Here is a 128,443-nt window from a genome sequence, read left to right on the forward strand (position 1 = left end):
TTCCGCTGATACATCAATGACCTACTTACCTTCACCTGTTACAATACCCACTTCCCACAATTTTGAATATACATTCATACATTCTCATGCAAATACAACACGCAGTGTGTTGTTTTTCCATGAGAGTGAATGTGTGTGTGTGTTTTCAAGGTGCGATGAGAAAACCAGCCAGATTGGCCATTCTTTATTGTGTAAAGTATGAGGTTTTCCTATTATGACTGTCTGTCCATCATCATTATCATCAACAGCAACAAGGACAAAGGCAACAACAATATTTAGTGTCCGTTTTTAATGCCAGCAAGGATTGGATGGTTTAACCATGATGTAACAAGCTGCAGGACTACATTGAGCTCCAGTGTCTGCTTTGGCTGGTTGCCTTTCCTCATGTCAACCACTTTACAACATATACAGGGTGCTTTTTCGTAATCCCTGTCTGTACCTATTTTCTTGCAGCCACTGACTTAACAACAGTTAAAGTGAAACATTGCTGGTATCCATCTTACCAGTGCTGAAAGGTCTGTAAATGCCATGGCTCTAGCCTCTTCCTCCAGTGAAACAAACCCTTAAATACATGCAGAATATATTTATATATGAGGTGCTGAAAAGTTCCTGGTTTTGGGTAAAAGAAATTACAGGAGGATCAGTTAATTATGATTTCATTTTACATATTTCCCTCTCTGATTCACACACTAATTGCAGTGGTCCTTCAGTTTTTCTAAGCTCTGTAAAAGAACTTGGAAGGTTGGGCCTCCAACCGGACATTTTGCAATACACTTAAAACCAGGAACTTTTCAGCACCCACCCCCACCGTGTGTGTATGTGGAGAGAGAGAGGGGGGGAGCAGCCCATGGTTAACACTCGGGATCTTTACATGCTCTGAATTAAATTGCGCCAAGGTTAACTTTGCTTTTTATTCCAATAGAGTCAATAAAAAAATTCATGATCTAAGATGCTTTATAATAATATTGAATCGTTCTTAGTACTACTAGCATTTCATGTTATTGACAACGTACAGGTGAAAAGGCAACGTTGACCTTTGCATGATTTGGGCTCATGGATTTTGTCCATCGCTCTTACGACGCTGCTAACTGTTCAATCATCTCTTCTCTCTCTATATAAACGGCAGTTTGTCTGTGCGTGTTTCTGTGTGTCTGTTTTCTCGTACCCTCACCCTGACCACGGCTTTCAACCGATTCTGATGAAACTTGACACACACATAGCCCAATGTCATAATTCAAAACTAACGCAGCGAAAATTTTGAAAAGTTCCCCCAGTTCTGAAAAAAATCGATAAATTCGACATGGGGTCGAGAATCAGAAACCCAAACCACAGACCGTCTAGGGGACGCAACTCCACCTTTTTTAACTCTAAAAAAAAAATTACCATCATTTTTTTTCCATTTTTTTGCTATTTTTTGGCTATAACTCTCTAAAAATGCTTTATAGTTATTTCCCTTACAAACCTGAGCAACGCCGGGCGATACTGCTAGTCTTAAAATAACAGCTAAATATCTTTTAAAATTATTCCCCGACCGTTTTAAAAAATTGAAGGATATCTTAGAGAATGTAGTCCTAAATAGTTTAGCTGCAAGCAAGACGAGATGGCCACGGTTGGTATACTTATGATGATAGGTCTGCTCAATCAGGGTTGACCTGAATTGAACAAGTGTATTGAAAGTATTCAACTAACAATCAGAAGTGCAACAAAAGTTATTTATTTATAGTACTGAAATGCTTATAAGAAAGCAATTAATAAGGCCTTCCGTTAGATAATACTTTTGTTCTTTTATGACAATTCTCACGCATAAAATTAAACTTGTTACCAAGGTCAACAGCATTTCGTGAGAGACTGTCAAGGACTCACGTTTTCCGTTAGTCAACAAGAATTAATGAGCTTGAAAGACAATTTTACGGGCATTTTGGGGAGAGGCACGTAGCTTAATATATCATAGATGTTACTTTTCTAAATCATTAAGAATTTTTTAAATGAATACAGTTGCAGAATATTACACACATATACAATCTTTTTCCACTGGTCGAAATATAAACTCCACAGGTAGTTTTGTGATTTGCATTTGATCCCATAAAACGGGCACTAATTAATGCCTAGAAATATCACAATTAAAATCATAAAAGATTATACAAAATACTTAGTGCCGCCGAATGATGTAGGAAATCGATTTCGATATGATTATCTTTTTTCTTTATTAGGGAACTGAATTTACAATTGGTGGAAAACCAGTAAGAAAAACGTTTTCCGTTTGAAGGCTGCTACTCATTTTAAATGTCCCTAAGGAAGATAAAAATTACGCAATGTTATTCTCTCAATGGACCTAAATCAGAACGTAAAACATTAACACTACAAATGATGAAGAAAAAGATACCAAAAAGATTAGCACTACAAATGATGAAGAAAAAGATACCAATCATAGGTAAGTTTAGATTATAAAACTTAAACCTGTCAGCTTTTGCTTAAAGTTTAATGTAATGTTCATATTTCCGAAAATTCAACAGCTGTTAATTTAGTTTAAGAACTGTTTTTCAAATAGTAGATAATTTAACATAAAATCAATGTTGTATTAGGTTCTTCCCTGGTGAAAACCGCTTTTTTAAAAACACAATTATAAAATATTTGTAAGGTATATAAATTCTAAGTAAAGGTATGAACTCAAAGTTAAACAAAATAAAATATCTTCAAAGTTTCGGCGGAGTTCAGGAGTTCGTAAAAATATATCCTACTCATTCTAATGTTTCTAAATAAAATTTTAGGTTCACCAAATAATTTCTATGATTTAAATATATATTTTCCTTTCATCCTTCAACAAATTTTACGAGTAACAGCCGTGTTGGCACTTGCGTCCTTATACAAAGTACCACTATTTGTGAAACGTTTGCACATTGATAAATAAATAAATGAAAACACAAAAAGTAAATGTCCTAAAACAATAAAATGAAAACATATAAACGAAGTTAACTAGTTTTAATAAATTTCATTCATCCCTTGTTTTAATTCAATCTTTTAAAATAAAAAATAAATTGCAACAAATGAATTAAATGAAAGTTTGTTTACGACACCGTCTCAAAGTAAGAACGACTACTGCGTGTCTGCTAAATGACGATTATAATAATCGTTATTATTATTATTTCTAATTTAAGTACAAGGACAGTACATTTAAAAGAAGAGGTTAGTTGATGCCATCGGTCTCAGTACTTGACCGATACTTTATTTTATCGACCCTAGAGAGATAAAAGCAAAGTTGATCTCGGTGAGATTTCTTTACGTTCTGAGTTCAAATCCCACCGATGTCAACTTTGCCTTTCGTCCAGTGCCGCCTTAAGGCATGGGTACACTGGACGGTTGACCGGAGGCCTCATAGACCCAGGGGCCCAATTCTGATCTATGCATACTGTCAATAAATAATATAGAGCCTAGTGTATTGATTTGCCCGGGGGCATATAAATATTGCTGCTAAGATAGCTGTGCTTGCGTCCCTCTGGGATCGATAAAATAAGGTTACCAGATACGTTCTAGAGTAGATGTAATCGACTGATACCCTCATCTCAAAATTGCTGCCCTTATACGCAAATCAGAAACCATTATTTTTACTCTAGATTAGTAAATAATAATAATAATGGTTTCTGATGTTACTACTAATAATATTATTGCAACTCTGCAAATTTTTTTTACAAAAGATTACGAACATAATGTCTATAATTTTTAGGTAATATTAATCAGTATGCAAGACCCGGTTCCGCATGGTCGGCATCTGTTAAGGAAAGGAATTGTAAATGACCTCGATTGAGAGATATCATTAGCGGCTTTTCCGATATACATGCGCTGCTGTAAGTGAACCACGTCACCGCCGTTGGAGCTTTGGCAGTCGTGAAATACATCGCCAGCGTCACTATCGTAAAGTAGTAGAGGCAGACAACATGAAAACAGTTCTACTACTTCCACTACTACTATTTTAGACACTTAGAGACACAGAACAGGAACTATATTGGTTTGGGCATGGCCATTTGACGATCGCAAAATCACGACTGCTACGACGATAAACAGCATTTGTTCTGAAGAGAAATCACACGCACACGCAAAAACAGACATATACATACATCTCTGTAATCTTTATAAACAAGTAACATTGTCCCTAAGGGACCGTCTTTATTATCGTCGTCTCTCACTAGAAATCAACCTATCTCTCTCTCACACATACACACAAAGCAGACATTTGGATATTTACCACGGCATGCTTTACCATAATCCAGTTACTACTTTATCTACCATTCTTCTATCCTAGACTTCATGGGGACCAAGACGCAGATTGTCAAGTTCTGCTTCCTTCTAATATTATGCCTGACGTAAGTTACAATTTATTATTTTGTTTAACTTAGTCACGTCTATCTAACTTTAAATCCCAAACACAACTGTATTTTGAATCATTTTGCAAATCTGTTTTGATGTATGAAAACTAACTCCTATACAAACTCTTTACGTGAGCAGTTTGTTCTCTGTCAGACTAAATGAATCTTTTATATTTTCTTTTAATCTGTTAACGCTATCATCATTATTTAAAAACTAATAACCTTTAAAAGAAAAACAGAAAACTAATAATATATACACATCTACATTAAATTTCAACTGAACAAATATTTAAATTGCTATCATGTAAGCTATTAGTATCGTTAATAGATTAATATCTCTAATCAAATGGAAAATAAACATAAAAACAAAATATTTTCATTGTCCCTCGTCGTTGCTATCTGTTGGACATTTAAATTGATTGTGAAATTTAAACCTATTGCTTATGACTCTCTCCTAAAGTTGTTTATTTTAAATTTGTCCTATTAAAAAAAATATTTATGCATTAATATTGCTGTTTCTCTGTGTCTAATATATACACACACATTACACTTGCTTATCAAAAATTTAGGTACTTTGTTCCATCATTTTCACTACAACAATGATCATTCCATTTTAGTCGTTTCATAGCTTTCTTGTTACGATTATGGCGATTTTTCATAATCATGTACTGTATATATATTCTAAAATATTGCAGTCTTTTAATTAAAGAAAATTACAATATTACTATTAATCTGTTATACACCTTCGACCTAATAACTCTACTGTTAGATTACACTTACTGATATGCTGAGGTTTCCATACTATCTTATATTCTATGTGGCCTTAATTTACCATGTTTTAATGTTTCTATTCCATGTTTTTCTACTTGGGGCCAATTTTATTTCAGCAATACATTAAACCATGTTAGAAGATACTTATTTTGTAACAGATACGTGTGTAACTTTAATTAATATTTACGGAATTCACAAAACATGATTGTTCTTACGTAGAGTAAGACTCACCTCACTACTGACTTAGCCAACTAACTACAACTTGATGGGGGGTATATTTTTATTTTTAATTCATATTGTTCAGCTTTTCTCTCCCTCTAAGTTGTCTTCCATTAATTTAAATACTGATGTTTGTGAAAATAAATGCACAGCATCGTCTAGAAATGGTTAGTATTGGTGGGGAAAGAGAGAGAGAGAGACCTGTGACTATAGATCCTTTAGTTTCTAGAATGGCTATTTACAATATCGGAATCTTCAGCATTGAACACATTTTGCTCAATGCTCACTCACAGATCTCATGCTTACTCTTTTCCCGACCATTGTATTCGTTTTCCCTTGTAAGATATCTCTTTTTAATTTTAATCTTTCTTAATGCATCAATTGTTCCGTCCATTGAGTTGTAGAAACACAACGAAAAATCTATGAAGGATATCCACCGTATATACACAATCATCATTTTTTTTTTATTGGAAAGAAAATTTGCTTGTAATTGTCAATGAATGCGTCATAAAATGCGTATTCTTCATTTCAAACTCAATTTTACAAAGTAAACAATTCACTTGAATTGTACATAGTAATATATTGGTTTGCCGATTTTACAATCGTGGTCGATGGTCATCATCTTGGTAAATTTCTGTTAACTGGTTTCCTTCCTCTCTGCATTTTTATTGAACATGTCGTTTCCTAAATGTCTGTCTACATGATTTTTTTTTTCCTTTTCCATTGGTGAATGAATTAGTAATATGATTTTATTTCAAAGTTAAAATGCTATTTTGACATTTGCCTGTATGACAGACACATACATCTTTCGTGTCGGCCACTACTTATCACCTATCATTTGGATCAGCTACATCATTTACCGATTATTTTATGGTTGATAACAATTTTATAAAACTGCTATAATGTTGCTTTTATTTTTTTTCTGTATCTTACTGGTTTTGTGATTTTTGCAATATGTATCCCACTACACGTTGCTTATTAAATGAATGGTATACTTTTTACGAATCGTTATAAAAACTACACATGTAAGTTTGTTAATAACTAGATCTATTGGTTAACTATACTTTGCCTTCCAATTAGGCAGTTTACATAATAATATAGATTAATATCCTCACTTAAGATGATTAGTTAGCTGCGGCATGATTATTTGTATTAAACAGAATTCACACCGCATTTGATGAAACTTATTTTGTACACATACATGTATTATATACACCATGTACCAAAAAACTATACATTCAAATATGATAAATAAATGATTTTCAATTCTAAGCAAAAACAATGAAATGTGTAATTCATTTAATGGCAAAGAATTTGTTGTTAGAGACTTGATTTTCGGTGTTTTTCAAAGTCAATATCTAGACCGACGAGTGACGATAGTTTAACCACGTGCCTATGGGTACGGCTCAAGAAGTCATTAACTATCTTGTCATAGTAGCAGAATGATTTCTGCTTTTCGCTGTCATATCGGTCCTTAGAGTGAGGTGTGTACGGGTGTTTATATCGTTTGCCTCAGTGTCTGAGCTAATTTCTTAGGGATATATTTTATTCTATGAGTATCTAAAATAGTGATAAAAGTGTGTGTAGGTGTACATATGATTGTAAAAATACGTCTAACATATTTATGTGGAAGGGTTTATGCTTGTGTACCTAGACCCTTTTTTTTAAATACGTACATGTAAGAAAATATTTTCGGGAAACTCTTATATATATTGATTCATAGTGGTAGACTTTTATCTACTGTCTACCCTAAGCGTTCACTTATGTGACCTTTTACATACATAGTAGAGTTTATCGGTTCGGAGGTATGTATTATGTATGTGTGTGTATATATATATATATATATATATATATATATATATACACACACACACTTTGCTTGTGTCTGTGTGTTTGTTGTAAGTTGGTATAATTATACATATATATGTTTTGAGTTTGTAAGATATATTCTTATTGGTAAATACCTGAGAATGTTCATATTTTGCTTACCCAATCTAAATGTTTCTTGTTTTGTTTAACATGTTTTCATAGCAATTTGGCTTGAAGTGTTTACGAATCAGTTAACAAGTTTCTTATAGAAGAATTTCTTGTTCGTTGCAGGACCTGTTATTTGACATAGACGTTAAAGTACACGAAGGCGTCCTCGATTTGTTAGAAATAGCTGCCAAGTTTTCCCTTAACTCATTCTTTCACCATTGATATGGAAAGGACTACAGCATAAGATATTTTAATTCTTACATTTCCCTTTAAAAGATAGTGATCACAACTGGAATGTATTTTAATCTTAGGTTTGACTTGAACGATAGGGTTGAATTGGGTTTAATTAAACAATTTGTTATTTTTAATTATCAAAACTGAGAGGTCACATGAAGTTCAGTGTTGAACGTCAATCGCTCTATCTCACCAGCTGTTGTCACAAATTTGAAAATCTCAAAACCGTTTCGTTGCCACCCAGGTTTAACTCGATGTTGTCTATACTTTTTTTTTCTTTACTATTGCCAATAGGAGGAATTCGAAATGGTGAGTTCCTCAGGCATCGTGACGACTCAACTAGAGCTAATCTAATTGTTCATCATCGTCACCATCAAGCACTGGACATAGCTGTATCCAGTCCCAGGATTCATAAGGCTAGTTACCTGATTTCCATGGCGTAAAAGTAATTAGGATCACAACCTCCCCACTGAACGGAACGCCAGTCCGTCGCAAGTTGACAGTCGAGTCGACTGAAACAGTGAAATCAAATGGTTTGCTCAAGAACACAACGCACTACCTGGACTGGTCCGGGAAACGAAACCACTGTTTCGTGATCGTGAGTGCAACACCATAACCTCTGGGCCAGTTTTTCAGCGATGACTAATTATTACAATTGCAGAATAATTGAGTTCTCATGTAATCATATTGTTGCAATGGCGGAATTTCCGTCGTTGCCATTAGTTTAGAGATTTGGGCTTACTGCCATCCTCTCTGTTTGCGATGTTGAGATCTTGGATCACCAATTCTGTAGGGTTTATGTCTGTATATTATATAGATCTGAAAGCCTTTATTATAGACATCTATTCCACTGGTCTAAGACGCACTCCAACTTCAGCAGCGCATATTCAGATTAGTTTCAGTGCATTTAAGCACGTAAGCTTAACTTCTCAAATAGGACTCAGGGTGAGCTTTTTTGAAACAATTTTTTGTGGGTGGGAGAAGTGCATTTGATATGCCATCTAATCCACCCTTCCAATATGTTTGGGACTTGATAACTCAGAAATGCTTCCCCCCCCCACCATCCCTTAATCTGTGGTGGCAAAAATCCTAGTGGTGAACTAGAACAGGTTCTTGAACTGGAATATGCACATCCGTAGGGGTAACATCAGATGAATTACGAGGGTACGCGAGATTTGTAAAAGCACTAGAATTTTGATGTGACTGTGATCAACTTCTTTTCAGAGCTGCACTCTCAGATTTACTAAATTGTATTTATAAAAAAAGTTAATCATCCAATATGATGTTTGCAACTCTTGGTTTCCAAATATAATTACTATGTTTACTCGTGTATAAGTCGTACACCAAATTTAGTTATAAATATTGGCACAAAATTTTCTGCTTCATATTCAAACTTGGCCTGTGTATAAGTCATACCTCGGGTGGGTTTTTTCAATCAACTTATACAGATGTAAATTACGGTAATTACAAATTGTTACATTGTTTTATGACACCCGTTATCTATTTTGTTTGTATCCAACCACTTTCACAATATATTCTTCACAAGGGATACGTCAACAATGCTAATTGTGTGAGCTGGGAAGCGCTGAAAGAAGAGTGTTGAAAGCGCCTGAAGTATAATGTTTTACATTGGATTAAGTTTTGCCTGCATTCCAATCAACTGTATTGACAAGTAAAGTGTACCAGATGTGTAAAAAGCGATTCGATTGTTCCCCAACCCCGTTCATCAGCAAATTCTTGGCATTATGTTAACATATGAAATCAATTATTACTAATAAGACTGACATACCATTCATCACATGTATAAAGACAAAATACTAATTGATGTTTCAAATATTTAGAGGGTTTTATTAAATAGCATATTGAGCGAAATTAGATTTATAAAGCTAAATTTTTATAGGTTAAAAATTAATGGTACTTCATCATCATCGTTTTAATGTCCACTTTTCCATACTTGCATATGGATCAGACTGAATTCGTTAAGTGAGATGTTTTACAATCCGATGCTGACCTTCCTGTCGCCAAGTCTCACTTGTTTCCATAAAAGATTGGAAACCAACAACACCGCTTGTATGACAGTGATACTCGTTTACAACCATCATATGGTTTTAAGATAAAGTGGTACAAACACACACATATACCGTGACTTTCTTTCAGTTTCCGTCTTCCAAATACACTTAAGACTGTAGTCGGGCCGGAGCTATAGCAAAAGACACTTGTCCAAGGTAACATGCTGTGGGACAGAACCCGAAATCGCACAGTTAAGAGGCGAACTTCTTAACAACACGGCCATGTCTAGTCAGAAAACAATTTAATGGAAATAGTACGTAAGAAGTGTTTATAAATTACATGACTTACAAACATCAAATGTTACATATAAAATAGTTATGAAAGTAAATTAAGAGGAATTGTGAAAAATATATACTTTTACAATTCTTCTGCCAGCTCAACAGTAAGGGCGGGTGGGGTGGAGGTATAATATATAATTTGTAGCGTTAATATAACCCAACTGTCTAAGGCAGCAAGATGGCAGAAACGTTAGCACACTGGGCTAATTGCAACATTTTGTCCGTCTTTATGTTCTGAGTTCAAATTCTATCGAGGTCGACTTACCTTCCCAAAACTGCTGGCCTTGTTCTAAAGATTAAAACCAATCTGACTTGATTACGGAATATATATTTATAGCATTCGTGTTAATAATCATTTTTGCCTATTCGTGCAGTTTTTAATTTTTATGTAACTAAGATGAAAATCATGACAACTTTGACACTGATTTATTTTATATATTTAGCGTTTTTAGTCAAATTTTCTGGTTGTCAATTGTAGTTATTATTGCAGCATTTAGCTAAAGAAAAGTATATTACTAGTCAAGAACTGGAGCAGATTTTAGGCAACTAACTCCCTCTAAATTTCCAGTTTTCGATCTGTCTAAGAAACCATTATTACCAAAACTGACCTCCCCCTCCATCTATATATTTAAAAAAAATCTCAAAAAAATCACCCTGGGTCCCATATGTGAAGTCGGGTATCCTATAAACACTAAAAAAAATTCCTAGATTTGCGCTGCTGAAATTTATACTATCAAGTACTATATTTTTAAATGGCAGAATTGTTAGAGCGTCGAGCATATTACCTTCCGGCATTTCTTCCAATTCTTGACGTTGTGAGTTTAAATGCCGCCGAGGTGAAACTTTACCTTTCGTTCTTCTGGGATCAAGAAAATAAAGTACCAAAATTCCTACTCTTGTTCCTAAACAGAAGTAGCTATCTTTAAAACTTAGTTTTAACGCCTTGTTTTCTCATTCTACTGTTTAAACAGTTTAAATTTCACAAACAGAAATTTGAACACTGTTTTGATATTTCTTTTCAATAACTTATAATATGATATTGTTGCTGGCATGTTATTTTGGTCCACAGGCGCAGGCGTGGCTGTGTGGCAAGACGCTTGCTTCCTAACCACATGGCGCTGGGTTTAGTCCCACTGTGTGCCGCCTTTGGCAAGTGCCTTCTGCTGTGGCCTCTGTCCGACCAAGACTTTGTTGGTGGATTTGGTAGATGGAAAAAGCTGGAAGAATCCCGTCGTAATATATAGTTGAAATTTATAGAAAGACGAAAGCCGAAGACAGGTGTATGAACAACAAGCGTGTTAGTTTGACGCTCTGGAAAGTGAAAAGTTCTTTTAAGTTTCGAGCCTACGCTCTTCAACAGAAAGGAATAAGAGAAAATATAGACAGAGAATATTAAAAAAAAAAAACTTGTGGATTTAGCGGTCAAGCATTATATATATGTGTGTGTCCTCCACCATCGTTTGACAACCAATGCTGGTGTCTTTATGTCCCCCTAACTTAGCTGTTCGGCAAAACAGACCAATGGAATAAGTACCAGGCTTAAAAAAGAACTGGGGTTGATTCATTCGACTAAAAATTCAGTGATGCCCCAGCGTGGTCGCAGTTTAATGACTGAAACATGTAAAAGATAAAATTATCGATTTTGTTTAATCTGCCCCTTTCTTACGCTTATTATTTTAGAATATAGGCTGTTAAAAATCGGCAATGTAATTGCTTGGGTGTATTTATATATTTAGTGTCCTTGTTAATTTTCCTGATTAATATATCCTAATTAATTTTCAATACTTGTAAATGTATGACTCGTAACTAAAGAAATAATTAAGAATGTTTTCAATTTTTCTGATAACTAATTCGACTTGCCTAAAGATTAAACCAATACATCCCGGGTAATTTTCAACATCTGTTAAAGTACAAAATGTTATATATGAACGAATATTTTATAGATACAAGACAATATTTTGCGCATACAAAACATAATAATAGTCGATTGATGTAACGAATGTCCACAGTTCTTTGTATGAGTTAGAAAATCTCTGGAAAGAATAAATTGATTCCGTTGGGAAAATTGTCACATGTCTTGAAACTAAAGAGATGCATGATTATTATATTATGCAATCTTTGTCCATGTATGTGCGAGCAGTTTGCGTGTGTCTATATATGCATGCATTTGTATGTGTATTGTATGCTCACTAGAATATAAGTACATATAGCTGCGTGTTTTTATCTGTAGCACTATGTGCGTAATACCAGTGTATGTATATATAATGTATTCATGTGTTTTTGTGTGTAACGAGAAACAAGGGTATATTTTGGTTATCTCGCCCCCATTAAAAAATTAGGTTATCTCCCCCCGTTTTACGAGAAATATCGGTACTTTAGATCATCTTCCTCTACTAAAAAAATTTTATAACAAATCATGGATCTTTTCGGTTTGAACGGCAGTTTTTTCTAGCGGTGTCATATGAAATTGTCACCCATAATTATGACCCTAGTATCGATCTATTGCATTTCAATCTATTTTAGGGTTAGGGGTGGGGGGAAGGGTATCTTTTTTTCTTCACAAATGTAAATAAACCCAATCTGTTTCTTAAACGAGGGACATTTTCATACGGCACCGAATGTTTTTTTTTTACCTCAATTAGACGTCAGTGATTGGTTGAAATTGCAGAAATTGAAGAAAAAACAACAAATATTTTATTAACTATAGAATTTTCTGAATAAAGCCAAGAGAAAAAGATGTTTTATAAACACATTCTACCAGTATACGAAGTTTAAAATTTTTTAGTTACCTAGAAATTATGTTAAAAACTGCCGTTCAAACCGAAAAGATCCCAAAATCATACCATTCCTATTGAACAGGCCAAATGTCAACTGTGTGTTGAAGTATTAATTCAAAAAGATCTCTTTTAATCCAATCTCTTGTCACATTAACTCTATTTTTTAGTGGGGAGATAACCAGAAAGTACCGAAGCACGTGTATAGAGAATGCAAATGTATGCACTATTGTATGTATGTAGTAAACAACTTTGAATGTATGCATACAAATAGTTAGATTTGACGTAATTAGTCTGTTGATGGCGTGGATACATTCACTAGATTGAATTTTCTTTATCCTGCTATAATTCTAGTCACCGTGCTATGTCTGGGATATAGTTGACATTGTCTAGAAACGTAACTAACTGCAAATAATTCTTTTAAGCGGTTTCTGAGACTGCAAACATGGTTTCAATCCCCAGTTAAAGCTAATTTACTTAAAATATCACCTCTTTTGTTACCATCTTCCTGTTGAAATACGTCGCTTTGTTTCACTGTTGGTAAATTTACTGAAATAATTTTATCATTAAGCTGGCGTTTGGAACAAATTAACAGGGAATTTTGTTAGATTTTAATTTAGCTCTCCCTAAAACAGGTAGTTTGTATTATAGAACCAGGTGTAGTCTCTAGTGGGTTAGTGTCAAAAGAGTTAAGCGGCGCGCTATTTCTTTTCCATTCCATTTATATTTTTATAGTAGTAGAACAATTAGGTTAACAGGTGTGAAAGAATAATACTTCAAAGCAATAACAATTTAATTTTTATTGTTTTAGAAATTGTTTCTTTTTATTGTCTATTAGGGGTTGGGTGAAAATGCGCTAATTGCTCATTATTATTTTTTCTTTATTGAACTTATATTTATTTATATTGTGTCCGATCTAGCTATACTACTTTCAATGTTAACTTACTAATACCACGGAAGTGGTATTCTAGATTTCATTCAGTTTATCTTATATTGTCTGTGCGCGCGCGGACGGACACACATACACACACAAACTGAAGTCCAACTCTGAGTTTAAACTGTCTCACTCATTATTTACTTCTGTGTTTTAAACGTTATCTTATCAACACCGCAGTTTTCATTCTGTTTATCATGTTAGTTATATATACTCTACAGCGACACAGAATAAGTGAAACCCAAATTTTAGAATCAAGTGCTTGATCTTCACTAGTTTTTAATTTACCTCTACAAATAAATAAATAAATAAATAAATGTCGCATTTAGAAATGTTATAAAGGTTAATTTGTTTGACTAGGTTGAGGCTATTGTTTTTTATGAAAAGGTGAATGGAACGTAATCCACAACCACATAGGCATACATAACACCTATGTATATGATACAAAACAAATATAAACGAAAAAAGAATAACTTTTTAAATTTTTAGCTGTTTTTTTTTCTGTATTTCCCAGTACAAAAACATACAGTAGTATTTTCTCAATGAACGATGTAGTTTTATGTATGTTCCATATATATATATATATATATATATACACTCTTTACTCTTTTACTTGTTTCAGTCATTTGACTGCTGCCATGCTGGAGCACCGCCATTAGTCGAGCGAATTGACCCCAGGACTTATTCTTTGTAATCCTTGTACCTATTCTATCGGTCTCTTTTGCCTGGCTTCCATGCTGGTGGCACATAAAAAGCACCAACCAATCGTTGCCATTGCCAGCCTCCTCCGGAGTGGTTGGCGTTAGGAAGGGCATCCAGCTGTAGAAACACTGCCAGATCAGACTGGAGCCTGGTGCAGCCTCCTGGCTTCTCAGACCCAGGTCGAACCGTCCAACCCATGCTAGCATGGAAAATGAATGTTAAACGATGATGATGATGGATGGGTACCTTGAGCAAGTGTCTTTTACTGTAGTCCAGGGTTGATCTAAGCTATGTGAGTAGATTTGGTAGATGGAAATTGAAAGAAACCCATCATATATGTGTGTGTGCACATGTCTATGTAAGTACACACACACGTATATATATATATATATATATATACATATTTTCATGTGTGTGTTCTTTTACCATTTCCTTGCCTTGACATCATGTGATAGTTGTAAGCAAGTGTCACTATTATGCAAGTGATGTTCTTTGTTTTCAATCTTCCATGAAAACATGTCTGGGCATGGTGAGTATTACCTTCCTTGGAAACAGGTGAGAGTTGGTGACAGGAAGGGCATCTTGTAGTACACAATGTGTCTGATCTATGTAAGCATGGAAAAATGGAGGTTTCATATATTATTAATTCGGAAAGGATCGATGAACCACGCTTTCGCGTGGAGACTTTAAAATATATCTGATCATTCAGGTGCTTAAATTCTGTGTATGTACATACATTTACTCAATTTCTGACCGTTTATCAATGGTCTCTATCACAGTTTTGTTGTGCCACTTTTTATCACTGGTAAAACTGTCAGCATTTTTGACATGTGTGTGTGTGCGTGCACGCATACAGGATGGCCCAAAAGTAGGTTTACAGTTACTCAACTATCTCTTTTGCATTCATATATTAACAGTTTAGATCTTAATAATAAAAAAAATATGAAACCATTATTCTATGCTAATTTAGTTAATTTTGTCAAGCTCCCTTTTCAGTTTGTAAGATAGAAATTTAAATGTAATAAAATGTTTTAAAAGAAATTTAAAGTGCCTACGTGATAAGTGTAAACCTACTTTTGGGTCACCCTGAATATAATTTTACTTGTTTTAATCATTGGCATGGGGCACTGCTTTGATGGGTTTTAGTCTAATAAATTAACCTAGTGCTTCTCTTTCTTTTTATGTCTGGTGTTCTATCAGTTTCTTTTGCTGAATTTCTAAGATATATGGATGAAACAAACCAGCATTGGTTCTCAAGTGGTGGCAAGCACACACATACATGATGGGCTTCCACACAGTTTCTGTCTGGCAAATTCTCTCAAGTGATTGGTCAGTCAGGGATGATAGTAGAGGTCACTTGCCCAAAGTGCCATGCAGAGCTGGGTGGGTCGGTATTGTGTATTTATATTGATTATGTAACATGCCATATGTACATACTTGTAGTATCAGTGAAATATGTTTAACTTGATCGAGCCTTTATCTTTTCATTGATAACAAAAACATTACAACTCTATTGTGAAAGAGTCCAATATTAATGACTTTGTTATTGAATGCACACTATTTTTGACCAGTTGTTCTGCAATAATAATAATAATCCTTTCTCTAAAATTTTGGGTGTAGTGACTAGTCGATTACATTGACCCCTAGTACTCAACTGGTACTTAATTTATCGACCCCAAAAGGATGAAAGGTAAAGTCAACCTCGGCGGAATTTAAACTCAGAAGGTGAAGATAAACGAAGCACCATTAAGCATTTTGCCTGGTATGCTAATGAGTCTGCTAGCTCGCCACCTTAATAATAATAATAATAATAATAATAATAATCCTTTCTGCTATAGGCACAAGGCCTGGATTTTGTGAGGATGGGGATGGTCAATTATATCAACCCCAGTACTCTACTGGTACTTAATTTATCGACCCCGAAAGGATTAAAGGAAAAAAATTGTCTAATATGCTATAAAATATGGTAGTTTGGCTAGGTGATGATGTTTATTTGTGAACAGGACTATTCGATGGGAAAGGCATTCAGTGTTGTGTTCTTTGAAACATCTTGTTGGTTATTAATAAAAAAGGATAGGAAGAAGACAAATTAGTAACTGTATTATCCAATAAGATGAAATGAGAATTAAGGGTGTTTTAATTTTGCCTCCTGTTTTAATCTCATAGATTTTCCATAATCACAACATAATTGTTCAGGCTGTTATTCTCTTTTTTCCTGTTTGTCATTTGACTGTGGCTATGCTGGAGCACCATCTTTAGTCAAGCTAAAATCGACCCTAGGACTTATTCTTTGTATGCCTAGTACTTATTCTATCGGTCTCTTTGGTGAACCACTAGGTTACGGGGACTTAAACACATCAGCATCGGTTGTCAAGCGATGTGGGGGGGGGGGCAAACACACACACACACACACACACAGCAGACTTCTTTCAGTTTCTGTCTACCAAATCCACTCACAAAGCTTTTGTCAGCCTAAAGCTATAGTAGAAGACACTTGCCCAAGGTGCCATGGAGTGACACTGAACCCAAACCATGTGGTTGGTAAGCAAGCTACTTATCACACAGCCACTCCTGTGCCTGCCACTCCACTGCATTTTTAGGATGTATGTCTGTGTAGTTAAGGAGTTCACTTAGAAACCACATGGCTTCAGGCTCAATTCTAGTATGCTGCACCCATGACTGGCCAATAGCTTGTGAGTAAATTTGGTAGGTGTAAACTACATGAAAGCCCATCGTGTGTGTGTGTGCATTTTTGTCTCTGTTTAGTAACTGATGTTTGTTGTATTATTGTAACAAGTACCAGACTTTAAAAAAATAAGTACTAGGGATGATTTGATCAACCAAACCCTTCGAGGTGGTGCCCCAGCTTGGCTGCAGTTCAATGACTGAAACTGTTAAAAGTGCACATGCACATATATTTATACATACACATCTCTCTCTCTCAGTATGTGTGTGTGTGTGTGTGTATATATATATATGTGTATATATATATATATATATATATATATATATATATATATATATATATATATCATCATACATTTGTTTTCCATGCTAGCATGGGTTGGACAGTTTGTCAGGGGCTGGCTAAGCAGAAGCCTGCACCAGGCTTCACTGTCTGTTTTGGCAGGGTTTTTACAGCTGGATGCTCTTCCTAACACCACACACACACATACACACAGATGTCACTCAGTTTACATCGTAGATCAGTTCCATGTGTTACCATTCAAATTGGAATTGCATAAAACAAGAGGGATATACTTTTAATGATATCATTAATAATAAAGATAAACAAAAGTCAGACAACTGTTAAAATGAAGATAATAAATAAGCTTGATTGCTGTGTTGTGTGTGTGTGTGTGTGTGAGGAGGCACTATCATAATATTGGGCTTTATCTTTCGTCCAAAATAACAGAGCTACATCCATTGTTTACATGTAATTACTACGAAAATAGGATGTATCTTTCAAAGTTATTGAATATATATTGATTAAACTGACTCTGACTTTTTTCTTTATTTATATCAAACTGTTTCGTAGTTTCTGTTGAATTCATTCATTTCTATTTTGAAGATGATTTGGTATGTTCAGTTTCATTACCAGAGAATTTCAATTTTCTTGACTTGTAAAACTATATTTAGTTTTGAAAATATTTAAAACTATGCTGAAGTAAAACCATGCAAACCAAGTGCTGTGTAAATTGTGAGACACCTCTACGTGTGTGTATTTCTCTCTCTCTCTCTCTCTCTCTCTCTCTCTCTCTCTCTCTCTCTCTCTCTCTCTTTTGTTGTGTGTGTGTGTATATATATATATATATTTAAAATATAAATTAGAGATAAAACCACTATTATGCAATTTAAACAATGATAGACATAAACCAAAACATAAATAACAAAATATATTTTTATAAAGCATATAGCTAGATCACAAAAAGTATAAAAATGAATAATCAATCTTCTATATATATAAACGGCAAAATGTCAAAATGTCTCCTTTATACAAATCCACAATTTTGAATGACCACTTTCTATGGTCATTCAAAACTGTCCAAGGGTGGTCGTGCACATCTTTACATTTCCCCAGTCACCTCGCAAAGCCATTAAAAAATCAATAGAAGTGACTTTTTTGTGAATTTTCTATCCAAAACCGAATCAAAATGCCCAAAACTTGATACGCCAATTGAATGCCAGCTAGCTGTATGTGATTGGTCGGAGATTTGGACAGTACTCACGTGAATGTGTGCATGCACTAGCACTATGACCCGACAACGCCAGGTCATAGTGCTAGTATATAATAAGTAAAGAAAACTACATATGTTTCATGGCTATAATTAAATTCAAATAACAATTAAATTTAAATGTAATTGAAATGAATTCAATTTAAAATTATAGTCAATCTTCAGGTTAAGAATATCATCATCATCATCGTTTAGCGTCCGTTTTCCATGCTAGCATGGGTTGGACGGTTCTACTTGGGCCTGTGAAGCCAGAAGGCTTCATCAGGCCCAGTCAAATCTGGCAGTGTTTCTACAGCTGGATGCCCTTCCTAACGCCAACCACTCCGTGAGTGTAGTGGGTACTTTTTACGTGCCACCCGCACAGGTGCCAGACAGAGCTGGCAAACGGCCACGAACGGATGATGCTTTTTATGTGCCACTGGCACAAGGGCCAGGCGAGGCTGGCAACGGACACGAAACGGGGCGGTGCTGTTAAATAGAAAAGCAAATATATATTTAAAACAAAATAGGGATCTGGAAAATAAAATTGTTTTGGTATTATTTATTGACCATTACACATGTTCATTTGCTAATAGGAATCACCTATTTATAGTAGGAAGTAGCTTACATGTTTATCCAACACATACGATTTTGTGATTCTATTAGCAAATGAAACAGGTCATGGGGAATAAATAATACCACAAAAGTTTTTCAGGTTCCTCCTTAGTTATATAATAAACTCTGCAATATTTCCAGAATGTTCAACTCTAATATGTACCTCATGTCAGTACAACTGTGACAACTACATACTGGGTTGTAATATTGGAATAAATAAATGTATTTCAAGAGGATACAGCTTGGATTTTTCCCTATCTACATAATGTGTAAATATAAATATATATATATATACATATATATATATATATATATATATACATGCAAATTTTATAAACAAAACATTAAAAAGAGATGTTTCAGGAATTCAATCACTACTACCATCCACAGCGGGTCACTTTCAGGGTAGTTGACCATTCAACATACTACTGTTATGGCACTCCCGCATTTTCTTTTTCTTCTTCTTTTCCTCCTTTTTCTTCTCCCCCTTCTCCTCCCCTTCTTCCTTACCAAGAATTCACAACGACCTCGAATCCACAAGAGTAAACAAGAGAGAGAGAAACAGGCAGAAACCAGGAAAATGTCACTTGTATTTGAACACTATGCAAATATTCTTTTAAAAAAACTTTTTTTAAAATTTTTTCCAAGATTTAATTGTTTTCCATACTTAAAGTTGAAAAAGTCTCAATGACTGGAACCGGTACTGAAATGTTTTTTATAAAATTATTTTAGCATTTTCAATCTTGACTTTTTTTCCATATATATATATATATGAGAGGTTTTGATATTGAGAGGAGGCCATAGAAATTTCACACTGCCTTGGTTTTGTTGCCTCATTTTATTCAAAAACACACACAGACCACTTATATATATCCTCAGTGTATCATATATCCGAAAAAGAAATACACTTTAAAGCAGAGAGCAGTATGTATTTATATGCAATTAAGTCTATGTCCAGTCATAGAGTGATCAATGGTTTTGCATTCATAAAAGGTTTAGCCCCATGCACAACCTGTCAGATTCTAAAACCGAAGGCATATAATTCTTCTACTCTGGGAGCTCCTAAAGTTGAAGAATTATATAAATGTTCTAGCTAATTATTTATGATGTCTGAAGAAGTACATCATATTCTTTAAGCAATATGAGAAAACAATAAAAGTAGACAGTATGGGAAAGAGAGGGCTGGAAATAAAAATACTGAGATAACAGCTTACTAGATTAGACTTGATTGCTGTTCAAAGGTAGATTTCAGTTGCAACATATTCATGCAACTACTTGCAGCTGTAATTCTGTTCAATATATGTATAATTGGATTAAATCTTGGCCTGGGGCTCTTTCTCTCCCTCTCATCTACAATAGGTTTATGCATGGCTGTGTGGTTAAGAATCTTGCTTTGAAACCAAGTGGTTTTGGGTTCAACACCTTGAGCAAATGTCTTCTACTATAGCCCCAGGCTGACAAAAGCCTTGGGAGTGAATTTAGTAGACAGAAACTGAAAGAAACCTTTTATGTGTATGTGTGCATATCTATATATGTGTGTGTCTATTTGTGTGTAGTTTTGTCGTGACATCTAAACGACCATGTTGTTTCGGGGAATATTACTTTTTTTCAGGAAGTGAGAGTTGGTGACAGGAAGTGCATCCAACTGTTGGAAATCTACAACTTCCATCTGACTCATGTAAGCTTAGAAATAAATGTGTTAAATGATGATGATAATAGCTAAAGGAGATACTTACATTACTAATATCCCCAGTGGGAACTTGGAAAAATCAATGAAGCAGTATATATATAATAATATTTGCTGATAACCCAAATCAATAAGGTCAGAACTGTTATCAGTTCAATATGATTATCACTGGAAAGTACATTTTATATAGCCTACAGTTGGTAAGAGCATTACTGCATGTGGTTTTAGAAATAATGGGTCTTTTTCAAATCCAGTTTGGGACCTTGTGCATATCCAGGATGATGAACTGAACCATTCAAAACAAAGGGTGTGTGTGTGTATGTGATATCACATTTATAAACATGTGCATATGTGTGTGTGTGTGTGTGTATATATATATATATATATATATATATACATATACACAGTAGAACCTTAGAGTACAAGTGCACTATTGTACGAATAATTTGCTTTGAGCCGCAACTCATGCGAATTTTTGTTTTGAAGTATGAATGAAAATCCACAGTACGAGAACACAAATTGTCCCATATTTAAGGTAATTCAGTTAATAAAACCTGTTTACATATTTCTTTTGCATTCCCTTTTCTATAATTGTCATTTTACTTGTAACTACACCTTTTCTATTTTAAAACCCATCAAACATTATTTTTGAGTGGTTTTTGGAGACTGGAACTAGATTAATTGTATTTTAGTTAATTTCAATGTGGAAAATCGATTTGTAAAATGAGTAAATTGTAAGATGGGCTCAACAGAGAACAAATTAAACTCATACTGCAAGGTATCACTGTATACACACACACACACACACATAAATTTATATATTTATATATATATATATATATATATATATATATATATTACATAATATGTAAACAGACATAAGCTGGTTTTTGAAGTGTTGAAATGTATTGTAGAACAAGTAGATACATTTTTCCAACCTGTAAATACTGAACAGTATATATATATATATATATATATATATATATAATATATATATATATAAAGGATAAAATCCTTTTAAGAGCAGGAAAGTTTGTCAGCAACCAGCCATGAGGGTCAAACTCACACTCCTCGAATATCCGTTCTGAGTGCTCTACCTTTAAGTTCTTAAAAGGATTTTATCCTTTATATATACTGTTCAGTATTTACGGGTTGGAAAAATATATCTTTCTACATTTTCTGTAGTTTCAGCTCAGAACTGTGGCCATGCTGATGCACTGCCATTTTGCTACACTGTTATTACTGAGTGCCTCCTCCAATATGTCACACTTGGTGAAAAATGAAGAATGGAGTTCATTTGCACCTCTTGCCATGATGTAGGTTCATTTGGGACTCTCGACAGGAAGAGATCCAGCTTTGATTTAAAAACGCCTACATCTACTTTGTGCAGGTTCCTCAGGCTCTTTGGGAGAATATTAAAAAGCTGTGGGCCCTTGAAATCCAGGCTGTTGCAGTAACTGCTCCTGAAGCGTGATGGCTTTGCTGGGATCTTTGGCACTATGGAGTGTCATCCCGTTCTGGCATTGGTGTAGCTTTCAATGCTAAAATTTGGCACAATTCCTTCCAGGATCTTCCAGATGTATATTACTGCATACCTCTCCTGCCTTCTCTCCAGGGAGTGGAGTCTTAGCTGTTTCAGCCTTTCCCAGTAGCTCAGCAGTTGCAAAGGGACGATCTTTTTTGTGAATCTTCTCTGGATTGCTTCAAGGTACGCTATTAATTTCACACTGTTGGGTGACCATAGCTGTGAGCAGTAATCCAGGTGGCTGAGGACGAATGAGGACCATCAGAGAACCATTCTCTGGTTCTGAATGTTCTCGGGATCCATCCAGCCAGTTGTCTGCACTTTGTTGCCATCCTGGTAATGTGCACTTGGAAAGAGGTATCATCACTCGTGTTGATACCCAGGTCCCTCACTGATTTAAGCTCTGGGATTGAAATTCCCTGTGGACCAGTGTACCCTGTAAGTTTCATATTCAGTTTTGGGTGCTGGTAGCACAGGGCTTGGAATTTTCAGCATTAAACTGCATATTATTATCCTCAGCCATCTGTGAATTGAGTCCAACTCCTGCTGCAGATGTGCAACATCGCTAGGGTTCTGTATTTTCTGCGAAACTTTCGTATCGTCTGCGTACCTTGCAAAGGTGGCTATCGGGGTTCTTGAGGGCATATCTATAAAAAGCAGTGGTCCCAATACAGTGCCTTGTGGAACACTGCTCACTATTTGTATTTTCATAGAGTTGGCTCCATTAGCCACTACTGCCTGACTTCTATCTTTCAGAAAGTCATGTAACCACTCTCCAAGTTTTCCAGCTATGCCAAGATCACGCAGTTTGTGGCATATCATACCATGATCTACCTTGTCAAAAGCTTTTGCAAAATCAAGGTATATTACGTCCACATTTGAGTTGTTGAGTAACTGCCTCAACACCCAGTCATCCATGACTTTGCTGATGTGTGAAGTCAGAGAGATAGGCCTATAGTTTTTGGCAGTCTGCCATTTGCAAGAAAGCTCTGGAAGAGAACCTGAAGGGGTTTTGCCAGGGCATGCTTACACGATTTGAAGAGGATTGCTGGGAAACCATCAGGACCAGCAGTTGAGTTTGTGTCCACTTCATCTATGGCTAATAGTACATCTTCTTTGTTTATGTCGATGTATTCCATTGTAACTGCTTCGCTGGTTATAGGTGAGGCGGCAAAGAAGTCCACTGATTCGTTCACTTGTCTGTGTTACAACAGGGTGATAAAGACACTTTTGAACTGGTCATTCAGTACCTCACTGATCCTAGTTGGACTGTCTGTGAGGGAGCCATCCTTTTGGAAGAAGGGTCCTATCTTGCAGCGTACTGAGGCTGTTTCTTTCACGTTTGGGTCTCACATCAGTGAGAGGTGCTGGTGTGCTTAAACAGTATGCTTTCTCTCTCAGTGACCCCTGAAACCTACTGGTATCTGGTATGAGAAGCTTTCCATTGACAGCACTTACACAAGTAAATTTGCAAGTCTCCCAAAACAGACATAGGAGTTCAACACAATCCTCTGTTATGTTGGAGCCTGCCTAATACTGCAATCTATACCAGCATGGAAGATGGATGTTAAATAATGATGATGATTATAGTAAATTTACACTCTAAAGACAAGGTTAATTGTTTGAAAAGATTATAAGCATCTTAATAAACAGCCGTATTGTACATTTTTGACTTTTACCATTAATGTTCCATTATCATTCAAGGGACAAATGTAGATTACTGAAGAATAGATATTGGTTTCAAATTTTAGCAGAAGGCCAGCAATTTCAGGGGAGGGGATAAATTGATTACATCCAACCGCAGTGCTCAATTGGTACATATATTATTGACCCCAAAAGAATGAAAGGCAAAGTCGACCTCGGTGGAAATTGAACTCAGAATGTAAAGATAGATGAAATACTGCTAAGCATTTTGTCTGGTGTGCTAGCAATTCTGCCAAGCTCACCACCTTAGACTGAAGAATAAGTATTCTTTTCTACTCTAGGCAAAAGGCCTGAAAATTTGGGGGAGGAAGCCAGTTGATTAGATCGACCCCAGTATGCAACTGATACTTAAATTATCGACCCCAAAAGGATGAAGAGCAAAGTCGACCTCGCCAGAATTTGAAATCAAAACGTAAAGACAGATGAAACACCACTAATCACTCCACCCAGCTTGTTAACGTTTGTGCTGCCTTACTGAAGAATAAATATTAATTTTATTCGTGTCCTTTTTTTTTTTTATTCCTAATAAATGAAAATCACTCTCAAAACTATTCATTTAGTTCAATTATGATGATCAGATTACATTACATTTATAAATTATCCACCTACAAGTAGATATCTCTGAGTGAAACAAATTTATTCTGTAAAAGTGTTAGTAATAATATATTGCTAAACGAAAAAAATCACTTGCTGTGCAATATGATTTATTAAAATATTTCATAGTTGATTATATGGTAATTTGTTAAATAGTACTGTCTTACAGTTAGAATATATTTTAATAATTACTAGCATACCACATTGCAGTGTCAGTATGAGGGATGGGGTGGTGAGATAATATTAGCAATAATACTTGTCTTTTTACGTGTTTCAGTCATTGGACTGTGGCCATGCTGGTGCATTGCCTGAAGGATCTAGTTGAACAAGTCAACTCCAGTATTTATTTTTTTTTTAAGTATTCTGTAAGTCTCTTTTTTTTCATACTGCTAAGTTATGTGGACATCAACAAACCATTATTTACAGTGGATGGATATGGGTCCACAATGTTTCAGCTGATTTACCCTCTAGCCTTTATCAAGTATCCTGGTAGAATTTTGAACCCAACCCTGGGTTTTCATTCTTAAGTTTTTGTTTTTTCCTCACAATCTTGGGGTTAGTAGCCCGTTGCTCTTAACCATTATGCTATATGCCCATGGACAATTATAGAGTGAATTTTAGGACTTATTAACCTAATATTTTTGTATCCTTCCTTAATACCAGTTCTTATATTCTACTCATATCTGCACTCAGTTTGCTTAGGGGATTATTGTGTCCTAGCATATGTGCTGCCTCATTTAGTTTCTGTATTTTCCAGTGGTGTTCTCTATCTATTATTTTAACTTGTACCCCATACTGGTTGTCAAACAGTGTGGTGGGGCAAACACAAAAACATACATTATCATCCTCATTTAATGTTTGTTTTCTATATAGCATGGCATGGGCTGGACAGTTTGAAAGGAGCTTGTAAGGCCAGCAAACGGCACCAGGCTCCAATGTCTATTTTGGCATGGTTTCTACAGCCCTTCCTTGTGCCTGTATGTGTATATATATGTGTGTGTGTGTGTGTGTAGGTATGTGGCTTAGTAGTTAAGGTAATCAGCTCATGATCGTAAGGGCGTGAGTTCAATTCCCAGCAGTGCATTGTGTCCTTGAGTAAGACACTTTACTTCACATCACTCCAGTCCACTTGGCTGGCAAAAATGAATTGGGCCTGTAATTCAAAGGGCCGGTCTTTCACATTCTGTGTCATGCTGAATCTACCTGAGAACATTAAGAGTACGCGTGTCTGTGGAATGCTCAACCACTTGCATGTTAATTTCACAAGCAGGCCGTTCCATTGATTGGATCAACTGAAACCCTCGTCATTATAACTGACAGAGTGCCAGTATATATACATATAAAGTCCAATCTATGCCATCATGGAAGATGGAAGTTAAATGTTGATGATATATCCTTTTCTACTCTAGGCACAAGGCCCAAAATTTTGGGGGAGGAGGCCAGGCAATTAGATCGACTCCAGTATGCAACTGGTACTTAATTTATAGACCCTGAAAGGATGAAAGGCAAAGTCGACCTCGGCAGAATTTGAACTCAGAACGTAAAGACAGACAAAATACCACTAAGCATTTCGCCCGGCATGCTAATGTTTGTGCCAACTCGCTCCCTTATCACACACACAATGGGTTTTTGCACAGTTTCTGTCTGCCAAATTCTCTCGCTAATAATTGGTTGGCCTGGGGCTATGGCAGAAGACAGTGGGATTAATCCTGAAACCACATGGTTGCAAAGCAAGCTTGTTAACCACACAGCTATACCTGTGCCTATGTTAATGATTACCAACATGCCATATTACTGTATCAGTTCAGGGGGCAGGAAAGATAATATTAGTAACAATGTTAGTTAAAAAAAAAAATTAAGAAGTAATAATAATAATTAGTTTATCAATGCTTTTTCATTTATTTTCCATTTTTGTGTTAGGGCTGTTAAGATAGTATTATATCTCTAAGTATCTATATCTTTGCTCATTTCTTTCATGGCACTAAATTTATGTTGGTTTTTATTTTTTCATCTGCATTACAAGTCTTCCTATTCCAGTTAGGTGTTGGGCATGTGGCACCTTCTCTCATGCTACAAGTATTTAATTTGATTTCTACTAGTGTATATTCAGTTGGATGTAATTCAGCTGGTTCTGTCCACTGTTGGTATGCATATGTTGTGGGTGCAAGCTTTGTTGTTTGGTTAAGTTTGCTTCACTTCCCAATTCCACTTGGATCCTTGTTCATATCACTGCATGCTGTCTTAGCATCTTCTGCTAGCACTTCATGTGGTTAAAATTGGATAGATGGAAACTACAAGAAACCTATTAGATGGACTATATCTGTTCTTAAATGTAGGCTTAATCTGTATCCAGGTTCAGAACCATCATTTGATCTTTATGTGCCTCTTAGTGGATTACACTGTTAGAAGTATTCAGACTGGGTCTCCAGTCTGAGAGATAATTTGATATTATGATGCTGCCACTGATACTATGATAATCCATTAATGAAAGTCTCTCTCTCTCCCCTTCCCTTTCTCTCTCTCTCTCTGAGGCCTTGCAAGAGGTTGTGGGCTTTGTCCTTCCTACTTTGAGCAAGCTATATCATTGTCATCATCCATGTTCCATATAGGCATGGGCTGAACAGTTTAACAGGATCCAATGGGTTCAAGGACTGCATCATGCTCCAGAGTCTGCTTTGACATGGTTTCTACAGCCAGATGCCCTTCCTCATGCCAACCATTTCACAGTATCTACTGGGTGCTTTTTTTTTTTTTCATGCCACCAGCACTAGTGAAGGCATCTGCAGTTTGCAAGACTATGAACCCTGGGGCAGGCAACTTTATGCTAGGCGATGAGGGGCCAAAAGATGGGTAATAGTGTAAGAGAAGGGACCAGAGCAGATTGCTTGCTATAGCGAAGTTTACTCACAGGTGAGAATGATCAGGTGGAGCTGCAAAGAGATAAATAATGATGATATGTCCCTCCCTCCCTCCCTCCCTCACCCCCAAAAGAAAAAAATGTTATCAACTGACTTCAATGATGTAACAGATATCTCATTTTGGTCTTAACTGAATGTATGGTTTCATTTATCTTTCAGTTTTGCCATTCTTGATTATCAAATATAGCTTACCTGGCACTTTGTATTCACTGTTTCTAAGTGAGAGAGAAAACCAATTAAAGTCTGAGAACAAGTCTTCATAACTGTCCATAGAATGTTTCTATATTTCTACAGTTTTTCCCTTTTTCACTCCCAACCAAATTTACATCTTAATACAAAGTCAATTTACTTCAGTTTTTTTATCATCGATATTGTTCTGTCAACAAATGTGTTTTCTCTTTGTTCTCCAGTTGTTGCAAGGGCAATGGCTTTTCTGTCAGGAATTATTGAGACAATAGCAAATGTACAATGTTTTCCTTATAAAGTCAACATCACTGAGGAAGATTTATATACATTTCTGTGTAACACCTTGTTAATTGCAATTTTTTTTTTAGTCATTTAAATGCTTTTTTTTTTGTTTTTTAAATGATTGCAGCTGTTTGAGTGATTCTAACAAATTCAGATATGCATAAATTGTTGAAGGATTTTGTTGGCTCTGTTAGGAATGTGAAGTTGGAATATTAATTTTTTAAAGCTAGGTTAATTAGGGAATAATGAAATTCCAACAGTAGAATTTTATCCATTGATCTATGTATAAGTATCCATCGCACCACTTTATATGAAGTAATAATTGCTTTCTGCTACTTTGAAAATATCTTTTAGAAAATGAAAAAGTGAGTGCAACTTTATATATTTTTTGAGTGGTAAAGAAATATGTACACTATTACAGGTTTGTATTAAATTAAAGATCCTTCTAATCAGCTGCACAGAACTGTAAAATAGATATGCTTGGAAGCCTGATGCTAAGAAAATTATCTTTGTACATTGCACACAAAGCTGGTATGATCTTGCACTCCAAAAAAAAATCAATCAAAGCCATTATTATTATTTACTATACAAACAGTAATAGCATGTACTTGCAATTCTATTTGAATTATCTGTCAAATTAATTTGACTAATGATCATAACATCCATTTTGCAATGAGCTGAGCCATTATTGTTGTTCATCTACCAGTCAACTCATCCCAGTCCTGTGGCCTAAGATATTCCAGCTGTAACTATCCTGTTTTTTTCTTTTTTAAAGTTCAGACATAATGTACCTAGGACTACATTGTTTGATGTAGCCTTCTTTTAGTGTGATTTGAGGATGATTTGTTTTCTACTCTTAGCAGTTTAAGCAACGATGTAGAGGGCTTTCTGTGGCTTGAGTTTAAACAATTATTGTATGTGGTAGATTGCTGTTCTTTTCAAACCTGTGCTTTCTCATCTGAAGTTCAATGTTCTCTGATCAACTCTCACTTCTTCCTCTATCAAAGATAACCTCTGTATATCAGTAGATATCTTCCATTTGCATTTCATCTTCATACCATGTGTGGTTTTAGCTTCCAGAAGCTTCATGCTTCACTTGCATTCTGCCTTTCATGCATGGTGTAAATCCAGTATAGTATTGGTTTCAAATTTTGGCACAAGGCCAGCAATTTTGAGTGAGTGGGCATGTCAATTACATCAACTTTGGTACTTATTTTATCAATCATGAAAAGATGAAAGACAAAGTTGACTTCAGCAGAATTTGAACTCAGAACATAAAGATGGACAAAATTCTGCTGCCATGCTAACAATTCCGTCACTTTTTGGCCCTTAAATCAATTATAATATTAACAGAAGGAAAAAAAAACCCAAAACACTCACTTTTCAATACTATAAATCACATTTGTAGCAATTGCTTGTTTTGGTCTGATATCAACTCTATAAATTTCTCCCACCTATCTCTTATACTATCTGCTATATTCGCACAAAAACCACTTTCATATCTGTTTTCTAGGTTGCCAACATTTACTACTTCTAGGGGTATGCATCTGAACAAACCATGGACTTTGTTTCATAGTGCCACTACTGCTGCATTCTTCCCTACATCTTGCACATGAAAAGATTTGGCTCTCTGTCAGTCTGCTGATATCTAATGCCACTATTTTGTTTTTATAACCATTGCTTGTAATGAATATACACTGTGGAATTCCTACCGAATCCCTTTCTATAGAAATAAATTTTTAAAATCCATTTCCCTAATGGTCTTTTGCCATGTTAATCTTGATCTTTATAGATCACTGTTATAGGTTTGCAACTTTTTCTCCAACAAATATATGCTTAACCCTTTAGCATTCAGATTACTCTGTCAAAAGTAATACTTATTTATTCACACTTGGTTTTAAATTAACCATTCATTGTCTTGATGCTTTGAGATTTCTGTGTTGTGATTGTTTACTTCTAGAATGGCATTGTAAGGTAAGTTGTGAGAGGCTAGATCTAGCTGGTTTGAACACAAAACAATATTTTTGGCCTGTTATGGCTGGTTTAACCCTTTAGCATTTAAACCTGTCAAATCCTGTTTTATATTCAAACCAGCCAGATCCAGCCTCTCACATCTACCCAACAATGTCAATCTAAAAATAACAATCACACAATCAAAGTTTTGAAGCTATGAGATAATCCATGATTAATTCAAAACAATGTGAATAAATAGGCACAACAAGATAGAATAATCTGAATGCCAAAGTGTCAATATTCTCGGCTGGTATTTGATGTTAGAACATCCAGTCAGAGAATCTCAGTGAAATATATGGAATGCCAAGAACAGTTTAGTAGTTTTTATCATACAGATTAATATTTCATATCCAATAGCTTATCATCTTTGTAGTTTGGGGTGGGGACACAAACAATCTTTAACTGTCTTGTTTTTCTGAGTTCTTGATACTCTGCACTTTCCGATTCTTTGGTGATAGCTGCTTTTATGATGATTGAATTTACAATTGAGTGTAATTTGAGAGAAATTTAGCTGTTATATCTAGTTACAGGAGTGGCTGTTGTTTGTTTCCTGTCTTCCATGAAAAATATACCAGGCCATTGGCAATATTAACTAGCTTGGAAACAAGCGAGGGTTGGTGACACAAATGGCATCTGACTGTAGAAATTCTACTTCAACAAATTCTGTCTGACCTGTGCAAGCATAGAAAAGTGGATGTTAAATGATGATGAGAATGAGATATCTATCAGATTGAGTAACTGCATAAAAGCTTCTTCATTGAGTTCTGAGGTATAAAACATTGGATTGATTACAACAGAAATGCCTTGCTTAATCAGAGCTGACTTGATACTAAACAACTGAATTCATCAGTCCCCCTTCTCTCATCTTACTATCTTATCTTTTATTTGCTTCATCTGCTGAATTACAATTATGCTGGGGTACTGCCTTGAAAGGTTTTAGTTCAGTGGTTCCCAAACTTTTTGGGGCTGCTATCCCCTTGATAGCCAGGCCACATTCCTAGCGCTCCAACTAACCATCACAAACATAGACCTCTTTCTGAAGCAAATTCAAAGCAACTGTATTTCACAAATAAAACTTAACCAAATGAATCCATTATTTTGTTTGTTTTTACATGAATCACTGCCCCATTATTGCCCCACTTTTCAATGTCCCCTTGGATCTTTCCACTGCCCCCAGGGATGCAGCACTTTGGGAATCACTGGTTTACTTGAACAAATCAACTCCGCTTACATTTAAGTTTGGTACTTATGCTGTTGATCTCTTTTGCTGAACTGCTAAGTTACAGGGACATAAACAAACCAACACTAATTGTCAAAACAATAAGAATTTTTATCCTTTCAAACTTTTTTGTTCATTTACTGGTTGGTTGTCTCTTCATACTATTGCTGTATACTTTCTTTCAGTGTTCCATAACAAACATTATACACAGTTCTTTTTCTTCAAGCCCTTCCTCTCTTATGGCCTTGTCACTTTCTAGTGAGTTTTAACAATGTAAACATTAACCCACATTTCAAGTAACTGTCCTATCTTTTCAACTCGAAAAGCACTCTAATGTTTAGGACATGATATTTAAACTTTGGTTAATGTAACATTTTGAAAATGGTGTTCATTGTTAGTGTTCTTTAAAAATTCTTTTCAATGTGTTTCAATGTATATGTTAAATTGTAAAATATATTTGAATGTCACTGTTTATCAATTTACCTTTCGATATGAATTAGGATATAAATTGTGAAAACATCTTGATCTGAGTTTTTGATTCCAGCTGAATGTATTGTATGTAACCAACAAGAATTGTTGAAACTAATGTTAATTTCAAAACATTCAAAATTATCATTTGCATAACAACAATAATAATAATTATGATGATAATAAAAATAATAATTATGATGATGATAATAAAAATAATAATTATGATGATAATAATAAAAATAATAATTATGATGATAATAATAAAAATAATTATTATGATGATAATAATAAAAATTATAATTACGATGATGATGATAATAAAAATAATAATTATGATGATAATAATAATGAATACTAAAACAAAGAAAGAAGAGACTTTTCTCTTTTCAATGTAAATTTGAAAGCTGGGGAAAAGTACAATGAGGTTTGTGCTTTCAACAGCTGCAACTTTGATAATGCCTATATTGGACTGCCACAGTTGCATTGTTTATTAATCAAAATATGAAATCTGCATAATAATCTTGTAGTGTTTAACGTTCTACTTTTGTGAAAACTTAAATTCATTTTGTATTATTTTTGTCTATGACAAACAGATACAAATTAGTTTCACCAAAGAATGCCAAGTGTAATTATTCTTGTTTATGTTAGTGATTGCAAAATTATTTGGTTTTTAATTCACTGGATATTGTCATTGTCATTTGACGTCCATCTTCCATGTTGGCATGGGTTGAACACAGTTTGACAAGAGCTAGCAAGCCAGAGAGCTGCACCATGCCCATTGTCTGGTTTGGCATGGTTTCTATGGCTGGACCAACCATTTTATGGAGTGATTTTTATGTGGCACCTGCACTGGTGTATTTTTGTGTGGCACCAACACCAGCAGGATTGCCAAGTAACTTGTGAGACAAAGACCCCTCAGCTGGGAGAAGTGGTTGTGTGCCTGGTGAGAGGTTAGAGTATTATAGAGGTATAAAGATAGGTGTCTTACTATAGAGGAGATGTGCAGTGTAAATTTGCTTATAGGAGTGCAATAGAAGTAATAGTGGAAAAGCTAGCAAACAGATAGTGCATAAGTTATAAAATATGTTGTGAACTCTTAAACCATGGTTCTACAACGAAAAAAAAAATTTAATATTTTCATTCACAGTTAGTAAAAGCTTGATGGTCAGAGAAGGCTAGCATGTAGATTCATCTGGCCCATAACATTTGTTAAACAAATCAAGATGATAGCTGAAAACATTTGCCATGTCCTTTACAGCAGTACTTCTCAAACTATCTAATGTGACTGGTTGACAGTTTTTTGTTTTTTTTCCAATGTACCAAGGACCGGTTATATTTCTTAGTAATATTAATTTATACTGGAAACAATATATATAATGAATATAATAAAATTTGAGAATTTTTTTTATCTTATATTTATTTTGTAAACTAGTAATACAATATTACATAAGCATTTTATAATGTTTCTTCCTTTTCTGGAAACTCTCTGCATACTAGCAGCTGATGGCTCATGGACCGGCACTGGCCTGCAGACTACCACTTTGAGTAGCACTGCTTTACAGAATCAAGCCAACCAATTTCCAACAGCTACTCTCTTTAGTTTCTTTCTTGCAACCTATGCAATTTAGTTGGCAATGAGTCTTATTGGTATGGGTGCATAGTATTGAAAATAATTGCAGTCCTGCAACATATCTATTACTTGTTTCATTCCTTGGTCTGTGGCCATACTGGGGCATCTCCTTGAAAGGTTTAGTCTGGTACTTATTCTATCAGTCTATTTTTAACCAAACCTCTAAGTTATGGAGATGTAAACCACTGCTTGTCAAGCAATGGTGGGAGACAAACACATTTACGCATACATACATATATATGATGAGCTTCCACACAGTTTCCATTTACCAAATTCACTCTCATGACATTGGTTGGCCTTGGGCTATAGCAGAAAACAACTCTTACCCAAGGTGCCATTTGGCAGGACTGAACTTGAATCCATATAGTTACAAAGCGGGCTTTTTAACCTCAGTCATGCCTGCACCTCTATATGCAATCTATAGTTGTCTCAGCCCAGTGATGGGGCATGTATGCTTTCACTTGACCTGTTAGAAATAAGTCAAATACCTCAAATTAAACCCTGCTGTCCTAAAAAAGAAGGAAATACACTCCTTATAGTCTTAGATAAAAAAAAATACCAAAAATATAGTCCATTTGATGAGAGGTTTTCTCAGCTAGGGTTAACCTGGACTAAAGTCCAACAATCTGTACTTGTCTATGAATAAGAGTTACACTTCTCAGCATTAAAAGTGTCAAGTGAAGCTCTGGTCCTATTATTAATTGCATATGTTAATTAGTAATGTGAACATCAACAAAAAAACATACATTATAGATCTTTTTTTAAAAGCTACTCATACACACAGTGTGACACACTTATTAAAAACCATCTGGGATATCACTGAAATGAGACAGCAAGTTGATTTTTTAGATAAGAGAAAGTCATGGGAAGGTAAGAAGTTTTAGTCTGTGTGGGTGGTGTAGATGAAGAAGACCTGAAGTGACAATACATTTAATCTCTACAGTCCTCTACATACACACTGATATGTGTGTATGTGTGTGTGTGCCGGGTTGCAAACTGGTTTAGAAATTTGCTCTACAACTAGGAAATCTTTGCTTTTGATTCCACTGTATGCATTGGCAAGTGTCATCTTCTTTAGCCTCAAGTCAACCCCATTGTTTGTGAGTGAACTTGATTAGACACAAACTGTGCAAGTTGACTAGATTGTACCTGTTGTTTAGTTCCAAGAAGACCAATAATCAGATGTTCCATTCCTCACTATCTTTATTTTACCCTTTTTGTTTTGCTGTAATAATAATATCCAGAACTACATTATCTTTTTTTGTCTTTTTCTTTTACTTGTTTCAGTCATTAGATGGTGGCCATTCTGGGGCACTAGTCAAATTAATTAATCAGCCCCAGTACTTATTTAAAACCTGGTACTTACTTTATTGGTCTCTTTTGCCAAACTTCTAAATTACAGGGATGTAAACATACCAACACTGCTTGACAACCAGTGGGTGGAGGACAGGCTCGAACACATACACAATGGGCTTCTTTCAGTTTCCATCTACCAAATCCACTCTGAAAGCTTTGGTCAATTCAAGGCTGTAGTAGAAGACACTTGCCCACGGTGTCATGCAGTGAAACTGAACCCTGAACTATATGGTTGGGAAGTAAGTTTCTAACCAAATAGCCACACCTTTCACTTCCTTCTTGTTAACTAGCAAGTCAGGTGATCACATGGATGTTTTCTCATTGGTAATTCAGTTCTAGTCAATGCCATTATCCATAGTTGTGAAACCTCATATATTATTGATTGTTATAAACTTTAGTCGAGGATTCAATTCTTAACATACATTTATCTTTTATTTGTTTCAGTCATTGGGTTGTGGCCTTGCTGGGGCACCACCTGGAAAGATTTCTGACAAACAAATCAACTCCAGTACTTATTTTTGTCAGTCTGATATATATTCTGTCAGTCTCTTTTGTCAAACTACTTAGTTATAGGGATGTAAACAAACCAATACAAATTGTCAAGTGGTGGAGGAGACAGACACACACACACACACGCAGTGGGCTTCAATGCAGTTTCCATCTACGAAATTCAATCTGAAGACATTAGTCTGTCTGGGACTATAGTAGAAGACATTTTCCCCCAGTGTCATGCAGTGGGACTGAATTTGCATCCATGTATTGCAAACCAGCTTTTTAACCACATTGCCATGCTGCAATAAATATCGCTAACATGCTTTTTTATGTCTAATCAACACAATGCTTTAGTGAGGTTGTAGGTGTGTATATATATATATATATATATATATATATAATATATATATATATTAAAAGGTATAATGAATAAACGCTCCAATCGGTGTCACCTGAGCACTTCCAGCTGCAGTCCTATTTTTAGTTTTGTTCTTTGGTTTAACAAAATTGCTTTTCTGTTTAATGAAGTTATAAAATTATCCTCTTATATATATATAAATAATAAAAGGGACCAATGGCATGTCTTGAATTAGGCTATAAAATTGTAGTTGCAATAGGATGCATGACATAATCTCTTTCACTCTCATTATCAATGATTGATTAATTATTTCTCACACTTTAATTGCTTATATACAAACAGTTATTAAAAACCCTCACTGTTCATGTTCCTCGGTTACTTTGTTAGTTCTGTGTACTCTCACTCTGCACAGAATGATATTAAAATATTTGCTTTCCATACTCTATCAATATTTATCTTATGAATTATATTTGTTCTAGGAATCAGTTGATTTTTTTTCTTCTTATATATTTTCTTGATTATTTTGACATTGGTTGTTAATATGTACAGGAATGGATGTATGGTTAACGATTTAGCTCTCTCAACCACATAGTTTCAGATTCAGCCCTGTCAACATTATACCTTGGGCAAATATCTTCTATAAGCCTCAAGTTGGTTAATGTTTTGTAGATGGAAACTGTATGGAAGCTCTCTGTGTATGTATATTCAACTTCCCATCCATTAGTCTGGACACATTTTTTTCTCTCTCCATTTTTTCCCTCTTCTCATCCTTTTCTGTAGAAGAGCACAAGCTTGAAACTTCAAAAACTCTTCCATTTTTCCTGTTTATCAAACTAATACCTCTTGTTTGTTGTTCTCTCACCTACCTCTTTTGTTTTCTTGTACAATTTAGAACCATATATATATATTTTTTTATCTTTTACTAGTTTCAGTCATTAGACTGCAGCCATGCTGGGCACCACCTTGAATTTTTAGTCAATGAATTGACCCCTAGTACTTATTTTTTAAGCCTGGTACTTATTCTATCAGCCCTCTTTTGACAAACCTCTAAATTATGGGGATGCAAACACACCAACACCCAATTGTCAAGAGATAGTGTCTTCTATTACTGCCCAAGACTCTAGTAGAAGACACTTGCCCAAAGTTCCACACAACGGGACCGAACCTATAACCATGTGGTTGAGAAGCAAGCTTCTTACCATACAGTCTTTGTGATTTTATCCACTTGTCTTTAGAATAACAGTCACAATGTTTATGTCCAACATAAACAAAATGTCCAGCAGCTTGGCTTCATGTGAAGTCATGGAATAAAGTGTCTTATTTGAAAACAAAGGATTGGCACCAGGAAGGGTATCAGGTCATGTGATATTACCTTAACAAGTTTTGTCTGACCCATACCATTGCAGAAAAAGTAGACTTAAAAATAATGATGATGTTCTGTGATAGCAGCTGGTGTGGGGCAACACAAATGCTACTGCCTATGCTATGCCTACCGTATACCCTCACAAAACCAGATAGTCAAGTTCAACAGTGTCTTCTTTCCCCACTGATCCACCCAAGCCCATTCTCTTGGCTGTGGTTTCACTAGACAGGAGGTAGGGACAGTGGGAATTTTGTTGATCCATTCATGTGTGTCACTAGTATAGAATTTAAATAAGGGTTATTTTTACTTGTACTAAATTTTTTTTGCTTCGTGATTAAAGTGACTGATACATATATAATTTGAATTTCATAGCTTTTATTCTGAGACCTAAAAGAATCTAGTATTATTTTCCAAGATAACTATGTGATAAAGACAATAGCTGCGTAAATCTCTTGGGAGACACACTGTAAAGATATCTGTCAAAGAAATTCTGGAATTGTTCAGTTCAAATTGACCACAAATTTTAGAAAATTTGAATCTTCATTTCACTTATGGGTGTGAATATTAAATGAGGCTTCCTCCCTCCCCCCAGTACATCCATAAGAGATATTATCTTAGGATGAATATCGCATTACTTGCCTGTCAATGAAATGAAGACATTAAGTATAATACATGGATAGCTATAGGAATATTTTATAATTTGAAACTTGAAATATGTTTTTTTTTTCTTGAAATATTGATATGAATCCAATATGTAATATCTTTAAAATCTATTTTGATGTTAAACTTTACTTTTTTTTTTTTATTTGTTATCGTTTAAAACGTCTTTCTTTGAGGATTTCAGAAGTTTCATGTTCACTTTTATTATATTCTAGGTGCTCTTGTGATATATGTTGCTTTTGGAGAGCTTTTCAAACTGAAATGTATTACTATTAAAGCATTATATTTCCATTTGAGTATAATTCTAGTTTTTTTCCATGTTTATTGAACCATATTTTAATATTTGGGTTTCAGTATCATGCAGTAAAGTTAGTATCAGCATTGTTCAAGAATTTTACTTGAAAAATGCAGCCTTGTTAGGGTTGTTTTTCATATCAGACATTACACCAAGCCAAAATTCACATTTATATTGAAACTGAAGTCTTTAAATTAAATTCAATATGGAAACTTAACAGACTTGACTTTGTTATTCACACAGATTTTTACATTGGGTGTATGAGAATGTTTTAGAACCTTCTGTATCAGTAAAATCAACATGCAAATAAAAATAGAGAGATTGAAATTTATATGGGGTTTTTAGAAAATTTTTATTTTGAAAAACATATTTACATTCGTTTCAGTTTTTCCCCCCACCCTTCTAAAATGTGAGTTGTCATGTAGCTCCTCTACAGTGAAAAAAACAAAAAACCTGTTCTACTCTGGCCCCTTCACTCATACTTTTATCTATTTTCTGCTCATCATCTCTTAGCATAAAGTTGTCTCTTTGAAGTTTGTAGTTTGCAAACTGCATGATGGCCTCACTAGTGCTGTTGGCATGAAAAAAGCACTCAGTACATACTGTAAAAGTGGTTAGCATTAGGAAGAACATTCAGCTGTAGAAACCATCCAACCCATGCCAGTATGGAACATGGACATTAAATGATGATGATGACATACTTTTGTAGGATTGTTTGTCAGAGCACTTGTTTTTGCAACTGGATATACCCTTCTTACTGCTAACCATTGAACTGTGAATTAAGAATGGATACTGTTTAAACTCCTCAGTCACAATTTCATATAAGAAACATTCCAAACACCAATTTAGTAGTGACAAAATTATTTGACAATTCATTATTGTAATGCATAGGTAAAGCACTTTTTATGAAAATATGGTACAGAAAGGGTTAAGCAGACTGTAGCACGCAGTTATGTACCTTTTGCAGGGGCATAATGCAAAGATTTGAAACATTTTACTTTAGCTGGTAGTTTAACATTTGAACCTCACTGGTATTGTGTTTTGAGATGAATCTGCTTTCCATTCTAGAGTTGGATAGGTCTTTATTGTTCCCCTATACTGGTTGAAGGTTCACATCCCACTTGTAAGTTTCATTGTTTTGGGTTGTTTTCTAGAGCTGGTTGACCTTCCAAACACCAGCCACCTTACAGTGGACTGGGTGTATTCTATTGTGGAATCAGCACTAGAGAGGATTGACATGTGTTTGACAAATAGACATAAGGTCCTCTCAAACCCATGTTTACTTATTCATCAACCACTCTACAAAATGTCCTCGGTGGAATTATAGTGACACCAACACGAATGGGTTTGTCTTGTACTATCATTACAATCCTTGAAGCTGAATGCAAGAGACCAGCTGTAACAGAAGACCCAGAACAGCTGAGAGAAGAGAGCAAAAAATTGAGTGATTGGACAGAGAGAGTGATAGAAGAGGTGAGAGTGCGAAATAGTAAGAGATGGATAAATGGTGAGAGTGAATGATGGATGTCGATATAAATGGCTTTATAGGTGATGATTATAATAATGTGACTTGGAGACCGTCCTTAATAAATATATCTGGAAGACATGAGTATTGTTTAAACATAAAAATTTGCTTTCTATCTAATTGGTTACTATGTTAGAATATATCAGGCATTATTGCATGGCATTGAGACATCAATCCGTATGGAGTTGTAGGAGCATGTACTTTTATATAGTGTCAGTAAGTTTAGTTCTATCTAATCTATTATTCAAGACATTTTTGTAAGTCTTTGTTATTTGATTAGATACACCATAAAGTGTTCAGTCATCATATGCAACCGGATAGTTTTAATGAATATACCCCCCCCCCAACCTTTTTCTCTTACAATATAATTAAATGTTAAAGCAATATTGAGCTTAGATTAATGAAGGCAGTACTCTAACATGACCATGATACTTTAAACAAACTTCTTTTTTTTTTTAAATGTTAAAGACAATATGATAGCAAGTGATTCCTGCCAATGAACAAAAAGATCCTGTTCACAGTTCCCTCTAACAGACTACCTCATAAATAGACAACAGACAATACTTATAATAGCTGCTGGCTGGCTGGCTGGTCTGATGTAAATGACCTCACAGTCTATATCATATTTCACAAAGCTGACTTAGCCATTTGATCACCTACCACTCAGAACATGACATAATAGCCTGATAGATTTCATTCTCATCAGGAAACGGGTTAGACAGCTGATGATGAATATTTAAGTCTTTTTTTCCCTGGTGAAGAATGTCCCACTCAACATAGTAATTAGTGATACCAGAATAAAGTGAAATGGATTCAGAGATAGAAAACAAACTTGAGAATGAAGGTTTGGAAGCTATATGATATTATTGCTGTATGTAGCCTCTAAAAGACAACCTACTGCAAGCCACAGACCAGGTTTGTGGATGGAATAAGGTGTCAACTTAGTAGAGAATACAGGAAATAAGAATTATAAAAATAAAAAGCCAGGCCTGAAAAGAAGTGGCACAAAAGGGACTAAGTGATAGGTAAAAGAGAAGCTAGATGTATGGTATACTGAAAAGAACAAGGCTTTGCATTGAGGTTAATTGCAGCATATAAATTCAATGGAGCATATGAAGGCAGGGAAGGCAATAGGTACCTCAGGGTTATTCTCTGAGGTGCTAAAAATATTTGACAGTAAGGGCATGAACTGAACATACATATATATTTCTTTACTACCCACAAGGGGCTAAACATAGAGAGGACAAACAAGGACAGACAAAGGGATTAAGTCGATTACATCAACCCAGTGCGAAACTGGTACTTCATTTATTGACCCCGAGAGGATGAAAGGCAAAGTCGACCTCGGCGGAATTTGAACTCACCCTCTGAACATACATATAGTTAATCAGGTAGAGCAGAGAGGTGTATGATGCTTGTGTACAAAGCTGTGATTTTGGATGGTTGTGAGACCTGGATGCTGAATGTGGGGAATATGCAAAGGCTAAAAAGGAAAATGAGGCAAGTATTTGTTGTGCATTATGTAATGTCAGCTGGTATGAACAACAGTCCAAGCATGCTTTGAGAAAAACTGGGTATTAAAGATATCTACTATTTTGTGCTAGAGAGGGAAAACATTTGGTCGGAGCATGTGATGTTTTGGGATAAAGGGTGTTTCAAATGATTCAAGCAGAAGGAATCTATGAATGAAAATAAAAAAAACAAAGAGGACACTATCAGAAGTGATGGGAGAGGATCTTGGGATGCTGAGCCTCACAAAGATGACAAAGGGCTATGACAAGTTGAGAATCCCTGTACTAACATTCACCCATCCAGGCCTATGCTAACATGAAAAAGTAGACATAAATTTATTTACGTAATATTTTTTGCTATTTACATAATAAATGTGATTAATTGATAATATACTTGATTTAGAGCACACAAACCAATTATAAATAAGTCAAACTGGTCTGTAGAGAAGGTCAGTATTTTGTTGTAAAATTTTTGGCAGAGAATCAGCCAGAGTACCAAAACTGAAACGCAAAAGCTAAAGTATAAGTCTATAACATTTAGAAAAACTAGAAAGTTCTAACAGAAGAAAAGCTTACAGGTATTTGTGATATTTCTCAACTGAGCAAATATATTTCCCTATGAGCATAACTTGTTTGTAAATAATGTTGTTATTGTTTCTAGTATCTTGGAAAAGATTTCTGAAATATCTGCAAATCTTTGTGACTTGATTTATATTTACCATTTTATTTACAATTTGATTTTATCATAATTCTTTCTCAGCTTAAGTTTGTTTTCTTGATGCATGTAGTCCTACAGAGAAATAATATTATATGCTTAATCTTAAAAAATTGGTTTCATAAAAGTGTGATCAATTTCTACTGTTCAGTTGTAAATTGTTTAAATAATAAGGTGAGTTGACTGAAAATAGTTTCTTTGCATTTTGAATGATGCATTCAGAAAGATAAATCTATCATCATCATCATCATTATTCATTGTTCCTTTTTCGATGCTGATGTGTTGGACAGTTTAACAGGAACCAATGAGCTAGAGAACTGCACGAAGCTCCGATGTCTATTTTGGCAATGTTCCTACAGCAGGATGCCCTTCCTAATGCCAAACACTTTACAGAATTGTTATATGTTACGTAAACAAAGACATCATTATGTAAATCTAGTTTTCTCTTTAACATTTGCTTTTTAATTCTCAAACACTTCATGTATTTTTTGTTCTCACCATCTCTAGAAGTAGTAATAGTTTAATAATCTCCCCACAAGTTATCTAAATTTTGGTAGGAACACTTGAGGATATTTAATAAATCATGTGGCTGCTAGGTCCACCTTTTCAGCTCTCCAGGCATTAGTAAAAGACTGAGAGCTGAAAGTCAACCTGAGGAAGCTGCTGTTCTCAGAAACTGTTGCCTCAACATCACTAAGGCTAGACATGGTGCTGATCTTAAAAGCATCCAAACAGGTGGTTCTGTTTGAACCCTTTACTCTCTAGGATAACTGCATCAAGGAGGCAAATGAAAGTAAGAGAAGGAAACATGTTGGGCTGGTGGAGTTGTACCAGAGAAAAGGATGGAAAGCATGCTGTGATCCCAAGAAAGTGGAAAACAGAAGGTTTACTGGCTAGTCTCTTTTCAGAGCTTACTACATGCTTGGTATCACAAGGGCCAGTAAGTCAAAGGCCATCAGGTTGGAATTGGAGACAGCGGAGGTTATTTCAAAGTGGCTGTGGGTCAGGAAGCCCAAGAAGGGGGCAGTGCTACTAGGAGTAGGGTTAACTGGGCACACATTGGGGTTTGATTAACCTCAGCTGGGTCATCTGGGTGAGGATGTCTGATGTGAAAGGCCCAAAACACCTAATGACCCTGGGAAACACCACTGATGTGTATGGAAAAACTTTCAAACTAACATTGGATAAAATGGATATTCACATAAGTCTGTCAACATAGGATTTTTGTAATCTGTTACACCAGTGTTAATTTAGAATGTTTTCTTTCAAGTTCTCATCATCTCTGCATTTGTTTATCAATCTCTAATAACCTTCATTAAGTTGCCATTATCCACCAAATATCACACATTCCAGAAAACTCTTTTGAAGCTATATATTTCTTATATATTTGCTAATTAATTATGTTGCACTGTATAACCATTGAAATTCTCCATAGAAAAATCAATAGTCATCTATTATTTGTGATCTCATCTCAATTTATAGAGATGAAAACCCGACAGTCTCTGAAGACCAACATAGAAATTATGTTTGTAGTTGTTATGATCTGTGTTGGAAGTATACACCAATAAAACAATTGGTATTTGCTTGCCTAACAATTACTATTTGTTTTGTAAAACCCTATTTATTCTGTGCTCCCAATCTTCAGACATTAATTGATGTCTTAGTATTTCAACATCAGTTTTTGTTTTATCACCCCTCCCCTCATTTTGCTTTTAGCCATTGTCAATAACACATTTTTCTAACACAATATGCACTTTGTTTGATGGCTTCAGGTCAAACCCAACCAAACAGACCTATGATCAAAGGCATTCTAGCTGTGACCATCTCTTGTTCAAACTTATCTAGGCAACATTTCCTTCACCTGCTTTTAAGGTAGAATATATGAGTAAGAATTGGCTGCTATTTCTAGTAGGTCATTTAACTGTACAGAGACCTCCTCGTAAGATAGACATAGGTTTTGTTTGTTTTGTTTATTTTAATATCAAATTAAGGTATTCCATTCAAGTACCTCCTTTTTTTTCTCTTCGTAAAATGCACATGTATATACATGCACACATGTAAAATGTCTTTTCAGTGTTGAGAAACTTTAAAAATGACCAATGCTTAGTTCTGGTTTCATAAAATTTAGTGGCTTAGGGATAAATCTTCCTTTGATTAGGAACAATTTACTGGAAAAACATACTCAATGATGAGGTACCTATTTCAGAATAGCTAAAAGAAGGGAAGTGAGGGCAATGTCCAAATTAAATACACCAAAATATAATGAATTTGACCCAATAACTAATTAATTGGTTGTTCAGTATCATACCTATGTGTGTCACTGTTTGGTTAAGTCCATATTCTTCTACAATTTATTTATCATATTTTCTGCTTTAATTTTAATATTTAAGGCTTGTAATTGAATCCGACCTGAACTATAAGCTCATATACTGCTTGTCATCTGTCCATTCTAGCCAACAAAACAGCTATTGTTTTGCTTCTGGTACTTAGCTATTGTTTTGCTTCTGGTACTTAGCTATTGTTTTGCTTCAGTACTTGGGGTTGTAGATAGAACTGCATAGTACACAATGTCTGCAAGAAAAGAAATTTGTGTTCCAAAAGCAAAGTTTTATTATTGAAACCTTGCAACACTCACAGTTATTAATACATAATTGTGAAAACTATTGTTTGTCACACCCCTAAACATTGTTAATGTTATTTCAAGTGGTTTTGCACTTTATATAGTTTTCAAATAACTCGACATGCTGACTCTTGACCTTTACCAATCTGCTTTTATGGGTGAGACATGTAGTTGATGTTATGTTTGAACATGTGTAAATGTCTGTTGGAAATTGTGGATTGCAAGGAAGGACTGGAAATGAAATACAGGAAGGATTTTCGTATGAAGGGGAGATAGTTATATAGATACCTAGTTACCTAGAGAGAGAAGAAAGAAGCATTGGAGTTAGTCTAGTGGTCGAAGTCTGTAAGTAAAGAATTGTGAGTAAAATTTGGTTGACACCAAAAAATATCTAGAATATTCGTAAAAATGAAATAACTTAATTTGAAGTTCCAATGCTGATAAATGATAACTGAATTTTCATTGACCATATGTTACAGTGAAATAGATTTGTGATTGAGATTATTGGATGGGTAGAAATGACTCCCCAAATTTCTTTGCTGTTGACTATTATGAAGGCTTCTACAGCTGGATGTCCTTCCTAATGCCAACCACTTTACAGAGCATACTGGATGCATTTTTTTGAGGCACTGGCACTAGTAAGGTTACCAAAGACAAGACTTCTTCCCTCAACTGAGTGGGTTTGTAGTATATTGATTTCAAATTTTGGTTCAAAGCCAGCAATTTCAGGAGGGGTTAAGTTGATTACATTGACCCCTAGTGTACAACTGGTACTTATTTTATTGACCCTGAATGATAAAAAGCAAAGTTGACCATGGCAGATTTTGAACTCAGAGCATGAAGATAAAGGAGGTACTGGTAAGCATTTTGCCTGGCTTGCTATTAGCTCTAACATCTCACCACTTTAGGGTGTGTAGTATATTAAAAGGAATCTGTTTTCCTAATTGCTTTGGCATGTTTTACTATGCTAATTACTTCTGCTTTGTGGCTTTAAAGTTACTGTCTTTTCTTTATCATTTACTCCAGTTAGTAGGTTATGATATTTATGTTTAAAAGGTACCCATCCTTTGGTTAAAATCTTTTGATTGGTGTGATTTTCTTGAGATTACTTACTCTATAACTTTTTTTATATCTATTTCTTCTCATCATTTGTAAATCTATCAATCTTTTACTGCTCTAATTACCCTTTCTTATTCACTAATCTATATTCCAGCTCTGGCATTTCATTCTGATATCGTTTGTTTCATTATAACTGATTACAACATCAAAAGACCAAGTATATGGACATAGAGACAGCAGAACTATTTGAAATGTAGTCTGTTAAAAAATATGCATGATAAAATTAATAGTGCAAAGAATTATTCCATCATTACTCATAATAACTCTTCTATGAGTCAACATTATCGTAGTCTATTAAAAAATATGTAAGATTAAGTCCAAAGGATTTTTCTAGCTTTACTCATAACTCTTGCACGAACCAACATTATTCCATACAGCACCAATTCTCAGGAAACACATTTGGATTAATTTTATGACATTTGTAGTTCATCATAATATGCATGCGTATGTTTGCACATGTGCATATGCGCAGGTCTGTATGTGAATGTTTTCATAAACTGATGTTCAGAGAATGTAATGTGCAGTTGTATGAAGGGAGTGGGACATTGCTAATGAGGTAAAGACTGCATACTAATGGGACAAATGCTGTGGGAAATGGATAGCTGCTGCCAATGTTAGAAAGACAGATGTTACTCTAAGGAGATACATATAGTAATGGAGTTGTTTTTTGAAGTATTTCTACTTGAAAAATAACTTGACAGATAGATTGAAATGAATTCAGTTCCTGAGGAGTAAATTGTAGATTTGTGTATATTAGCTCAGTCTATTTCACATTTCATTACTCAGTTTCCCACCCAGAGACATTCTAAAGACAAGGCTGGTAAGCAATGAAACATTTGAATAGTACAACAGGAATGGGGATTTGGCTCTTGTGGATTTGGCTCTTTTTGGGTTATAAGTTGTTGAGTCTCTAAAGGTTCTAAATAAAAAATCTGAACTAATGTTCAAATGTCATCATCAGAACAAATTTTATGATTGAATTACAAAACACTTCAGATTAATCTACAATATATAGACTGTCACCCTAACAAAGGTTTATCAAATCACAAACTAGATAAAACCAACCAGATGCCCACAGATCATTCTACATTTGCTACATCATTCAAGTACACCAAAGCTTTCATCATTAACCATCCTTGATTGAACCTTGGTATGAAACTCTGAGTATTTAACTGTAAAGTGGCCTGGGCTCTGTAATTAAGAAGTTTGCTTTTCAACCACATGGTTTCCGGTTCTGTGGCACCTTGGGCAAGTGTTTTCTACTATAGCTTAAGGCTGACCAAATCCTTGTGAGTCAATTTGGTTGATGGAAAATTTAAAGAAGTGTGTGTGTGTGGGAGTTACATATGTACTGTATGGAGCCACTACAAATGGTGTGTGTTGTCACTTTTTCTGACAACTTGTATGTTCATTTTGAGCCTTTAAAAAAAAGAAAGAAAATAGTGTTGGCCCATCGTTGACAGAGGTGTATAGTGATTCCATAAATCTTTTATAATAACTCTCAATCATTAATGGAAGGTGCTTGGAAATAGAACAGCCAGCTGTCACTTGCAAGCAAATATAGTATTAGGAGATTGTGTAAACTGCAAGCATAGACACTCTCTTGACCTCCTCGCCTTTGACACTGCAGAACAGCCAGCTTGTAACAGCTGGTGAGAGGGTGGACTGCAGCAACCTGAAAACAAATTACATCACTCAAGGGCATAACCTAATAGTTATGAGCTGGACACTTTAGCCACTAGATTACGCATATTTTAACTGGTACATGCATCATCATCATTTTAATGTCTTCTTTTCCATGCTTGCATTGATTGCATGGAGTTTATTGAGGCAAATCTTCTACGGCCAGAATCCCTTCTCTATCACTAACCCATACCTGTTTTCAAGCAGTATAATATTTCTCCATGGTCAGACATATTTCGCTGAATATTGGAAATGAAAGACATTCAATTACAACAATCACACAATATCAAGACAAAGAAACATATGCTCACACACACACACACACACACACACACACACACACACACACACACACACACACACACCATAGGCTTTTTTCAGTTTCCATCTACCAAATCCACTCATAAGGCTTTGGTTGGCCCAGGGCTATATGAGAAGACACTTGCCCAAGGTGGCATGCAGTGGGACTGAACCCAGATCCATGTGGTTGAGAAGCAAATTTCTTCATCACACAGCCACACCTGTGCCTACATCAATTAAAATATGATTTGGCTATATAGAAATAAACATAGTTATGCTGTGAAGGAAATGAATTAATAGCAAAACGCATTTTTTTTTAGTAATACTAATATTAAAAACTGTTTTAGTTTATTCTTTTTAGTTATTTTTTAATAAGCTACAATTATATTGAATTTATAATACCACATTAGCAAATTCAATATAATTAGTATTGAGAGATGGTTCAGTGTTTAAAACCCTTTAGCATTCAGATTACTCTATTAAATGCTGTGCTTATTTATTCAAATTGTTTTGAATTAATCATGTATTATCTTATAGCTTCAGGATTTTGATGATGCGATTGTTTCTTTTTAAAATGACATCCTAGAGTAGGTGTGAGAAGCTGGATATGTCCAGCTTACATGCTAAAGGCTTAAACTGTATTGCATATTTTATATATTTTTGCTTTACACTCCAACTAATTTGAAGACACATCATCATGAGACGTTGATTTATATTTCCTAATTTTGTTTTCTGGATTATGCTTAAATGTTTCTCAAGTGGCATCTGTGAAAGAATTCTGGGGAGCTTTGCATAGTAAGGGGCTGTTTTTAATCAAATTTAGTAAAATATAGGCATGGAATGTATGCTCAGACATGGATGTGTGGTTAAGAATATCACTTTGCAACCACATAGTTTCTGGTTTAGTCCTCCTGCATAACACCTTGGGCAAATGTCTTCTATAACCCTGGGCTGACCAATGCCTTGTGAGGGAATTTGGTTGATAGAATTTGTTCAAATAAACCTGTCATGGTAGTGCCCCAATGACTGAAACAAGTAAAAAATTAAAGATGAAAAATATTAAAACAAAAATACAGGGTGGGGCTATGCCACTGGCATATTCAAACTGATAACAACAAAGCATTTATAAAAAAAAATACCATTCACCATTTCAAAGGCATATTATTATTGAGGTAGCAAGCTGACAGAATTGTCAGCTTGCCAGATAAAATGCATAGTAACGTTTCGTCTGGCTTTACATTCTGTGTTCAAAGTTGCTGGCCTCATACCAAAATTTGGAATAAGTATTATTTGTATTATTTAATGTCTTATTGGAATTAGGGTAGCAGGGCTTACCTGTAAAATATACGGGTTCTGAAAATCATGTAAAGGTTCCATTAAAATATGTTTTGGAAATGCTATCTTTGATTTGCATTCAACATACATAGTATGGCAGTGTGGTTTAGAAGTTTGCTTTTCAACCATATGGGTTTTGGTTCAGTCCCACAATGTGACTCCTTAGGTGAGTGTCTTCTACTATAGCCCTAGGCCAATAAAATCCTTTTGAATCGATTTGGTAGACAAAAACTGAAACCTGTTGTATGCATGCGTATGTGCACGTGTGTATACATGTGCGTAAGGAGAGTGTCTCTGTGTCTTGCCATCACATGATTATTGCAGATGAATGTAATTCATTCCCAATATTCTGTGGAAACATACCTGGCTCTGTGAAAATATTACCTTGCTTGGAGATGAGTACAAGTTGGTGAGAGGAAGGGCATCCAGTTGTTTGAGAGTCTGCTTTAATAATCTCTGTCTGATCCATGCTAGCATAGAAAAGTGAACCTTAAAACAATAGCAATAATAGTGATAATTTACTTGAAAATCACTGAAATAAATTTTATAATCCTATTGGAATGTTTGATTCTGATGCTAATACAGAGTCTGTGCCTAATATTTAACTGCAGAATATCTGAAAATTTTGATATCATGATTTTAATATTCTCAGATAAGCTGCTGTAATGTCAACAAAATCAATATAGCAATTTCTGTTTTTTTTTTTTCATATCCTGTAAATTTATGTTTGATCACAAACACAGCTTTGGCAGTTTAACCTGTCTACAGGAAATGAACTAAAAGCCATTATCAAATTAATATTCTTAAATGCATGTTAAAATGATATTTGTACTGTTGTCTAGTGTTTTGTTGTGAACATTTGTTAAATCATGTTTTGGAGCTCTAGCCACTTTCCTACTTTCCTTTAGAGAGTATCTGATGGTACATGGCTTGGCTCTCGCCATCAGTTACAACAAGCATTCCAGTTGAGCCAATTAGTGGAACAGCCTACTCATGAAATTAACATGGAAGTGGCTGAGCTCTCCACAGACACACATACCCTTAGCATAGTTCTCAGGGAAATTCAGCATAACACAGAATGTAATAAGACTGGCCTTTTGAATTCAAGTACAACACCTTTTTGCTAGCTGAGTGGACTGGAACAAGAAAATAGTCTTGCTCAAGGACACAGCACACTGCCAGGAATTGAACCCATGACTTTACAGTCATTAGCCAAATACCCTAGCCATTAAACCATGCATCTTCTGATGGTATGTGTAACCAACCCTAATAACATGCTTCTGCATAATTTCATTATTTTCACCATTGTTTTTTAATGCCCACTTTTCCATACTTGCATGGTTCAAACAGAATTTATTGAAGCAGATTTCCTAAAAGGTGCCTCTTTAGTTGCTAACCCTTACCTGTTTCTAACCGAGGTAATATTTCCCCATGGCCAGACATGTTTTTGCAGAATATTGGAAATGAATGGCACTCATTTACAACAATCGTGCAATGCCAAATCAAGGAAATGAACATGCACACATGCACACACACACATATATATGATGGGCTTGTTTCAGTTTCCTTCTACCAAATCCACTCACTGAGTTTTAGTCAGCCTGAGGCTATAGTAGAAGACACTTGCCCAAGATGTCACACAATTGGACTGAACCCAAAATATGTGGTTTCAAAGTAAGCTTTTTAACCACACAGCCATGCGTGTGCCTATGTGGAGATCTGTGATAAATTCATCTCTGACACGTCAAACTCCCTATTAACTTACTTGCGAAATTATAATCAATTTTTCTGCTTGCTTAGTGTTGCTATGTTTTAAAACCCAATGTGAGGTTTTTTAAAAAAAGAAAACTGATAAAAATGAAACTGTTATTGATTAGTTATATGTGATATTTCTAGTGTATTGCTGTTACAAAAATGGTAGTTATTTAAGAAATTAGGCTATTTTATAATACGAGGGTGAGTCAAAAAGTAATGCCATTTTGTTCAGGACAAGTATAATTACCAACACAGCAATATGTATCATACATCAAAATGAAGCTGGTCCTCTGTCGATCACATTCCTACTTTTCAACATAGTCACCGTTTCTCTCAGTAGCAATGCTCCACCTTTGAATGAGAGCATGTATCCCTGTCCCATAAAATTCTGTTGACTGTTCTTTGAGCCACTTCTTCACTACAGTTTTCACTTCCTTGTCACTGTGGCGCTGAAGAGACGATAGTCTGAAGGCACTAAATCTGGTGAGTGTGGAAGAAGTGAAGTAGTGACTCAAAGAACAGTCAACAGAATTTTATGGGGCAGGGTACATGCTCTCATTCGAAGGTGGACATTACTATTGAGAGAAATGGTGACTATGTTGAGAAGTCGGGATGTAATCCACAGGGGACCAGCTTCATTTTGATGTATGATACATGTTCCTGTGTTGGCAATTATACCTGTCCTAAACAAGATGGCATTACTTTTTGACTCACCCTTGTAAGTGTGTAATCAATATGTATTGTATAAGTTGTTTTTAGGCATCAGGTCAACCCTGATCAAGCAGATCTTATTAAAAGTACATCAAGATCTTTTAAGAGTACATCTATAATTTCATTATACAATGTGTCCTTTCCCTCTGTAATGATACATTGTGATTTAGGGAGATGTGGCTGTTATTTCTAGCAGATTGAGTAACCATGTACACCAGTGGTTCTCAACCAGGGTGTCCACATAAAATTTAGTTTAGGTACAATAAATTGGCTATATTTCTACAGTCTGCAAAATATGAGTACAATAAGATTTTCTTAAACATCAAATGAGTATAAAAATCCAGTAGGGTTAAATAGGAATCAAAGGGGTCCATAGGCAGAAGGTGGTTGAGAACCACTGATGTAGAGGCTCCCTTATTGGCTCAATTGTGTAATACAATCAGGAGCTTAATTGCTGTAAATATGGACATTCTGGCACTCTGCCAGTTATGATGATGAGGGTTCCAGTTGATCTGGCGGATGAAACAGCCTGCTTGTGAAATTAACTTGCAAGTGGTTGAGCGCTCCACAGACATGTGCACCCTTAACATAGCTCTCAGGGAGATTCAGCATGACACAGTGTAACAATGCTGACCCATTGAATTATAGGTACAACTCATTTTTGACAGCTGACTGGGTTCTAAATAATATCCAATTTCTTATATTGATTGAAATGTTTGCTTGATGATAGATGACTTTGTTTGATATTTCACCCCACCCCCCTTTCTTTCATATCATCATCATGATGACATTCACTCTTTTGTACTTGCATGGTAGTGATGGAATTTGTTGAGGTAGATTTTCTACAGCTGGCTGCTCTTCTTGTCACCAAGCAAAGTAATATTTCCCTATAACCAGACATGTTTTTTCATAGAAATTGGGAACAAATAACACTGCATGTATGATGAAGATATTTAGTTAAAATCCCCTAAATAATTTCTACTATATGCACAAGATCACAAATTTTATATCAAACCCAGTACTTAATTGGTATATTATTTTATCAACTTCAGAAGAATGAACTAATTGATAGTTTCAAATTTTGACACAAGGCCAGCAAATTCAGGGGAGGGTGTAATTCAATTACACCAACCCTATTGCTCAACTGGTACTAATTTTATCGACCCTGAAAGGATGAAAGGCAAAGTTGATCAATATACTGCTAAGCATTTTGTCTGTCATTCTAACAATTCTGCCAGCTGACCACCTTAGTAGTAGTAGTATTTGATGGGGTTTTTAAAAATATATATTGTTTCATTTAATTTCATATTATTGTGGTATAGGTGCGGGTACGACTGGTGAAATAAGTATCCGGCTTAAAATAGAATCAACTAAACCTGTCAAGCTGGAGTTCCAGCATGGCTGCAATCCAGTGACTGAAACAAGTAAAAGATAAAAGATATATATATATATATATATATATATATATATATATATAAGTATATAAAATGTGCTTCCTGCAGCTGTAAGGGTTCTTTTTTAGCTCTTATTTCTAGCTATGTAGGTGCTATCCTGCACCTTCAGTCACAACTAGCGACAACTGAGTTTTTCCATTTTGATTTTATATTGTGTATAACCACCTTTCATTTTATATATATATATATATATATATATATATATATATATATATATATATATATATATATATATATATATAAAATTTTTAAAACATGTGTCTAATATACAGAGGACTGCAACCTTATGGAAATGAATGAAAAATAAACCCAGTGACCTTGGTTTATTGACATATCAGCTCAATACAAATGCTAAATCCTTAGCTTGAGAGGATCTCTGTATAAATGTCAAAATATATATCTATCACTTGCCTATTTTCTAGTATCCAGAATATAAACCCATTTTTGTATCTACTTAAAAAAAAGAATGCTTTGAAGTAGATTAAAAAAGAATTGTAGTAAGATCCGTGTCCCTCCCCACTCTTGGATTGTCAATGTTAAGGTTGCTTGCAAAATATAATCTGTCATTAAGTCACATTGTTGACTTGTATTTAAGTTCACAAAGCTTCATTGGCATTTAAGACTGAAATTGCCTTCTTCACTCTCTGCTAGTCAGTGCATTCATGTTGAATTTGTCATTGACTTCTCAGTCTTAAGATTGTTATGTTGATTATCATCATCATCATCATCATCATCATCATCGTTTAATGTCCACTTTTCCATGCTTGCATAAGATGGAATTTGTTGAGGCAGATTTTCTATGGCCAGATGCCCTTCCAGTTGCCAACCTTCACCTATTCTCAAGCAAGGTCATATTTCCCTATGCACGTTTTTCACAGGAGACTAGAAATGAAAAACATTGCTTGTATGATGGTGATGCTTGTTTACAGCCATCACAAGTACACCTAAACACACACACACACACAAATATGTATGTAGACACAGGTGTGGTTGTGTGGTAAGAAGCTTGCTTCCCAATTACATGGTTCCACAGTCAGTCCCACTGCAAAGTACCTTGTGCAAATGTCCTCTACTATAGCTTTGTGTTGACCAAAGCCTTGTGAGTGGATTTGGTTGGTGGAAACAGAAAGCAGTCCGTTATGTGTCTTTGTCTCCCACCACTGCTTGACAAACAGTGTTGGTGTGTTTACATCCCCATAACTAAGGAGTTTGGCAAAAGAAGCTGATAGAATAAGTACCAGGCTTAAAATAAGATAAGTACTAGGGTTGACTCATTTACATTAATTACATTGGATTGTTATGTATCCTCATCTTGTTTGTTGTTATCACAATGTTTCAGCTGATTTACTGGAGAGTAAATCAACCAAAACGTGGTAACAACAAAAAAGATGAGGACACATATCCGTCCAATGTAAATAATGGACAGAATTCCTCCTCTCTAAAATATAGAACAGTATCGACTCACTTAACAAAAAATTCTTCAGAAGCACTGCATGGTTATGGTCTAATACCTGACACAAGTGAAATGATGCATATATACAATGTACTCCTTTTAGTATCTGTCTACACAATCCACTCACAAGGCTTTGGTTGGCTCAGGGCTACATTAGAAGACACTTGCCTAAGGTGCCATACCACAAGACGGAACCCAAAGCCATGTGGCCACAAATTGAACCATCTTAACCACACAGCTATGCCTACAGTTATGATATAGTATCAAAAATGTCATAACTAATTTTCTCATTAATGATTCCCATTAATATAAATAAAGTTCCAAACACTGCCACTTAATGTTAATTATAGTTCATAAATTGCCTTTATAGGAGTTTGGTATTTGGTATTTTCAGAGGTTTGACTGACTAATAAAGTAGTTAACTTGTGTAGAATGTTTTTATTAGCATAAATCAAGTTTTTAATTAGCTACCAATTAACATAATGTAATATTATTACTGTTATATTCCCCTTTTTTTTTCTGTTTTAAGGAATTTTAAATGAACTCTCACAAACTGCTGGCAATTTTCCCATTTTTCTACTTTAACAAATTAGTAGTGTTCCAAGATTAATTAAACCAAAATGTTCTATTTCTAAATATTAAACCTGTTCTTTTTATTTATTATTTATTTTATGGTTTAATCAGAGGCAGAAGAACACTGGTTGTGATTCTTTTGCAGGGCTGCTTTGCTAAAGAGAGGAATGTCTCAATATCTTCAAACGCAAGATCTACTTTTGTTTTTGTATTTTTTTGCAACAAAGTGGACTTCACTAAAGGCACCTGAGGTGGTGTTAAACTAGACAAAGAATCCAAGAATGAGTACAAGCAGTTTGGTGATTTTCATCAATACATCTCCTTTCATAAGGTTTGGACCAACTCTCATCTGTGCTAAAAGACACTTTGACCAAGGTGCCATGTTGTAGGATTGATCTTGAACCCACATGATTCGTCATCATCATCATTTAATGACCATTGTCCATGCTGGCATGGGTTGGGTGCTTTGACAGGAGCTGGCCAAGGCCTGTTTTGGTATGGGTTCTGCAGTTAATTGTTCTTCCTAATGCCAACCACTTTACAGAATGTACTGAGTGTTTCTTATGTGGCACCAGCATGGGTGCTATTATATGTGCTTTATGTGGCACCAGTACTGGTGCATTTCACATGGCACCAACACAGGTGCTTTTACATGGCACATGATTATGGAGCAAATTTAACTACATAAACATGGTCGTGACTACATCTGTGTATGTCCTTCTCACCCTTTGACAACTGGTGTTGGTTTGTTTATGTCACTGTAACTTAATGGCTTCAGCAAAAGTGACCAATAGAATAAACATCAGACTTTAAAAGAAAAAAAAAATGCTTTGTTCAATTAAACCACCAGCATGGCTGCAGTCCAACAAATGAAGCAAATAAAAGGTAAATGGGAATAAATTAAGCCTCATTGAAACTTGCAGTAATTTTTAGATGTTTAAACTATAAAATTATCATTTCTTTCTTTTTCTTTTTTTTCTTTTTGTGGATTAATTTTCAGTCAATTTAAATTGTTGAAACATTGAGACCAGACAAAAAAAGTTTGTATTTTAAATCTAAACTTGATCCTTTGGTATTGGTAGATGACATCATTCACCCACACAACCTTCCCTCATGACATAGATAAACAGGCTAGGCTGAAAAAGAGGGTGAATGATGTTGTCTCCTCATACTGAGACTCTAGAGACCAATACTGAAGAATCACCAGTCTAAACTGGTTACTTGAAGATTATAGTTTTCACTCATAATTATAGTTCATTTCATCAAGATGGATTAAGATTAATTTGTATTAGGGATATTGAAAACTGAGAAGAGGCCACATGGTGAAGATAAACTTTGTGTAGAGGCATATTAATAGCTGAAAGGTGAACCAAAATTATATTAGATGATGTTGAAATGAATGGAGCCATAAGACTTAGCTCCAGGTCAGCCTTGATCCAGTTGACATATGATCTAAGGTGTTCCAGTTATAATCTTCTCGTGATTTTTCTGATATAGTCTTTATAGGACTATTATCTTATGTAACCTCTCTTTTATTGTGCAAGAGACTAATAATTACTAGAGATTTTGTACTTATGTAAAGTGAAAATAAGTATAAAAATTACCCTTAAGGCACCCCCTTCCCCCATTTGGCACACATTCATGCAACCCTTTCCCACTGTTTAAGGGTTAATGTGTTTCTTGAATCATTGCTAGTAAACACCTGTTGGGAAAAGATATTGGCATGTGGAAGTTACAGAGGGTTGGGTGTTCTGAGAAGGAAGGACTAAATGTAGGAAGGTGTAGTGGTTAGTGAAAGGTTTGGGGAGTTGGTCACAGATTGAGGAACAGAGACAATTTGGTTGAGAATGCTTAAGTAGAAGTGGCTTGAGCTCTGGTTCTGTGACAAGCAGTGGCCATTATAGTAGTATAGTGTATGTAGTATTGCAGATTATCTCCGAGTGGTCAGTCCTAATCTGGCAGACCTATAATCAAAAGCATTCCAGTCATGACCATTCCTTCTTTTCAGATAAAGTGTAAGCAGGATCACATTATCAACTCCTTTCTTTTCTAATGTAGTCAAATGTAATTTGAGGGAGATCTGGGTGCTATTTCTACCAGGGTAAGTGACCCTATAGGGGATCCCTCAGTGGGTGGCACATGTCAGTTTAATGTATATTCACAAGCAGTGTAGAATTGACATATTATACTGGAGGAATGTAAATATGTGAAGTGGACTGCTTTATGTATAGCAACCAATGCTATTTCTCTAGGAATGAAGAATAGGTGAGACTCCTGAAATTGACATTTAATACAAACATCAAAAAATCTATTAACTGCTCCACTGATCCTAAGATAACTTTCAAGTGACAAACAATATGAACTTGTATTAGTAAGTTGTCCCTCTTGCCTTTCTTGAGCAGAATTATCAAGTTTGTGGGTATTTTCTTCACTATGAAATGTCATCTTAAAATTTGATAGCCACTACATTTCTCACTTAAGCACTTCTCAGATTATATTAATGTATTTGTAGTGAATGTAGATTGAGATATACAATTATATTGTAAAAGGCAGTATATAATTGCTGTAAGACACTTGTCTTTAATTAGAAAAGAAATGGTTTATTGCTCTGTACTACAAAAACTGACTAAATAAATGATTAAATTGTTATTGTAGGAAACATCTATCATAAATGTGATAATATACTATAAATAAAGCTGATTAGCAAAGATGGAGGACCTTGATTTCAGCAATTGTAACAGTAATTTCATAGACTGAGTACTAGTAGGTTGTAACTGTCTCGCTCCAGACTAGCTCTGCTTGAGAAGTCCTGTCAGAAAATAAAAGCATTTGAGATGTGGTTATCCCATTTTTGTACGAGGTCTAATGTGCCTCAGGACTATATTATCTTGGATACACCCTTCTGTCTTTAGACTATAGAGTATGATTTGAAGGAGATTTGGTTGCTACATCTAGCAGGTCTAGCTTGATAATACTTGTATCGGCTCCAATACAAATAGGTTGCTAGAACAATATTTGACAAGCAAAGATCAGAAAACTGTAAGAGCAGTATACACTTCAGGATACATTAGCTGCTTTCTCAACCTTAATACAAGTAGGTTGGCAAAACAAGCTGAGTATTAGAAACATTTGATAGAGGTGGTTGGGCTAGTGTGGTTATTTAACATGAAAGAATGTTGTGCAATAAGAAGTAAAAAGCTACTGTAAGAAGGTAGTAGAAAGTGAACTGAAGAGAAGTAGGTGAAGTTAGGGAGGAAGATTGTTCAGTTGATAGGCTTTTTGGATAAAACAATGCGGGATAGAAATACATAGAGATATATTGTGGTACAGTATATCTATGTATTCCTATTCTGCATTGTTTTATCTAAAAAGCCTATCTTTGTAACTACCAACTGAATAATAGTCTCCCTCCCTGACACCAATCAAGCTGAATCAATGAGATTGATCAATTATTAATTAATCAGTAAAGGCCACAAAAAGTACCACTTTTGCATGAGCTAATGAAGAAGTTTCATCAGTAGTTGTCAACCTTTTTAATATTTAGGGCCAGATCCCAAACCTGGAAATTTTTTAGGGGGCCTGCACTAAAAATGTAAAACATAAGTCAATGAAAGAAAGAAAATATTGTATTTATAAAGGGAAAACTGTCAGGGGTCACTGGAAAGATATTTGAGGGTCATATGTGGTTCTGGTTGCTGCAGTTGAAATCTGCAGCCCTATATGGTTACTTAACTTACAAGAAATAACAACCAATTTCCCTTATAAAAGGAAGGTGGGGAAGACACATTGGATAATGTAGTTGAAGTACTATTCCTAAGAAAGAAAGAAAGAAAGACTGGTTGGTCATGCCTGCAATACCTTAGATCATGGGTTTACTTGGTCAACATTGAACCCAGGGGTAAACAACAGCAATTACTTTTGCACCTAAAAGATTTAAAATATAAAATAATATATAAAATTTCCTAGAAAATGTTCCTATTTTCAACTGTTTGAGTCTATCTTATAGACAATGCCATTAAACATTCATCAGTGTCGTCATTATATATTGGCATGAATAATCAGGTTCATACATGTATCTTGATGTATCTTCTTTCACCTGTCTCCATTAAAGATTCTGTTCATCAAATCCTACTAATATGTAATTGGTAAACATCTCTTTACTGAGCAGTATCTATTATGTATGTCTATAGTATCCCAGTTGCCTTCTCTCTTGGATAGAGCAAATTTCATTTTAAATATCCACATATGATATCTCTGGTCATTTGCCCTGAAATCTATCTTTCAAATTCCTATTATAAACTCAATATCTTGTTTATAATCCTTCGTCATAATTTCACGTCCTCTGAATTTAATTTAATATTCAAATTTCACCGAAATATTAGCAGGTTAGTTGTGAGAAATGTTTCACCTTGTCAGCCTTATTGAAGGAGAATTATTATAACAATCGCAACAGCTTTCTGAATATATTTTGGCTGCTTTGAATTTTGGGTATTGGATAAATGATAATATCATACTACTTAGGTTTTTAATTGGCAACAAGACAGATATTTGCTTTACCTTCATGTTTGCCATCTTAGAGAAAAATCAAAAGAACATTTTTACAAGATCTTAGCTATTGTAAATGTGTATCATTTTATAAGGCAGCATCACATGCATGTGCACACACGCACGCACACACACACACACACCACACACACACACACACACACACACACACACACACACACACTCATGTATGTAGAAACTAAAGCTTGACATTAAAAATGAAGATGATAAATCTTTAAACCCTCTCTGATTTAAATGACTTCACAATATATGCACAATTTTCGGAAAGCCATTGAACTGATGTCTCTCCCCTAGTCAAATAGGCTTTTTAAGTGCAAATTAAAATATGCTCAAAGCAAATTAAAATATATTCAAAGTATATCAAATTAAATCTTTTTTTTTTTAAATTAAATAATGCCATCAAATCATATTGCCATTATCTGATGAGGAATAATCAACAGACTGGCAGCACATCGTAAATGAATATCTTTTGTGATGCCAAATGATGAAATTAATTCAGATTTGAAATGAATTAACATTACATTCAAATAATAGACACCCACTATGTTTTTATCTTGCTATCTGCTATTTAATTTGCTCTGAGATTATTTTGTTTCAAGATTATTTTAATTTGCACTTGGAAAAGTGTAAAAGTGAGAATAGGATAAGAAGCAAATATTTAGAAATTCAAATCCCTCACTGAAAAGGAATATAAATTGATGAGTAGAATATAATCAGTTGAAAAGATTTTCAAAGGTTATTTTATTGTTTTAAAGTTTATTATTATTATTATTCAGTCCTCAAAATACTTGGAGAAATATGTTTGTGAGTAATTAACATCACACCCTGGAGGGATGAACAAGATAACAGGGGAATTTCATCATATTTACACAAAACTGTTTAAGTATTCTTTTTTTTCTTTTCGCCTGTTGTAAAATTGAAAATTGAAGACTGAGGATATTATTTCACCAATGCTGGTTGCCCTTGTTCAAATTTTGAATTTGCATTTCTATAATTTTGAATTTCTATGTATCACTTTTCATTTTGAACTCAACAAAGACAGGCAAGCTGTCAAAATATTGTTTAACTAATAAAATATCTATTGCAATTGCATCACACTCTTCGTATTGTCCACCACCATCATCATCACCATCATCATCATTATCATCATTATTATTATTATTATTAAGGCAGTGAGCTGGCAGGATCATTAGCAAAGTGGACAAAATGCTTAGTGGTATTTAACCTGACACCATGTTCTGAGGTCAACTTTGCCTCTTATCTTTTTGGGGTTGATAAATTAAGTACCAGTGAAACATTGGGGTCAATGTAATTGACTTGCCCCATCCCCCAAATTCCAGGCTTGTACCTCTAGTAGAAAGGATTATTATTCAGTAGTCTTATTTTTATCATATGCTTTCACTGCACTACCAAGTGCAGTTCTGTGTGCTTTGAGTATGTGCTGTGGTTTGTTGTGATGCTCTTATTTTTACTGTATTGAAAGTGTTTTATGTAGAATGTATGCAGTGCCTAGTAGTACTATTTTCTGTATGTTATTTATACCTTTTAGTCCTAATGTTTTTGTTATGTATTTGTCTAAATATTTTTTATCATACCTAGTGCACCTACTATGATAGGAATTGTTTCTGTTTTTAGACTCCAGATTTGAGTTACCTCTATTTCCAGATATTTGTATTTTGAAGGTTTCTCCATTTCTTTTAGAGAAACATTGTCATCTGTTGGTACTGATACATCGATTAGAAAGCATTTTTTTATTATTATTACCTCCACCAAGGCAGGGGTATTGTTTTCAGTCGTGTTTGTTTGTTTGTCCATGGACATGATATCTCAAGAACCACTGGATGGTTTCAGATGAAACTTCAGGAATGTTTGGCCTCATGGCTGGTATGAACTGATTAGATTTTGGGATCAATCTGGTACCGGATAACGATTCTGGATTATTTTTCTTATTTTTACTTAATTTTTGAGAGCAGTCGGGTTCATTTTTAGTATTCTCGTTTGTGAGAGCAGTCGAGTTTATTTCAGATATTCTCATTTTAAAAATCATCTCTGGCTAATCGCTGAGAGGACATTGGCGTTGTCTTGGCAGAGGTTTGTGCTCTCTGAGCACTCTTGTTGTTGTTATTTAACATTTGGTAGTTTCAGGCAAGTTTCTACTGCATCACCTGCTATACCTCCATGATGCCGAGGTGTGCACAGCATTGCATGTTCTTTTTTGTTGTTGGAGGATTGCAAACGCTTCTCAGTATTGTATTGTGTCAGTTTGTTTTGTTATGGGGTTTGGTTGCAGTCTTTTGTTGTATTAGTGTTTGTATTGTGTGTTGAGTGTGTGTAATGCGAGTTGTCTTCTGTTGGATAATCAGCCTGTTGGTAGTTGTTAATTTTATTGGATATTTGCTTTGTAGAGTGTGTCTTGTGCTAGTGGGTTGTTTTGTTTGGGTTGTATCATTGAATTGATAGTATCTTGTGTAGGATGTGGGCTGTTCTTAGCAGGGTTATGTTTTGAATAGTGCATAGTGTTGAGGGTTCAGGTATAGCTTCTACATTTTTGTGTATATGCTTTTTTTTCTCTTATGCTTAATACTCCAATTATTGCTGGTATTGTTTTTACCTTCATGCTCCACATACTTTAAAGTCTTTGTACTTTGACAGTTTTTCCCACTTCTTTTTGGGCAATATTCTGGCCAGAAGGGACTGCAATGTCTATCAGTTAGCAGTTAGGTTTTTTTTTTTTTTTTTTACAATCCTTGATATTTATGCCTGGGATATTAGCTTTTATTTCCTCATCATCATTATTATTGAGTGAGAGAAACATGCATGCCACCAAAGTTACATTGGAGTACAAATATACAAAGCGCAATATACCCATCATGATAAGGGTACACAAGTTACATGCATCAGAACCATATGTGTATGACATGGTCTCATATCAACATATACAACTCGTGACCTTGTAAATGGGGCCCAGTTAAAATTTTCTTTAGGTTGAGTAGCCCATTCTGCTTTAAAGTGGTTGCTGAATAAAGATTTAAGGATGATAAGGAAACACAGGTGTTTCCTGAGTTGAATTATTTAAACCTCAAAGAATTCCTCTCAACACATGGCTATGATGCTTGTGATCAGTGATGCACATATCATCATCAGTCATTATTATTATTATTATTATTATTAAACGAATTAATTATTATTATTATTGAGGCAGTGAGCTGGGAGAATCGTTAGCACGTTGGACAAAATGCATTTCATTCGCCTTGACGTTCTGAGTTCAAATTCCGCTAAGCTCGACTTTGTATTTCGTCCTTTCGGGATCAATAAAATGAGCACCAGTTTCACACTGGGGTCGGTGTAATTAACTAGGACACCCCCCCCACCAATTTAGGCCTTGTATTATTGTTTTTTTATTATTATTAAATCAGTGAGCTGGCAGAATTAACACGCCAGATGAAATGCTTAGCAGTATTTCAACCATCGCTATGTTCTGAGTTCGAATTCCACCAAGATCAACTTTACCTCTCATGCTTTCGGGGTCAATAAAATGAGTACCAGCTGAACACTGGGGTTGATGTAATCAACTCATCCCCTCCCACTAAATTGCTACCCTTGTGACAAATTTGAAACCATTATTATTATTATTATTATCATTACTACTACTACTACCATCGTCATCATCCTCTTGTATCCTTTAAAATTTCTTCATAATAAAGTTATAAAGTACTAATTCATTGTGATGAGTAAGATATTTAATTGAAGTTTTTTTAATGTCCTTATTTAATACTTCTTGTTTTTACAGTATGCCATCTACGTTGAACAAATAAGGAAGTTTAAGATACTTAGATTAAATGGTTGTTATAATAAAAATTTTACTGGGCCAAATCTTCACTTACAACTTTTGTATATATAAATAGAACAAGTTTTAAACCTGCATTAATATTTTCAGGATATTTATATAAATCCTTCTGATCTTAGATATTGTTCTATATATGCGAATACATACAGAATAATACATGACATTTACTAAATCTATTTTTAGTTAGCATATCTGTGGCACCCTTAAATGGCATATAAAGCATTTTCCTACTGGATTCTTATCTAAACAATTAGATTCATTCTCTAATAGCTTCTTTTTCCAGTCTAACATTTTCAACAGACCTCTTTTTCACCTTCCCTCTCCTTTCTAATAAATAATTTATATTGAGAGATTATTTTTCTGAATTTATGTCTGTTTGGCAAGTTATATTAACGGCTGTATCGTATTTCCTCAGTATAAGATACAAAATATGATCGATTTAAAAAATAAAAATATAGTTGCTATCTCATTTTTATTATGGGCATATGATTTTATGATTTAGGTATTAAAACACGCTGTCATCATCATCCTTTAATGTCTATTTTTCATACCAGCATGGGTTGGACAGTTTGACTAGAGCTGGCAAGCAGGAGAGCTGCACCAGGTTCCGGTCTGATTTGGTTTGGTTTCCACAACTGGATGCCCTTCCTAACACCAACCACTTTACAGTGTGTGCTGGGTGTTTTCAACATGACACCAGCACAGGTGCTTTTTTTTTTTTTCCTACATGGCACTGTCACTGGGCCAATCCTCTTCATTAGAAGAAAGTGGTGATTTTACTGAAAGATATTTAGCTGGTTACTTGTGTTGGTTAATACAAGATGTTACATATGCATAATATGTACTTAGAAGAAGAAAAAAAAGAAAAAAACGGGCTTGCTTATAGCTTAGATTTGAAGATATTGTTGCCATGAATAATAGCTAAAGCTGTAGATTTTTGACATTTCAAATTCATCAATTAAAATATGTTTATTCTCATTCTCATTTTTCATACCAATTAAGATACATATTTTATACAGCTGGTTTTTTTTCTAATGAGGTTGACTGTACTTCAAAAGTATTTGTGACAGTTAACTAATTTCATGATACAATATATTGGAATATTTCAATTTGCTTCATGTTTATTTTATTTGCTTCATCTTGTATTTTTATCTTTTAATCTTTCCTTAATTGATGATCAACTTCTAGTTATGTAAACTTATGAAAGTAATCTGTGGTAAACATTAAATCTCAATTTCATCTTCTGTTTTGTGATCTCTTATTTGAAAAGTGATTTAAGGATATAGTGCTTAAAACTCTGTTAGTTTGGTTTGTATTTTATTCACAACAGTTGGTGCTACAATGTAGCAAGTGTTGTTGAGATCAATACAAAATTACTGAGATATGATGAAAATTTACACCTTACTAAATGTTCCTATATCTTAAATTATCTCTCTTTCAGCCTTGATATAGCAAAATGCTTTTAACTAATAACTGCAATACTTGTATAGATATTTAAAAAATTTATTCCTTCACTTCACTTTACTTTCTCCATTATCATTATAAAACATACGTTTCATACTGCCAAAGCTTGGATGATTCAACAGGAACTGTCAAACCAGAGGGCTGTGCTGAGCTCCAGTATCTGCTTTGGCATGATTTCTATAGCAGGATGGATGTCCTTCCTGATGCTAACCTATTTACAGAGTGACTTGGGTGCTTTTCAGACGGCACCAGCTCTAATGAGGTCACCAAGTAACTTGCAAGCCAAGGCAAGAGTGCTCAACTGAGTGGGGGTAAGGTATTGAGGGGGTGACTTTGTGCCAGGTGCTAAGAGATTAAAGTATGGCAGAGAGACGGGAACAGTTATCTTGTAGAGGAGATACATGAGATTCTGCCCTTCAAGAACAGCATGAAATAAATAAATGTAAATAATCTGTAGAAGTTAACTTCTTGAGGTGATGTTTGGCTTAGTAGTAGAAATGAAGATTAATAAATTTAAATTTTGAAAAAAAAAAAAAATCTCAAAAAGCTTAAATTCCTCAAAAATTGCTCTTGATTATTACAGCTGAAAAGGCAGCAAGCTGGCAGAATCATTAGAATGTTGAGGAAAATACTTAGTATTTCTTCTGGCTCTTTATGTTCAAATTCTGCTGAGAGCAATTTTACCTTTCACCCTTTCAGGGTCACTAAATTAAGCACCAGTTGAACCTGGGTCTATATCATCAACTACCTCCTACCTGCAAAACTTCAGGCCTTTTTCCTATAGTAGACAGGATTATTACTGCTGGGAACAATCAATTTGATTATTTATTGGTTCAAAAGTTACGTGTTTAAATCCCATTTGAAACATTAGTTGACTCAATTGCTACTAACTAGTCTAACATAAGAATTGAACAGCTAACACCAGGAATACCAAAATTGCTTGGACTGTTTCCTAGGTGAAATATGTTTGCTCAAAGTTTCAAAGGTTGAAAATGGTTCATTCTTGAGATAGAGCTTAAATGTGGCTCTAAATTTAAGGAAATCCTCAAATTTAGTTCAGCCTCCTACTTTGAGTACCCATACATCAGAACCATACATAGTTAGGAGCTGAAATTTTCAAAATCAATTAGGCACAGTGACTACTTTATTTAGATGAAATTTCAGGCAACTTGAAAAATGTCACTTTTCAAGTTTGGTTCACAATGGGCTGGAATGCCACAGCAACAGATTTGGAGGGAGTATACTCAGGATCACATCAACGCCAGCCCTAGTAATGGAATGATGTTTTTTTTTTTTATCAACCCTGGTAAGATTAGAACTTAGAATGTAGAAGGATGTCACTAAAGTCCTACTGCGAGGCATTTCAGCCATCACTCTACCTATTATGCTATTACTATTCAAAAATATCCATGTTCATATATGCTGGCAGTAACAGCTGGTTTGTTTATAAATTCATTGAAAAAAAGAGAAAACAATATAAAACCTTGTTACTTCACATTTCCTGTATTCCAATTGAGCAATCTGTTTTCGTTTATTTTTCTAAAATACTTGTACTATATTTGTTTCTGTTAATCATAGTTTTAAAAATAAAACAGTTTTGTGACTCCTTTCATGTTATCATCATCAGTTTAATGTTTAAATTTCCATGTTTGCACAAGTTGGATGGAGTTTATTGTAGCATTTTCTATGGCCAAATGCCCTTCCTGTCACCAACCCTTGTTTCCAAGCAAGGTAATATTTCCCCATGGTCAGACACGCTTTTGCAGAATACTGGAAATGAATGACCTTCATTTACATCAATAACATGTCAAGACAAGGAGAGAGAGAGGCATGCATGTATGTGATGGCCTTCTTTCAGTTTCTGTCTACCAAATCCACTCACAAGACTTTGGTCGGCCTGAGGCTGTGGTAGACAATAATTGCCCAAGTGGGACTGAACCCAGATCTGTGTGGTAGGGAAGCAAACTTTCTACCACACAGCCACATATATATACTCAACCACACACACGCACACAAACACACACACACACACCACATCATATCAACTTTACTGTCCCAATTGGAAATCCTATCCTTCTTTATACATACTTCTTACAGATATCGACCTATAGACAATGATATATGGATGCATTTGAGTGGGAGGGTCATTAAACATCATGAATGTATGTTTTCTTTCCTCCTCTAAACTATTAACACATAAAATATTGTTTAGATGCCGGTCAACTTTGATCAAGCAAACCTATGATTACAGCTGTTACCAAATCAAGTTTTATTTAAGCAGTATATCTGATATTACATATACCAATGTAACCTCTTTTTATGACAGTTGAGGGGTATTTGACTTTTATTTTTAGTAGGCAACATAAGAGATTCTTTTGTGGCATAGTATAACTATTTTATAGGGGTGTGTGTATGAATTTTTTTTGTCTTGCAAGATACTTGGTAACCCTGTCAGTGCAGGTGTCACTTAAAAAGCATCCAGTCTACGCTGTAAAGTGGTTGGCATTTGGAAGGGCATCCAGCTGTAAAAATCCTGCCAAAACAGTTACAGGAGTCTGGTGCCAGCTCCTCTCAAACCATTCCAGCCATGCCAGCATGGAAGGCAGATGTTAAACGATGATGATATATATAATGCATATACATAATGGACACACACATACATACAGGGAGAGAGTGAGTGTGTTTGTTCCTTCTTTCCTTTCTTTTTCCTTGCAGAATATTGGGAGCACCTGTTGTCAAGGAGAATAACAATGAGTACTTAGTACCTTCTGATATAACTGAAGTCAATCCAAAAGGTACTCTATTACAACTGAAGATGATCTTCAGTCCAATCCACCAACCTGCAGTCTTAGCTACAATATCTGACTGGTGTTTATTTTGTGAATGTAGTGGATGAATTTTCTATGAGAAGACATAACTTCCTCTTGTTAGCTATGTCCATCTAGGACAAATGTATCATTCCTTTTTGATGGTGTGTGCATGTCACCCCAAGACATTTGGTATTATGTTGTGCTTGAGAAGAAGACCCATCAAACTGAGGAAAATTGCTGTTGTGGTAGATACTGACATCATGCAAATGGCACCCATGCCAGTGGTACATAAAAGAACCCATTACACTCTCAGAGTAGTTGGCGTTAAGAAGGGCATCCAGCTGTAGAAAACCATGTCAAATCAGACTGGAACCTGGTGCAGCCTTCCAGCATGGACAACGGATATTTGATGATGATGATGATGATGACAGCCTGCTTTATTCTTTCATCCACTCTCTGAACTTCTATTTTATTTCAACCTATCTTATGACCCTTGTAATGTAAATTGTTTCAGTCACTGTCCCAAAAGATGTATTTTTAATACAATAACTGGTATGAATATTTACAGTCACACCTCTCTGACTCTTATCTTATCCTTTCACTTACTTTCTATCACTCACTATCTCTGTTACTTACTGTATCTTAGGACACTTGTATATGTGTGCACTGACATGTCTGTCTCCATATAAGTCTGTATGTGTGTTTGTGTATATGTAACCGCATATATACACATGTCTGCTTAAATTTGTGTGCTGCATATAGGAGTACAGGTGTATACACATATGTATGTATGTATGTGTGCCTATGTCCATCCATGACTTCACTTGGTGTTCAGTTCCCCCGACTGTGCCATTTCAGCTAGCCTCAAAATTAATTCCAGATATGTGTCAAGAAGTTTGCTTCCTAACCAAGCCACATGATTTCAGGGTCAGCCCCCATGGCACCTTGGGCAAGTGTCTTCTCCTTATAGCCCTTGACTGACCGAAGCCTTGCAAGTGGATTTGGGTGTGTGTGGTAGGAAGTTTGCTTCCCTAGTTCTGGGTTCATTCCCACTATGTGGTACCTTGGACAGGTATCTACTATAGCCTTATGTGTGCATGTGTGTAACTTTATGTCCGTGTTTGTCACCCATTACTGGGGGACAAATACAGAAACAAAGACACACATGGACACACACACATTACTGCTTGAAAACCAGTGCTGGTGTGTTTATGTCCCTATAACTTAGCCGTTTGGCAAAATAGTATTGGGATCGATTCATTTGACTAAAATTCCTAAAAGCAGTGCCACAGTTCTAACGACTGAAACAAGTAGAAATTGAAAGATATCATCATCATTTTAACACCCACTTTGCCATGTTTACAAGGGTCAGAGAGTTTATTGAAGCAGATTTTCTATGGCCAGACATGTTTTTGCAGAATATTAGAAATAAATGACTCTCATTTACAACAATTACATGATGTCAAAACAAGAAAACACTAACAAACCAACATTTACACATATGAACTTGGAATATAAAGAACTGGAACTGGAAGAAATGCTGCCAAGCATTTTATCTAACTCCATAGTATGATTTTTGGGGCTACCTAGTAAGAAAGGAAAGCAATCGTACTGCTCTAATTCATAATTGATTGCTGTGGCTGATAGGCATAATTAACCCTTTTGTTACCGTGTTTATTTTGAGATGCTCTGTGTTTCTTTCAATTATTTTAGATATAACAAAGAATTTAGTAAAATAACTTCATTATCATTAAGCTAGTATTAGGAACATAAATTGTGACTAAGGTTTAGTGGAAGATTTTAATTCAAAATTTATGAAAACAAGAACTACAGAGCCAGAGCCAGTTTCAGCCAGGTTGGTAACGAAAGGGTTAAATACATATTAAGGATGTCTACCAAATCATGTTTATTTGTATTTTATTTGCTCAAAAACATAGAGAAAGATAGTTAATGTTCATAGAATATGATCTCAAAATTACAAGCTACTGGATAGTTTAATTAGACCAACTTCTCTTAATGTTGTGTTGTATTTACTGTGGAAATCAGAATTTAATCTGTTGGCTTTCTTTGTTATATTTGTTGTTGTTGTTGTTGTTCCTTGACAAATAGACCTATAATTAAGACCATCCTAGCTTCTGTTTTTGGATATCTAAGAGTACATCGTATCCAATATGACTTTTCCTTCTTTTTTTTAAAGATGATGGAGATGTGATTTCAGGGCAATTTACTATTGCTTCTAGCAGGTTGGGTAGAGGCTCTTGGATACTGTAGTATAAATGACAGGACACAGCTGCCAATACTAACAAATACTAAACTCTATAGTCCACTCAGTGACCAAACCTTCACTGAATAACATTACTGTTATTGGGTTACTGTTGAAATATAACCCTCTCTTTCTTTGTCAGCTGCTACCAGAGTGGACTCTATTCTATATATGCTTATTCTGTAGAAACTCCATTTAATTTTCCTTCCTCCATTACACTATCTTCCTCAGGAGCCTCCTTCTCCAGAGACTGTCCTAAATCTTTTGTTTAATCTTTCTTCAGATCCACTTTCCTCTGAAACTTGAGTCCTACTTTATATTTTTCTGACATTAGGAAGAGCTAGAAAAAATGTTTGAATGCTGATGCTTCTACACTGAAGTTTAACTAAGAAGCTTTTGTCTTACAAACACTATCTTATAGAGATCATTACACATTTAATTATGACAAAATTGCATTTTCAGCTTTGATATATTACTAGTTTAAGAATTTTGTTAATATTTATAATTGTGTTTGCCAATCATATTTTTATTGATTTTTTTTTTTTGTTCTTTCTTTTAACCAGATGCACATTTTGGCATTCTCTAACCAATGCCAGTGAACCACTTACTGCTCGAACAAGACAAATAGAAGCTAAATCAGATAGTAGCACCGGCACAGAAAAAAAGGTAATGAAGTACAACCATTTCTAATTATTATAGACATAAGAATCTTAAATCAAGTAGAAAATTTTATGCATCAAACATATATCTGCATGCATATCTACGTGTATTTAGTGTTTGTGTGTGTGTGTGTGCGAGATATATATATATATATATCAACATTTAAACACATTAATCAACTTAGATCCATTAGTCCAAAATATTAATTATATATATATATAATCATTTGCATCACAGAACTCCAGCAGCCTAGTTCTCTCCTCATTGCAGGAACCAAATCCAAAGCCACCATGTACACCATGGAAGCTCCTTGCATGTTGTCCAATATGCCAATTGAAGTCGTCATCCACAAAGAGAAGGTCCTGTCATTTGTCGATGCAAATAATAATAATGAGATAGAATTGGACGTTTGCATTCTTAACTAGAGCTATAACCAACATTTTTCAGTCAGCCAAACTGACAAAATTAGATAAATGAATAACAATGTTTGTGGAAAGTGTTTATTTGGCCTTTTTTTTTTCTTTTACAAATATAATTCTTATGTTACTAAATCATCATGTTTAATTTACATCCACTGTCCATGCCAGCATGTTTAATTTACTGATTCAACAGGATCTGACAGATCAGAGAATCATGCCTTGCTCCAAGTTCTCAATTTTGGTATGGTTTCTATGGTTGGATATCCTCCCTAACATCACCCACTTTAGAGAATGAACTAGATGTTTTTTTTCTCCACTACACCAGCGACATAAAGATTGCCCTGCACTCAGCAAGATGAAAGAATGAATATAATCATCCTATTTACATTCATTGACTGTTTTCAATTCGAATATTATGAATTTTTACACGACTGGTAGAATTGGTAGTGCTACAGATGAAATGCCTTGTGTTACATCTGTCTTCGTTCATAACTGATTCATTCATCACAGATTGAGTAACATGAGTATACTCAATTGTGAACTGTTTCATTTATCCCATTCATCTGTGATAACATGATAACCTGTGTGTGTACACATTTATATATATATATATATATCATCATCATGGCTCGGCTTCGCGAACGAAGATCAGGAAGGCTGTCCACGTCGTGTGCATGCACACTCATGGCTGACAAGTCCGAAATGGGAAAGGCAGATCCGTGAGCAGTGTCCACAGACGAAGGTAACATCCGGTGTGGTGTCAGAGGCGGCTTGCCCCTTCTTCCTGCGTCTCTTGTCTTTCAGTGCATCTCTTCTTTGTTCCTCAAACTAGCTGACTGCGTTGAAGATTGTGTGGCGATATAGCATCAATATAAACTCATAAGTCAAATCTTCTGCAAAAGCACACCCCAGCAATCATCCTCAATGCTTGGGATCTTGGAACAAAACCTATTTTTTCTCACATGTTCTATTATTTATTGATCAGTGATTCTTTTAACATGGTGTTTTTGCTTGTTGTTGCTTTTTTTTTTTTAAACCAAATACCAGTGATAAGTGAGGGTAGATGTATTTAGCTTTTGTCACTTTCGAGTCTGGGTTAATATCTTTTTCAGGAATAATAAAGTATGCACCAGTCAAATACTGTGGGTCAGTGGATATAATCGATGTTACCCACCCTAAATTTCAACCCTCATGCCTAAACTAGGAATCGGCATGATGGCAAGTCAATGACAGAACCTCTGTGCAACTAGCTTCTCATCAAAACCATGTCTTGCTATCTTAAAAAGCAAGGCTATTTTGGGTACAGCATCTGAAACTAAGACATGATAGTATTAGGAATGGTTTGAATCATTGGTCAATTTGATCAGAGCTGATCTGAGGTGGTGGTAGTGGTAGGGGAAAAACAACAGCAGTAACAACCAAAATTGTGAACTTTTACCTTTGTGTTAATGAAGTGTTTTAGTAAACTATTATTATTTGTTATTTTTCAAGCTACCAGAACATCATACTGGCCATGCAGCAGCAGCAACATCAGAAAATACAAGGAAACAAAATGAGGTTTCTCAAAATGAACCTGTGAGTATTTTTCACAATTATTTCTGATACTTATTTATCTATACCCTTTATTAGATATGCTGCATTTTCTTAGTAATTTTTTTTTTTGTTTTGGTCTTTTGAAAGAAGACTAAATTTTATTTTAATCACAGATCTCTAAATTAGAATTTAATACAGACTCCTTGTTTTGTTGAAACTGATAATGTTAAAATCTTTGATTTGCTAAGTAGACTGTATTTTCCAAAGCTTTAAGTACAATATTTAAAGCATCAAGCTAGAAACCATCAGTGCAATATCTTATCATTAAATTAGTTATTGCACGTTTCTCACTTGCTATAATAGCATTCTTTTACTAATATATATATATATATATATATATATATATATATACTAGCAGTATCGCCCGGCGTTGCTCAGGTTTGTAAGGGAAATATCTATAAAGCATTTTTAGAGAGTTATAGCCAAAAAATAGCAAAAAAATGGAAAAAATGATGGTAAATTTTTTTTTTGATAGTTAAAAAAGGTGGAGTTGCGTCCCCTACACAGTTTGTGGTTTGTGTTCCTGATTCTCGACCCTATGTCGAATTTATCGATTTTTTTCAGAACTGGGGGAACTTTTCAAAATTTTCGCTGCGTTAGTTTTGAATTATGACATTGGGCTATGTGTGTGTCAAGTTTCATCAGAATCGGTTGAAAGCCGTGGTCAGGGTGAGGGTACAAGCAAACACACACACAGAAACACGCACAGACAAACTGCCGTTTATATAGATATATATATATATATGTATGTGCAATTGTATCTGTGATGTTTGGTTCAGTTCCACTGCACTGCACCTTGGCCAAGTATCTTCTACTAGACAATACTTGCCCAAGGTTTTACACTTACCCTAAGATTATTATTAACTATTTCTATAAAAATATTTTTAACGGTGTTTAATGTCTTTTCAGAAGGATTCAGAAAATAAACATAGTGAAACACCAGAGAAAGAAATTGAAAAGAAAACAGAACCAGAAAGTGACCAATCTAAGGAGAATCTTGAACATAGCAAGTAAGAGGACTTTTATATGTAAAAATCTGCTACAATTATATTGTGTTAACCTTTTAGCATTTAAGCTGGCTAGATCCAGCCCCAAATATTCAGATCGAGTCTTTCTCATTCACAGATGTATTTGCTCAAGTTGCTTTCTATTTTGGTGTATCGATGCAACCTTGAATTTTGATTACGATCAACCAATTATTTTATTTCTTAAATTAAAGAACCTGATGTTATTTAGAATTAAAGTTTAGAAATTTGGGTAATTTTAGCCAATCAACAGACAGCGTGGCATTAGCAGCTTGTTACCATGACAACTGCATGCTGTGTTGTGGTTCACTGTTGTCTGTTCTGCTGTGGTCTATGTTGATTTTCCACACTTAGTATTTTTACATATTTTTCATTTCATAGATTTTCATATATTTTCGGGTCTCATTGACTCAGATAGCCAGATTTATGATTTCACTAGGTTAATGCTATTCATAAAAATTTAAATTGGGAGTATTTCTTAAACCGTTAGCTCCACTTTTCAACAGCTTCACTGAAATTTAGCACACTTAACAGGAACTGGGAGGGATATAGTGGAACAGAGAAACTGTGGGTGATACAGATAATTTGACATTATTTTAATTCTGCATGCAAAAACACATAAGATACAGGTATTCTTTTCCTTGGGACAAATTCTTTGTTGACCAGTATTATTCTTATTGGAGTTTTGGAGACAGACGCCCCCCTTTTCTTTCTCTCTCTCTCTCTAACACATACACACACACTTATATATTTAATGATGTACATAAATACATGGCAGGTATATATGATTAATACTGAAGTACGCATAAAGTAAACACATGCAGACAGATGTATTAATATAACAATTTTTTTTAAAATGATAAAAACATACAATCAATGAAGAGACAAAGGAAACAGTAAGATGATACATGTTGATTTTATTAGGTATTTATGTTTATTTAAAAACCTACAATGAACAGGTCAGACGCTAAACTAAAGAAATTCACAGGGTACAACCATAAAGTTGACACCACTCTGCTAAATGCAGAAAATTTCTGTCTCGCTATTAGCTAAAAATACCCAGTTTTTTTTAATTTTAAACCTCTGTGACGTTTTTCTCCAATTTTTTCTCTACAACATCATACCTTCAAATCAATGCGACTGATTTTCAGATTTTTTACTTCCATTTAAAAAATGCATATTTTGTGAATGAAAAAAAACTCGATCCAAATATTCAACTTGTTCCATGTTCAGAACAGCCAAACCTGACCTTTCACACCTACTCTAAAATGTCATTCTAAAGATATAGTCACCTCATTGAAGTCTTGAAGCTATGAAATAATGTATGATAAATTCAAAAATTTGTGAATAAATAAGCATTGAACATGACAGAGTAATCATCATCATTATCATCATTTAATGTCTGTTGTCCATGCTGGCATGCTGGCATGCTGGAAGGTTGCACCAGGCTCCAGTCTGATTTGGCATGGTTTTCTATGGCTGAATGTCCTTCCTAATGCCAACCACTCCGAGAGTTTAATGGGTACTTTTACATGCCACCAGCACAGGTGCCATTTGTGTAACACCAGGGCGCATTTACGGTATATCAGCCGAAACGTATTAACATCAAACTAGATGAGGACAAATATCCGTCAAATATAAATAATGTAAATAATGTACATAATTACTCATCTCTTAAATATAGAACTGAACAAATATATAGATTTTCGTGAGCCAACAAGTGAGTTCCTATGCAGTCATTTAGCCTGCTAGAAATAGTAACCTAATCTTAAGTTACATCCTGCTAAGAAACTAGCCAAGCAATTAAGATTTGCTCAAAGTTTAGATTTATGCAATAATGACAGTTATCAGAAGGTGACATTTATGTTTTCTTCAAGTTGGATTTTATTGATTTTTAACACTATCAAGCCTTGTGTTTACATTAACAAAATCATTAACTCTGGAGAAAATGTTACGTCACACATACTCTGACAATTGTCTTTCTTGTATAAACCTGAACTTTGAGCAAATCTAAGTTGTTATTTAGCCACTTGTAATATTACTATTAGTAGTGGTAGTGATGATGGTGGTGGTGGTGGTAGTGTTGATAGTAGTATTTAGAGTACCTTGGACCAAATTTATGTCTTTTTCCTTTTTGCTAATATGATACAATTTGAAGGGTTTTTGGCTGCTATTTCTTTCCCAAGTAGTTAACAATGAAAAATTATTCCCATTAGAAATCAAAATCAATGACTGGACTGATCTTAAAAAAAAAATCTACTTTGATGACAATAGTGGTGGCAGCTCCTCCTCCTCTTCCTCAGACACAAGACAAATTTTTTTGTGAGGGATAAAGGGAATAGATGAATGCATAAAATAAGATTTTGAACATTTGAAATAAATTCTGTAACAAATTTTGGACATATGGATATACTTTAATTTCACCGTTAGTCAAACCAGGTGATGGATTAAGTTTCCTACCCAACTAACACAAGAATAAATACTGCAATCATCTAGCCCAGCATTCTTACAGTTCTACCAATCCATCCCTTTCTCATGAGTGCATGCCTGGCTGTGTAGTTATGAAGTTTGCTTCCAAACCTTATGGTTTTGTGTCTCCTTGTCTGGACATTGCATAATCTTTGTAAATGAATGTCATTCATTTCCAATATTCTGTGGAAAAAATGTCTGACCATAGGGAAATATTACTTTGCTTGGAAATAGGTAAGGGTTGGTGGCAGGAATGGCAATGCAGCCATAGAAAATATGCCTCAGTAAACCTTGCTTGACCCATGCAGGTATGGAAAATTGGACATTAAAATGATGATGATGAATGAAATGAGATATAAGGAAAGCTTCTAGCAATGCAGGAAGTTTTAAAAGGCTTTATATTTCAGGCACAGAGGCCTGTATTCAGAAGAATACAGTCAAAGAAATAAGTATTTACATAAAGCTTGCCATTTTGGATAGTCTGGTGTTTGAGTTATCAGCAGCAGCAACTCCCCATATGTTGGTGTAGGAGTTAGCAGCAGTAACTCCCGCTGTTCAAGAATTTGAACCTGGAGATCTCCATTTCCAGCAACTTCGAGGGCCACCTCCTAGTGGTGTCGGGTGTCAACGAAGAATCCTCAACTACAACAAGACAACTAAAGTTTTTTTTTTTCGAAGGTCTGGGGTCTCCCGCCCCTAAGCCCTAGACTATCACCTAATCACCCTTACCCGTCTTGTTGCTTAACAACAACAACAGTAACTCCCTAGCTGTTTGGTGTAGTCAGTGTCAAAGAGGTTGTGTTGGGGACGGTGTGATGATGTCACTCTGAATTGGTGCCTTTTTTTTTGTCCCCCCTCCCACTTCTGAAAGGATGAAAGGCAGAGATGACTTTGGCAAAACTGGGAATGCAGAGTGTTGGAACAAATATTTTGAGGTGTTCTATCCAATGTTCTAACAATCCTGCCAGTTCACAGTTTTAAGCAAGATTCTCAAAAAGCATGAGATTTCTGCTGATGTATGATAGGTTGTTGGGTTACCTTCTTTGATGATGGGATACACTGCAATATATCTCTGGTGGTGGGTGGAGAGAGGGAGGGAAACAGATCCATATTTCTGATAAAACAGACTACATGGTAAAGCAGATGTATTTATTCTGCACATCTGTAATTTTCTCATATGTATATAAAATAAATTAAAATATTACTTGACACCCACTGCAATTCAATACAAAATAATCCAAACAGTTTTCATGGCTTTACTGCAACTCAAATATATCATATTGCATGCAATGACATCATCATCATCATCGTCGTTTTAGAACGGACGTTAAACGACGATGATGATGATGATGTCATTGCATGCAATATGATATATTTGAGTTGCAGTAAAGCCATGAAAACTGTTTGGATTATTTAAATAGAATTTTCCAGTATATTTCATCAGTTCTGTCCAATCTCTGATTGGTCATAAGTCAGTCAACATAAATATAAAGCTTCTTGCTCGATTGTAACATATTGCACTTTGTTGTTGGTTAGCTCTGGATTAGCTCAGATCAAGATGACTTATGATCAAAGCCAATCCAGCTGTGGCCATCCCATGCTATCATTTTCCTATGTGCTAAGAACCCAGGACCACATTATCCAACATATCTTTGTCTAAGGTGTGAGGGATATTAGGCTGCTACTTCAAGCATATCAAGCTGCCACCTGGAAGCTCCCTATCATTGTTTAGCTCTGGGTTAGCTCAGATCAAGTTGACTTTTGATCAAAAGCAGTCCAGCTGTGACCATCCCATACCATCTTTTACCTATGTGCTAAGAACCCAGGACCACATTATCCAACATATCTTTGTCTAAGGTGTGAGGGATAGCTGGCTGTTATTTCTAGCATATCAAGCTACCACATAGAAGCTCCCTATCATTGGTTCATGTTGCATTTGATATATGAGAATGGTGTGTCAAAGTCCCAGTTACTGCTCCGTTTCACTCTAGAGAATTAGCAGGGGAATACTTACATCTGCTGTTTAATTCGTGAACATAGTAACTGAAGCTTGGCAATCAAATATCCCTGCACATATAGTGCCTCGAGAAAGGATGTGTGTTCTTGATTTAGAATCTCAGATCCTATTTCTTTGATTTAGATAATACTAATAATGATAGTACTTGATATTGGATACAGCATAAATAATGGCTAAATGATACAAGAAATTAGTTTTATAACTGCAGGAAATAGTAAATTTTCTTGTTGGTCATTCATTTTCTGGACTATCCTTTGTTGTTTAACAATATGTTACTCAGCATTTGCTATGGTTTGACAATTTTATTTTGTTAGCATCATTACATCATCATCATCATCGTTTAACGTCCGCTTTCCGCGCTAGCACGGGTTGGACGGTTCGACCGGGGTCTGGGGAGCCAGGGGCTGCCCCAGGCTCCAGTCTGATCTGGCAGTGTTTCTACAGCTGGATGCCCTTCCTAACGCCAACCACTCCGCGAGTGTAGTGGGTGCTTTTTACGTGCCAGCGGGGTCTGGCATCGGCCACGATCAGTTGGTGCTTTTTTTTTTTTTTTTTTTGTGCTACCGGCACAGAAGCCAGTCAAGGCGGTGCTGGCATCGCTCACGTTCGGATGGTGCTTTTTATGTGCCACCAGCACAGAAGCCATTCGAGGCGGGGTTGGCATCGGTCACGTTCGGATGGTGCTTTTTATGTGCCACCGGCACAGAAGCCAGTGGAGGCTGCACTGGCAACGGCCACGTTCGGATGGTGCTTTTTATGTGTCACCGGCACAGGTATCACAACTACTGTTTCCATTGATATTTGGTTCGATATTCATGTGCCACCGGCACGAATTTAATCTGTAAGCTAACCCTACTAGTGCTGGTACCACAAAAAAAAAAAAAAAAAAAGCATTCTGTAAAACGCAGTTAGCTGGAAGTAAAGAAAAGAAAAGTTCTTTCTCACACAGGGCTGGTTTCCATGGCATATATAAATTCCCCACTTGGATGGGCTACTGGTCAGTTGCAGGATTATTAATTTCTGCCAGCTGAGTGAACTGGAGCAACGTGAAATGAAGTGTTTTGCTCAAGAATACAATATGTCACCTGGTCCAGGAATTGAAACCACTATCTTACTATCATGAGTCTAACACTCTAACCACTAAGCTATGTGCCTCCACAAGCTGGAAGAATTGTTAGAATGTCAGACAAAATGCTCAACAGTATTTCTTCCAGTTTTTCGCATTCTGAGTTCAAATTCTGCCAGAGTTTCTTTCCATCCCTTCGGGGTCGGTAAAACAAAGTATCAGTCAAGTACTAAAGCTGATGCAATCAACTTGCTTCCCCGCTGCACAAAATTGCTGGCCTTAATACCCTGCAACTGACCAGCATTCCATTCTGGGGGAATATTGTGATGGGTCTCAGTCACTTATGCACCATGGAAACATGGTCACTGATCTTACGAATTCTAGGGTTTGAGAAAAAAAATAAATGGGGGGAAAAAAAAACACTCTAAAGTGGTTAGTGTTAGGAAGGGCTGGTTCGAGAAACCATTCCATAACTGAGATTGGAACACAACGTGGTCCTCCAACTCATGCTGACATTGAAGGCCAATGTAAAATGCTGATGTTGCAGTTGTAATATTTAAAAAAAAATTCAAGTTGATATATGGTTGTGTTGGTATTTTGTCATATTTAGAAAATATTTCTGTTTTTATTGTCTAGATCTGAACATTCCGAAAAAATTCCTCCTGTAGTTGTTGAGGTAATACCGTCCAAAGTTTCAACTGAACAAGCCTCTTCTGAATCAACTATGACAGTGAGCAGTCCAGAGTCTACAGCAGACAGCACAAAACAAACAGAAGAAACAGAAGCAAGGTAAGCCAACATTTATTTTATTGTTGTTACTCGGCAATGGTTGATTGTGCTGGACCAACCTTGCTCTTTGTCACATGCATGCACATGCAAATGAAGCCTTCATTAATGATCAAACAACTTGTTAAATGTTATGGGACATAGAAATTTTGATTTTAACTTATTTCTCTATCCTCTCTCTCTCTCTCTCTCTCTCTCTCTCTCTCTCTCTCTCTCCCTGTCTTTCCTTCTCTTCCTCCCCCACTCTCAAGAGGCTTCATTTGTTATGTTCTCTTTCTTTTCTCCCATCCTGTGCGTCATTTTTCTCTCACTGTTCTCTCCCCTCAGGCCTGCCCACGTGACCCCTCCCATGTCTTTTCCCCCCTTCAATGACTCCAGATTTCATACCAACCTTCTTTGTTTCTACCTTTCTCATTCTCTTTTTCCTACATTGTTCATTCATACCTGTCCTTATAATGTAGGATAACCCTAGACACACCCTATACCAGCCAGCTTATCACCTGTTTGCCCTGCCCCTTTCTTTCTCACTAACGTCTGACTTCTATATCCCCAATAACACATTCCCTCTTACTCTTTTCACTACCACCCTCTCACAACTATAAATCTGTTCCTCTCATTGTATTTATCCCCTCTCCTCACCCTGTCTAGAATCATTTCACTCTCTCTCTTCTATCCTCTTTTGCTTGTAGACACCACTTTTAGCCTCTAACAAGTCTTGCAAATTATAAGGCAACCATGAAAAAAGCAGCCAGTACACTCTGTAAAGTGGTTGGCATCAGGAAGGGCATCTGATGGAATTCTGCTTTAAGTACCCCGATATAAGCCCTCATAACTCATTTTTTGGACATCTCAAGACCACCTCATACCTTCCTCATTTGTTTGTCAGTCTGACATGTTAATGTTTTTCAATATCTTTCTCCTCATAAACACATTTAACAGTTTATTGCTGGGATTTAAGCCAAAAATTTGGATTGCCTGTATTTTAAACTGTGATTTTAAAAAAGTTTGAAAAATTAACCAAAAAATTTTTCAATAAAATTTTTCAGAAATTATTAAAAAAAATTTTTTTCATAGTTGCGAGAAATTCTCATGTAGAATACAAATTCACAAAAATTTTCTGAAAATTTCAAGAAATTAAAGTTATGAGGGCATGCTTAAAGCAGAATTCCGCCAGGCATCTAGCTACAGAAACCATACCAAAATAGACACTGGCATATGATGCAGTCCTCTGACTCAGATCCTGTTGAACCGTCCCACTCATACCAACATAGAAGATGAGCTTTAAATACTGATGATGATACACGCACACACACACACACACAATCTGTGCTGGTGCCATGTAAAAAGCACTTATGTAAGTGCCATGTAGAAGCACTTGTGTGGTGTCACGTAAGAGCACCCAACACACTCTGTAAAGTGGTTGGCGTTAGGAAAGACATCCAGCCGTAGAAACCATGCCAAATCAGACTGGAGCCTGGTGCAGCTCTCCTACTTGCCAGCTCAGGTCAAAACATTTAACCCATTCTAACATGGACAATGGACATTAGATGATAATGATGATGACATCAAGCTTCTGGACAGTCTTTATCTACCAAATTCCATCAACAGTATATTAGTCAGTCCAAGACTCTTGTACCAGCAGGTATAGAAAGGATTTTGCTATTTTGGATGGTACTGTATTGCTGTAGCTTATCTCTTCACTAATGTGACTTTGAACTGGAAGTGGTACTGATTATCAGTTAATGAGATGAAAGGCAAACTTAGTACAGTGGCTTGTGGGGGTTTAGGTGAGGAGAAGAGAGAAAGGTTGCAATGGTTTTCCCATGCTGTCATGGGTTGAACAAAACTTATTGAGTCAGTATTCTGTGGGCAGATGCTCTTACTGATGTTGATCTTTATTTGTTTTTTAAGTAAGGTGTTTTTATTCCACTGGCCTGCAGATATTGTTTGATTGGCACTCTGTTGGTTTCCAGTTGGTTTAATCAATGGAATGTCTTGTTTGTTAAACTCACATGCAAGTAGCTGAGCACTCCACAGACACATGTACCCTTAACATAGCTCTCAGGGAGATTCAGCGTGACACAGAATGAGACAATACAGGTACTACTCATTTTTGCTAGCTGAGTGGACTGGAGCAACTTGAAATAAAGTGTCTTGCTCAAGGAAAGAACTGTCCTTTTGAATCAAACTCATGACTGGATAATTGAGAGCTGAATAGCCTAACCACTTAGCTACCTACCTTTACATTGTTTATGGGAAACATAAACATCTGTTACTATTTTTTGCCCATATGGTTACTATATGAAGAGAGACAGAAATACATATGCGGTTCCATACAGTTTCCATCTATTATGACTTCAGTTTAGCAGATTTAACACCAGTCATTATATTTCTCATTAATTAATATTTCTGAAGACCAACTGCATGTTTTAATTTAGCCTATTTTTAAAGTTGTGTGTAATATATAATAAAGAGATGTTAACAATAGGCTTGTTATGTTTCAGGTATGAGGAACTTCACCCTAATGTAGAAGAAATTTCTATAGAGACTGCTGAAAAAGATCCATCTTTTGATGATGCTTCAGTAATATCTGATACAACAACTCAGACTGATAAAATTGAGAACAAGGATAGTTTAGAAAAGGGAGCAAATGATGAAGAAACAGCTGAAGAGTTTCCATCCTATTCAGAATGGACCAAAAAAGTTCTTGCAGAAGAAAAAAATAAGCAGGACGGTAAGAGTGATTATAGTCATGCACTATTTAGCTATAACTTTGAACTGTTATTTATTTTGACATGCTTGAGTTTATATTAATGTAATAGACAAGTACTTCATACTGGGTTCTGTTATGTTATTGCAGATCAGGGACAGACCAGCAGTAATTTGCCTCAGAAGCAGAAGATGCGTAACAACTATGCATCTGCCGACTGTGGGGCTAAAGTAGTGCTTGCCAATCCTGAAGCTGAAAATATTAAATATATCCTGAATAGTAACCCTGATGAGTACATGATCAATCCCTGTCAGTCTAAGAAATGGTATGTGAAAATTTTAATATTTTAACATTCACTTGCTTGCATTTTAACTTTCTTTTTCTGTACTCCTTGTTATTTCAGCTCTTTTTTTTCTCCCTCATATTAAACTCCCTGGAAGAGATGGGGCAAAGTGGTGAAGCATGATCTTTGAATGTTGGGTCTCCCAGAGATGACATGTGATCAAGACCTTTTGCAGCTTGCTGTGCTTGAGAAGACTCATCAAGCCAAGTGAAATTGTAGTCATGGCCGGTGCCGGTAACATGTAAAAGGCACCCACTACACTCTTGGAGTGGTTGACATTAGGAAGGGCATCCAACCATAGAAACCAAGCCAAATCAGACTGGAACCTAGTACAGCTCTCCAGCTTACCAGTTCCAGTCAAACTGTCTAACCCAAACCAGCATGGAAAGCAGATGCTAAATGATGATAAACTGGTTCAATGGATATCTTCCCATAACGAAATTATAATCACACATATCAGAACTTTACTGTAAATCAGTTTTTCAAGGTTTTTCCATCTGACTAATTACCTCACAATTCTGGGATTCACTAATCCAACAGCTTTGATGGTTTAAGACAGTAATCTGTTCTCTTTTGTTTCTGTTGTAGCTTAGTAGAATTGTGCCACAAGACTAGCACTTTCATCATAAAGGAGTCCAGTTGCTCTGAACTTGGTTTATGCTGATGCAACTTTGTATCAGTATGAATAATACAGTACAATATCACAATATCTTTTACTTGTTTCAGTCATTGGACTGTGGCCATGCTGGGACACTGTGTTGAAGGTTTTTAGTTATTGAATCAACTCCAGTACTTATGTTGATTTAAAGTCTGATACTTATTCTGTATTCTCTTCTGCTGAACTGCTAAGTTACAGGGACAAACCAACACTGATTGTCAAGCAGGGGAGGAAGGCAAACAGACATGAAGGCGCACACACATAGACATATATTTGTGTGTGTGTGTGTGTTTATTAAGGGCTTCTACACAGTTTCCATCTGATAAATTCACTCTCAAGGCTTTGGTTGGCTGGGGTTGTAGAAGACATTTCTCCAAGGTGCTGTGCAGTGAGACTGAACCCAAAACCCAAAGTGAGCCATGCATAGTTTTGCCATTTTTTATATTAAGGTTTACTGATTTTGAAAATCTGCAACTCTGGCCCCTGTCTTGTCCCAAGCTTGCCAGATTAGTGAAGTTCAACTTGTATTAGTTTCTCTCTCAATATTTCAACATCTTATGCTCACTGGAAAAATCTATCTTATAAGAGCATTTATCTTTAACAAGGAGCTATTGCTACATGAAAAGCATCCAGAACTTTCTGTAAAGTAGTTGATGTTAGGAAGGGCATCCAGCCACCGAAACCATACCAAAGCAAACATTGGAGCATGATACTCTCCTTGGCCTGACCCATCAGATCTTGTCGGCCCTTCAGATCCTGTCAACCCATCAGCTCCTGTCGACCCATCTAATCCATGCCAGCACAGAACATAGACTTTAAATGATGATGAATTTTCCAGTTTCATACCAGTCCCAATTGAATTTTCTTGTAATATTTAAGCCTGTCTCTACAACACCATTTTGAGTCTCCCTAGTACCATATTGCACTAAGCAGCTTATAACCTATATTAACCCTTTAGCATTTAAATTGGCCATATCCAGCCAATATATTCTATTCTGATCAGTTCTTTCACACCGACCCTACAATATCTATTTCTTTACTACCCACAAGGGGCTAAACACAGAGGGACAAACAGATTGTCGATTACATCGACCCCAGTGTGTAACTGGTACTTAATTTATCGACCCCGAAAGGATGAAAGGCAAAGTCGACCTTGGCGGAATTTGAACTCAGAACGTAACAGCAGACGAAATACCGCTAAGCATTTCGCCCGTCACGTTAATGTTTCTGCCAGCTTGCCACCTTACAATATCATTCTAAAAATTAAGTTACTTCATCAAAATCACAAAGCTAAAAGATAATTGCATGAATAATTCAAAACGATTTGAATAAATAAGCATTACTTTTGATAGAACAATGTGAATGCTAAAGGACTGATATTAACTGTCTAGCATAGCAAATGAAGCAATGTCACCATGCTGACTTGATTAGTCAGCTGCTGGAAGTAGTCTAAAAACATAATTTAGAAATTTTTATAGTATTTTTATAATGTTTTATAATGTTAGTTCAGTCATTTGAAATTGCCTGCTGTGTCCGACATACATGTAATAGCAGCAGCTGTATTGGAATATTTGATCTCCAGTATAATTTGTCTGTGAGTGAGTGAAACAAAGTTAAGTATCTAAATAGTGGGGCAATGTGAATGTCAAACAATACAGCTTTGAATTATATTTCTTTCAATATTTAGTTTCATCATACCTTGATTAGCTACTGCACCATTACAAGTTAAACTGTTTCTATTAAAACTGATCTTCAGTAAATAAAAAAAAAAAAAATGAATTGGCAAGTTGATCACAATATGGTTAGACTCAAGGAAAAGACTTGTTCTATGCTGTAATAGATAAGTGTATGTAAAGTTCAGACATCTAAGGTTATTATTACTTCTGCCTTCACTAAGGCAAAGGTATTGTTTTCAGTCATGTTTGTTTGTTTGCTTGGACAATATAGATCAAGAACCACTGGATGGATTCAGATGAAACTTTCAGGGATGTTTGTCCTTGTGACTGGCATGAACTGATTAGATTTTGGGGTCGATCCAGTACCGGACAAGGATTCTGGATTATTTGTTACTTTACTTTACCTGAAGTGTTACGAGATATTCTCATTTTAAAAATCATTTCCAACTAATCGTTGAGAGGACGTTGGTATTGCTTTGGCAGAGGTTTGCGCTCTCTGAGTGCTCTTGCTGTTATTATTATTATTATTCTAAATGTATGACAGCCAACTGGTTGAATTTTCCTTTAGGTGCAGACATGGCTTTTTGGTAAGAAGCTGGTTCTAGATTCAGTCCTAAGTAATTTGCATTATAGTCCTGTGAGTGGATCTGTTAAATGGAAACTGTAAGAAGCCTTTTGTTTGTATGTGTGTGTTTTACATTCTGTGAAGTTGTAAACAAGTGTCATCACCATGCAAGTGGGTGTCCTCCATTTCTAACCTTCCATGAAAGCATGTCTGATTATGAGGAAATATTACCTTACTTGGAAACAGATGCAGGTTAGCAACAGGAAGTGTATCCAGTTGCAGAAAATCCATCTCAACAAATTCTGTCCAACTCATGCAAGCATAGAAAAGTGGACATTAAAATGATGATGACACACATTAAAGGATGAACTCTTTTGACTAACATTGAGATAATATCCATATTTGTGGCAACTGAGACCATATGATCTACAATTGCTTTCTCAAAATTTTAATGGAAGATTAACAACAAAACGCTTGTCAAATATACAATCCTTCTGCTTTACAATAATAAAGTGTACTTCCTCATTGTACTTATCTAAATTTAGATAGGATGGGCCATTGAGTATTATGTTTTTTACTTAAAATACTACCCAGTACCAGTGTCAGGATGTAAGTTCTCATTTCAACCAGAAAACTGACACTTTATTAACTTACTCAACTTTCTATCTTATTCAATACACTGTTTGTTTGTTTGTTTGTTGTTGTTATTTTTTTGTCTTTTTTTTTTTAAATAAGGTGGCCAACTAGTTGAATCCTTAGTGTGTCATTGGACAAAATAACAGCAGTTCTTCTGGCTTGTTACATTTGAAAGTTCAAATCCTGCCTTCCAGGGTCAATGAAATAAAGTACCAGTCAAGTAATTGGGTTTCCCCTTCCCTTCAAAATTGCTAGCTTTGTATTAATATTAGAAAGAATGATTTATTTGAAAGGGCCAAATGATGTTCAGGAAGCTCGTTATTTTTCTGTGAACAACAAAGGGTTTCTCTCACACTACAGAGAGTAAAGTGTATGAAGCATGTGTGATGATACATGGTAATGAAATAGGAACATTTTAATGCATATCTACAAAAGCTAGAGTGAAATAGGTTGGGTATGATTTGTTAGATGTATAATGGGGTACATGGCACCAAGACATGAGTGCTGGAATGTGAGTAGGATGACTGGTATTTACTTTGATATAAGTTGTAATTAAAGCAAAGCTAGACAAGACATTATGTACCTGTCACTTTGGTGGCTCCATTCTGTATTGTTATTTGCAAGTAAGGTGTGGGCTACTACAAAATGGGAAGAACATCATTTGGCTTGGAATATCATTGCAAGAGCTTATCCGAAATGAGGTCATTGGAGAATGGAGCATAGTGAACGACAGGATTGCAGAATACTGAAAGCAAAAGCTTGTAAGGTTCATAGACAACAGGAAGACCTATACAGCTGCTGAGTGGTATCCAAGATACCAGAAAAGGCCATATTGATGGCCTCGACAATAATGAGAAGGTAATTTAGTTAAACTATTCGGGGCCCAGATGGAAAAGAAGTGTGCAATCAAAAAAGAACTGGAAGCCTATTGTAATAAGTGATGTGCAACAACATCCAATAGTTCAGCCAATACAGGTGATAATGTTAATGCTCTTAAAATGGAAGAGCATGAGGGAACTGAGAGGGATTTGACATTTAAAAATTGTGATGATATTTAATAGTAACAGTAATGTATTTTGTTGTTTTCTTGTCTTTCCAGGTTCATTGTTGAGCTATGTGAATCCATACAAATAAAGAATATTGAAACAGCCAGTCTAGAATTGTTTTCATCCCGTCCAAAGACCTTCCGAATCTCAGTTAGTGATAGGTAGGTATTCGAGCTTGGTTATCAATATGGCATCATTTTGGAACAATGCGCACGCACACAAACACACACACACACACACTCTCTCTCTCGCTCGCTCGCTCACTCACTCACTCACTCACTCGCTCGTATTGGTGCCATTTAAAAAAAGCACCCACTACACTCTGTAAAATGGTTGGAAGGGTATCCAGCTGTAAAAACCTAGCCAAAACAGATTATGGAACCTGGTGTGACCCCTGTCAAGCCGTCCAATCCATGCCAGCATGGAAAGCAAACATTAAATGTTGACGATGACAACGAGTAGTAGGAGGAGGTTGGCAGAATCCTTAAAAGTATTGGTTAGAATGCATTTTGGTATTTCATTACAGCTCTTTAATTTCTGAATTCAAACCTCACTACAGTCAACATTGCTTTGCCTTTTATCTCATAGGATATCAATCAAATATTGGGATTGATCTAATTGTCTATAATATCCCCTCCTCAAAATTAAATATTGTGCCACTGTTGAAGATCAACAATAATTATAATAGTAAATATATTTCCTGTTGGTCTGTATGTGGGTATAAAGGGATTGGAGAAGTTCAGGAAATTATAACTTCTGTTCTAAACAAAGGGGTTTCTGTATGTACCATATTTCAACAGCGGCATTTCAAGTACTTTTTTCCTTTCTATGTGCCCACTACTTTAGTTTTGAAGCCTTTAATGATGCTGGTAATGTTGGGTGTACTTCTCAAGTTCATTTTTACATTTGTTTCTAATTTTATTATAAACATCTTGCAGAATTTGTGGTTCTGTAAGAATGTTTCTTTATTTAAGAGGAAGACTTTAACATTCATACCTACATAGTGGATGAAATCTGAAGTTCCTCTTTCGGTTGTTTATTGAATGACCAATTCTTTGTTGTTGTTTAGTCTCAGGTCAGTCCTGAACCAGTAAATCTTTGATTAAAAACATCCTAGCTCTGATCATCTTGCATTTTATTCAGCCATGGTTTAGCTAGAACTACATGATCTCATATGTCTTTTTTTTTTCTGCAAACGGCACCTGTGCTGGTGGCATATAAAGTGGTTGGTGTAAGGAAGGGCATCCAGCCATAGAAAACCATACCATGTCAACCTGGAGTTCGGTGCAGCCTTCCAGCGTGCCAGTCTGGTCAAACCTTCCAACCCATGCCAGCATGGACAATGGGCAGTAAATGAGGATGATAATGTGTAGGTTGCGATTTGAAGGAGATTTTGTTGTTATTCTTAGTTAGTTGAATGACCACATAGAGGCTCCCTCACCTTGGTGATTTGGATGGGTGTAGAATCTTTAAGTCTGAAATACCTAGATTTGAGCACCTCCTTAGAGTATTTCTGGCTATGATAAATGTTATCAACCAAGAGCAGCAATCAAATCTCCTTCAAATTACTTCCTACTGTTTTGAAAAGAACCCTCTAAAAAAACATAGGACAGGCTAGATGATGTAGTCCTAGATATAAATAGCCCCCAATGTAGAATGGTCATGGCTGGAATGCATTACAGTGATAGGCCTATTTAATCAGGGCTGACTTATGGCTAACTAACAGTAACAACAAACAGCAGCTGCTTCTGGTCATTAGCTATTGTCAGATTCCACTTTAGTGATTTAATTATGTATAGAAAATACTGCTATAGTGACCAAATGCCATTTCCTGTTGTCAACTTGTTTCCAAGTAAAGTAAATATTTCCTCATGGCTGGACATGTTTTCAGGGAAGATTGAAAATGAACAACCTTATTTGTAAGACAGTTATGCTCATTTACAACCATTGGCTGGTTCAAAGACACACAAAGCACACATGCACACATACATATATATATCAATATTCAAAGCTTAAAAGCAGCGACTTGGCAGAATCATTAGCAACTCCAGGAAAAATGTTTAGTGGCATTTTGTTTCTCTTTACATTCTGAGCTCAAATTCAACTTTGCCCTTCATCCTTTCAGGATCAATAAAATAAGTACCAGTTGAGTACTGAGGTTGATGTAATCAAACTATCCCCTCTCCTGAACTCGCTGGCCTTGTGCCAAAATTTGAAATCAATATTATGAAACTTAGAGAGAATGGGTACTACTTGTATTTCTCAAATTAAGTAATAAGCAAAACTGTTAGTCAGGTGTTCAAATCTTTCCTTTGAAATTAGGTTGTCTTCTTCAGCCAAGTATGTAATTTTATCTGTCTTGGTTACTCAGCTTTATGTTGTGATATTTGTTAATAAAGGTTTTCCACTACGAAACTCTTTTATTTTACCAAATATTCTTGTAAATATTCAGATTTAGAACCAGCACCAAGTAGTTCCATGTTAAAATAGGCAAAAAAATAAAAACTATAAAAAACAAACAAAATAATTATTTACACTGTGATTGCTTTATTTTAAACTAGAACACTGTTTTCTAATAATGCAACTTAGTTAATGTTGAAACGTAAACTGATATCGAATTTATTTTGTTTTATACTTTCAGATACCCCATTAAAGAGTGGCAGCTATTAGGTACATTTGAATCAACTGAAGAACGAACAATTCATAAGTATCAAATAACAGAGGAAAATTATTCCAAATTTGTCAAGGTAGACATACTTGATCACTATGGCGAGGAGCATTTTTGTCCTCTCACTCTTTTCCGGTAAGTTCTAAGTTTATTCTTTGATTCTCTTACTTGTTTCACTCATTGGATTGGCCATACTCAGGCACTGCCTTCAAGAGTTTTCAGTTGATTGTATCAACTTTATTCATTTGTTTTAACATCTGTTTTTCCTTACTAGCATGGGTTGGATGAAGACTTATTTGAGGTTAGTGTTTTATGGCTGGATGCTCTTTGTATCATACACTCCCGTGCCGGTGGCACGTGAAAAGCACCATTCAAGCATGGTCAATGCCAGGTCTGCCTGACTGGCTCCCATGTCAGTGGCACATAAAAAGCACCATCTGAACGTGGTTGATGCCAGTGCCCCCTGACTGGCTCCCATGCCAGTGGCACGTAAAAAGCACTATCCGAACACAATTGATGCTAGGCCCGCCTGACTAGCTCCTGTGCAGGTGGTACGTAAAAAGCACCCACTACACTCTCAGAGTGATTGGCATTAGGAAGGGCATCCAGCTGTAGAAGCATTGCCAGATCAGATTGGAGTCTGGTGCAGCTGCTGGTTTTCCAGACCTCAGTCAAACTGTCCAACCCATGCCAGAATGGAAACCAGACGTTAAATGATGATGATGATGATGCAGGATCACTTCTCAGTGCCACATATCAAGCACCCATGCTAGCACTATGAAATAGCATTGGTGCTGGTGCCATGTTGAAAGCACACAGTACTAAAGTGGTTGGCATAAGGAAGGACATCCAACTGTAGAAACCATGCCAAAATATACAATTGGTGCCTGGTGCAGCTCTCTAGTTCTTGTCAAACTATCCAACCCATATCAGCATAGAAATTGGGTGTTAAATGGTGATGATGATATCTTAAAAAGCTTTTGCACCTTGCATATCCTAATGATCTTTTATCTTCAAATTAGCATCTATGTAGGAATTGTTTTGGCATCATGTGATGGTGGTAAATGAGTATGACTGTCATACAATCAAGGAGTCATATAACTGGTGTTTGGAAGGAAATCAGGTAAAATTTAATGTCCAGGTTAACTGTTTAGTCTCCAATCTCAACCATTTTCATGCACATCTATGAACAAAAGCATTCTAGTACCCTCTTATTACCATCAACGTTTTAAAAATTTATTTATGAAACGATTGGTAAATAAACAATCCTCCAACTCCTTGCCCTTTTCCTTCTCCATGAGGTAGTGATAGCTATTCCAAAAGTCCACCAACCAACTCCCACTACCTGTCTTGCAAGTGTAATAGTTTATTTACTAATCCTTTAGTAAAAATATTGACTGTCAATAATATGAATGTACCACAGTCTAACTTTGATTATACTAGTATTTCTTACAGGAGGAAGGAGAGGCTATGAAGACTGCAAAGCAGGGAATAATTGAGATTGGGGACTAAACAGTTAACGTAGACATTAAATTTTACCTGATTTCCTTACAAACACCAGTTATATATATGACTCCTTGATTAATCTGGCTAATTTTACTGAGAGCTGTTAAATTGGTGACTCTTTCTATAAATACTGTTTATGTTCATTTGAACAATAAGAATTAATGGGAACCTTTGTTTTTTTTTTGTTGTTTTTTTAAGATGTTGGCAATTAAATGTTTATGACACAATTTAAAAAGGCATTGGTGTATACAAGTTTTTATGTGCCATTACAAAGTATAACTGCTTTTGTTGCTTAAATTATCTTGTACAGCATTAATGTGTACAAATTGTTTTTTTACTACTGAACGTTCCAATTTTCAAACATTAAATAGGTGAACTTAAATGCTGTGTGTTTGAGAAACTTGCTTCACACTCTTCTTCGTCTTAGGTTCAGTCTCACTGTGTGGTACCTTGAATAAGTGGTTTATACTCTAGACCTAACCAAAGTCTTGTGAATGTATTTAGTAGACAGAAACTAAAAGAAGCCCATTTTGTGTGCGTGCTCGCTCGCTCTTGCCTAGAAATCATGTGATAGATGTAAATGAGCATCATTGTCATACAAGCGAGGTGGTTTGTTTCCAATCTTCTGTGAAAAACACGTCCGACTATGGGGAAATATTGCTTTGCTTGGAAACGTGAAGGTTGGCAACAAGAAGGGCCACAGAAAACTTACCCCATGCAAGTGTGGAAAAGGGGACGTTAAATGATGATGATGATTTATTGTTTAACATTCCTTTTTCATTTTATTTTTCATTTATGGTATTTTTCAGGGTTTTTGGTTTCACTATTGAAGAAGATATGGAAAGTGATGTTAACCAGCACGACGATCTCGGTAAAGCTAATTAAAATATTTTTATTTACTGTATTTGATTGGCATAAACAGTGCACAGGCATATTAGCTGCACCCCAATTTCTGTAGTATATATTCAGGAAATAAGTTTTGATGCACCAAAGCTTGTAATATAAGTCTAACTTCACATATAGGACCTGGGGTAATTTTTGCCACATAATTTTTGAAAAAAAGTGCATCCTATTTACCATTTACAGTATTTCTTTTAAAATTTGTTTTAGTCAAGAGGAAAGGATGGTCCTTTGAGCTTGGCAGATTCTGTTGTAAATATATTTGGATTTTGATAGTTAAATAAAAGAAGCAATACGAGTTTTTCTGTAGCTATAAATATATTTATTACATTCACTAAAAACTCTATTGAATTTCCAATCCACTCAGTGAAATGTTTAGATAAAAAGTCAATAGAAATGATTATGTCAAAACAATTGTGTGTGTGTGTGTGTGTGTGTGTGTGTGCATGTATGTGTGTGTGTGTGCACATTTATGTGTATGTATATGAGATGAACCCAGTTGTTTGCATTTACAAAAATGTTATCATGTTGCAATATATTGAACTTGTTCTTTTGTTAATGGATTCTAATTCACCTTTTATATTTCAGATGATGATGTACAAGATGAACCTCCAGTAAATTTATTTGCTAGTGCTAAAGGTGTGGATACTTTACCTCATTCATTCATTCATTCATTTCTCTCTCTCTCTCTCTCTCTCTCTCTCTCTCTCTCTCTCTCTCTCTCTCTCCACCCTTTCCATTTCCTCTCTCTCTCTCTCTCTCTCTCTCTCTCTCTCTCTCTCTTTCTCTCCCCCCTTGATAATCTGCTGTGCTAGGTTGAGCAATGGAAATTTCTTCTCCTATTCATTCTAATAAATAATCAAAAGATTTAAAATGCATAGACATGTTTGCATGTTCGTACAGATTAATTGTCAAATACATAAATGCGTATGCATACTTGATTTCTTCCATTTCTGGCTTCCACTTCCAGAGTATTTAACTTATATTTAATAACTCTGTGTGTATGTGTGTGTTATAATAGGATGCCAAATTTCCAGATTTCATCATCATCATCCACTGTTTTGTCCCCGTTAACGAGGGTGGCTGGATCTACCTCAATGCCATAGCCACTTTGCTCAGTTTTGGGCGTCCTTTATCAAACCAACCCTCCCAATCTCCTCCACCTTTTCCTCAGTCTACCTCACTTTCATGCTCTATTTAGTTCAAACACAATCACCCTTCTCAGAACATGCTCTTCATCCCTTCTCAACACATGCTCACACTGTCTTTTCTTTTGTCTGTCTCCAGACACAGTTTTAAGGTTGGTGAAGCATGTACTGACAACCGGTAATGAACAGGCAAATAAAGAGAATGAAGATGGCAGTCAGGCTGGTCATCCTGAAGAAAGTAAATCCAATGCAACGTCTCAGAAGATCAAGACTCCTAATGCTACTATTCCATGTCAAGGTAATTAATTCCTTTGTCACATTTATTCCATGTCAGAAGCTTTCTTCCATCTTACTGGCGTTCTAAATCACAAACCTACTTTGTTCATTGTTTTGTATCAGAGTGGAATTTCTTTTCCCTTTCAAAGGGGTGCTGAAAAGTTCTTGGCTTTGGGTAAAAGAAAATACAGGCGGATCAGTTGATTAGTATCTTATTTCAACATATTCCCCTCTCAGATCCACACACTTATTGCAGCAGTCCTCCAGTTTTTCTAAGCCCTGTAAAAGAACTTGGAAGGTTAGGCCTCCAACCAAGCCTTTCACAATACCCTTAAAGCCAGGAACTTTTCACCACTCCCTCATACACACACACACATACACGCACACACACACACACACACACACACGATGGGGTGCTGAAAAGTTCCTGGCTTTAAGGAAGCCCTGTAAAAAAACTCGGTAGGTTGGGCCTCCAACAGGAATTTCACAACACCCTTAAAGCCAGGAACTTTTCAGCACCCCCTTCATATATATTTACTGAAATATTGAGCTATCGTAATTTTCAGTTGTGTACTCTAGTAGTCTTTCAATTTAAGTCAACTACTGTTCTGTCCTCTCCACACTTGCTTCTTCTCTGTACTCCTTGATTACTTCAGCTGAACCCGCCCTGTTCCAAGCTTTGAGACCAAGTCATTGATTCTGAGTACATCTCAATGTGTTGCTACTTATCACAGCAATCCATGAGTCATGGTTTCTTTCCCTTCTCTCCTACCACTCTTGAAAACCCCTTTATATGATCTCATATACTGCCCTTCCTCCACTGACGGGGCCATAAAAAATGTTCTTTAACCCTTTAGCAATCAGATTTTTCTGTCAAATGAAATGCTTTTTTTATTCACATTGTTTTGAATTAACCATGCATTATCTTGTAGCTTGGAGATTTCAATGATGTGATTGTTTATTTTTACAATGACATTGTAGGGTATGCTTGATAGGCTAGATCTGGCAAGTTTGAACATGAAACAAGTAGAATATTTGGGTCTGATATGGCTGGATTGAAAGAGAGTGGGGGGGAAAGCAAAAGCATTCAACTGAACTGTACTGTTGACAGTGAATGTTCTGTCTTGTCCTGGTATTGTAGAAGTCATAGCATTTTCTTTTCGACAACTACATGAAAATAAAAGGAATTATTGGTTAGGAGAATCAACTATATTTTTGTCATTTGAAGCAGTTTCATTCAGGCAAAGTATCTTATTTATTTACAGAAAATTGTTTAAACGGTACTCTAAAGAACGCCACCAACACCACCTCCACCAATAGCACAGAGCTGCCGTGTGTACCGCAAGTAAGGTCAGTACTTTGATAAGTCACCAATTTCTTATTTCCTTTGAATTTGATTTTTGCAATTTTTAAAAATACTTTTTATCTTTTACTTGTTTCAGTCATAGACTGCAGCCATGCTGGGGCACTGTCTTGAAGGGTTCAGTCGATCAAATTGACCCCAGTACTTATTTTTTAAGTTTGGTACTTATTCTATCGATCTCTTTCATTAAACTGCTAAGTAATGGTGGTATAAACAATCCGATGCCAGTTGTCCAGTGGTGGCGGTGGGGTGGGAACAAACACAAAGACACACACACACACATTTATATACAAGTTTCCATCTACCAAATTTACTAACAAGGTATTAGCCAGTCTGAAACTATAGTAGAAAACACTTGCCCAAGATGAGACTGAACTTGAAACCAAGTGGTTGTGATGAAAAAAACTTCTTAACCACACAGCCATGCCTGCTCCATAAAATACAATACTAAACACATTTTAAAACTGATTCCTAATTTTTACCGACTATTTAGTAATGAATCTAGCGAAGTTCTTTATTGCTTCTATTCCCTGTATATCTTGCCTTTATTTGTGATATCAAGTGAGAAAGGAAGGCAATAAACCATTGATTTAGTGACCATATAATTAATTTACAAAGTGTTATATTATAGTTCTTTTATCATTATTATTATTTTTCTTGAACCCTAGGAGTCATAAGGTTGGTTACCCTGTTTTTATGATATCTAAGTGACCAAGATAACAACATTCCTTCTGAATGGGATGCAGGTGTGTTTCAGGATTCAAAACCAGCAAGTTTACTTGAGGGGATGGGGGCAAGTTGATTACATCAACCACAGTACTTGACTGGTACTTAGTTTTATTGACCCTGAATGAGATGGAAAGCAAAGTTGACCTCAGCAGCATTTGAACTCAGAACATAAAAGAGCTAGAAGAGACACCACTAAGCAATTTTTCTGACGTTTGTAATGGTTCTGCCAGCTGACTGCCTTAGCAACATTGAACTTTGTAATCAAAATTAAGATATCATAAATGAGACTGCCTGTGAGTAATTTTGTTTAAATTCTAAAATTACAAATTAAAATCAATTTGTGATTTCAGTTTTTCTGAACATATTGCAGTATAAATTAATGTAATTCACTCCCAATTCACATGAGAAAATATTATTCATACTGTTTTATATTTTGCAGGGTTAACGCTAGTACAACAACCAAAGCAATTGAGCCTTCTTCAGCAAGTGAACAGATACAGCCTTCGGTGCCTGAAGGTTCTGTCAGTCAAATACCAGGTAAGAATTATTTCTAATTTTCCTTGTAACAATTGAGACGTTTGGAAATTTTTTTTTCTCATTTTACCTATTATCTTTTGCTTGTTTCAAGTCATTGGACTATGGCCATGTTGGAACAAATCAAGCCCAGAATTTTTTTTAAGGTCTGAGACTTATTCTATTGATCTCTTTTGCAAAACTGCCAAGTTATGGGGACATAAATCAACACCAGGTGTCAAGCAGTGACAGGAGGACAACCACACTGATACACACACACTTGTGATGGGCTTCCACACAGTTTCCATCTACCAGATTCACTCACAAGACATTGGTCAGCCTGGAGCTATAGCAGAAGATGCCCAAGTTGCTGCCAATAGGATTGAACCTGATACCACATGGTTGCAAAGTAAGCTTTTCAGCCACACAGCCATGCATGCTATTTGAATTTCTGACTTACAAATCTTTTTATCTTTTTATTTTTTGTCTTTCCAGAAAGCTCTGTCCAGTCTCCCAGTGAAAAGTTAGTTACTATATTAAATGATGATGAACAGGTTCCAATATCGGACACAGCTTCAAATGAACCAATGGTAAAGCTTATTGAAAGTGAAGAGCAACACCATCCTGCTGTTTTAAGCAGTTACATCACTTGCTGTCTTACATGCCCTTTGAAAAAAACTAGTACCAAGTATTCTAGCTCTCGGTCTTTAAAATGTCAGTTTTTGAAGAGAGTATCTGCCATTGCTACATCATCCAAAAAAGATTCCATTTCGTGGAAGGTTCCTCTTGTAAGTAAAATTGTTGAGGAGCCGTCTGCAGCTCATACGTCTGACACTGATTTACTCACTCAAAGTATTTTGCATTCAGCAGATCGTAAATCTGACCAAGACATTGTTACACTAGAAACTGAAACAAGTTCGTCACATTCAACCAAACCTGCAAATTTAACAGTTTCAGAACCAACAGCAAGTCTCTATCCTAGCTCTGAAGTGCACACAGCTTTAAAAAATGAAAAAACTAAACTAACAGATCAGAAATCTTCACAGAGTTCTGTTGTAGCACAAGTAATTTCAAAGGATGAACATTCTGAGTCTGAATCTGTCTCAAGTTTACCAAAGGAGGAGGTGAATGAAACCAGTTTTGTCAGTGATATACCTTCTACGGAGCCAAAGACAGCTTCATCCAAAATGGCATCTTCAGGTGGAGTACCTGTTGATTTCCGGACTCCAGCCACTACACTTTATATCGAACCAAGTTCCACATCTGTAAAACAAGTTGAGCTAAATGGGGTCACATCCGAGCATTACGATTCCCATTTGTCCCCTTCCGATCTTTTATTTTCAAAATCAGCATCTACTGCCTCCTTATTAGATAAACAAGATGTAACACTGGGTATCAAGTCTGACGACAAAGCTAAATTGAAGGAAACTGAGAGTAACATCATCACCACTGCAAGCCTTCCTAAAAGTGGGGAGGAAATGGAGCCAACTGGGGCAAATATTGTACCCACAAGAGTCTCTGACTCTCGTTCCAAAGCCGTAGTCCCAGAGTCTTCATCCATATCTATTTCATCAATGACACCCGAAGACAAAGTGGTGAAGGCTGTGAATATCACTGACCCTAAGGTAGATAGTAAAGGTCGGCCTTTATACACATTAGTTCGTGTTGGTCTGCCACCAGCTGGAAAAAGAGAATCCGCTATAATGAGGCTGAATAACCGCATCAAAGCACTGGAACTTAATGTCTCCCTCAGTAGTAGGTAAGTTGTTATTAACCATAAGGTTTTCATTTCTTCAATCTGAATTCATTTCTTGTTGTTGCTGTTTAGGCACAAGTCAGCCCCCATTTGAATAGGTGTATGTGATCAAAGACATTCCAACCATAACCATCTTGTCTTTATTTTATTTTCAGACATGTACTATGGTCTGTTATATCTATCATAGATTTTTAAGACAAAAAGGTATAGTTTGAACCAGAACTTTGGTTGCTGTTTCTAGCAGTCAAAGGTGCAGGACCTAGTTGTTAGTGTATTGCACTCATAATTGTAAGATTAGGGTTTCAATTCCAGGGCTAGGTAGTGTATTGTGTTCTTGAGCAAAATATTTCATTTTGCAACAAAAGAATTTAGAAATTTCAAGAGAACATGAAATAATTCTTTTTTCAAACGATAGATCTCAAAGCAAATAAAGCTATAAATAAGAGTGCAAATATTGGTTTAAAAAACCCCTTGGATAGAAAAAGTCAGTCTAGCCATGAAATGCAACCCATGCCTTCTGTAAATATGATAGGTGTTCTACCATTTCACATTGCCCCAGTTCACTCAGCTGTTAATGAGTTCCAGCAATAGCTGGGAAGATAATGCTGAGATGGACTGATGTCCCGATCAGTGGGAAAAGCATTGTAATATCAATCACTGATATGCTATGGAAACCATATTAACCTTTGGCCTTATGAGTCCTCAGTCATGATAGACCTAGGTATTTCTAGCAGGCCAAGCAACCACATAGAGGCTTCTTCATTAGTTTGTTAATGAATTGTCTGAGGTAATTTATGAATATTTATTTCTTTATTACCCATGGTGGGGCTAAACAGAGGGGACAAACAAGGACAGACAAAGGGATTAAGTTGATTACATCGACTCCAGTACACAACTAGTACTTGATTTATCGACCCCCAAAAGGAGGAAAACCAAAGCCAACCTCAGTGGAATTTGAACTCAGAACAAAAGACAAACGAGATATCACTAAGCATTTTGCCTGGCCTGCTAACATTTCTGCCAGCTCGCCACCTTAGTAATTTATGAATACTGGTGGTCAAAAAGTGAATTTGTAAGAGATTAATGAAATTGCAGGAAATACCAAAGATTGCCATTTTTTATTTTGTCATTCTAAGGCATAAAAGGCTGACTTTACATATTCTGTAAATCTTAGACTTGTTTCAGTCATTGGCCTGTGGCCATGCTAGGGCACCATGTTGAAATGATTTAGTTCAGGGGCTATCAACTATTTTTTAAGTTATCGTTATAGATATTTAAGATCTATCTCCCTTACAGGGCTGATTAGAAATTGGCTGCCGGTTCTTCGCGGGCCCCCCCCCCTCTTTTTACATTGTCTGTCTGGACTCCTCTTCCTACTCCTCGACATGGCTATGCATACTTAAGCTAGTAACCTGCCTCACTCTTGATTCCGAATTCCTTTTGCCAAGTCTGTCCGTAAACGAAGTGATCCCAAGATAAGAAATCTTTGAACTTTAATTCATCCGTATCTCTATTTATTATTATTATTTATTAATTATTATTATTCTGATCCCCCTAGTCGCCACTCTGTTTACTATTTCAGCCTCGCCTCGTTTTTGCATATTCTGTATAATTCACTAGTTATCGTTATAGATATTTAAGATCTATCTCCCTTACAGGGCTGATTAGAAATTGGCTGCCGGTTCTTCGCGGGCCCCCCCCCCTCTTTTTACATTGTCTGTCTGGACTCCTCTTCCTACTCCTCGACATGGCTATGCATACTTAAGCTAGTAACCTGCCTCACTCTTGATTCCGAATTCCTTTTGCCAAGTCTGTCCGTAAACGAAGTGATCCCAAGATAAGAAATCTTTGAACTTTAATTCATCCGTATCTCTATTTATTATTATTCTGATCCCCCTAGTCGCCACTCTGTTTACTATTTCAGCCTCGCCTCGTTTTTGCATATTCTGTATAATTCACTAGTTATCGTTATAGATATTTAAGATCTATCTCCCTTACAGGGCTGATTAGAAATTGGCTGCCGGTTCTTCGCGGGGTTTCTCTCCCCCTCTTTTTACATTGTCTGTCTGGACTCCTCTTACTCCTCGACATGGCTATGCATACTTAAGCTAGTAACCTACCTCACTCTTGATTCCGAATTCCTTTTGCCAAGTCTGTCCGTAAACGAAGTGATCCCAAGATAAGAAATCTTTGAACTTTAATTCATCCATATCTCTATTTATTATTATTATTTATTAATTATTATTATTCTGATACCCCTAGTCGCCACTCTGTTTACTATTTCAGCCTCGCCTCGTTTTTGCATATTCTGTATAATTCACTAGTTATCGTTATAGATATTTAAGATCTATCTCCCTTACAGGGCTGATTAGAAATTGGCTGCCGGTTCTTCACGGGGTTTCTCTCCCCCTCTTTTTACATTGTCTGTCTGGACTCCTCTTCCTACTCCTCGACATGGCTATGCATACTTAAGCTAGTAACCTGCCTCACTCTTGATTCCGAATTCCTTTTGCCAAGTCTGTCTGTAAACGAAGTGATCCCAAGATAAGAAATCTTTGAACTTTAATTCATCCGTATCTCTATTTATTATTATTATTTATTAATTATTATTATTCTGATCCCCCTAGTCGCCACTCTGTTTACTATTTCAGCCTCGCCTCGTTTTTGCATATTCTGTATAATTCACTAGTTATCGTTATAGATATTAAGATCTATCTCCCTTACAGGGCTGATTAGAAATTGGCTGCCGGTTCTTCGCGGGCCCCCCCCCCTCTTTTTACATTGTCTGTCTGGACTCCTCTTCCTACTCCTCGACATGGCTATGCATACTTAAGCTAGTAACCTGCCTCACTCTTGATTCCGAATTCCTTTTGCCAAGTCTGTCCGTAAACGAAGTGATCCCAAGATAAGAAATCTTTGAACTTTAATTCATCCGTATCTCTATTATTATTATTATTTATTAATTATTATTATTCTGATCCCCCTAGTCGCCACTCTGTTTACTATTTCAGCCTCGCCTCGTTTTTGCATATTCTGTATAATTCACTAGTTATCGTTATAGATATTTAAGATCTATCTCCCTTACAGGGCTGATTAGAAATTGGCTGCCGGTTCTTCGCGGGCCCCCCCCCCCTCTTTTTACATTGTCTGTCTGGACTCCTCTCCTACTCCTCGACATGGCTATGCATACTTAAGCTAGTAACCTGCCTCACTCTTGATTCCGAATTCCTTTTGCCAAGTCTGTCCGTAAACGAAGTGATCCCAAGATAAGAAATCTTTGAACTTTAATTCATCCGTATCTCTATTATTATTATTATTTATTAATTATTATTATTCTGATCCCCCTAGTCGCCACTCTGTTTACTATTTCAGCCTCGCCTCGTTTTTGCATATTCTGTATAATTCACTAGTTATCGTTATAGATATTTAAGATCTATCTCCCTTACAGGGCTGATTAGAAATTGGCTGCCGGTTCTTCGCGGGGTTTCTCTCCCCCTCTTTTTACATTGTCTGTCTGGACTCCTCTTCCTACTCCTCGACATGGCTATGCATACTTAAGCTAGTAACCTGCCTCACTCTTGATTCCGAATTCCTTTTGCCAAGTCTGTCCGTAAACGAAGTGATCCCAAGATAAGAAATCTTTGAACTTTAATTCATCCGTATCTCTATTTATTATTATTATTTATTAATTATTATTATTCTGATCCCCCTAGTCGCCACTCTGTTTACTATTTCAGCCTCGCCTCGTTTTTGCATATTCTGTATAATTCACTAGTTATCGTTATAGATATTTAAGATCTATCTCCCTTACAGGGCTGATTAGAAATTGGCTGCCGGTTCTTCACGGGGTTTCTCTCCCCCTCTTTTTACATTGTCTGTCTGGACTCCTCTTCCTACTCCTCGACATGGCTATGCATACTTAAGCTAGTAACCTGCCTCACTCTTGATTCCGAATTCCTTTTGCCAAGTCTGTCTGTAAACGAAGTGATCCCAAGATAAGAAATCTTTGAACTTTAATTCATCCGTATCTCTATTTATTATTATTATTTATTAATTATTATTATTCTGATCCCCCTAGTCGCCACTCTGTTTACTATTTCAGCCTCGCCTCGTTTTTGCATATTCTGTATAATTCACTAGTTATCGTTATAGATATTTAAGATCTATCTCCCTTACAGGGCTGATTAGAAATTGGCTGCCGGTTCTTCGCGGGGTTTCTCTCCCCCTCTTTTTACATTGTCTGTCTGGACTCCTCTTCCTACTCCTCGACATGGCTATGCATACTTAAGCTAGTAACCTGCCTCACTCTTGATTCCGAATTCCTTTTGCCAAGTCTGTCCGTAAACGAAGTGATCCCAAGATAAGAAATCTTTGAACTTTAATTCATCCGTATCTCTATTTATTATTATTATTTATTAATTATTATTATTCTGATCCCCCTAGTCGCCACTCTGTTTACTATTTCAGCCTCGCCTCGTTTTTGCATATTCTGTATAATTCACTAGTTATCGTTATAGATATTTAAGATCTATCTCCCTTACAGGGCTGATTAGAAATTGGCTGCCGGTTCTTCGCGGCGCTCCCGCCCTACCCACCCCCACCACCAATACCGGATATCTCTATTTTGCTCCAACTATACCGGATGTCGTTTCTCCCACCATTATAGGTGTCTACTCTTTGAACCCCCCTCTTCAATACGCTATTTCACCATGCATTACCCCTCTCTCGATATCCTACGTTCTACTTGCCTAGAACCTGTCCTCTGAACCACCCCTCCCGCTGGTGCTCCCCTATATTTCTGCACCCCCACCACCACCATTATAGGTGTCTACTCTTTGAACCCCCCTCTTCAATACGCTATTTCACCATGCATTACTCCTCTCTCGATATCCTACGTTCTACTTGCCTAGAACCTGTCCTCTGAACCACCCCTCCCGCTGGTGCTCCCCTATATTTCTGCACCCCCCCCCATAAAAAAAGCACCATCCGAACGTGGCCGATGCCAGACCCCTCTGGCACCTGTGCAGGTGGCACGTAAAAAACACCCACTACACTCGCGGAGTGGTTGGCGTTAGGAAGGGCATCCAGCTGTAGAAACACTGCCAGACTAGACTGGAGCCTGGGGCAGTCCCGAGCTCTCCAGACCCCGGTCGAAACCGTCCAACCCGTGCTAGCGCGGAAAACGGACGTTAAACGATGATGATGATGATGATGAAACCCCTTTGATTATTTTATTTTATTTTTGGTGGACCCCCCCCCCCCCCCGCAATAACCATTCAATGTTTTTTTTTTCTTTTTCACACATTCACTTGTGTAGATTGAACTATATAAAATGTTAAAGAAAGGAACTGAGCTGTTTCTTGCAATACATACATCTGAAGTGGAATCTTTTTAGGGGCCCTTAAAATACTATTGTAGATGTCCCATTTACTATTTTGTTGCATGGACACCCAAAAATTTTATATGGACCCTCTGGGGCCATATTGGACCCTGGTTGAGACCCACTGATTGAGTTGAAGAAATCGCCCCCAGTACTTATTTTTTAAGTCTGGTACTTATTCTATCGGTTTCTTTGCTGAACCGCTAAGTTATGGAGATGTAAATGAATCAACAATAGCTGTGTGGGGTACACACACACACAATGTATGTATATATGTATATATGTATATATATGCAACTGGTTTCCAGACACTATATATCTATTACATTCACTCATAAGGCTTTGGTCAACTCAGGGCTACTGTAGGGAATCACTTGCCCAAGGTGCCATGCAGTGAGACTGCACCCAAAGCCACATTGTTGCAAAGTGAGCTTCTTGACCACAAAGCCATTCCTGTGACTAATATTTTGGGGAATTTATTTGGTGGTAAAGAATGGTCAGTTGCTGAACATTGGTAACATTAAGGACTGTCAATTAAACCTTTTGGTTAGAAGTGAAATACCCTGACTTTTTATTAAACTGTAAACTTTTCTCTCTGGCAGATTTCTGGATGAGTTGAGTCAACGATATCGCAAACAGTCAGAAGAAATGATGCATTTTCTAAACAAAACAGTGGCACGTCTTGGAAATGTAACAAAAAAGACTCAGGAAACGGTTGGTACCATTTTTCAGATTTTTTTTTGAAACATCATCATTGATTATCCATTAAATAATTTGTTTGATTGTTAATTATTGAACAATTCCAGTCATCATCATCATTTAACGTCTGCTGTTCTGTGCTTGCATGGGTCAGGCAGGATTTGTTAAAACAGATTTTTCTGCAGCCACATGCCCTTTCTGTAACCAAGTCCCATTTGTTTCCAAGCCAAGTAATATTTTCCTGTAGCAAGACATGTTTTACATGGAAGACTGGAAACAAGCAACCTCACTAGTATGATGCTGATACTCTCTTAGAATCATTGTCTGATGTCTAGATAAAGGTTTAAATATACATGCATGTACTTACACATACAAATATGTGTGTGTGTGTGCATATATATCATGGCACTCCATCGGTTACAACAACGAGGGTTCCAGTTGATACGATCAATGGAACAGCCTGCTCATGAAATTAACATGCAAGTGGCTGAGCACGCCACAAGCACTTGTACACTTAGCGTAGTTCTCGGGGTGGGTTGGCGGGGTTCAGCATGACACAGAGTCTGACAAGGCTGGCCCTTTGGAATACAGGTACAATAGAAACAGGAAGAAAGAGTGAGAGAAAGGTGTGATGAAAGAATACACCAGGGCTCGCTGCTGGCTTTCCAGACCTCAGTCAAACCATCCAACCCATGCCAATATGGAAAATGGATGTTAAACAATGACGATAATGAATTATTGGCATGTTAAAAAATTAAAATCAGTTGCTATATGTATACCATTTAACCATCTGTCATTTCTAAATCTTCTTATATTATGTTATAAAATTAATACTTATCAATATCTATAAAGCTGAAATGCGAAAAAGTTGTTTGATTTCTTGGTTATTTGTCTCATTTTGGGATGGAAACGGTTTAAGGGGTGGTAGATGGGGTCGGATTGGCGCCAAAATTTACACTGGGGCGTAAAATGGGGTGGGCAATGGTGTGAGGAGGGTTGCAAGTCGCTGGGGCTACCGTTTGGTTGCCATGGTGAGGAATATGGGAAAAATTGAGTTTTATGGGATAGACAGGTTGCACTGTTTGAATAATGGTGGCTTTTCGTGTTGCTGCAGGGGCTAGAGGCGGTTATCTTTAATTGTGGGTGTAAAAATTTGGGGGATGTTGGAAAGGGGGGTAAAGAAGAGGGCAATAAGAAGAACCAGGCAAAGAAGACAAACAAAAGGAGGGAAAAGGAGACAACACCACCACCAAAACCTGAACGAAGTATGGGTCAAAATAGCTAGTTTTATATTTCTTTCTTTATTGCCCACAGGGGGCTAAACATAGAGGGGACAGACAAAGGGATTAAGTCGATTACATTGATCCCTGTGCGTAACTGGTACTTATTTAATCAACCCTGAAAGGATGAAAGACAAAGTCAACCTCCGTGGAATTTGAACTCAGAATGTAAAGGCAGGCCAAATACCACTAGGCATTTCGCCTGGTGTGCTAACGTTTCTGCCAGCTTGCTGCCTTATTTTATATTATACCTCTTAACTGTTTACCATTTGTAAATGTTTTTATATTCAGGTTCAGAAGCATGAAATACATCTCACAATCTTGGAATCTAGACTAGACAACTTGACACTGGCAGTTTCTCAGCTCACTGAAAACATGGATAATTTAACAAGACAGGTAATTTTTTTTACTATTTGATATTCTTTTATATTTTAATTAACAAATCAGAGTTACCTGCTGTGATCCTACCAATCCAGGGTGGTGGATTGGCTGAACTACTGCTAAGATGGTCAGGCAAAAAGCCTTGCAACATCTGTTTTATATATCAACACCACCTGTGAGAACAGTAGTACCGTGTTTTTTGACTCAAGTTGGCAGCCTTTCACTTAGATAAACATAGAGAGGGAAGACATAGATGCAGGATTCATGCATTAGCAACCTTGATCAAGGTATAATAATGCAAATGGCAGAACCTCCATCTCCATATCTTTCTTTCTTTCTCTCTGTACAATTCTAGCTTCCAAGGGAGATAACTCTTATTGGTTTTATTTCCCTTCCATCATCATCGTTTAACATCCATCTATGTATATGCATGGGTAGGACGGATGACAGGAGCTGGCCAGGTAGTAAAAATACCCTAGGCTACTGTGTCTGTTTTGACAGGGATTTTACGGCTGGATGCCCTTCCTAATACCAACCAGTCCGTAGAGTGGACTCAGTGCTTTTTACATGGCACTAGTACAGGCGAAGTTAGTTTTGGCATGATTTTTACAGCTGGATGCCCTTTCAAATGCCAACCATGTTACAGTGTGGACTGGATGCTTCCTTTGTCACTGTAAATGTATTTTCGCCTCTGTTGGTACTATGGGGTACCATCTTTAACATCCATTTTCCATGCTGGCATTGGACAGATTAACAGGAACTGACGGGTCCTAAGACTGCATTGTATTCCAACACCTACTTTGGCATGGTTTCTATAGCTGCCTGTCCTTCCTAACCCATTCACTTTACAGAGTCTTCTGGTTGTGTGTTTCATGGCATCAGTACTAATGAGGTCGCCATTAATAACATATTTTTTGGCAAATATAATGAATGAGAAACTTGTATTAATTTAATAAATATTTTTTTTAAAGTTAGTCTTCAACTAATTACTTTGAATAAAATGAAATTATAATTACTGTCCCTATGTAGTATTATCTGATAGTGGAGGCGCAATGGCCCAGTGGTTAGGGCAGCGGACTCGCGGTCATAGGATCGCAGTTTCAATTCCCAGACCGGGCGTTGTGAGTGTTTATTGAGCGAAAACACCTAAAAGATCCACGAGGCTCCGGCAGGGGATGGTGGTGATCCCTGCTGTACTCTTTCACCACAACTTTCTCTCACTCTTACTTCCTGTTTCTGTTGTACCTGCATTTCAAGGGGCCGGCCTTGTCACTCTCTGTGTCATGCTGAATATCCCCGAGAACTACGTTAAGGGTGCACGTGTCTGTGGAGTGCTCAGCCACTTACACGTTAATTTCACGAGCAGGCTGTTCCGTTGATTCGGATCAACCGGAACCCTCATCGTCGTAACCGACGGAGTGCTTCCTCCATTATCTGATATTAACTGCAGCTGGAAAAAATTATATCCTAAACATTGTCATGTGACCAGTTTTTTACTGTTTTTTCTTTCTTTTCTTTTTACAGCTAACAGATCGCCAAGTGTTGTGGGCATCAATTGAAGTATTTATCCTTGCCTTAATATTTGTCGTCTGCCTTAGAAAAAGACAGCCCTCTTTACCACCTAATCTGGTGGCGAAGGTTTTAGATGATCTCCTTCAGACCCAACATTTTTCTCCTAATCGAAGACGTAATTCAGAATCTAATGTTAAACAGTCTTCCGTAAGCCATTGTGAAGTGGTTCGACAAAAAAGTGCAGATGACCTCAGTAAGTTCATTTAAGGTTTTTACTCTACAGAACAGGGAATCCTTTTTAACTCAACAATATTTGTAGTTTATTTACAAGTGGGGTAACGACATTATTTCATTGAATGATTATAGAATTTTTCCTAAAGATTTCCTAAATAAGATAAATATAATCTTAAACCAGAGGTTAAAATGGTCAGTACTGCCACCCCCACTTCCATTGGTGGGGTGGAAAAATCCAGTGAGGGGCATTAAAGTAGGGCAACAATGAATGAGGTGGCCAAAAAGGGTCGGTGGATGTAAAAGCAAACAAAATAAAGGGTTAATTAGGTTAAGTTTTATTTGGGACATACAGTTTTGAATTAGCTTCAGAAAGCGGGTGGTGGTGGTAGGGGCTAGGGCTGTGGCCTGGTTGCTGAGAGGGTAGCAGCCTGAAAAAGTATGGGAACCATTGTCTTAAATTATTCTGACCTATTTTAGTAGTATTGTCTTAGGAAAGTAAACTTTGAAGCTCAGCTGTAAATGGGTGACCCTGTGACAGAGTAGCCTTCCAATCAGTGGGGTGACATCGTTCGGAAACTAAAACAGTGCAAAGCGCATTGTGACCAGCGATGTATAACAATATTCTATAATCTGGTTGATCACATGATTTATATTCTATAAACCAAGTCAGGGATTAGCATTTCTGTCTCTTGTAAATATTAGAACTGGAATTTCTCTTTAATTGTTTATAAAATAAACAGACACATGACCTAGACCAGTGATGGGCAAACTATGGGGTGCATTGCTTTCTGAATGGCATATCTGCCAATTTTCCTTGAATGTTTTAATTGTGTGACCTGCCTGATGATGAACTGTCTCATGCAACCTGCTTCTCAAGAGGAAAATAAGTTGTCCATGTCTGAACTAGACCTTAATGATGGTTTTTTTTAAATCAAAAATTCAAATAAGATTAGTATTTTTGTAGTAATGTTGCAAAACGCAAATAATTTATTAGTCTTATTGCAAATGTCTCTGCAGGAATTTTTGTTGTTGTTTCATTAGAATTTCCAAATTTTAAATTTCTAAGAGCCAGAGTCATGTGGATAAACCTCCAAAAACTATAGTGTGTATCTGATGAAGACGTTATTTAGTTAAAAGTACCATTAACTAAACTAAGTACCAGACAACTGTTATTTTGTTGCATCTTGCACACACACACTGATTCTATTTCACTTCATTATTTTATTTATTATTTAGTTTACCATATAGCCTATTAACTAATCAATTTGATAAATTGTTCGGTCATTCAATCAGTCAGCTAGATTTGTCAGTTTTTTCGTCACCATTCACCATCTCACCAATGACATGCCCGCAAACTTAGTTGATTGATTGATCAAACAATTAATCAAATAGTTAAATGGTTAACCAATAAACAAATAAAGAAGTGTGCATGTGTTTATTATTGGTAGAATGACACTCCCGAGATACAACAAAGTTTACATAAAGAATCTTGCAAACCAAATCAAAAACTGTCAAGGCCATTCACTTAAGACATTTTATTCATTTCCTATGGTTTGTAAACAATTATTTTAGCTCAACCTGTTGTTATCCTTTCATTGCAGTTCATTCAAAAGCTGTACATATTGTGGAACCTACTACACCTTTCTTGCTTGGTCAGGTAAGTTGTCTTTTTTTATAAAACTAGAAATATTTAAAATAAATAAAATGTTTAAATTAGAGTAACACATACTTTATTGCCATAAAATGTAAGCGAAGGAGTCTTTTTCAAAGTAACATGCTCAGTACAACTGTAACATTAAATCTGAGCATGAATTGACCCGTTCCAGGATAGCAAATTGGTGTATTAGTGTTGGATGAGTTACCTGTTCTAGTCCTTTGTATTCTGATAGTAACACCTGTACCAACACTGGCAGCAAGCTGTATTGGCCTTGAAGCACAGCCTTTTCCTTGGACAACAATTGGTAGTATGAAGGGAGGTGGTTTGCATGCATGAACAACTGCCAGTCTTCCATAAAAAGAACTTGCCTCGGCTAGAAATAGCTACCAAATCTCACCCAAATTACAATTACAAAAAAGGACTCGTTGGAAATAAGTAGTTCCATTTCCTAGATGGAAAAAAACAGACATGGTTGTAACTGATCCTACTGGATCGTGGTTGACTTAGGGCTAAACAAACAACAATCAAAAGAAGATGGTCATAAAAAAAGGCATATATAGAATGCCTGCTTAACCAACATATTTCAGAAAGGTTGTTTCAAATAATTACTGGAACATTCAATGAATGTAACTTGTAGTTATTTAAGTGAGCTTCTTAACCACACAGCTGAGTATTTTTGTTGCTTGAGTCAAATAGCCCAACAATTTAGTTTTCCCACGATACTGGGTTTGGAGCTATGGGGGTGATTAAGAAAAGTATTTAACTCTTTAGCATTTTAATTACTCTCTCAAATGCAATTTTTTTTTGTTCACATTGTTTTGAATTAATCATACATTATCTTATGTCTTTGAGATTTTGATGTAATAATTTATTTTTACAATGACAGGGTAGAGTTAGTGTGAGAGACCAGATCTAGTCAGTTTGAACATAAAACTAGTAAAATATTTTGGCTGGATATGGGCTGGTTTAAATGCAAAAGAGTTAGAAAAAGAATATTTTGAATAGTTGGTGGTTGAGGTGTTGATTGTGATAATGAAATTCATTTTTCTCTTTTGTTTTTTTTTCATTCTTTTTCTCGCAGACGAAAGAAGGCAACAAAAAACGGAAGAAAAAGAAAAACCGATCAGTTGATTTAAAAATGAGTAGTAGTAGTAAGGAAGGTCTTCCTAAAGAGAAGAGTGTTTCAACGACTCAACTGAATAGCGCTGGACTGTTATTCATGGGGCAACCAGTAGAAAGCAGCAGTTCTCCTGCCAGAGAAGTTATACATTACAAACAAATTAGGGAACGTGTGGAAGGGGAATCGGGGACTTCGGTTGGCAGTGTGTGTAGTAGTAATAGTAGTAGTAGTAATAATAATACTGGTGCGTATAGTATTGCAAGAGTAAAAGAGTGCAGTCATGATACAAATATTCGCATTTCATGCAGTAAGAGTGATCCAGACTTATATACAAGTGAAAACTCTGCGACAGCATTGTGTTGTTCTACTCATCTCTCAAATCATTCTACACCTCTTCCATCCACACAAACATCTTTTTCTCTCCCTTCTTCTACTTCAAAAGTTCCACTCATGTGTTCAATCCCAAAGTCTTTCTCTTCTTCTTTGCCTGCTTCGGTGCCGGCAACACCATCAGCAGAACAATGTCAAATCTTCAACAGCACAAACAGTTTACTGAGAACAAACTTGATAACATATCCTATCAAACAGTCGTCCAGCCTTTCAGATCCTATAGTTGCTGGCAGTACTGGGCTGGTTAAAACAGTAACGGGAACACATTCCACTACATTCAGAAACAAATACAGATCTTTAGACGTTGGACAAAAAAATTCTTCAGAAAGAAAGAATGTTAATCGATGCCGCACTCAAGTTCCGTGTGACGGCTTCAGAAAGTTCTGAAGTGTGACTCTGTTCCCAGACTCCCATGGGGTTTACTATTTCTACTAAACACTATTATTATTATTACTCAATACATAAACATTAAAATTTGCTCTCTGCTGTTTCAGTTTTTTTTTAACCTTTTTCTTATTGCTTTCTATTAAGATTAACTTTAATAAATTATTTTTTTAAATTCAAGGTGAATGCTAAAAACATGATTCACCTTATTACAAAACACTCCAAAGTTTTCAGCTTTTGTTGTCTGGATTTATGGGATCAAATCTCATCTTCTGGTCCAGTAAAATTCTTATATCTATGTGTGTGTGTGTGTGTGTGTGTGTGTGTGGTCTTCCATCATCTTCAGTTTCCGTACCTCTTTTTATACATGTGTGTATGCATTGTCACTATTACTCCATGGTCAGCTGGTTAGCAATAAGAATGACTGTGATAGCTCGGGAAAGTGTCTTTTATCATCTTGTGTTGACCCAATGCCTTGTGATGGAAACTGTATAGCAGCTATGTAGGTATGTATGTGCCCTTTGTAACGCCAACCACTCACTGCTGGGTGGTTGGTGTTAGGAAAGGCATTCGGCTGTAAAAACCATACCCAAAACAGACACAGAAGTCTTCTGCCTGGTCAGCTCCTGTTAAACCATCCAACCCATGCCAGCATTGAAGGTGGATGCTAAACGATGATGATGAAAGATATAAAAATACACACATACCTATGTATATATTTTGTGAATTTAATGTCTATTTCTCTCATACTAGGTTAGGTTGGACAAGAACACTTTTGAAGCAGGAATTCCCAGCCAGGTGCTATTCCTGTCATCAACATTTACCTGTGTGTCAAACAGGCTTTTTTTTTTATTCCACAGGTCTTTAAAAATGCAGAATGATCAGTCATATCAACAAGGAATGTACACATATCGTTATTTTGCTTAAATGAAGCTGTAGAACATCGACATTCATGTGCTTGCACACACACACACACAGTGTATCTGTAAAGTAATGGTGAGATTTCAAAACTGTTGATGTAACTGTATGAATTATGTAGTGTTACCAGTTACATTAATAAATGGTTTAGAAATCTCCACCATGATTTTACAGACACTATATATATATATCATCATCATCATCATCGTTTAGCGTCCGTTTTCCATGCTAGCATGGGTTACAATTTGCCTTACAAATTCACTCACAAGTCATCAGTTTAGTAGAGAACTTGTGCCGTGCCATACAGCAGGGGAAAACCCAAAACCATGTGGCTACAAAGTGAACTACTTAACATACGATCATGCCTCTGTGTAACAGAACAAACAGAAGAGTAGAACTCAATAAGAATATATGATTTATTGGCTGTAAGATCATGTAGAAAACTCAAGGACCAACAGTTTTGTATGCCCCTACCTTCATGTTTTTTTATGCTTTTACACATTTCAGTCATGACTGTGGACATGCTGGAGCACTGCCTTAAGGGGTTTTAGTCAAAGAAATCGACCCCAACCAGGAATTAGTCTTTGTAAGCTTAGTACTTATTCTATCAGTCTTTTTTGCCAAACTGCTAAGTTACAGAGACATAGACAAACCAACATCGGTTGTCAAGCAATGGCAGGGGGGGACAAACAAAGATACACACACATGAATATATATGATGGGCTTCTTTCAGTTTCCATTTACCAAATTCACTCACAAGGTTTTTCTCAACCTGAGGCTATAGTAGAAGACGGTTGCCCAAAGTGCCACACAATAGGACTAAAACCTGAACCATGTGGTTGGGAAGCAAGCTTCTTATCACACAGCTACATGCTCACGACTTGTGTCACTGCTCAAAAGATCTCAATGAAAACAATATGTCCTGAAACTCAATGGGTTTGTTGGTTTCCAGTGAAAACTAATAGAATAAAAATAACATGTATGAGTTGGTGATAGGAAAGGTTCAACCCATTCCAGTGTGGAAAAGGAAGACATAAATGTTAATGACAATTAACTGGTACTCCATTAGTTACAACAATGAGGAATCCAAATGATCCAGTCAACAGGACCGACTGCCCATGAAATTCATGTAAGTGACTGAACACTCCACAGACACTCAAACCCTTGATGTAGTTCTCAAGGAGATTCAGTGTGACATAGAATATATGGTTGGCCCTTTGAATTACCAGTCCTACTTATTTTTGCCATCTGAGCGGACTGGAGCAATGTGAAATAAAGTGCCTTGCTCAAGGACACAATGTGCTGCCAAGTATTGAACTCATGACTGGATGATTGTGAGCTGACTACGCTAACCACTTAGCCACATGCCTTCACAATAACGATAGGCAAAAACACAATTGTTTAACATCTAACCTATATATTACTATTTGACATCCAATTTTTTGCATGACTAAAATTGTTTAATTAATGGAACAGTTGTTTTTACAGCTAGATGCTCTTGCATGCCAAAATACATTGAGTCTGCCCTGTAAAGTGGTTAATGTTACAAAATGTGTCTAGCAGTACTAGCAGCACCACCCTAAGGAAGCTGCAGCACAGACAGGTGGAGCAGTAACTCTTGAGTAGAAATTGAAACAATAGAGTATTCTAGTCCTGTTTGTGACAGGACTAGAGTACTCTAGCTGCTAACGCTCCCAGTCAGTGCTGTTGAGTTATGAAAGGAAGGGCATAATCTTCAAAACCATGACATGCCGTAACAAGCTGGTGAGATACTGTAAATCTTTAACCAACCCATTCAAGCATGGAGAAGAAAAGATGTAATAAATTAGGTTGCTGTTACCTTGAAGCAAATATTGATCTTGTTTATGTTCTTTGAGGTATTCAGGAACAAGTAAAGCCACCACACACATAAAAAACAAATACAGTTTATTTGGATTATGACTGAATTTTATTCTTATCTTGAAATGAGTAATCATCATCATTTAATGTTGCTTGGTCACCTGGACTACCTGCTCATTGAATTAACCCGTAAGTGGCTGAGTATTCCACTGACAAGTGTACCATGACTGTAATCCTCAGGTAGAAACAGCATGATTTACTTTTGAATTACAGTTACAATCCATTCAACAGGCTTCTGCAGTTTCCTTTGACCCAGTTTCACTTGCAAGGCTTTGTGTCAACCTTAAGGCATTGTAAAACACTTAGTAACCATTTAGCCATGCTGCATCCTACAAAATCATCATTTAATGTTCACTTTTCCATGTTTGTATGGGTCAGACGGAATTTATTGAGGCACATTTTCTACACCTGGGATGCTCTTCCTGTTGCCAACCCTTCGCCTGCTTCCAAGTTTTTCCTTGGAAGACTGAAAATAAACATGACTTGTATAACTAATGCTCATTACAACCATCAAATGATGTCAGGACCTGGGTGCACATACACATGCATGCAATGAGTTTCTTTCAATTTCCATCTCCGAAATCCACTTACAAAGCTTTGGTTGTCCTGGGAATATTGTAGAAGACACTTGCCCAAAGTGCATGCTGTAGAACTGAACTCTAGACCACATGATTGTAAAATAAGCTTTTGGACCACACAGTCATGTCTGCACTTTTGTTGGTTAATTTTACCTTTTCTTGGATATCCAATCTTTGTCCTCTGGAGGACAGGAGTACCACAATATCCCTCCTTTCCAAGTTCCAAGATTTTCTCAATAGATTGTCTTTTTCTTTCACTAGTTTTAATCATTAGGCTTTTTTCCCCCCCCCCTCTTGAACTGTTGACCTTTGCAGGCCCTTTCAAGAGATGGATGCAGTTGAATGACTGCAGGAAAAACACAAGCAAGAAGGAAATTCAGAATTAAGGAGTTCAGGATGAATGGGCACCTTCTGGTTGCCGTGAAATCCTTATACGAATGCCCAAATGGTGCTGAGTTGAAACCTTTCTAAGTGGGTGACAGACTTCAGCAGGGGAGTGCATACTGTCACCACCCCTTTTCATAATTTTTATGAACTGGATTGGCTTGCACAGCCATTGTGGAAATGATATCACTATTGGTGGATGTAGGCAGACCAAGATTGAGATGGTTGGATTAAAGACAGAAAAGTATGAGACAGAATTTTAAGTTAGAAAACAGAAGATGAGTGTTACTCGGCATTAAAAGCATCAGTTGATGAGCTGCATTGGTGTAAGCAATAAATAGAGTAAACACTGATAATGGAGGGTGTCTGTGAAAAAAGAAGACATAGGAAGTGTCAGATGAAATCTCACATATTGTACAAGAACTCTGGCAGAACTAACCAGTACAGAAAAGTAAATGTTACAGATCGTTCTCAAAGAGCTAAGTACACAAATGCTTCAAGTCACAGCCTTATGGAATATTTATGTCTTTACATGCAATCTTTTCACTCATTTTAAAGAATATTGTTTAGCTCCAAACAGACCCGTAATCAAAAATACTTGTCATGATCATCTTTCAGACAAATTGCATGTTGGGTTTCATGGTCTCTGTCTTTCCCTTTTGAAAACAGGCTGCATTTGAAAGGTATTTAAATGCTATACTTCTTAGGAAGTGCTTGTTTTTTTTCAGTCCTATAATTTAAAATTACTTGTATTTATCCAGAAGCCTGCTATAATTTACCACCAACCCTCCTAGGAATAGTGGACAGACACTTCTTTTACTTGTTTCAGTCATTTGACTGTGGCCATGCTGGAGCACTGTCTTTAGTTGAAGAATTCGACCCCAGAACCTAGTCTCTTGTGCAGAGTTACTGGGATGCAAACACACCAACATTGGTTATCAAGCAATGGTGGGTGGGGAGACAAACACAGACACACAAATACATACATATATATAAATACGATGGACTTCTTTTCAGTTCCCGTCTATCAAATCCACTCACAAAGCTTTGCTCAGTCCAAGCTTATAGAAGACACTTGCCCAAGGTGCGGTTCAGTGAGACTGAACCCGGGACCATGTGGTTGGGACACAAGCTTCTTGCCACACAGCCACTCCTATACCTATAGATGGATTAATTTTTTTGTTTGGGCTCAAGTAAGGCCAAAAGGCCACATCTTAGAGACTTGAGCTGACCAATGCCTTGTAAGTGAAATTTAAAGGATGAATATATTTAACAGTTCTTAGGAAACTTGCTCCCTAACCAGGAGGACTAGGTTCAGTTCCACTGGGAAGCACCTTGAGTAAGTGTCTTCTACTATAGCCCTGGGCTAACCAAAGCCTTGTGAATGGATTTGGTAGATGGAAACTGAAAGGAGCCAATTGTGTGTGTGTTTGTATGTACATATGAATGTATCTTTTGTACATGTGTGCATGCCCTTGTCTAGATATCACATGATGGTTGTAAATGAACATTATTTTGCAAGCGTGGTTGTTAGCTTCCAATCTTCTGGGAAAAACATGCTTAGCTATGTGAAACAGGTGAGGGTTGGTGACAGGAAAGGCATCCAGTTGTAGAAAATCTGCCTCAATAAATTCTGCCGGATCCATGCAAGCATGGAAATGTGGACGTTAAATAATAAACATGCCAACTGGGACGTGTTACCAAGGAATTAAGAACTCAGTAGACGGTCTCACATTAAACCCATATACTCTATATGCTATGAATTCAAACATCATTGGAGGGTGGGTAAAAGTGCAGAGCCTGAACCACATCGTAAAATAATAAGTGCAGAAATACGAAGGAAATGAGCTGCCAGACTATTGCAACACTTCTATTAAAGCATAAGAATATCATTAACATTTTCTGCATTTCTAATCTTATGTATGATGAACTCTCCCATTGGTCTTGACGTATGAGAATCTGACAACCTACTCTTTCTTAGTCAGTCACAATACTTATATCAAATGTGACATTCAAGTCCTGCCAGTGATTTGCAAAGCCCACAGATGCTGCAAGTACGAAGTTGATCCTGTCTCCACCTCATAACCCAACAAATTTTTCTTGGATTTTCTACACCTACACTTCAGCTGCATCTCTCCTACCCATGGATTACACTGGACTCTTCCGTTGATGAGGATTTATGTATGTGTGTATATACACAAGGGGGTACTGAAAAGTTCCTGGCTTTAAGGGTATCATGAAGAGCCTGGTTGGAGGCCCAACCTTCTGAGTTCTTTTACAGAGCTTAGAAAAACTGAAGGACTGCTGGAATGTGTGTGTGAATCTGAGAGAGGAATATATTGAATAAGTTAATTATCTGATCCTCCTGTATTTTCTTTTACTCAAAGCCAGGAACTTTTCAACACCCACGTCATGTACACATACACGTGGGTTGGCTGAAAAGTTCATCCTGTATTTTCTTTTACCCAAAGCCAGGAACTTTTCAACACCCATATCATGTACACACACACATGGGTTGGCTGAAAAGTTCACAGGCCAACCAAGCTTACTCTCATGGAATGTGACCAAATGAAATTTATTTTTCAACATAGTCCCCCTTGTGGTCCACACTTCCATCAGTGTTGCAGTGCTTGGATCCCATTGGTGAAGAAACTTTCGTCCTGTTGGTCAAAAATGTCATCAACAGTAGGTATGATGTCATTGATCATCACTGTGATACTGGTTCCCAGCCGAATAGGGAGGATGATCAACCAGTTCAATAAACACAATGCCTTTAAAAAAACTGAGACCATCACCTTCTCTTCAGATGAAAGAACCTTGGCATTCATTGGAGCAGGTAAGGAGGGATGTTTCCAATGCATGGATTGTCTTTTTGTCTGACTCAAAGTGACGAAGCCTACACTCATCCTGAGTTACGAAATGCTCAAGGAAGCCAGCTGGATCCGCCTCAAACAATGTCAGATTTTGCAGTGATTTAATCAGCCTAGTGCACTTTTGGTCAGATGTCAGGAGCGGAAACCTTCATCATGCCAAGAACTTCCCACATGGGATGTGCTAATGGCATTGGCTATTTGATTTATAGTCAGTTGCCTGTCATCCATCACCATGTGCTGAACACAATGTTTTCTTCAGTAGTGGCAGTCGCAGGATGTTCAGACTTGGGTCACCTTCAATACTCCCTTCCCTTCCTAAATTCAGCTTTTGCACTGTTGGTAAAGCTGGAGCATACTCCCCTAATGTAGCAACCATACCAGCATGAATATCCTTGGGGGTTACACCCTTTTACTGCAGGTACAACACCATTATCCCAAATTTTGTCTATTTTCAAGAAGTCGCAACTAGTTACTTTTGAAGTCTTTTTTGAACAATATTATATCAGTTTACCTGAAAAGAAACAATGAAATTATTAATAAGAAGGATTGAAATTAATGCATGCAGGATTTCACAGCTCTAACAACTATCATTCCTTCATAGTCAGCCCACCATCATATATATATACATATATATATATATATATATATATATATATATATATATATATATATACACACACACCAATATATGTGTGAGTTTCTGTACTGATACTGCTTCAACAGGAGCGAACTGGAAAAAATAATTAATCTTCAATATTACAAATTCTTTGTTATGCACTTGATCACACTAAACAACATTAATTAACCTATAAAATTAATTAATTCACGTAATTATAATGTTTTAACCCTTTAGCATTTCAGCCAGCCATATCCGGCCAAAATGTTTTATGTTCAAATTGGCCAGATCTAGCTTCTCACACCTGTCCTACAATGTCATTCTAAAAATATACAATTACATCATCAAAATGTCTTAGCTACAAGATGATGCATGATTAAATCAAAACAATGAGGATTAATTAGCATTACATTTGACAGAATAATCTGAATGCTAAAGGGTTAAATCTGAAACACTAAAAGATGTTACAGAATATAAAGTTTTAAATTTCATGAAACTTCTTACCTTGAATACTCTTAATGAGAAGCTTAGCTCTGATTTTTTTTGGAAAATTCTGAGACATTACACAGGATTGATAATGTTGATGTTAGAATTCATATCTGGTTTGCAAGATAAACATTTTAAGTTTTACCATGCAGATGGTCCTTAATTAAATTTAATGTTAAAGAGATCTGATTAATTGCAAAGTAGTAGAAAACAGGGTCACAATTTTCAATGTGTGATTCTTCAAAAATGAAAAGTTACCTACATTAGGTTGGAAAGTCCTGTCATATTTCAAGATGGTAAAGAAACAAAAGCGTCTTTGGCTTTAATTGATTTAACCAAGATATTTCCTTTTATTGATAACATAATCCAGTCTATGTGGCAAATTGTTCATCCTTCAAGCATACAATTCTTCAGGTTTCGAAGCCAAAAAATCATTTTTAACCTCTTCACAACTAATAAACTATCTTCCTTCAAAATAATGTTCCAGTGATCTGAAAAGATGGTATTTGATGGATCATGGTCATGAGAATAAGGAAGAAGCAAATGCCATATTTAGTGTGATAATCATTCCTTGAGAGACTTGGACAATGTGTGGCCTGCATTATCATATATAAGAGCAAAACCCCTTTACAGTCAATGTTATTTCTGCAATATTTCCTACTAACAACAATGCATCTCCACATCACCTGTTTCAGTTTGGCTCAATACTTCACGATGGACATCCTATATATCCCACAAAACATAGAGCATAACATTTGTTGGGTGTAGTCCTGGTTTGGGGAGAGATTCTCCTTTATCATTGGGTGTTAACCACTGTTTCTCTCCTAGGATATGATTATGGAAAACCTACTTTTCATCACTTGTGATAATTCTATCCAGGAATGGTTCAGAAGCAAATCTACTCTTTAATAACAGAGAGAGGGCAACTTTTTGATTAAGCCAAAATGCAGTCAGATGATTATCAAAATTTAGACACTTTTCGTAGTCCGTGGAGGTGTTTATGATCCAAGTGTGACTTGAATTAGTGTTTTGCTAATTCTTATGCAGTTTGCTTTGGATTCTCTTCAGTTCTGATTTTCAGAAGTTGGATATTCTTTTCTACTCTAGGCACGAGGCCCAAAATTTTGGGGAAGGGGGCTAGTTGATTAGATTGACCCCAGTATGCAACGACAAAGTCAACATCAGTGGAATTTGAACTCAGAACGTGAAGACAGACGAAATACCTGTTTCTTTACTACTCACAAGGGGTTAAACAAAGAGAGGACAAACAAGGAGAGACAAATGGATTAAGTTGATTATATCAACTCCAGTGCGTAACTGGTACTTATTTAATTGACCCCGAAAGGATGAAAGGCAAAGTCGACCTCAGCGGAATTTGAACTCAGAACATAGCGGCAGATGAAATACCGCTAAGCATTTCACCAGGCATGCTAACGTTTCTGCCAGTTCACTGCCTTCAGAAGATGGTTATTACAGAACTTGGTCACCCACAATTACAGGGTATCTGCAAGAGAAAAATTTGCCAAGCAAAATTGGTCAAACCATCATTAGTATGTCCTGACACTTAAAGCTTTGTTTTCGAAGACAGAATGAATATTTTTTGCCAGTTCCATTGCTGAAGAACCCCTCTTAAATTAACACAGCATGCAGTGTCTGATCTAAACTCATTTTAAAACAATTAAGATACTAATTTTACTATAAAGGGCGCAGGCATGGCTGTGTGGTAAATAGCTTACTTACCAACAACATGGTTCTGGGTTTAGTCCCACTGCATGGCACCTTGGACTATAACCACGGGCCAACCAAAGCCATGTGAGTAGATTTGGTAGATGGAAACTGAAAGAAGCCTATCATATTTTATATGTGGCAAGTAGCTTGCTAACCAACCATATGGTTCCGGGTTCAGTCCCACTGCGTGGCATCTTGGGTAAGTGTCTTCTGCTATAGCCCCAGGCCGACCAATGCCTTGTGAGTGGATTTGGTAGACGGAAACTGAAAGAAGCCTGTCGTATATATGTATGTGTGTGTTTGTCCCCCTAGCATTGCTTGACAACCGATGCTGGTGTGTTTACGTCCCCGTCAGTTAGCAGTTCGGCAAAAGAGACCGATAGAATAAGTCCCGGGGTTGATTTGCTCGACTAAAGGCGGTGCTCCAGCATGGCCGCAGTCAAAATGACTGAAACAGGTAAAAGAGCATATGTTTGTATGTCTGTGTTCATCGTGCAACCATCACTTGACAACCGATGTTGGTGTGTTTATGTCCCTGTAACTTAGCAGTTCAGCAAAACAGACCAATAGAATAAGTACTAAGCTTACAAAGAATAAGTCCTTGGGTCAATTTGTTCAACTAAAGGCAGTGCTCCAGTCAAATGACTGAAACAAGTAAAAGAATGTTATAAGTAATTTGCAAAGAAAAAAACAAAAGCAATTTTAATAAAATTAATGCTTATTGAAAAAGTACCCTTAAAGTGATCATGTTAAAAATGCAACAAGAACTTTCTCCCAACCTGATATTTAATAGTTCAATAGTATTTGAATTAATGAAGTTCCCGACAATTAACTTTTTTCCAGGATGAAATTAAGATGAATATTGCATATTCGTTGTCCAAGAATAGCTCAGTGGTTAGAGTGTCAGGCTCAGTCATGAGGTCGAGAATTTGATTCCTGGAGTGAACTGTGAGTTGTGTTCTTAAGTAAGACCATTTATTTCATGTTACTCCAGTTCACTCAGCAGTAGAAATGTGCTACATCACTGGTGCCAAGCTGTATTGGCCTTTGCTTTTCCCTTGGATAACATCGGTGGCATGGAAAGAGGAGACTGATATGCACAGGTGTGACCTGCTGGTCTTCCATAAAAACCTTGCCCAGATTTGTGCCTCAGAAGGGAACTTTCTAGGTCAATCTCATGGTCATTTGTGACCTAAGGGGATATTTATCCTGCCCAAGCTCGTGATTCTGAATCTCAAGACTCTCGAAATTAATCCAAACATTTCTCTGCCTTGGTTCTGGTTTGTTCTCTTAGCGTTACAAAATGCATCATGGAGTATTTCATTTGAGTTAAGAACAATTGCAACGTTGATTCAAAGCTAATATTGGCAACAAGAGAATAAACTGATTTAACCTTTGAAATTTCATACTGAATTTTTGTTAGCTCTAACCAAAGTGCCAGATCACATAACCGTTTTCATTCATCTTCAACAAGGAAGCCTTCAAATATGCATTAAGTGTTCACATCTCTCAACTCATAGAATTACTGAATTTGCACATATTGCTTCGCCAGCCAACTTTATTATCATTCTAATCCGATGATCTTCAAAAATTCTTTAAATTCTGTTGCTTTGTACCTTATTCTCTGAAGAAATTAGTACATTTTGATATCACTTCCAAAAATTGTGTGCATTGTAAGCACAGGTATACTCATGGGGTTAAAAATGGTTTTAAGTTCAGTTCGAGCCTTTGGATTTGGTAGATGGGCATTAAAAGAAGCCTATTATGTGTAGGTGTCTCTCCTTGTGGAAATGTATCTGGCCATGAGGAAATATCAACTTGCTTGGAAAAGAGGTATTCAGTTGTAGAAAATTTGCTTCAATGAACTGTGTGTGATCTATACAAGCATAGAAAAGCATGTCAAATTGACAATGACACGTACATCAGTTTTATCAATGAATTGATTAAAACAATTAGAAATCCAGTAGATAATTCAATTCTTGATTAATGAAAAAGGTATTTTTCAAGATCCTACCATACATTCTGCAGGTACACATCTAAGGCTTTGAAGATCTTCACATTGGTAATTTCCGAGCATCTATTTTAAGACCAAGTAATGATATGTAGCATAGTGCTTAGCATGTTATACTCACAATTACAAGAGTGTGGCTTTGATTCCTGGACGGGTAATGCAGTGTTCTCAAACACAACACTGCTGTCCACTCAACTGTAAATAAGCAACCCTACAATGGACTGGCACCACAAATGGGGAGAATGCTGTGATCTCAGTCACATGTACCCCAGAGGCCAGGCAACCAGCCCCATGTTAATATCCAAGGGTTGATGAAATCTCTTACAGTAAAAGGTTGCTGTTATTTGATACACAAGTACAGCCAACAGTGTTGTATTTATGTTAGCTGTTCAGCTAGTGAATACCACAAATCCTGATGGGGCTTCCTTCGAAATATATTGGAACATTTAGTTGTGTCTTCCAACTCATCTTTTTTCTTCAGAGCTAAATAGTCGTATAATGCAGTTATCCACTCGCATTACAAATTCATCTGTTGTATGCTTTGACCTCTTGCAATTAGCTCACTCCCTTCCTAATTTTCTTGCATTAAGAAATTATCTTCACAGAGGGTTAGTTCATTTGTACAAGTATGTTTGCTAAGCTTGTCGAAAATCAGACTACCTTTCAGATTGCAATTAGCCTTGTCACTTCACAAGTTTTTGAAAATAATGATTAATGTCACAAAACAAACATTTAGTAGAGATTTATGGCTTATGCTGTGCTGAAAGCAACTGCTATAAAAAGTGTTATTGGATTAATTCAGGGGGGGAAAAAAATATTGGTTCTTGGCATACACATCTTTCATATTGGTAAGTGAAGTGATAGAAGGTAGAGCTTAGAGAAGTTCATTGCACGCATACACACGTGTATTCAGATCTCCTTGTCTTAACATTGTGACAGCTATACACAAACATTATCATGCAAGTGGCGACATCTGTTTGCAATCTTCCATGTCTAGCCAATGTGCTATTCCTGTAAAGGAAAAAAAAAAAAAAATCACACACACCAAAAGTAAAGAGAAAAAGGGAAACTATTTTGTTTGAAAACAAGCATGGGTTAGTGACAGAAAGAGCAACTGGTTATAGAAAATCAGCCTCAATGAATTTTGTCTTACCCATGCAAGCATGGGAAAGTGGACATTAATATGATGAGGATACTCCATACAAAATTTTTTTGAAAAGTATGAGAAAGAATTTTAAGTTAGGAAACAGGAGATGAGTGTTACTCGGCATTAAAAGCATCAGTTGATGAGCTGCATTGGTGTAAGCAATAAATAGAGTAAACACTGAGATAATGGAGGGTGTCTGTGAAAAAAGAAGACATAGGAAGTTTCAGATGAAATCTCACATATTGTACAAGAACTCTGGCAGAACTAACCAGTACAGAAAAGTAAATGTTACAGATTGTTCTCAAAGAGCTAAGTACACCAATGCTTCAAGTCACAGCCTCACACTTGAGAACTATGGAATATTTATGTCTTTACATGCAATCTTTTCACTCATTTTAAAGAATATTGTTTAGCTCCAAACAGACCCGTAATCAAAAATACTTGTCATGATCATCTTTCAGACAAATTGCATGTTAGGTTTCATGGTCTCTGTCTTTCCCTTTTGAAAACAGGCTGCATTTGAAAGGTATTTAAATGCTATACTTCCTAAGTGCCTTTTTTTTTTTCATTCCTATAATTTAAAATTACTTGTATTTATCCAGAAGCCTGCTATAATTTACCACCAACTCTCATCAATACTCTGACTAAACTCTAGACATGATTTTATGGTCTGTGGGTTTTAAATGAATTGAATGATTTATCAAGCAGCAAGTAACACAATATCAAAATGTTTTATAAGAAGAGAAAGAGGAGTATGTGGAAGAATCAACCAGCAGTAAATAGATCAAAAAGTGAATGTTTTCAAACTAGGCAACTTTGGATATTTAGCTACAATTGAACATATAACATTTAGATAAACATTTTTATATATCACCTCAGACTTGAGGCAGTGACAAGCAAAAACAATTTCAGTATGTGACAGGCATTTATTTTCATTCTTGCTTCTTCTTCTTCTTCCTCCAACGAAGTTTTTACAGAAATGTTTACAGCACGAGCAGTAAACGTCAGAGATAATGTACAGTATAGATTTTTATTTTTTTTGACAGACCCACTATTAAATTTCCCAAAATATTTTTAGTTTAAAATAAAATGAAAATAAAAATTTTAAATTTAAATTTAAAAAAAAAAACCTGAAAGGAAATTAAAATTTGAAGAAGGGAGATTGAAATCAGATTTAAGAAAGAAGAAAAAATTGAAATATGCAAATGATTCATTTCAAAGTCTTTCCACGCCAGGAGAATGCTTCACTTCCAAATAACACTTGTACACAGGCACAGAAATTGTATTTTTTTCTTTTCCTTTTTTGGATTAGAACTTTTAGTGATCAATTATTTTATCCTTATAGATAGATATAAGAAAAGTCAAACTAGTACAATTGCTTTGACAGCTAAATATTCCTTTGTTTTAGTTCTTCCAAGAGTTTGTTAACCACTCCGTATGCCATGCCACCACTGATGTTGGAGGAAAAGGTAATTGGCCGCAGTTGAATGCAGGAATGGTTTCTGTCTAACAAGCCAGCATCAGACAATTGAAAAATCAGATAATCTACACAGGTGATTAGCAATATGCAAGGAAATGTGGGAAGTACAACACAATTCTTAGTAAATATATTTCAAAGTCCATCTCCAATAATATGGAATTTCTTTTTTTTCAAGAATCCTGCCAATCACTGGTAGTCAAAAGAGATATTGCAATGGAAACAGCGCATACATTTAGCTATTGCTCTACCATCATTGCTAATTTTTTTGCTGGCCGCAGGTTAACATTTTATCATAATTTACAAAGTAAGCAATGAGGATGTGTAGATTTTTTTAATATTTTGAACACAAAATAAATATTAGTACTTAAAATGGTTTGTGGTCTGGAGAGGAATGGGAAAAGGAAAAAAAAAAAAAAAGAAAAAAAAAAAACCTGAAAGCTTTTCAGAATGTAAAACTCAAAACAATTGTCAAGCTTTTTGCATCTTATGATGACAAAATAAAACAAAATTTTTTTCAAATGCGGAAAGGAGAAAACCAGATAAAATTTGCTTTGCTTCATGAATATAAAGAAAGTGAGAAAGAATTGTCATATTGGTCTGCAGATATACTGTTAATAGATCAGATCTAATGGTTGTTATACACACTTAAAAGCTTTTATCTAGCTATTTGTATTATGGCATTCATTAGACCAAATTTGCAACATTTCCACCCACCATTTTGAAATGCATTTCAATCACCATAAACCTTTCTAATACTGATTACATTTAGCTTAATACAGAGAATATAGTCAATGTAAAAACCCTATATTCCTCTTTTTAATCTATTTCTCATACCAATATGCAGTGTAATTATAAATCTTTCAGTACCTTTTTCTTTAAAAGTTACTTTACTTTACACGTGTCTAACTGAATTACATAAAACAAAGACAAACAGTATACTAATTATTTGAAATCCAGAGAAAAATTTCAAACTTTTGACAACTCATCAGAAATAATATACTGTAAAATCATAATAAACAACTCAAGATTGCCATTAGCTACAACTAATTTCTGAGAAAATGTACTTTCTGAAATTATGGATTGAGAAATCACGCTAGTTTGGCCTTTTAAAAAGACATTGACAATCACAGCCAAATAAGAAGACAAGACAGCTAATTTTATTAACAAACAAACATTTTGAAACCATAATTTTCAAACAAGAAAACACGGTCTGCTTGACTAACAGAATTTTACAGACCAAACATTGCAACATAAGTAAATTTAAAATAAAAACCTTAACTAGTGGTGGGTGGATGATGAAATTGAAACAGACCAGCCTCTCAAAGGGGTGGGAATTATAGCCTAGTAGTGAGGGCAGAGTTACAATATGGAAGACCAATATAGAAATAGCAGTTAAATTAGATTCATACCAATAACTGCAGAAGTCCTCATACAGCACCAAAGGAAGACAGTGTGATGGAGAGTCCAACAGAAAGAGATTGTTTTTAAAAAAAATTTTTTAAGTGGTATGACCTGTAATTTCATATACGACAGAACAAAATCAAAAGTCAATTTAACAAAAATTAGAAACCTCAAAACTTTTAAGTGTAACTCACACAGATCCTACTATCTTGAAATGCCATTTGTAACTCTTATAATTTCATGGAAGGATTTATTTTTGTAATGACATTAAGAGATAAGAGAAATACTTGCTAAGAGAAATATCAGTATTGGATAAACTATTAGAACAATTGCTTAGCATAATAAAAGTAAATAAATGCAACAGCTAGATTAAGGAATAAGAAAAAAACAACAACAAATTCTTGTGCGTTCATTATTGTTGATTAACCCTATACTTCCAAAATAGCTAATCTCAGATAAGAAGTTTGTAAAGAAAAAAATTGCATCGTAATAGAAGGAATCTAATGGGTGTATTTACCGAAGCAAGTTACTTTAAAGAGAAATAGCATGTATGAATTAAGCCCAGAGTGAGGTGTAGAACTCAAAATGAAATTTATATATCACCGAAAAAAACAAAGATACAAAGCACTTCAAATGAAAGTGGAGGGTGGGGAAAGACTTGCTGACCAACTGGAGCATCATCAGCTATGATCAGAACGTAGCGTCATCCATTCTCCATCTTACAAGGCCAATTCTATGTAGTGTGAGTAAATAATAAATTATTTGCAGACATATGCAAAGGATTTCAGTCAGCTGTCCCTACTAACAGATAGTTAAACTTCCATTTGTAAATTATTTAGACTTATAAATGTATGAGCACATACATAGCCAAGCATGTAACCGTTTAGTGCATCAACTTAAATGTGGTGAAACAGGAAAAATATTTCCTACTAGTGTTACCTTTTTGCATAAATCAAGCAAAAAGAAACAAAAATTCTTTTATTTTCTTTGTAGAAGTATCTCTTTGAAGATCTAATTCATTCTAACTTGCTTTTAAGTATCCACAAGGTGAATAACTTTAAAATTAGTTATGATGTCTAAGGCAAAATATAGCAAAATGCAATTTCAAAAGGGACATAACAACAATGCAATTATCATTACAAATGTGTTTTTTTTTATTTTATTTTTTTTATTTTGGAAGGGGGCGAAAAGTAAATATTGGAGAAGGCTCCCTCTGGATTAAAAGAAAAAAAGTAATGCATGGTATTAGATTGTCTTTTTTTTGCCCTAAAGTTTCTGAAAAACATGATTATTATACTATCTCTACAACCTAATGTTAAGCAAAAGAGAAAAAAAAACACACAAAAAAGAGAGGGTTGAAATGCAAAAGTAAATAAATAGAAACAAAAATGAAAAAGCAATATAATAATTAAAAATCAACAAGCTAACAGAAACTGATAAATGCTACTTGATGTGTGTCCATACATGTTGATACACACACTCACATACATAAAAAAAAAATTTTTTTAAATAAATAAAAGCCATGACTCCAAGAGGACATCCTTTTGATTGAAGTAATGATCATCTAGACATCTACCAGAAAGATATTGGAATAAAACTATAATTCGGTGCTGCTAGGCTTTTACAGAATGGCTTGGGCTGAATATAAATGCTTTTATGTAATTTTCTTCTACAAATATTTCCAGCAAAGCAATTATATACATATATATACACACATACTAAATGACTTGGGTTGCCTCTGCATTATCACA

General features: G+C 36.1%; 1 protein-coding gene and 1 long non-coding RNA gene across 4 annotated transcripts; one reads left to right on the forward strand and one right to left on the reverse strand.

Moving 5' to 3' along the window:
- The first annotated feature begins 3,822 nt into the window (after window positions 1–3,822).
- Window positions 3,823–111,280, forward strand: LOC115211685 (SUN domain-containing ossification factor). 3 transcript variants are annotated; one of them, XM_036505519.1, is made up of 20 exons: window positions 3,823–4,358; window positions 70,170–70,272; window positions 72,177–72,260; window positions 73,191–73,288; window positions 79,492–79,644; window positions 82,146–82,375; window positions 82,502–82,676; window positions 87,329–87,436; window positions 89,917–90,078; window positions 92,259–92,320; window positions 92,938–92,988; window positions 93,637–93,795; window positions 95,039–95,123; window positions 96,305–96,401; window positions 96,870–98,137; window positions 104,117–104,228; window positions 105,785–105,889; window positions 107,399–107,639; window positions 109,222–109,277; window positions 110,359–111,280. In XM_036505519.1, exons 1-20 carry the CDS (start codon window positions 4,303–4,305, stop codon window positions 111,172–111,174), a joined length of 4,221 nt encoding a protein of 1,406 aa, XP_036361412.1. In that variant the 5' UTR covers window positions 3,823–4,302; the 3' UTR covers window positions 111,175–111,280. The 3 variants fall into 3 exon arrangements, with proteins under 3 accessions (XP_036361412.1, XP_029636194.1, XP_036361405.1); XM_029780334.2 differs by having other exon boundaries at window positions 3,824–4,358; window positions 73,188–73,288; window positions 96,305–96,402; window positions 96,874–98,137; XM_036505512.1 differs by having other exon boundaries at window positions 3,824–4,358; window positions 73,188–73,288.
- Window positions 109,078–121,278, reverse strand: LOC118764618. Its single transcript, XR_005000431.1, has 3 exons — window positions 121,242–121,278; window positions 118,944–119,038; window positions 109,078–109,300 (listed from the first exon to the last, which is right to left on the reverse strand). It is a non-coding gene; the product is annotated as an uncharacterized LOC118764618 (long non-coding RNA).
- Window positions 121,279–128,443: the final 7,165 nt, after the last annotated feature.

The sequence above is a fragment of the Octopus sinensis genome, linkage group LG1 (genome assembly GCF_006345805.1).
Source record: "Octopus sinensis linkage group LG1, ASM634580v1, whole genome shotgun sequence".
NCBI classification, from domain to species: Eukaryota; Metazoa; Mollusca; class Cephalopoda; order Octopoda; family Octopodidae; genus Octopus; species Octopus sinensis.

Bases quoted from the DNA above. Each gene is read 5' to 3' on its own strand.
- LOC115211685 (XM_036505512.1), top strand. From the start codon at position 4,303: ATGGGGACCAAGACGCAGATTGTCAAGTTCTGCTTCCTTCTAATATTA. The intron at 72,261-73,187 runs GTGAGTATTTTT...ATGTCTTTTCAG, and splicing joins AGGTTTCTCAAAATGAACCT to AAGGATTCAGAAAATAAACA. The intron at 95,124-96,304 runs GTCAGTACTTTG...TATATTTTGCAG, and splicing joins CCGTGTGTACCGCAAGTAAG to GGTTAACGCTAGTACAACAA.